We start from the raw sequence: 144179 nt of genomic DNA on the forward strand, positions 1-144179 counted from the left end.
TGGATAGGGCATCTTCTCAATTGCTTCAACTTTAGCTCTATCAACTTCAATACCTCTCTCAGAAATTTTATGTCCCAATACAATTCCTTCATTAACCATAAAGTGGCATTTCTCCCTGTCGTCGTGGTGAACGAGCAGATGCCATAGGATGGCTTAGATTGGGGCCGAATGGACGCAAGAGGATTCGGGGGAGGGTTTGCGATCAGGTGGGAAGAGATTCCGGATGGTTTCCTCAAGAACTTGGCCAAGGCCAGAGGTTGAAGAAGAAAGACACAAGGAAGAACTCCCTCTAGATCACCATTTTCATTGATTCACAAGTTACAGGCTCTGCCTTCCTACACACGCGCGTACATACTTGCCCGTGAAGATGGGCTGCCCCCTCTCCTTATATAGGGGAGAGGGTGGCTTACACTGCAAGAAACCCTAAAGGCATCTTTGACTGGACAAACTACTTTACAGTTCTTTGTACAAAGCTACTTTAATCATGAGTGACGCCGGAGTCCTCTTTAATCAGGGCTGCTGATGTCCTCCGGCTTCTTTGGACGTCACCTCTCTCTTTGGCGCCAGGGCTCTGAATAAAGTTACTTTGCTTAGCTCATCCTTGTCTTCTTGCTCTGAAGAGAATCTTTGACCAGTCCTGCCGACAGGCTCTCCTTTCCGGTATCTTCTATACCGGGTTCCGGCATACCCCTTTGGGGATACCGGCTTAGCCTTGCTCTCCCGGATTCCTACTAGGCTTCCGGTAAGAACATTAAACCGGTATCTTGATGGCTTAAACCATCCGGTTTGGCATGCCTTTGGCATACCGGGGGTTATCCCCCCGACATTAGTCCCCGAAGCTGGTATAGTCTGGAGGATTCTATCCTACAGACCATGCCAGGTTTTCATCTTTTTTAAGATACCGGTTTAATTACTCATCTCTTGAGTTTAGTTCCGGCACCTTTACCCTTGTTCCTTTTCTTCTCTTTGCAAGGCTTGTTCCGGCACCTCTTTCTTCCGGCACCATGTGTCTTTACTCCTTCCTCGGCGAAGTCGAGAATATATCGGGCCCCGCGCCTGTCAGTGACATGCGCACTGTAACTGACGCGCCAGTGTCCGCTGTCACATCGTTTCGACTCCCGCGCACGCATTTAATGCACTGCAGCGGATCCCACTACCTCTTCGGGATCCCGCGTGCGCCTCCGTGTGGCCTCCGTTTTCGCGCGTGTATCCCTCCGCCACGTGGTGGCCCAAGGCGCGAACCGTCGCGGGCCGTGAGGCGAACCGCCGCGGCCCAGCGGTTCCACACCCACTTTCTCTCTCTTATATAAACGCAACTGCCCGTTCCTCTTCATCTTCTTCGCATTCTCCTCCTTCACGCACAGAGCTTCACGCCTTTGCGCCTCCGCCGCTCTCCGTCCGCCGTCGCCCGTTCAAGCTCCGGCGCCCGGCGAACTCACGCCGTGCCGCCGCCGGACTTCGCCGTGCGGAGACCTTCGGCAGCAACTTCTTCGCGTCCGCCGCATTTGTGCTTCTTCGCGAGCTTCTCCGCCTCGCCGTCGACGGTGCTCGCAGGTGGCTGCAGACCCACTTCACCGCCAGCAAACTCCTTCCCCAGCGACCGCGCCGCTCAAGGTTGGTACTAATTTCACTTTACTCGCCGTTCGCTTGCCTTCCAGATCTTGAGCCTTTGGTGTTCTTATTTGCTCCTTTTTCTTTGGTTTTCCTCTTACTCGTAGATCTTCACGCGGGGTTCGAGTCTGGGATTTCTGTTTCTCCACCTACCCTCGCGATGTCCGACGAGGAATCCTCCTCCGCATCCTCTTCTTCCCTTTCTCTTAAGCGCCGTAGACCTTCTCCCGGTGAATCTACGGCCTCAGATCCAATGGAAACCGATTCCGGCAACCAGCAGGAATCCGGTAACCCCCAAGAGTCCGGCGGCAACCTAGAATCCGGTAGCTTTAGCCAAGCTTCCGGTAGCCAAGAGGCCAGCAGCTCTGGCCAAGCCTCTAGCAGCTCCAGCCAATCTTCCGGCGAGGAGCCTTCCCCACCCACTCGCGGAGCCTGGATGGGCTCCAACGTTACTGAGTTCGAGATTGATTGGCTGTACCGGTCTCGAAGGATTCCGGAAGGAGTTTCCTGTCGGATTCCGGATGACGAGATCGAACCGGATCCGGAAGACGACGAGTTTGTTGTTTTTCTTGCTCACTTTGAGCGTGGCTTCGGCCTTCCTGCCTCTACTTTTTTCCGGGAGTTCCTAGATTTTTACGAACTCCAACCTCACCACCTTCCTGGCAACGCCATTTTCTATCTTTCTTGCTATGCCACCTTCATGGAGGCTTACATCGGCATTCGTCCCACTCGTGAGACGTTTGCCCGCTTCTTCAACTTGCGGATCAACTCCGTCCAGGGCAAGGAAATTCCTAAGCCCAAGCCGCCCGTGCAGTGCGGCTCCTGCATCGTCGGCTCCCGCCAAGGGAGCACTTTTCTTAAGTTTACCGGCCTCGAGTCTTGCCGCACCTGGCAAGGAACTTTCTTCTACGTGAAGAACACCGGCCGCGCCGATCGCATCAATCTTCCTCCATACCAAGAGGGGCCCCCCAGCAGAGCCAACTGGAGCTACAACCCGAAGACAGAACATGCCGAAACCAATCGGGTAGTGCGCTTCTTGGCCTCTTTGAAGAAGGAGACCAACATCTGTCCCGACGATGTCATCCGGACTTTCATATCGCGCCGGGTGCTTCCTCTTAAGCGCCGCGCACATAGAATGAGCGAGATGTATGGCCCAGGCGATCCTACCAAGATCACAGGCCGTGCTCTCAGCAAGAAAGATGTTGTTCTCAAGGCTAAGCAGATTTGTCAAACTGCTATGCCTTTTACTTGGGAATGGGGCCTCCTTCCCCTCAGTTCCTCTAACCGTCCGACCCAAGAAGTAAGAGATTGCGCAACTTGGGGTTGTCTTTGCCGGTAAGTTTCTGCTTTTGCTAACCTTCTTTTTTACCTTGTTTCAGGCCAGGGACCGCTTCCCCTCTATCCAGGCAGAGCCGCGAGGACCTCTCCGGAAGCGTGCCTTTGACTCCTTCGACCCGGATCCCTACATCTTTTGGAAGGATCTGAAGATGGGGAAGACCCCGGCTGCGCGCCTTGGCCGGGACCCGCCGGAGCCCACCGGAGACCCCGAGGAGCTGGTTGTGCTCGAGGTATTTTCTTTTCCGGCTTCTTATACTTTGCCATTATCGCTTTCTTGCGAATTGCTTCTTAGCCATATCCAACTCACAGATCCACGAGCGCGTGCCGCCCCTGCGCGCCGAGGCCGGCACTGAGTTTGTGGACAAACTCATGGCCCAGGGCCAGAAGAACAAGCAGCCGGCATCTACTGCCGGCTCCAGCCATGCTCCTCCCTCCAAGCGCTTCCGGACGGAGCCCGTGGGGGAGAAAGAAGTGGGCGTGCGCCGCTACGGGCGCAAAGCGATGCCAACCGCTTCCGGGTAATTTCATTTTCCGGCTTGCCTCCTTTTTTGCTAAGTTCCTTTTCCGGTTGCTTTTTCTCAACCACTTGTCTTTTCTCTTTTTCTCAGCCCCGCTCTCAAGCTTGGCCCAAGGCCATCGGGCTCTGAGGGATCCGCAAGGACCTCAACCCCTCCTCCTCGTTCAAGCCCGGCACCATCTGGTGCCGGCAACACCTCTGCCTCCCTTTCGGGGGGCACAACAAATTCGGGGCGTGCGGCCCCTTCACTGTCAGATCACCGCACGGAGGAGGATCTTTCCTTCCTCCCGGAACACCAAGACACTGGCGCCAGCAACACCGGCGCCGGAGAAGAAGAAGCTGCCGGGCGGGCGGAGCCTTTTGCTCCTCCCGTCCTCGAAAAAACAACTTCCGCGCCGGAATCTTCCGCGCCGGAAGGCTCCAAGACGGGTGACGCTCCTAGCGCTCCCCCTTCTCCACGCACCATCCTCATGCCTCCGCCTGAGGCTCCTCGCGCCCAGCCCTCCAAGGCCGCTCCTGGCGCGCCGCCGGCCAAGACTTCCGGGGCCTCTTCTACCGCGCCGCCGCCCAAGCCCTCCAAGCTCATCAAGGGGAAGGCGACGGCCTCCAGCGCCCCTTCGGGCGGCCAGCAGCCCTTGGTGCTGCACGTCTCCAAGGCTGCCAAAAGCGCCAGCATGAAGGCCACCGGCCTCCTCGGCCGCATTACGGAGTTCCAGCGCCAAGGCCGGGACCTGGGGCACCTCCTGCCTTATGCTCAAAAATGGAATGCCGCGGACATCACTCCGGCGACCCGCGGAATGGGCAAGGACCGGCTGCCTGCACCTGATCCTGTCGGGGATCGGTGTTCTGAGGAGCACTTCATGCGGCTCCGGGCTGCCGTAAAAGAGCTTGACAGCGCGTGGTACGATTCCACGAACAATCTGACGGTATGTTCTACTAACTTTCAACCTTTGCCGGTTTCTTCGTTTCCGGCTCTGTTTTTTCTTTTCCTTAGTTTCATGCCGGTTTCTCTCTTGTCTATCTTCCCAGTCCCCGAGTTTTGTGGTGAGAGCGCAGCTCTTAGCGCAAAACTTAACTTAAGATTTTAGCGTGAAACCGGCACTGCCGATCCCGAGTTTCGGGTTAAACCTCTTCTTCTTAACACATAAGTTACCTTAGAAACGCGCAAAGCGCACTGCCCGGTCCCGAGTTTCGGGTTAAGAACTTTGTTCTTAGCGCAAAACTTATCTTAAAACCGCGCAAAACCGGCACTGCCAGTCCCCGAGTTTCGGGTTAAGTACTTTGTTCTTAGCGCAAAACTTAACTCATTTCTTCTTTTTCTTGAACAGGTCACCGCTGACACTCGGAAGGCCCTTTTCGAGGAGCTTTTGTGGGAGCACCGGGAGCTCGCTGAGGCACATGACAAGTGCCAAGGTAAGTTTTTGTTCCACCGGCATCTTTGCTACCGGAAACCTTTTTTCCTTGTGATATTTACAATTTCTGTTCAACAGTGATCCCGGAAGCTTCCATCGATGCTCTGAAAGAGCAGCTCGCCGAGGCCCAACGTACTATTTTTCCTTTCTCCTTTGAACTTGGTTTCTTTTCATTTTTATTAGTGCAACCTTGTTAACACTCTTTTTTCCGGTTACAGGGGAGAAGGACCAGCTCAACCGGCAGCACCAGGAGGAGCTGAACGCCCTCAAGACCAGCTACCAGGAGCTCAAGTCTCAGCTGATTCAGCTGGGGCTTGACCACGCCAAGGCCCTCAAAGCCGCTGAAGTGACCGCAGCGGCCAAGTTGGACGAGGCTCTGGAGGATGCCTGCAATGCCACTGTGGTGTTGCGGGCAGAGCTGGAGGAGATGGCCAAGGCCCGGAAGGGTGCCGAGGAGAAGGCCGCGCGGCTGGAGGAGGAGCATAAGGAGTGCGATCAGCTGATCCTGCAGACCGACACGCTCGCCCTCCGTAAGTTCTTTTCTTTTACACTTTGATTACTGCACACAAGCCTTTCTTCCTTCGATCCCATTTTCTTTCCGCTATCTTTCCGTCCGGTCTCTCTTCTTCCGGATTCTTTTCTCTCCGGTCTCTTTTTCTTCCGGACTCTTTTCCTTAAACTTTTCTTTCTTTGCATAGGCCTCTTTCCGGACTCGCAGAGGTACGCCGTCAAGAAGGTCGACGCGCAACGCAAGGACAAAGGCCAAGCGGATCTTACCGTGCCATGGACGCCCAAGGACCATCTGGTCGCGCTTAACGCGCGGGTGTCCCATATGCGCTGCATAGACCGCAATCTTTCGGACATCCCTGATGTAGCTACCCAGCTATACAGGACTTTATGGCCTGGCGAGGTGGTGCCGGACACCTTCTCCCTCATCAGCGATCGCCTCAAGGGTGCCGGCAAGAGGATCCGCGAGTGGCAGTGCTCTGCTGCCCGCGCTGGAGCGGACTCCGCCCTCCGCGTCGCCTGCTCCTGGTACCCGGAGCTCAACCTGGATGCGCTTACCGGCGTGCGCGAAGGCGCAGAAACGGATCTGGACCCGATCCTTACCGCTAAGCGGCAGGATCGCGCGTACCGGATCGCGGAGTATGCCGACATGCGCACCTTCATCCCTCCCCCTCCTGGCGTCACGGACTATCTCGACGAGGAGGAGGATGAAGCCGAAGAAGAGCTTCTGGACGACGCTGATGCCGGTGCTGCTCCTCCGGAAGCCCCTGCTGCGTGATTACTCTCTTTGAAATGTTTGCCTGCTATCTGTTCGTTGGTCCTGCTTATCTTTGAAACAATGTTCGTTAAATTCTGCCCCGGAATGCCGGGGTCTATGATGTAAGACTTTAAGTTTGCCTGTGGTTGTGCTACAACATTTCCTGCCGGTAAGTTATACCGCTAGCTAAGTATTTCTAAGTTTGCTTTAGCACATTTGCTTTTGGTTTAACTTTATCCTGCACTGCAAAGATTCCTCAATTGTTTCCGCATCCAATTTGATGCATACTTGGTTCTTTTGCCTTGGCTCTGCCTGCCTTCTCTGGGCGTTCTTTGGCGTATGAGCACAAGGTTCTTTCACCAAACAAGCATCTTCTTGAACTTAGAAATAACTTTGAAATTTTGCAAAAAACCGGTTTAACCGGGGTTAGTTAAACTTTCCGGATTGTTCTTTCCTGCTCTCCCTTCTCGCAGTTCATGTGCTTATCCCCTACCGGTTTATCTTGCTTGCCATGAAGCCGATTTGCGGACAGCAGCAGAGTCGAAGACTCCGGTAGGATTTAGCACACTACTAAACCGGAAAGAAAAAACATTCAATAAGCAACCGGTAAACTGAAAAAATAGACAAGTTACATGCAACTTAAGTTGGGGTAGTCCCCGAGATTCACTCGAGGTTCCGGCATCTTTTATTCATAGCATATAAGGTACAAAAAGGAACTTCTTACACCACCACTTCAAGAGTAGAAAGGGCGCAACAGAGCTACGTTCCATGGACGCTTGCTCTCCTCTCCGGACCTGTCCGCCTTTCCTTTCTTCCACTCCTGTGCATCGATCAAGTAGTATGCATCATTGTGAAGCACCTTGCTTACAATGAAGGGACCTTCCCATGGTGGCAAGAGCTTATGCCGGCCTTCAGTGCGCTGCACCAGGCGAAGTACAAGATCTCCTTCCCGGAAAACTCTTGGGTTAACCTTCCGGTTATGATAGCGTCTTAGGTTTTGCTGGTAAATGGCTGTTCTTGCCAAAGCCAGCTCTCTTGCTTCTTCCAGCAAGTCGACATCATTTTCTCTGGCCTCCTTGACCTCTTGTTCAGTATAGAGCTGTACCCTTGGTGAATCATGAATGATATCGGTTGGTATCACCGCTTCTGCTCCATAAACCATGAAGAAAGGAGTGTATCCGGTAGACCGGTTTGGGGTTGTTCTTATACTCCACAGTACTGATGGTAGCTCGTCGAGCCAACATCCCGGTGACTTTTCCACCGCATCAATGAGTCTGGGTTTGATACCGGAAAGCACCAAAGCATTCATTCTTTCCACTTGGCCATTGCCTTGTGGGTGTGCCACTGAGCACAAATCCAGCCTGATGTTGTTGTCTTCACAGAACCTTTTGAACTCACCTTGAGCAAAGTTGGTTCCATTATCAGTGATGATGCTGTGCGGGTATCCATACCTCAAAATGACATCTTTTAGGAATTTCACCGCTGTATGCCCATCACACTTTGCGATAGGTTTTACTTCTAGCCATTTGGTGAACTTATCCACCATGACCAAGATGTGAGTCATGCTGCTTCTTGCAGTTTTGAATGGGCCAACCATGTCCAGGCACCAAACAGCAAATGGCCATGTTAGCGGTATTGTTTTTAAACCGGATGCTGGGGTATGGTTTTGCTTGGCGTACCTCTGGCAGCCGTTGCATTTTCTTACCAAATCCTCAGCGTTCTCCAAAGCAGTGGGCCAATAGAACCCATGCCGGAAAACTTTTGCTACCAGCGCCCTTGATGAAGCGTGATGCCCACATTCTCCTTGGTGAATTTCCTCAAGCATTTCTTTTCCTTCCTCCGGTTCCACACATCTTTGAAGGACACCGGTAACGCTTCTCTTGTACACCTCACCATTGATGAACGTGTAAGCTTTGGACCTTCTTTGTATCCTCCTTGATTCATTTTCGTCAGCCGGCAAGGTGCCGTTGATCAGGAATTCCTTAATAGGTTTGACCCATGACGGTATCTCTGGAACCAGAAACACCGGTGCATCTATTTCCATGCTATCCACCAGCATCATTTCTTCCGGTATGGGTACAGCAGTCCCCGAGCTTACCGGAGCAGTCCCCGAGCTTGCCGGAGCAGTCCCCGGGTTCCCTTCATCGATATCCATGGGTACTACGTGTGACTCTGGTACAAAAATTGATTACGACTCCGGGCTCGGTTTGATCGATGGCACTCTTAGGTGAGCCAAAGCTATTCCGGGAGGAATTTCGTGCCTAGTTGAGCCCAGCTTGGACAAAGGATCCGCGGACTCATTTTCTGCTCGCGGCACATGGTGAAACTCACACCCTTCGAAGAATCCGGCAATCTTTTGCACGTGAAACCGGTACGAGGCCATGTTGGCATCTTTTGCATCCCAATCTCCGGAACACTGCTGTACCACAAGGTCTGAATCTCCATAGCAAATGATCCGGTGTGCACCGATTTCTTTTGCGACCTTAAGCCCATGGATCAAAGCTTCATATTCAGCGACATTGTTTGATGCCCTGAAATGCACTTGCAAAACATACCGGAGGTGATCTCCTTTTGGGGAAGTAAGCACCACACCGGCACCTAGACCTTCCTTGAGCTTGGATCCATCAAAGTGCATCTTCCAGTATTCTATCCTCTGATCTGGCGGTTTGTACTGCATCTCCGCCCAATCAACAAGGAAATCAGCCAAAGCCTGTGATTTTATGGCATCTCTTCTTTCATACACCGGCACGTATGGTGATATCTGGATTGCCCATTTCGCAATCCGGCCGCTGGCGTCTTTGTTGCACATGATGTCGGAAATTGGTGCTTCACTTACCACCTTCATGGGGTGCTCCTCAAAGTAATGCTTGAGTTTTGTGGCGGCCATGTACACGCCATAAGTCATTTTTTGGAAGTGAGGGTAGTTTTGTTTTGATAGGGAGAGCACCTCGCTCAAGTAGTATACCGGCCTCTGGACGGTTTTTTCTTCCTCTTCTCTTTCAACCACAACCACTACACTCACAACCCGGTTTGTTGCTGCTATGTATAACAGCATAGGCTCTCTTTCTAGAGGTGAAGCCAGTATAGGTGCTGTGGCTAGCATTGTTTTTAGCTCTTTAAACGCTGCGTCTGCCTGAGGGGTCCAGACGAACGTGTCGGATTTTTTCATGAGAGCATAGAGTGGCAGAGCTTTTTCTCCCAATCTGCTTACAAACCGGCTCAGCGATGCCAAGCTTCCGGTAAACTTCTGCACATCTTTTAACTCTCGAGGGATAGCCATTCTTTCTATTGCTCGGATCTTTACCGGATTAACCTCTATGCCCCGGCTTGATACCAGGAAACCGAGCAGCTTGCCGGCAGGGACACCAAAGGTGCATTTTGCCGGATTGAGTTTCATCCGGAACCGTCTTAGGTTATCGAACGTTTGCCGGATGTCATCGATTAAGGTGTTCTTTACCTTAGTTTTTATCACGATGTCATCCACATAGACTTGTACGTTTTTCCCAATTTGATCAAACAAGCATTTTTGCATACAGCGCTGGTACGTTGCACCAGCGTTGCGCAAACCAAAAGGCATAGTGACGTAGCAATAAGCCCCGTGCGGGGTAATGAACGCAGTTTTTATTTGATCTTCCTTTTTCAAGGGAATCTGGTGGAAACCGGAATAGGCATCCAGGAAGGACAACAACTCACACCCAGCAGTTGAATCAATCACTTGATCGATTCGTGGCAAAGGAAATGGATCTCTTGGGCAAGCCTTGTTCAGGTTGGTGTAGTCGATGCACATGCGCCACACCTTCGGAGCTTTTGCCTCCAGGTTCTCATCTTTCTTCTTTTCAACCATTACCGGATTGGCCAGCCACTCTGTGTGCGTGACCTCCACAATGAATCCGGCAACAAGCAGCTTGGTTACCTCTTCTCCTATGATCTTTCTTCTGTCTTCAGCGAACCGACGCAGTGGTTGCCGCACCGGCTTGGCATCTTTCCGGACGTTTAGAGAGTGCTCAGCCAGCTCCCTCGGAACACCTACCAAATCATCAGTTGACCAGGCAAAGATATTCCGATTCTCACGGAGGAAGCTGACGAGCGCGCTTTCCTATGCTTGATCAAGGCTGGCACCGATACGAACGGTGCGCTCTGGGTAAGCCGGATCCAGCACAATGTTCTTTGTTTCATTGGTTGGCTTGAATGCCGGTGTGCCCATGTTTTCACTCATTGCCGCTAAGCTCATTTGCGAGGATTGAGCCAGCGCAACAGCTGTCTGCATTCTTTTCTTTTCCTCCGCGATCACCAGCGATTCTGCTAGGTTTGATCCGGCAGATGCAGTTTCCAGTGAGATCTTATAGTTTCCCACCACAGTCAATGGCCCACGAGGTGCCGGCATCTTCATCTTGAGGTAAGCCGTATGAGTGGTGGCCATGAAAGCAGCCAACGCCGGTCTCCCCAGCAATGCATGGTAGGGACTGTCTAGATCCACCACCTCAAACTCCAGATTTTCCACCCGGCAATTGTCACGTCCTCCAAATGCCACGTCCACCCGAACTTTTCCTATCGGGGCACAGGACAAGCCAGGAACGATCCCATGGAACGTTGTGCGCGTTGGCTGAAGCATGTTTTCTGTTATGCCCAGCGTTTGCATGGTGTGCTTGTACATGATGTTGATGCTACTGCCATTGTCTATCAGCACCTTGCTGAACTTCACTCGAGTTTGCGGCCCTTTCATGATCGGGTCCACAACAAGAGCATATCCACCCGGATTCGGCATGATCTTTGGGTGATCCTTGGATGACCAGGTAATTTCCTGATTGGACCACATCATGTACTTGGGAACTGCCGGCATCACAGCATTGACCTCCATGGAGCGCCGGTGTACACTTTGCCGGTCTGTTGGCTCAGTGACAAAGACAACACAGCACAGATGCGGATCTTCGTAAACATTCCGGCCTAAAGGTGCCGGTGGAGGTGGCTGGTTATCATTTTGCTCCACCCGGTTAACTTGCTGGTACTGCTGCCGGTTTGGCTGCACCGGTAAGGCGTTTGCCCCGGTAAGTGGTGGTGGTGGCGGTAGCTGTTGTTGCTGCTGCGGCATGTCTTGCGGTGGCCGCGCATCTTTCACTGTTCCTTTTTGCATCAAGTACTTGGTCCAGGTACAATCCTTCGTCAGATGGTTTGACGGATGTGCCGGATTCGGCGTGTGCCACCGGCAAGGTTGATCCATGGCAGCTTCCATGGTGTATTTTGCGGGTTCTTGCCAATTCTTCTTCTGGACCCAAGGTTTCTTTTCCACCCATTGTTTCTTAGGACCCGCCCATGGCTGCGATCCGGTTTTTTGCCTCTGGCTGTCGCTGGCCTCAAAGTTTTCCTGCACAGCAGCAACTTGCTGCGGACCGTACCTTCGATCCGGAAAATCTTCTCTTCTTTTGTTATTCCGGTTGTCCCGGTGCTGTTCGTGGCGCAGCTGTTCCGGCTCCGGTTGCACTGCCGGCTGCGTTGGGTCTCCCAACGCATAGCTATCCGCCACACGTATCATCTCTGCCAACGTTGTCGGCATGTTGCGCTGCAACTTTTGCCACAACGGTGAACCTCTTCTGCATCCACTGCTAAACCAAGCAATGGCTTGTGCCTCGATTACCCCTTCACAGGAGTTCCTTGTGGTGTTCCACCGGGCCAGATAATCCCGGTCTGTTTCATTCGGACGTTGCACACACAGAGCAAGTTGCTGCGGCCTGTTTGGCCTCTGATAGGTGCTGCTGAAATTGCTCACAAAGGCCTCCTCAAAATCCAGCCAGCCATTTATGCTTCCTGCCGGCAAGTTGTTTAGCCAGATTCTTGCCGGTCCAACCAAAAACGATGGTATGATCCTCACGGCCCAACGCCGGTTTCCTCCTCCTGCTACGGTTCCTCCACCGCCTGCAACGTATACCGCGGTCACGTAATCCGCGAGCCAATCTTCCGGCTTTGTGGTGCCATCATACGTCTTTGTGTCACGGGGCAACATAAAGTTGCGAACTGGTGGTTTTTCTTTCATGATCCTTGGGCCAAAACACTTTGGACCTGGAGGACCTTCCTCCTCGATCATTTCTGACAAGTATACTCTATCCAGACGGTGCCTCGCATCCCGTTCCGGTAAGTATCTCTCTCCCAGGCGTTCTCCCAATGGGTTCCGGTACGCTGCCGGTCTTGTGGAATCGGCTTCATCGTAACATTCCGGTACCGCGGCCCTTGCCTGCCGGTACCTTGGGGGATCTATTTCCTCCTCCTCGTACGCTGCCCTTGCAGCTCGATAGTTTTGCCCGGTCTCATATCTACCGGCATGATTGTTTCCGGCATAGCCTCTGGCGTAGCCTCGCTCTGCCCCTTGGCTTTTTCTTCCGGCATCATGTTGCCCGGCTTGTTGCTTTCCGGCAAGAACCGGATCGTACACAGTCATCTGCTGCGCATTCACTTCTTTCTCTCTCCTTCTATCCGGATGGGGGGACGAAGCCTGCCCATGGGACTTGCTACCGGCATTCTTTGTCGAACGCGCGGATTTTGAGGCCGCTGCCTTGTTCAGCTTAGCCAGCTGCTCAGCATTTTGCTGCTCTATGGTTTCCAGCAGCTCTCTAACACGCTCTTGTTGCTTTATCAGAGCCTCTCCGGAAAGCGACTCGCACAGCTCTACTGCAGCCTTAGCAGCTTTTATAGTTTTATCCGGGCTGCTATACTTAGGCTTTTCCACGATGCTAACAGATGCAGAGGCGCTCTTGCCGGTAAGAATCTCTTTGCGCAAATCTTGATCTAGGTTGCGAGCTTTTAGCCGGTTTTCCGGCATCCTAGCAGCATGCGCGCTAACAGAAGCAAAGCCATGGGCAGCGTTATACTCACGCACGGTTAGGTTCAGCTCGCGCTGCGCCCTGACGATATCCTTGCCGCTCTCCAGCATCTTCTGGCGCTGCGCCTCTAGCTCCGCCTGAGCCGCTGCCGGATCGATGTTCTGCGCGATGGGGGTGGCGAGGACGTTCATCGCTGCCTGGAGCGGTGTCTCCGGTGGCGCGGATGATGCTCCCGCTGCGCCTGCGCCGCGCTCCAGCGGTGGCTTAGCCGCACGGGTCGAAACCGCGCGACCGGCACCTTCAGCCGCAACCTCCTTTCCTGCACCAGCCACACCGGTCATCATTACCTCGACGCTGCCGGCGGCGCGGCCAGCACAGAGCCATCTTGGCGGGTCCGGTGCCATCAGCACCGGCGAGAGGCGCTGGCGCACGGGGACGGTGCCAAAGTAGACGCGGTGGCTGCCGAACTCGATGATGCGGCCGTTCTTGGGGAAGACGCCGCCGTTGGCGAAGCAGCCCGCGTTGTCGTTGATGAAGTCCATGGCGTAGATGCTCTGCACCAACGCGGACACCGTACGCTCGCCGGAGACCTCGAGGACGCCCGCCCGAATGTGAACTCCATCAAGCGCCACTTCATGCCCCACGGTGGGCGCCAACTGTCGTCGTGGTGAACGAGCAGATGCCATAGGATGGCTTAGATTGGGGCCGAATGGACGCAAGAGGATTCGGGGGAGGGTTTGCGATCAGGTGGGAAGAGATTCCGGATGGTTTCCTCAAGAACTTGGCCAAGGCCAGAGGTTGAAGAAGAAAGACACAAGGAAGAACTCCCTCTAGATCACCATTTTCATTGATTCACAAGTTACAGGCTCTGCCTTCCTACACACGCGCGTACATACTTGCCCGTGAAGATGGGCTGCCCCCTCTCCTTATATAGGGGAGAGGGTGGCTTACACTGCAAGAAACCCTAAAGGCATCTTTGACTGGACAAACTACTTTACAGAGTTACTGTACAAAGCTACTTTAATCATGAGTGACGCCGGAGTCCTCTTTAATCAGGGCTGCTGATGTCCTCTGGCTTCTTTGGACGTCACCTCTCTCTTTGGCGCCAGGGCTCTGAATAAAGTTACTTTGCTTAGCTCATCCTTGTCTTCTTGCTCTGAAGAGAATCTTTGACCAGTCCTGCCGACAGGCTCTCCTTTCCGGTATCTTCTATACCGGGTTCCGGCATACCCCTTTGGGGATACCGGCTTAGCCTTGCTCTCCCGGATTCCTACTAGGCTTCCGGTAAGAACATTAAACCGGTATCTTGATGGCTTAAACCATCCGGTTTGGCATGCCTTTGGCATACCGGGGGTTATCCCCCCGACACTCCCAATTAAGAACAAGGTTAGTTTCTTCACATATCTGCAAAACTTTATCAAGGTTTCGCAAGCAACTATCAAAAGAATTCCCATAGACGGAAAAATCATCCATGAATACCTCTACAATACTTTCACAAAAACCATGAAAAATAGCAGACATGCATCTTTGAAAAGTAGCAGGAGCATTACATAAACCAAAAGGCATACGCCTATAAGCATAAGTTCCATAGGGACAAGTGAAAGTGGTTTTCTCTTGATCTTTAGCTTTAACAGCAATTTGTGAAAACCCAGAATAACCATCAAGAAAGCAAAAATGAGTATTTTTAGACAATCTTTCTAACATTTGATCAATAAATGGTAAAGGGTAATGATCTTTTTTAGTAACTTTATTAACTTTTCGAAAATCAATGCACATTCTATACCCTACAACTACTCTTTGAGGGATGAGCTCATCATTATCATTAGGCACAACAGTCATTCCTCCTTTCTTGGGAACGCAATGCACAGGACTAACCCATCTACTATCAGCAATAGGATATATAATACCAGCTTCAAGAAGTCTTAATACCTCATTCCTTACCACTTCCTTCATCTTCGGAACTAGACGACGCTGAGGTTCAACAACAGGCTTTGCATCATCTTCCATATTAATAGCATGTTGGCAAATAGACGGAGAAATCCCCTTCAAATCATCAAGAGTGTAGCCAATAGCGCCTCGGTGCTTCTTCAATATTTCCAATAACCTTTCTTCCTCAATCTCTGAAAGCTTAGAACTAATAATAACAGGATATATTTTCTTATCATCAATATGAGCATATTTAAGATTATCAGGTAAAGGCTTTAAATCAAAAACAGGATCTTCCTTTGGTGGCGGTGTTGTACCCAAATCTTCCACCGGTAAATCATGCTTGAGAATAGGTTGGCGAAGAAAAATTTCCTCAAGCTCATCTCTTTCTCTCCTAAAAACTTCACTCTCGCTATCCGCCAAATGTTGCTGCAAGGGATTATTAGGAACAAGAACAATAGATGCACACTGTTCCATTTTAAAATCATTACTAGGCAAATCAGCTTTATAAGGAGTTTTGGTAAATTTAGAGAAGTTAAACTCATAAGATTCACCAGCAAATTTAGTCAAAATTTTCTCTTTCTTGCAATCTATAATAGCTCCACAAGTATTTAGAAAAGGTCTACCAAAAATAATAGGACAATAATCACTAGCAGCAGAACCAAGTACCAAAAAGTCAGCAGGATATTTAATCTTACCGCATAGAACTTCCACATCTCGAACAATACCAATTGGAGAAATAGTTTCTCTATTAGCCAGCTGAATAACCACATCAATATCTTTAAGTTCACAAGAATCAATTTCGTGCATAATCTCCGTGTAAAGCTCATAAGGAATAGCACTAACACTTGCACCAATATCACATAATCCATAATAGCAATGATCACCAATTCTAACAGATAGCATAGGAACACTAACTTGTTTGGGTTTATTAGGATGTGAAACAATATTAGAAGCATCTTCACAGAAAATAATATGACCATCCTCCACATTTTCAGTCACTAGATCTTTAACTATTGCAACAGCAGGTTCAACTTTTATTTGTTCTTCAGGTTCTACATGTTTCTTTTCACTTTTATGAACCGCACTATTTATAACAGAGTACTCCTTCATTTTAGCAGGGAAAGGAGTTTTTTCAATATAAGTTTCAGGAATAACATGATCAGCAGTTTCAACTACAACGCATTTATTAATAGATGAATCAATTTTATCTTTATACGGTTCATGATACTTATCAAAATTCTTCTTTGGCAATTCATAATGAGAGGCAAAAGCTTTATAAAGGTTTGCAGCAACTTGAGAATCAAGACCATATGTAGCACTCATATTACGAAATTTATCAGTATCCATAAAAGCTTCAATGCATTTATAATCATAAATTATACCTGATTCTCTATCCTTGTCGTTCTCCCAACCTTCAGTATTTTCTTGGATCCAATCAATAAGGTCCCTTTTAAACTCTTCTTTGTTGCGTGTAAATGATCCAGAACAAGAAGTATCCAGCAAGGTCTTGTCTTGAAAAGAAAGTCTTGCATAGAAGTTATCAATAATAACATTACCAGGAAGCTCATGAATGGGGCATTTGAGCATTAAAGACTTCAATCTCCCCCAAGCTTGGGCAATACTCTCTCCATCATGAGGCCAAAAAATTATATATGCGATTCCGATCCTTGTGAATTTCACTTGGAGGATAGAACTTAGAATAAAACCGGGGCACAATATCATTCCATTCAAGAGAATCCCCATTATCCAGTAATTTATACCAATGCGCCGCCTTACCAGACAACGATAAAGAGAATAATTTCTTCCTCACTTCATCCATAGCAATACCTGCACACTTGAATAAACCGCATAATTCATGTAAGAACAATAAATGATCTCCAGGGTGGACAGTTCCATCCCCTTCATAGCGGTTATCCATAACACGTTCAATAATTTTCGTAGGTATTTTATATGGTATCACTTCCTCACCTGGCGCCTCATCCACTATCGTTGCAGTAGTAGTAGATTTTCCAAATAAAAATTGAAGAGAAGATCTCTCCATAATGACTTATAGCAGCAGGCAGAAATAAAATCAGCACAACAGTAAAGGTTTTCCTTACCAATTCCACTTACCAATAGCGCTTCACTCCCCGGCAACGGCGCCAGAAAATAGTCTTGATGACCCACAAGTATAGGGGGTGTATCGTAGTATCTTTGATAATTAAGAATGTCGATCCCAACGAGGAGCAGAAGGTGTTGACAAGCAGTTTCGATGAAGGATTCACTGTAAATGCTCACAGACAAGTATTCAGGGGGTTTTGATGTAACAGTTGAATAAAGTACGAGTAAGTAAAGTGCGAGAGTAACAATTGCAGCGAGTGGCCCAATCCTTTTTAGCACAAAGGACAAGCCGGTTTGTTTACTTATAATGACCAAACGTTCTCGAGGACACACGGGATTTTAGTCTAGTGCTTTCGCTACATATGGCTAAATAATCTTCATTGTTATGATAAGTGTTGTGTGGGTGAACCTATGCTAATGTACCACCCTTCCTAGGACTAATACATACTTGTGATTATACCCCTTGCAAGCATCCGCAACTACAAGAAAGTAATTAAGAATAAATCTAACCACAGCCTTAAACTCTGAGATCCTACGATCCCTCCTGCATCGATATACCAACGGGGGTTTAGGTTTCTGTCACTCCGGCAACCCCGCAATTGGCAAACGAATACAAGATGCATTCCCCTAGGCCCATAAATGGTGAAGTGTCATGTAGTCGACGTTCACATGACACCACTAGAAGAATAACACCACAACTTAAATATCATACCATTGAATATTACTCATCCATAGTTCACTACTAACATTTAGACTTCACCCATGTCCTCAAGAACTAAACGAACTACTCACAAGACATCATATGGAACATGATCAGAGGTGATATAATGATGAATAACAATCTGAACATAAACTTGGTTCAATGGTTTCACTCAATAGCATCAACAACAAGTAGGAGTAGATACCGGGAGAGTTTCCCCTATCAAACAATCAAGATCAAACCCAAATTGCTACGGCGGTGACGAGGTGCTGCGGAGGAGACGGCGGTGATGATGGTGGAGATGATGATGATGGTGATGGAGATGATGTCCAGCTCGATGACGGTGACGATGGCGTCGATTTCCCCCTCCCGGAGGGAATTTCCCCGGCGGATTCCTGCCCGCCGGAGAGCTCTTTTCTCCCTGGTGTTCTCCGCCCCGCAGAGGCGGCTGTAACTCTTCATGAGGAACCCTCTGTGGCTTAGGTCTTCGGGATGAAGGGTTTCGCGAAGAAAAGGAGGCGAAAGGGGCTGTGGGCCCCCCACACCACATGGCGGCGCGGCCAGGCCATGGGCCGCGCCGCCCTAGGGTGTGGGCCCACCCTGGGTCCTCCTGGCTCCTCCTTCTGGCTTCCTTCATCATCTTGAAAAATAGGATTTTTGGTATAATTTCCTTCCACAGTTGATCTTCCGAAATATTGCGTTCTGACGGTGCTTTTTCCAGCAGAATCCTGGCTCCGGTGCTTGATCCTCCAATGATGATGAAACATGCAAAATAGATGAAATAACATAAGTATTGTGTCCCAATATGAAATATATCAATGAATAATAGCAAATTATGATATAAAATAGTGATGCAAATTGGCCGTATCAAGCACATAGGATGTGACCGAATAAAAATATAGTTTCACTAGAGGTGACCTAATAAGTTGTTGATGAAGAAGGGGATGCCTTGGGCATCCCCAAGCTTAGATGCTTGAGTCTTCTTGAAATATGGTTGGGTGACCCACGGGGGCATCCCCAAGCTTAGGCTCTTCACTCTTCTTGATCATATTATATCATCCTCCTCTCTTGATCCTTGAAAACTTCCTTCACACCAAACTCAAAACAATCTCATTAGAGGGTTAGTGCATAATCAAAAATTCACATATTCAGAGGTGACATCATCATTCTTAACACTTCTGGACATTGCACAAAGCTACTGAAAGTTAATGGAACAAAGAAATCCATCCAACATAGCAAAGGAGGCAATGTGAAATAAAAGGCAGAATCTGTCAAAACAGAACAGTCCGTAAAGACGAATTTTTTCGAGGCACTTAACTTGCTCAGATGAAGAAGCTCAAATTGAATGAAAGTTGCGTACATATCTGAGGATTACTCATGAATTTTTACAGAATTTTTAGATTCTCCTACAGAGAGAACAGCTCAAATTCGTGACAGCTAAAAATCTGTTTCTGCGCAGAAATCCAAATCTAGTATCAACTCTCTATCAAAGACTTTACTTGGCACAACAATGCAATAAAATAAAGATAAGGAGAGGTTGCTTCAGTAGTAACAACTTCCAAGACACAACAACACAGTAGCAAAATAAAAACATGGGTTATCTCCCAAGAAGTGCTTTCTTTATAGCCATTAAGATGGGCTCAGTAATTTTAATGATGCTCTCGCAAGAAATAAGAGTTGAAGCAAAAAGAGAGCATCAAAAGCAAATAAGAAACACTTTTAAGTCTAACCCACTTCCTATGAAAAGGAATCTTGTACACAAATAAATTCATGAATAACAAAGTGACAGGCATAGGAAGATAAAACACGAGTAACTTCAAAAATTTCAGCATGTAGAGAGGTGTTTTAGTACCATGAAAATTTCTACAACCATATTTTCCTCTCTCATAATAATTTCCAATAGCATCATGAACAAACTCAACAATATAACTATCACATAAAGCATTCTTATTCACATGCATAAAAGTATCATTACTCTCCACATAAGCATAATCAATTTTATTAGTAATAGTGGGAGTAAAACTATCACAACCATCATTGTAATCATCATAAATTGCAGGCATGGTATAATCATAATAAACTTTATCCTCCATAGTAGGTGGCACCAAAATAACACTATCATTATAATCATCATAAATGGGAGGCAAAGTATCATCAAAGAAAATTTTCTCCTCAAAACTTGGGGGACTAAAAATATCACAACCAGCTTCCTCAAGCTTAAATTCTTCCATATCATTAGCAATAATAGTGTTCAAAGAGTTCATGCTAATAACATTGCTACAACTATTTTGCAAACAAAGTTCCATGGGTTTTTTAATTCTCTCTTCAAACACATCATGTCCTAATTCAATATAAAGTTCATAAAGATCTCTAATTTTATTGTTGTTTTCCATTAAGCCTAACTAGTGAAAAATAAAAACAAGAAACAAAAAGATATAATTGCAGGATCTAAAGGAAATAGCTTCGAGCACTCACACACCGGCAACAGTGCTAGGAAATAGCTTAGTAGTCGGAGGATGTGAATACCTTTTACCTTACCTCCCCGGCAACGGCGCCAGAAAATAGCTTGATGTCTACGCACGCTTCTATTCCTATAGACAGTGTTGGGCCTCCAAGAGCAGAGGTTTGTAGAACAGCAGCAAGTTTCCCTTAAGTGAATCACCCAAGGTTTATCGAACTCAGGGGGGTAGAGGTCAAAGATATCCCTCTCAAGCAACCCTGCAATTAAGATACAAGAAGTCTCTTGTGTCCCCAACACACCTAATACACTTGTCAGATGTATAGGTGCACTAGTTCGGCGAAGAGATAGTGAAATACAAGTAATATGGATGATTGTAAGTAGTAATTGCAATCTGAAATAAAAATGGCAGCAAGCAATCATGTAGCAGAACTTGTTGGAAACGGTGTTTCAATGCTTAGAAATAAGGCCTAGGGATCATACTTTCACTAGTGGACACTCTCAACAATGATCACATAACTGAATAAATAAATGCTACTCTTAAACACTCTCTTGTTGGATAACAAACACCATTCATTGTGTAGGGCTACAAAGCACACCTCAAGCCGGAGTAAACAAGCTCCACAACTTCATAAAGGAATCACACACGATGCGCACACTGTCACCATCACACCGTGGAGAGTGAATCCGGAGTTCATATTAAAGTAACCTCTAGAGTGCATAATAGACCGTTGCAATTTAGACCGAGTACTAACATAGCATACACACTGTCAACAATAGCTATGAAAGGGGGAATAGATCACATCAATACTATCATAGTAATAGTTAACTTCATAATCTACAAGAGATTACAATCATAACCTACGCCAAGTACTACATGATGCACACACTGTCAACTTTGCATCATGGAGGAGGAATAGACTACTTTAATAACATCACTAGAGTAGCACATAGATTAATAGTGATACAAAGCTCATGATCACATAAAGATCACACCATGGGAGAGAGATATGAACCACATAGCTACCGGTAGAGCCCTCAGCCTCGGGGGAGAACTACTCCCTCCTCATCATGGGAGACAGCAACGGCGATGAAGATGGCGATGGAGTCGATGGAGATGGATTCCGGGGGCACTTCCCCGTCCCGGCGGCGTGCCGGAACAGAGACTTCTGTCCCCCGAACTTGGCTTCGCGATGGCGGCGGCTACGTAACTTTTCATGGCGGAAGACCGATCGTCCTAGGGTTTTCAGAGACAAAGGAATATATAGGCGAAGAGGCAGCGTCGGGGGAGCCAGGGGGTGGGCTCCCCACCTGGCGGCGCGGCAGAGGGGTGGGCCACGCCCCCCTATGGTGGGGCCAGCTCGTGAACCCCTTCGTCTCTCCCTCGGACTCCGTGAAGCTTCTAGAAAAATAGGGACGTGGCCTTTTGTTTCGCGCAATTCCGAGAATATTTCCTGTGTAGAATTTCTGAAACCAAAAACAGCAGAAAACAGGAACTGGCACTTCGGTATCTTGTTAATAGGTTAGTCCCGGAAAATGCATAAAAATGATATAAAGTGTATATAAAACATGTGAGTATTGTCATAAAACTAGCATGGAACATAAGAAATTATAGATACGTTTGAGACGTATCATTCCTCCGCTGCTGTGGCGTGAGCTCGAAGTAGTAGTGGTTCGTGATGGCCATCTCGCGCACCACACCTAGAGGGATAGGAGGGACCGGTACGCCTCCGACGCTCAGCAACCAGCCGGTCGGGACGCGGTAGCCCGGCGGGCAGCGGTAGTTCGAGGCGCAAAGCGCCTCCGCCTCCCAGGGTGTTAGAGATACGATGGAAGCCATGCGAGAGAGTGATGAGGTTTGCAGATATGAGTCTAGATGTGATGTGTAAATGGAGGCCAAGCCTACATATATATAGTGAAAAAATGGCGGGAAGATGAAAACGCAGTGGCGCAGGAAACATTCATCCCGGGTGGGGGCTCAAACTGGGACAAAAGATAGGGGGCCTTATCTGTGGGAGGCTTATCTAGGAGGGCCTTATCTGGGGGAGGCTTATCTAGGAGGGCCTTTATCTGGGGGGTGTCGGTAACCTTTAGTCCCGGTTGGTGGGTGCAACCGGGACTAAAGCTGTCGGCAGGATAAGGACGCGTGGGTAGACGCACTGCTCGATGAGATAAAGCATGTAGCACACGATGCCCTACGACATCTTCGGAAGTTGCGCCTCGAAAAAATTTCCCTGCAAGCCCGTGAAAGAATCCATCTCCTCTAACAGTGTTGGGGAAAGGGTTCTCATTATTACATAAATGTAGAGATTGTCTTGGGAACTACATATGAAGAATACATTATTACATTACAGGTTTAAATATCGCCAACATCGCCATCTAGTGCTGTGATTTTCTTCTACGCCGTAGCCATGGAGAATCTTCATCATTTAGCAAGATGCTTGGGTCAATTTTCACTATGAAGGGCGGAATTTCTATAAACTTATTATAATCTTCTGACATGTCTGTCTTGTCATCCACTCCCACGATGTTTCTTTTCCCCGAAAGAACTATGTGGCGCTTTGGCTCCTCGGTTGATGTATTCTTTTGTTGATTTCTTTTTCTCGATTTGCTAGACATGTTCTTCACGTAGAAAACTTGAGCCACCTCGTTGGCTAGGACGAATGGATCATCTATGTACCCAAGATTGTTGAGATCCACTGTTGTCATACCATACTTATCGTCTACCTGTACACCGCTGAGCTTCACCCATTTGCACCGAAACAAAGGGACTTTAAAAGTGGGTCCATAGTCAAGTTCCCATATCTCCTCTATGTACCCATAATATGTGGTGGTCTGCCCATTCTCGTCTTTTGCATAGAAGCGGACACCACTGTTTTGGTTGGTGCTCTTTTTATCTTGGTCGATCGTGTAAAATGTATTCCCATTTATCTCGTACCCTTGGAATGTACATATGTTTGAAGATGGTAACCTGGCCAACAAGTACAGCTGCTCTCCAACAGTGGTGTCACTCATGAGATGTCTTTGCAACCAACTGCCGAAGGTATTTATGTGTTGACGTGTAATCAAGGACTCGGGCTGGCCCGGGTTTATTTCTCGTAAAACATTCTTGTGTTTCTCGATGTACGGAGCCACCAAGCTGGAATTGTATAGAACTGTGTAGTGTGCTTGATTGAAAGAAATATTGTCCCTGCACACCGTTGCTTTCCTTCCTAGTGTGCCTTTTCCGGTCAGCCTCCCCTCATACCGAGATTCAGGAACACCAATCGGCTTAAGGTCAGGAAGAAAGTCAACACAAAACTCAATGACCTCCTCAGTTCCGTAGCCCTTTGAGATACTTCCTTCCGGCCTAGCGTGGTTATGAACATATTTCTTTAAGAGTCCCATGAACCTCTCGAAGGGGAACATATTGTGTAGAAATACAGGACCGAGAATTCTAATCTCTTCAACTAGGTGAACGAGGAGGTGCGTCATAATATTGAAGAAGGATGGTGGGAACAACAACTCGAAGCTAACAAGATATTCGACCACATCAACCTGTAACCCTGACCGCTCCAAAGGGTTTCGGGGCGACGTGGCCAGGCCATTTGTCGCGGGTCCAGACGGGCCCGCGACAAAAGACTTCCACGAAAGCCCTGTTTTCTACTAGTGATATTTCGATTCGGATCCTCAGTCGAATTTCTTCTTCTCCTTGCCAAGTGTTGGGGAGAAGCCATCATCTTCCTACGTCACCAGGATGATGTACGCTTGGTTGATGTTAGCGAGGTGGGCGCGCTCATCGTGGAAATCATTGAGGAAGGACAAGACATGACATTGATGCTACTCATGGTGTGCTTTATTGAACCACAAACATGTCTGACAACCGTACCCTAACTAATGAATGAATACATAAACTTGTACCATTCAAGGTCAGCGAGATCCAAGCAATTAACAGATGAAAGAAAGCGCGAACGTAATCACATCACAGTTGTTTGTAAGAAATTTGATTGTGCAGGGAAGATTTGTTGTCCAAGAAGTCATATGTATTCACACCCAAAGAACGCAATCAGGCAAACCAATTTAGTTGGTGATCTGAGTAATGCGCGTAACAGAAATTGTCTTCTGAGAGCTACACCTAAATTTTCAATTATTGATTTTTTCTTGTCTAGGTAGCCTCGACATGCCAACTAGCACCTGACTAGTTAATGAATACATAAACTTGCACTTTTCAACGTCATCGTCTAAGCAATTAACATATGAAAGCAAGCGTGGATGTACTCACATCAAAGTTGTTGTAAGAAATTCGATTGTGCAGGGAAGATTTGTTGGCCAAGAACTCATATGTATTCTGACCGAAACAAGGCAAGCAAACAAACCAATTTATTTGGTGATCAGAGTAATGCGCCTGACAGAAATTGCCTTCTGAGAGCTAGACCTAAATTTTCAATTATTGATTTTTGCTTGTCCAGGTAGCCTCGACATGAAGTGTTATTTTATGCCCGAGAAAATGTAAAGTAAGATTAAATTTGTTAATTGCTTCCAAAAATAATTAATATTTGGAATTTTTCCGACCCAGCTAGTTTGCCTGGGCAATTTGCCGTAGAGTGTGTCCAGCCTGGCTACCTATATCTCCATATAGGGAGCCACTCTAAAATAGCCTCTCCCTATTTCTTGACAAGCTACAACCCACTCCCTATATTCTACTCACCTATATTTTATTCATATTTTGTAACTAACAAAATATTTCTAACGGCTATATTTTCAATTGCTATATTTCTAACAGATATTGATGCATATTCCCAGTTTTTTTAGCATGGCAATAAAATATGGCTATGTAATTTGTTAATATGCCTGGATTTCTTAATGATAATGAATTTGTTAATATGTTTCCTATGTTGAGCTTCGCAATAATCTCAAAATTTTATATGTAAAAATATGCATGCACACATATTAAATATTCAATATGGTGGAGACCTGATTTTCTGGAGGACTCTTGTTAGTCAATATAAAGAAAAATATCCCCATTAGGCCAACAATATGTTTATGTATGCTCCATCAAAAATGCTTTTTTTCCGTGTGTGCGCGACATCAGATAGATAAATCAAAACAGTAAGTTATAGTTAGAGAAACATGATGCCGGATTCACACACGGAAAAAAAGCATTTTTGATGGAGCATACATAAACATATTGTTGGCCTAATGGGGATATTTTTCTTTATATTGACTAACAAGAGTCTCTCCGAATAATCAGGTCTCTACTATATTGAATACTCCCTCCATTTCTAGATATAGGGTGTATAGTTTTTGGCACAGAAATTAAGAAACGCATATTGAGGGCAAGTTACACGAGTTTTGGGCAAGATTATCCCTGAATTATTGCTTTGAGAAAATAGAGGAGTTTGCATGAGCTAAGAAAATGCAATCAAATCCGTAAAAAAATAGCGGGTAAGCAGCCGCCGCCCCCCAGTCCGCCTCCGGCGGGTACGCCGCCCCCCAATAATCCACCTCCGGCGAAGAAGCAGAAGCAGTCCTGGACTATTAACCCGGACCCTTATGTACCTAAGAGCACAAAGGTACCGGAGCCATCACAGAAGCCTCTCCTCCCAAGGCCTTGGGAACGTAGTGTCGAGGAAAGTGACGCGGTCGCGGCTGCTCACCATGAGAAATGGAAGGTGGAAATGAAGGCGAAAAGAGAGCTTGAGCCCAAGCCAGTATTTTCTGAGAAGGAAAAAAAGTGGGCTAAGTCATTTTTTAGCACACCGTCCCAAGCCGAGAAGAATATGCCTGACGACTATGGACGTGAACTTCGTAGGCAAGCACTCATATTGAAGAAGAAGAAGAAAGACTTGGCGGAGAAGGAGAAGAAAGCCTTGGAGGAGGAGAAAGAAGAAAGTAAAAAAAGCAGGAAACAAGTTGCCCAGCTCGGGGAACAAAATAAACAATCGATCCCCCCGCTCATAGTGAAAGCCGCCGGTCCGGATGCTGAACTAATGGACCCCGCTATCATAGAAGCTGCGGCAGCACAAGGAATGACTGTAACGGGTGCCAGAGAAAAAGCGACCGAGATCGGTATGACTCTTCGTGCAGTGTTAGGCCTTGAGGAGGCGCCAATGAGTGAGTTAGCAATTACATATGTGCCGAATGGGCCTCTCGTCGAGCCTGCGTAGGAAGAGGATCTACCAGCACAAATGCAAAATCTGCTACGTTGGTACAAGGGTTACATAAAAAATAACACCAGCAAAGAATATATTTATGCGGAAGTTAGACATGAGCATCACTTCAAACATTACTATGTAACAGTTCATATGAGTGAATTGTTCCAGCTGTTCAATCTGCGCGAGCTCGACAAATCTATCATCAGTTGCTACGTTCTGTAAGTGATTTATTTCTACCTCATCTTGTTCATTGCCTGCACTATATATATTGTTCTAACTATATTGTTGTGTACGCTATTATGCAGAATGAAGATTGGGGAATGCCAAAAAAGGAACATCCATGATGTTGGGTTGATTGACCCACATATCGTTAATGGATATGTGTTAGAAAGACACCCCCGCGACGTGGAGCAAAACCTGTGGGATTTTCTTATAAAGCAGCAACTCAAAAATCAAATTCTATTCCCTTACCATTTTGGGTGAGTGTTTCTGTCTTGAGCACATTCTCTTTTATTTACTCCATGCATGGTATGTCTAATCGATGAGTTATGCATGACTGTGCATGTATTGTGTCCGCAGGTTCCACTGGATTCTGCTCATAATTGAATTTCACACCTCCAGAGTTCTCATCATGGACTCTCTGAATATGGATCCAAAGCTTTGGGTCGACATGAGAAATATGCTGCAAAAGTAATTATTTTCAATCATTTACGCTCTATATCGATCGGCCTCGTTCGTTCATTTCCTAATATGAAGTAATTAATTACTCCCTTGTTCATTTAATTTTCTTTGCCCTGTAGGGTTTGGAGACGGTTCTCAGATCAAACGGTCGGTGAATTCAAAAAAGAGCTAGAATTTAGAAGGTTACTGTCTGGGGATATTCAGCCACCGGGGACCAATCTATGTGGATACTATGTTTGTGAGTTCATCCGGAGATACACCTCTGAGCGGAAGCCGTCGGATAACAACGTCAAGAGGAATAACTTACGGAAGACGCTTAGTCCAGAAGCTCGCTTCCGACCAATTCAAGAGGAACTAGCAGGATTTTTGATGAGGGAAGTCCTCCATCCTAAAGGAGAACACTATTACGAGGCCGTAGAACTTCTGATGCCGTAAATTGTGTATGGAAACTTGTTCGAAATTGTATATGGTCATCCGAGATTGAATATATATTGTATATTCCTCTTGAATTCTTCTTGGTTCTAATTTCAAACTTGTTTGAAATTGTACATTCATATGCATGTATATAGTAGCGTAGAATATGTGTACAGAAACTTCTTCAAAATTAAAATAAAACACAAAATAAAATATAAAAGAAATAAAACAATACAAATTAAAAAGAGACCAGATTTAGGGGGGGGGGGGGCTAAAACCCTAAACCTGCGGAGGCCTTTAGTCGCGGTTGGTCAACCGCGACTAAAGGTCCTCCGCCCCGACGCACGCCTGCCGCCCACGTGGATGGGCCTTTAGTCGCGGTAAACAACCGCGACTAAAGGGGGGGCCTTTAGTCGCGCATATTTAATCCCGGGATTAATTGCCCTTTTTCTACCAGTGTATGCATACCTGAACTACACGTATTTATCTATTTGTCTGTTCACTTTTCGTTTGATGAACGTATCAATACGTTGATGTATATTTACTTATTGTTTGTTGAGCGGCAAATGGTACTATGAGTCCGAACTTCTCTTAGTGTTGCTCGATCGATCGAGACGAATGGATGGCAGGTACGCGCGCACAGCAGACTCCCTGTAAATAGGTGGCCTTCCATCGTCATTTGGTCATCGCAACTAGCAAACACACGCACACACTCTTCAGACTCAGTTTTTTTGTCGTAGTAGCTCGAGAATATGGCGGTAAGGCTATGTATATACACAGAAATGCATACATGCATGTTGAAGTAGAGCCATAATATGGCGGTAATTAACTGACTTGTTTATTTTGTGATGCATGCATGCATGGATGTTGTATGCAGATCGCGGTGAGTGTTGTTCCATGGGGTGCACTGGGGGGGAGAGCCTCGCGACATCCCCATCGGCAGCGTGCCCCAGTCCCTGGTGTACGTCGACCAGAACGGGGGGCCCATCCACGTCGGCCCCTGGGGCAATGCCGACCCGAAACACACCATCACGAACATACAGATGGGTCCCGGCGAGTACCTTTACGAGCTGAGCGGCACCGCCGATGACTCCGCCCTATTTTCGCTCAAACTGGTCACCAACCAGCACACGTACGAGGTCGGCGCTCCGTTGGAGCACACGACCTTCAGCATGCCGCTCAGGAATGGCAAGGTGGTCGGCTTCTTCGGCCGCTCCGGGAAGAGCCACGTTGACCTCGGCGTCTACATCGGCCTCGCGCCCAACGAGCCATGAATCAATCACTTGTAAACGTATATATCGAGCTAGCAGCTAGTTACGTACTCTACCCATCCAGAATGCAGACCTCTACTCGATCTGGATGCTACGTTAAACGCCAGCGAGCTAGCTAGCTGGCTACACATATGTGTCATATGTGTGTAATGTAAGTGTGTAATATTATTAATATAAATAATGCTGTAATTCTCATGGTTTGCAATAAAAATACCACCCGTTTGGCTAAACACGTACGTGCTGATCCCCATAAAATACATCCTCTTTTTACATTTTTTTAAATTCAACTTATCAAAATCATCCTGCGAGGGAATTCCTGAAATTAGCACATTTTATTAGCATAACATTTAATTTATTTACTTTCAGTTGTAACATATCAAACTATTGTAGCACAATGGAATTTTATTAGCATACTGTTTCTCTACCTCCTTTTTTCTTCTTCTTTGCCGAGTGAAATCTCCCGTGCTTTGAACGGAAAGAAAACAGTTTGCTTTCATGATAGACACATGCACCTTGTAAAATAAATTACATTTATTTAGAGTGGAAAAGTAGAAAAAATACTGTAGGTTAAGCAACAGTGATGGGTAGCTAAAGGGATGTGGCAATAGGAAATTATATATCATCATTTTTTTTTTGATTTTGATAAAGTGTAATATATTAATATAATGACGATACCGAGTACACCAGGTCTCTGCAAAAAAATGACATATCCCTCTCTGCAAAAAATAACATATCATCATAGAAGTTTCAAGCAGATTCGGAGAGGTCGGGGGCGGGTTGGCAGCCAGACGCGGGCGAGCCGGAGAGAGGTCGACGGCGTCACGGCATTGGCGTGGCCATGGTGAGGTATGGCAGCGTTGGGAGCCGGAAGAGGTGCGGGCGCGAGAGGGAGAGGAAAGTCGGGGACGAGAGACAGAGGCGGGGAGCGGCTGCTATTGGGCTTGGCCTAGGTCGGGGAAGCAAGGAGGAGAGCCGGCAGGGGCTGGGGCTCGAAGCTGAGGCGGGGTGCGGCATCGGCGGGGGCTAGGGTTGGCTGGAACGGTGGGGAGTTGGGCCCGGGGTGGCTTGGGCTGGATCGGGCTGCAAGGTGGGCTAGGTAAGGCTGCCTCTTTTTTTCTTGTTCTTTTCCTTTTTCCCAAAATAATTTAAGAAAGGGAGTAGAAAATAGAAAGAGAGGGGTTTGGGATTTAAAGAAAGTTTAGACATTTTTTAAATTTTGGAAAACCTTTATGCGGGATTTGAAATTTTCTTTGCGAAATATATCCAAAATATTATAAGTTTGGTATTTTTCCTCACAAATTGTATGTAACATCCCACGAGTAATCCCTTTGTCCTTTTCTTGTTTGTTTTGCATAATGAAATCATCATAGCATCATCATCATCATCAACATAATCTCATGTCACCTTTTATTTACTTTCAAAACTTGCATACAAAGTTAACACATGTGACATAAGTCAGACCCTAAATCTTCCCTCTCTCTCTCTCTCTCTCTCACTCACTCCTTCAAACATATTTTTGTTTTGGGTCCTGAGGTCTCGAAAACCCTAAACCTAAAAACAATATTTTTGGATTTATGAAAATTCCTTAAAGGTTCAAAACAAAAATTCAAAGATAAGTTTGAATTTAAACTTTGGAATCAATGTTTGAAAAACTTGCAGGGATCACAAAACTCATTTATGGACTTTTCAAAAATTTCCAAAAATATTTTTTCTTCTCTCCAAAATTCAAAACTAGTTTGAAAAAGAAAACAGAAGTACCAAAATAGAAAAAAAGAAAAAGAAAGATAAAAATAAAAATGAAAAAGGCTGGCACCACTCTTTTGGCCTAGGCCAGCTTTGGGCTCAAACCAAACCCGAAGCCCATCTTACCTCTTCTCGAGAGAAGCTCATGTTCGTCGACTTCCTCTGGCCGACATCACTGCATACGGCGCGATGCCACCAAGGCCATGTCGCCCTTCTCCTCGATCATTCACCCACCCTCGCCTCCTTTCCCCTCCTTATAAGCTCGCCAGGAGCCCTTGGGCGAACCCTAGCTCCTCTCCACCTCGCGCTGTCCTCTCTCGTGCTCTCCCATCTCTTCTCCACCTCACCCGAGAGAGCCACCACCATCGTCGTCGACTGAGCCACCGCCATTGGAGCCGAAGCTGCCCAGGACGTCGCCAAGCTCTTCTTACACTCCATCGGTTGTCCTCAGCTACTTCCCCACCGTCGTCTCTGTCTTTCTCTGGCCAGGCCAACAACGCCAACAACCCCGCTTTGGTCTTCGTCGTCGGCTCCGACAGCCGTAGCGGCCATTGGCCCAGCTCATCGCCTGGCCTACCTCAAAGGCCGGGCGCCTCCTTTTGTTCAACAGCCAAACCGTAGCCTAGTGGCTATGGTACATCTCCTCCCCCGCATAGATGAGGGTTTGAACCCCAGCCCCGCGGGGTTAAATAACCAACCTCTTTTGCCGCCACCGATAGGCGGCCCCCACCGCTCAGTGACCGTGGTGGCCAGCATAGCAGCGTGCTGCCACGTTGGCAGCCACATGTTACCATCCCCACCAGTCATCCTCTCTGGCTAGATCCACCCGCGTTGCAAACCTATTTTGGACCATTTTGAAATTTCAGAAATTGCAGATTAGTTCCTGCAATTCAAACCTCCATATCTTTTGCAATTTAAACTCAAATTTGACAAATAATATATCTAAATTGATCAAAAAAATCTGAGGAATACAAATATGTCATCTGTTTTTCTTTTTGAACAACCTAAGTTTTTTCCAATAAATTAAATGCTTTTCTTTGATAATAAAACTTGCAAAATTCTTATCTTGGGTTCTACAACTCCAAATAATGCAAATAATATGTCTAAAATTATCAGGATAATGCAAGGAATCCAAATATCTCATTTTCATGCATATTTAAACAATTTTGACCACATTCTAAATAGGATCACCAATTTAAACCTTCTTTAACATGGGGTTTTGCATCCTTTCTATTACTAATGCAAGTGACCACATTTAATTTGATCTCCCATGCATTAGTGTTAACTTGGATAACTTAACTTGCCATGCCATCATCAATTGTTTGCATTGCACTATGCCATGTATTGACTGTCTCTCCTCACCCATGTGTGCTTGGTTTTTCTCGATAGACACCGGTTCCAAGGAGGTCGCCGACATCTATGACTACCCTACCTCTGAGGAGTAGGCCTCGTACCAGACTACAGACTTGCCAGGCAAGCACTCCCCCTTGCTCATGCTCATACAACCTATGCCTCTCTCATTTTCATGCTCTAGGTTACCGATGCTTTAGAGAGTCCGCGAATCCTATGTGATGCATGGCCTACTTTTGTCACCATTCTATTGCCTTATCCTCCAGATCCTAGCAAACCCTTTGTGCTTGTTTTTTTGCTACCTTGCTCATCGTAGTAAGCATGCTTAGGGTTTTTGAGTCAAGTCATGTTGTTATACTTCCTTATGCTTAGATATTTTTCCACTTGATTTATTTTAATAACTTAACATGATAAGTTGTGTTTCTTGGGATAATAATAATAATGAAACAGAAAAGGTGGGAGGCCATGCAAAAGCATTGGCCATTTGTTCCACTTGGGCTGCCTTAGGACATGAGTTCTTGTTATCTGATCTAAGAATGAGCGCACTAACCACACGTGGGGGGTTTTATGGGGGCCCCTCGGCTTACTACCTGATCCGTGAGATTGTCCAAGGGCCTTAGTTCAGGATTTCCATTCGACATACGCATATGCATGTTACTTTCATGTTTTTATCTATATCTGTTACCTGTATACTTTAACGTTGCTTGCACTCATATAGATGCGGGTCGTTTTGCGAAGATGGTCATCCCGTTGGGCTCAGAACTTTCCTAGCCAATCGTGCAACGGTTGAGTCCGTGTCTGAGCCTCGGCTGGACTTATGATACAGGTAACTCAGTTGGATGGCTCCTGGGACTTTCTTTAAGAGATGGAAACAGTCGTGTTGTGACATCCTGCCTGTGTGTCTTTCAGAAGTACGCTTATCGTAGGCAACAACGGTTGATCGATCATGTATGGGAATATTGGCGCACCACTGCAGGGTTAAATCTTTTTGAAAAGCATTGTCCATCATTATGGACGACTTGAAGATGTTTAACTCGATCATAGACAACTTACACATAATTAATAATAACTTGACTAGTAAGTTAGTACTACTTCAAAAATAACCTATAAAATTGCCAACCGTGTGAGTGTCTTTGGGATTGCTTGCTCATGGGTCAATCGAGGGGGTGATGAAAGGTTGTGTTATAATTGGTTGTTACCTTTAGTATTTAGTTAGTTTGATACGCTCTACCTTCTTCTGTTAGACGGAAGTTGTAGCGTGTCTCTATAGGTCGTTTAGTGCTTGCTCACTACCGCTTAACCATAGCTAGCCCTTCTGTTAGGACAAAAAGTTTACGCCTTGATGCTAGACCGCAATATTTCTGGCTTGCGCCGAGAAGCTACTGCCTTGATGCAAGACCTTGCAAATTCCGCATTACATTGGCACGTCCTGGTGCACCCTCGACGCCGAGGGTGATACGCCGCAACTCATGTCGAAGGAGGCTGGCCGGAAGCGCGATACGCAAGACAATCCACCTAGTTCTTTTTGAGACCCGAAGCCCCAGTTCCTCGGGAGGGACCCCGTCGGAGGTTCTGACAACTATGGGCTGAACTTGGCCAGGTTAGACCGCACCAAGCTCGGTTTTCGATCTCTGGCAAAATCTACGTGAAGTCGCACCAAGGTCTACCCTTTAGCACCGGTTCATGGCACGAACCGGTGTAAAAGGCTTTTTAGGTTTTTTTGCTCTCCTCCAAATCCACCCCCCCCCCCCACCTAGTGGATCGCCTTTTTTAGCTTTGTAAAATATAAAAGAAAATAATAGAAAATTCAAAAAATAAAATCTTTTGAGATTCCTGTATGTTACGCAACCAACTATTAGGGGAAATTAACAAATTTGAATTTCGACTGTTTTTGCAAAAAAAGTTTAGAAAAAGGTAAAATGGCATTAACTTTTGCATACGACGTCGCAAAAAATGTATAATATATCAAAATGATCGTGGGAGAATGTTACATCCAAATTCACCAGGGCTTACCCAATTGGCATTTTTTTAGATTCTCAAAATTCCAAATGGAAATATGAATAAATGAAGATTTTAGTTTTTGCCAGAAATTAAGGATTTTTTAATTTTTATTTTTTTAAAAAAATTAAATTAATAATTGCTTCCTGCATAAAGATTACTATTACTTAACCATAAAGGTTAGCCACTTTTTAGATTTTCAAATTTTCAGGTTTTAGGTTTTGCAAAAAAATGAAAAAAATAAATAAAAATTAAAAATTTATTGTTTATTTATTTATTCACGATTATTATTACATCATTACTTTTGTTTATGAAAAGAATTATTTGGAATTCAAACAATAAAGAAGTGTGATATCGTGACCAACATGTTAATAGGATTGATATGATACTAGTATCAATAACATGCGCGCGAATCACTTGGAAGCGGGACGGGAAGGAACTCGGAAGTTAAGCGTGCTAGTGCTGGAGTAGTGGGAGGATGGGTGACCGAGCGGGAAGTTTGACCACGAGTAAGTAATTTGACTAGAAATAATTGAAATACTAGAAATTCTGAAAAAAATAGAAAAAGAGGGAGTGGAAAATAATTAGGAAAAAAATTGGATAAAAAAAATAGAAAAAGAGGGTTCTGCCGCGGCAGCGTTTTGGGGCATTTTCCTGCCACGGCAGACCCTTTAGCACCGGTTCATGTTACGAACATGGGCTAAAGGTCCTCCCGCTCGAGCCCTCAGCTGCCACCACGTGGTACACCAACCGGTGCTAAAGGGGGAGCCTTTAGTGCCGATTGTGTTGCACCGGTTGGGCAACCGGTGCTAAAGGCTTGTTTTCCACTAGTGGCATGAGTTACGTAGATTTTGGTCTTCGGGCGTCCGCCGGCTTCCGTCTAGGCCAAGGCAACCAAAATTTTGCCTTGGGCCTAAGGTGGTCCAGAATCTGCCTTGGACCTAAGGTGGTCCAGAATCCGCCTTGGACCCAAGGTGGTCTAGGATCCTCCTTGGACCTTAGGTGGTCCAGAATCCTCCTTGGACCCAAGGTGGTCCAGAATCTGCCTTGGATCTAAAGTGGTCCAGAATCCGTCTTGGACTCAAAGTGGGCCAGAATCTGCCTTGGACCTAGGTGGTCCAAAATCTGCCTTGGACCTAAGGTGGCCTAGAATCTGTCTTGGACCTAAGGTGGCCAAATCCGCCTTGGACCTTAGGTGGGATGAATCCACCTTGGGACCTTAGGTGGTCATGAATCCGGCTTGGGCATAAGGTGACCTCATTTAGCCTTCCTTCTTGGCGTGACTCCTAGATTTCTTCAAGTTCATGCGCCTTCCTTCCTCGCCAAGCTGGCTTGGGCCTAAGGTGGCAAATCCACTTTGGGTCTATAGTGGCCAAATCCGCCTTGGGCTTAGATAGCCACAAATCTAGCCTAGACCTAAGGTGGCCATGATTCCGCCTTGGGACCAAGGTGGCCAACAATCCGGCTTGCTCCTAAATCTAGCTCAAAACCAGACACGTCCATCTAGCTTCTTAGTCGTCAGCAGGTCCGTCTTGCTTAGCCGACAGGCGACCCGAAATGGGTGCTAACATACGCCCCCTGTTTTCTGGCAGAGCTTGTGTGCCAGAAAATAATCCATGTAGAGCTTGTCTAAGGGCGATACTTAAGCTCATCGGCCATATTTCTACTGAGGATGATATGTGTATATCAGCTGTCTTGAGTGTTTAGCCGGATTGCCACACACATGGGTGAAATTTCTTCAGGTATTTTACATTGATAGCATGAGGAAGCATGCTTCCCTCCATAGATTCCACCAAATATGAGTTGCCAGGTACGATCCTTGCGATCCATACAGGCCCTTCCCAGTTAGGTGACCACTTGCTAAATTTCTGGCTTCTAGAACTGATCGGCACGATAGTTTTCCAGACCAGGTCGCCGATGGAATTCTTTAAGGCGGACCTTCTTGTTGTATGTCTTAGCCACCCGCAACTTTTCCTTCTCAATAGTTTGTAAGGCCACCAAGCGTTTATCGGCCACTTCGTCGATCTGTCCATCATGAGATCATGGTAGTCTTTAACCAATAAGTAGTTCTCATGAGCAAACCTTAAGGCGGCCAGATTTACCTCCACGGGTAAGACGGCCTCTTGTCCATAGATTAACTCAAAGGGAGTAACTCTGGTCGCTCCATCCCTTGAAATTCTATGTGCCCACAACGCTTCTGATAACACCTCATGCCATCGCCTTGGATGATCCTCAATTTTCTTCTTGATAGGCTTGATCAAAACATTGTTGGTAGACTCGGCTTGTCCATTGGCTTAAGCGTAGTAAGGAGATGAACTGAGCATCTTGATCCCATGTGATTCGGCAAACTTCTTGACCTCCGTCGCCATGAAGGATGTCCCTTGATCTGTAGTGAGAGTTTGGGTTATGCCGAACCAATGAGCAATGTGCTCGGATATAAATTAGATCACCTCCTTGTGAGTCACATTTCTGTGAGGTACTGCTTCAGACCACTTTTTAAAGTAATCAGTGGCCACCAACACAGACCGATGCCCGTTTGATGAAGCAAGGTAGATCATGCGATAAAATCGAGCGCCCAACCTCGGAAAGGCCATAGTTTTATGATAGGATTGAGCATAGAAGTCGGCGCCAGATGAATGTCTCCAAACTCTTGGCACACTTTGCACCCTCTGTAGTATCTCAAGCACTCATTGATCATAGTCAGCCAATAAAATCCGGCTCACCATAGCATCCATTTCATCTTGTGGGCCGACTGATGAGTACCATATAAGCCGTCATGTACCTCTCCCATGTCGACTCTAGCCTGATCTTCGTCTAAGAACTTCAAGAGCAAACCGACCAGTGCATATTTAATAGCCAGCCGCCGAACCACCTTATCTGTTTTCTACCTTGGATCCCGTAGATAGGTGATGATGGGCTTCCCCAGTCGGATATTTTTCTGCTCTCAGATCTCCTGCCATCATCCGACTCAGCACGTAAATCAGATTTATGAAGGTCTTTGGATATTTCATCACCAACAGACTCAGCAGGCAAGGCGGATTTTCAAAAAACTTCAGATATCCCATCGTCAATCGATTCAGCAGTCAAGGTGGAATTTTGAAAGTCTTCAGATATCCCGTCATCAGCCGATTCAATAGGCAAGGAAGATTTTTGGCAGGCTAGGGGTATCTTTCCACCAGCCGATTTAGCATGCAAATTGGCTATGCATACGTCGGTCTCCTTGAAGTTAGAAAAAGTAAGCATCAACTTTTCTGATATGAAGAAAATGCCACGACTAACGTGATAGTTGGATGCTTGTTGTGCCAACTCATTGGCAAGCCAATTGTCCTGTCTGGACACATGAGCTATGCTGAAGTAATCCAAGGCGGATATAATGTCCAGACACTTGTCGAGGTAAACATTGAGTGATCCATCTAGGCATTGTAATACCTTGGATACATGGTGTACGATCAGCAATGAATCACCGTATGCCTCAATATGAGTAACCCCTACAGAAACTAGAAACTCCAGCCCAAATAGCAGTGCTACATATTCGGTTAGATTGTTAGTGCAATTATATTCTAGTCAGAAAGAGGCCTCAAATATGATACCAGTTGGAGATATGTATACAACGTCGAGTCCTTGGCCGCTGCTACAAACTGATCCGTCAGTATAACCTCCATGGTACCAAGGAAACAAGGTTCAAGGCGGAAATAACTTGGTCTTGCTCCTCACTAACACGATGTTGCACGATGAAGTAGGCTTAAATTTGGCCTTTCATAGATTTGGTAGATTCATAAGCCAAATCATACTCGACCAACGCGTATGCCCATTTTCCGATCCATCCACTGAGAATCGGCTTAATATGTATTTGATAACATCGGTCTGGCACGGAACTACGCGGTCACTGGACATCAGGTAATGTCTCAGCTTTGTACAGGCTTAGTACAAACACAGGCACAACCTTTTGATGAAGCTGTACTTAGACTCGGCATCCAGCAAATGCTGAATTAAGTATGTGATGGCACACTCCTTGCCTTCGGCTTCCTGGGTTAAGACGGCGCCAATGACTTTCTCCTTGGTGGCAATATAAAGGCGGAACGGCTTCCTATGAGACTGCGCTCTCAGAACCGGAGGATATGATAAACATGTCTTGATCTTTTCGAATGCCTCTTGTTGTCTTACCCCCCAAGTGAATTCATCGTCGTTCTTCAGCCCAAGGATCGGGGTGATGGCATCAATTTTTCTGGCTAGGTTGACTATAAATCTTCTGAAATAATTTACCTTGCCGAGAAACTTCTGCATATCCTTTTTGCAAGTCCGAGCTTGAACTTTCTGGATAGCCTTTATTTTGTATGGGTCAATCTCTATGCCATGCTGATGTACGATGAAGCCCAAGAATTTTTCGGCTGACAAACCAAAGGCACATTTCTACGGATTCATCTTCAGTCCATACTGTCTCATCCTTTCGAACGCTAGACGTAAGTTGGCCAGGTGATGTAACTCAGCGTCTGACTTAACAACAACGTTGTCTATGTAAACTTCCAGTATGACTCCAAGGAGGTCGTGGAATATCTGGTTCATTGCTCTATGGTAGGTGGCGCCAGCATTCTTTAGTCCGGAAGTCCTGACTATCCACTCAAACAAACCAACAAAACCAGGGCAATGAAACGCTATCTTAGCCGAATCTTCTTTGGCCATAAAAATTTGGTTGTACCCCGCGTTGCTGTCTAAGAAACTGATGACTTTGTGCCCTGATGCATGGTTGATAAGCATGTCAGCGATGGGCATAGAATATTCATCCTTGGGCGTGGCTTTGTTGAGATCTCTGAAGTCTATGCATGCCCTAATCTTGTTGGATCCCTTCTTTTCTACTGGCATGATACTGGAGATTCACTCAGCATATTTGCAAGGCCGGATAAAATCCGCCTTCGAAAGTCATTCAATTTCCGCCTTGATCCGGTCAAGATCTTTGGATTGAACTTCCTAGCCGGCTGCCTATGAGGCTTGAAGCCGGCTTTGATGGGCAACCGATGTTTGACCAACTCTCGGCTTAACCCGGGCATCACATGATACTTCCACGCGAAGCAGTCTACATATTCCCTAATTAGCCAGATTATTTCCGCCTTATAATCAGCTTCCAGGTTTTTGTTAACATACGTCGGCCTTAGAACTGTGCCATCTCCAATATCTACCGCTTCCAGAGGATCGGCCGACGTAACGCCCTGACCCAACTTGTCTATGCCATCTGGCTCTTCAATTGATTCGTACATATAGTTCCTGTTGGCCCAATATTTTTCATCGTTGGGATTCATCTGACTAATATAGGCGGAGACGATTACCCTCAACCGGCTTTAGAGAAACTGGCACGAATCCGTCCCTGGTTGCACTTAGGAAATCAAACTCGGACAGGTCACGTCCTGATAGACACGTAGCATTGGGATGCTGCCAGTCGATCGGCGCTTCGGCTAAGGCAATAAAAGCCGAATCATCAGTGCAGACAATCTCCACTTCATCGTCCACCTATTGGATGAGTTGCTGGTGCATTGTAGAAGGCACACATTGGTTGGCATGAATCTAATCACGGCCCAACAGTACATTGTATTTCCCTTGCACATCAGCAACGAAGAAGGTTGTGGCCAAAGTCTTGCTGCCTCCGTTAAGTTCTAGGCTAATCATGCCTTTGGCTTCTACTCCTTCCATTCATTCGAATCCGTTTAGTACCATAATGGTCTTCATTAAGTCGGCATCTTCCAGCTACAGTTTCTTGAAGACCGAATATGGCAAGAGATTTACTACATTACCACCATCAACCATCATCCTAGAAACCGGCTTCCCGTTGACGTGTCCCCTGATGTACAGAGGTTTCAGATGTTTAGCCGGTTCCATTGGCTTCTAAAAAATGGCATCTCTAGGTCCGAAGTCAATTTGAGCTACCTCTCCATCTTCGTCAACAGCACGGAATTCAGCTGGTAGATAATAAACCAGGTTGATATCCATGCGAGCTGGCGATGCAGCGTAATACACCATCTCTTCTTCATCCGGCTCATGCGCCTTAGCTGCTGATTCCACCTTAGGTGTTGATTCCACCTTAAATGATGATTCCGCCTTAGGTGTTGATTCCGCTTGAGATGTTGTCTCTGCCAACTCATTTAGAGCCTGCAAATCTGCTTCCTCCACTTCATCAGCCCATGAGGAATAGGTAACTTGAGTGATTGGCATGGGGATGATCAAGTCTTCTTCGGTCTCCATCAGGGACTGACTAATCGCTCCAGCCAAAGCCGAAACCAAATCCGAGTTGACCACAGATTGGACTGAAGCCGGATCAACCTCCATAGTTGTGGTAACAGCTGAGTTTCCTTCAGCCAGAGCTGGAGCTGGGTTAGCTGCAACTAAGTCAGTTGGCTTAGACACCCAAACTTGAGAAGGCATTCTGGGATGAATAATTTCGAATTGTTCGTCTCTAAGACGCTCAGCTTCCTTCTCCGCCTTGTCTTGATTGCTCAGCCATTGCAGCTTCCTCTTCTGTGTCTTCGTTAAGCCGGGAGGACACCATACAGGTTGAGTATATTTTGGATCAATTGGCTTCTTCTCCTTGGGAGGAGCAGGTCCTTTGTTTCTACTGGCTTCATGATCATTAGCCACGGGTTTTGGCGCGATTGTAAGAATTGGCCCTTTGCTAGCCAGATTGTTGATCACAATCGGCTGTACAACACTCATCACCTGCGTGCCTATGGTCACTGAGGCGGTACTTTATCTCAATATTAGGTTATGAAACCTATACATAATAGATCGGTATTTATCTTCTTCCCTAGTCATAGTGATATTTATCCTTTTTTCTCGAGGTAGAAGTTACACAATCACTAATTACTCTGAAAAATAAGCTATTGATCAACAATGACCACAACCGAGGGTATTTTACTGACGGGCAAACCCTCTGGTCATCGCGGAAGTCTCACGGGCCAAAGCTAGACGTTGGAGTGGCCAGTCTTACTAGTAACGACCAAAAATTTCCGTAGTTTCCAGTAGTGTCAAGGTAAAAGTTGAGGTTGTTAGATTGGATGAATTCTTGACTAACATGCAAGGGGAAACCAAGAGGCATGTGGAGTCTCTCATGAACCAACTAGGTGAAGCACAAGATCTTCCTGAGGAGAAGGAAGGGCATGAACGAGACGCCGCCGATGAGATAGCTTCTCTATCTCAAGCTCTTGAAGAAGGGCAAAACTTGAGGATCACTCTTGAAGAGAGTGTGGCAAATCTGGAAGTGTCACACAACTTGAACATTTCAAAACTCAATAAAGAATGTGACCATGCCCTTTCTATGGTTAAAGTGCTTAAAAAGGAGAAGGTTGAATTTGATGTTGGTCATGCTCGGCTACTTGTGGACTTCGATCACACTAGTGGAAAACGGGGCATTAGCACCGGTTCGTAAGGGCCTTTTTTACCGGTTGCCCAACCGGTGCAACGCATCCGGTGCTAAAGCCCCCCCCCCCCCCCCTTTAGCACCGGTTCAGTTACAAACCGGTGCTGAAGGACACGAACCGGTGCTATAGGTTTCTACCGCGGTAGCGTTTTGGGGCGCTTCCCTGCCGCTGCAGACTCTGTTGTGGCAGGGAAGTTCACCAAAACGCTGCCACGGCAGGGAAGTTCACCAGAACGCTGCCGCGGCAGATTCTGTGGTCACGCCCCATTTGAAACACGTTAATTCACACATATAGGAAACCATTATATTACACAAAAACAACGTTATGAATATATGGATCGAAGTGACCTCTTTCATCGTGCTTGGCTGAACATATTACATAATGGTACGGTACACACGTTCATGCATATTTGTGTACAATAGAATTTCTATGGATCATCGGTTTCCAAAATCGATTGGGCGCTGATGGTATTCTCTGTTTGGATCTATGACTTGCTGAAGTAAGAATCCCGCCAATTCTTCTTGAATTGCTCGTACACGCTCGGTTGCTAGAAGACCGTCCCGCAACCGTTCGATCTAATAATTTAAAGAAGGTGGTCAATATATATATATATATATATGAATGAAGCACAACACAATTGATCGATGGTGATAAAATAAAATTATGAATGTTGTTTACGTACTTCAAGTTGTTATAAAATTCTCCCCGTCTGGTGGGTCGTCTGGCGGATGAACTCGCAAACGTAGAATCCACATAAATTATTCCCGTCTTGTTGCCTCAAGCACTTTACGAGAACAGAGTTCAATCAAAATAATAATCAATGATGGTAATGGTATTGAAACTAGAATCAAAGAGATGCACGGGCCTAGCTAGTAGTACTTACCGGTATATGTTTAATTTCAGGCTTGGTTTTCCACACACCCGGAGCCTTCTTGGTGAACCGTTTCCAAGCCCTTCCCGGCAAAGAAAATGAATAAAAGAGTTATGAATTACTTGATATCGGGAAAAAAAATTGATGATATACAGTCCTAATGATTGAAATTACCTCTGGAGGATCTCAGCCATGTCTCCCCACGCCGCAAGGGGTTTACTTTTCGAGTCCATGACTTCTACTATTCCAGCATCAGGTTCAATGATTAGCAGGATAAAGTGAAACCTGCGCACATGCATAACTCATCAATTACACTTAACATTGAGTAAGAGAAATAGATTTAATGTGTCCAAGATGGTAACACTCACTGAAAGTTGTAAGGAAATAGTATTTCCCTTCTGTGTGTGTGTTGCCTTAACGCCGATATCAAGTTATCCTCTGTGTCCTTGGTAAAGCGTTGGACACTATGCTCATTCACGGTATATGGGTCAATGAACCCAATGTCATAGATTTGTCCTAAATGGCATTCTCGGATCTTCATTCTGCATAATATAGTGAGTATAATTATGCATGCAATGGACGAGCCGCGGTAGAGACTTAATTACATAAATAATACTTACAGATAGTAGGCACTGATCAAAGATTTGTCGAGGGTGTCTTGATTGAATAACTAAAATAATTCAAAAAATTCAATGTTTATCACATCATTTCCACGCCCGTAGTGCTCATCTTTGATAGCTAGCATGATCCAGTTCTGACTTTCCTTACAGGCAGCCAAGTACCACTTATGCAGTTTTCGCATTTGTGTTGGTAGATGCTGCACCTCCTCAGATCTGACGAGAGCTTCCCCGTACCGGTATTTGTATGCTGATTGGACATCACCCGTGGGGAATTCGAGCTGGCTTAAGTACTGAGGAATACTCATACCGCAAGCATCTGCCTCATCTTTGTATAGTGCTACCATCTCCGGATCAAGGCACTCCAGGACATCGGGATACACTTCGAGCGGGGGGGGGGGGGGGGGGCAAGAGTTTTTCTGGTCTCCGAGCTGGGGAACTGATTTCCCTTTTGCCTTACTACTTTTCGACCGCGACTTTGCTGCCTCATTTGACTTGCGAAGAGAGCGGTCATAGTCTGATGAAAGCTTTGGCTCAGGTTGATAAAGGTTCTTTATTGTCTTCATCAGTTTTTCCTTAGGTATAGGCGGCTGGGGCTCGGGCTTTTTCTTGCCAAAATTCCTTTCCATGTATTGTGCCTTTGCGATCTTCGCATTTTCCTCTTCTGTATAGTCGTAAGGTCTCTTGGGAGGAACCTTAGGTACTCTTGGGAGGGGATCCTATCGACGTTTGGGTGATCGGTTACGACTCATTGCCGGAGCGGTGATGGTATGCTTCCGCTTTTGGCTCTGAGACTGTGTGGGCTGCGGCGGTGGAGAAGGCTGGCGCGCTGGAGACGGGAGAGGCGACGGAGACGGCTGACACACTGGAGACGGCTGGAGCGGTGGAGAAGGCTGGCGCGGTGCAGAGTATGGGATAGGCGACGGAGACCTTGTTGGCGCCGTCCAGTTTGGAATCACAATGAATTCCTTTCGCCATGGAACAGTAGTGTTCTTGGCTTCTCCCAGCTCTAGCAAATCCCCGCCACCGGCAGGGTAGTCAAGCTTCAGCGGCGCATATCCATCCATAACTTGATCCACCCCGGCAACAGCATAGCCATGTGCAACTGGTCCGCAATGGTATCTTTGATCAGGTACAATGGGTAAGGCATAGCCGACCGCCGCCTTGAGCGTTATGTTCATCACTTTGACATGTAGCTCACAAGGTGTCGACTCCGTGATATGATCCACAGGGTATCGAGGAGCCATCGTCGGATCCTGATCCGCATCATCGACCGGCAGCTCCGTGGAAGCCACGCTGCTTTTCCGCTGAGATTCCTGGCCGGTAGCATCGAATGCAGCTTCTATCTGCGGATTACCTTGAGGTGGGCTGGTCAAGTGATGGCTATACTGGGAGAATAATTCCCGATGCTCCCTTATTTCCTCTTCTAACTTAGAAATGCATTCTTGAACCACTTCCTTTTTCCTCTGACGGCTTCTATCGGGATATTTCTTCGTTTCTGCAGGAAACCCAATATACCACGGTTTGGAGCCTGGTGTGGTTCGTGTTCGTCCTGGGTGTTCAGGATTCCCAATGGCGCGTGTGAGCTTGTCCTTCTCTCTGTCGGGATGGAACCTCCCCTCTTCATCTTCCTTTTCTACACTTCTAAAGGCTTCGATGGGAAGTGGGTTTTCCTTATGTCTTACTGTATATATACATTTCCCTTGTGAGTCCAACGTGCCCCCATGCGCGTAAAACCAATCCCTTGCCCACTGGCTCCATTTCAGTACCTCTGGAGTGATCCCTTTAAGAATTAGGTCGTCCTCCATTTTCTTCCACTTAGGCCTGCCAACCTTGTAGCCTCCTTGCCCCAAATTATGGAAGTATTTCTTACTAGAAGCATTTTTTTTATTGGTTGCTGACCACAAATTCGTACGCCACAAATTCGTCCCACTGGTCTTTTATCTTCTCATAGGGTCCGGTGAAATGCGGAGTCTTTTATTTCTGGGCAAAGTCCTTGTCCAATTTTTTCTTGTAGCTGTTGAACTGTGTTGCCATCTTCGACAGAGCCCACTTCTTGACTCTTCGATGTACGTTATTCAGCTCGGGATCCTCAGGGTCTGGCCTGTCATTCCTACGCTCTTCCTCATTTGGCTCCGGCAGGGTGAAATTTACCAGGAGCTTCCTAAACAACTCCTTTTCGGATCTCGTGTCGACATAACTAACTCCTTCCGTCTTTGTTTTCTTCCATTCTTGAATGGTGATCGGGATGATGTCCCTCAAATGAACTCCGCATTAACTTACAAACTTTCTTGCGTGAACCGCGGGAGCAATCGGTTCGCCATCTCTAGCGATTTCCGTGATGGTCAACCTTTCATGTTCTTCCAACCTTTTGGCTGCGCCTCGTTTACTTGCAGTAGATTTGCTCGATCGGGGGTTCTAAAAGAAGAAACAACGTTAATATATGTATACGCACAAATCGGGAGGCTTAGTTAATTCATATATATACACCTCACCGTCAACTTCTCCCTCATCGGAGTCCTCGCCTTCTCCCTCACCGAAGCCATCTCTTTGGTCTTGCTCATCTCCCCCACCAGAGCCATCTCCACGGTTTTGCTCGTCTCCCTCACCGGATTGGTTCAGATAAAGCGAGGTGACATCTTCATCATCACGGATATGTCCTCGGCGATGTATTCCTTTTCTAGGTCTCATTCCATAGTTTCTGCAAATACTTACAAGTTATTGTAATGCTATAAACACAATGAAGCAGTAATTAAGGATAATGCTCAAAACATGATCAAGATTGGAGTTACACATATATATAGCTATTAATTAAGGATAATGCTCAAAACATGATCAAAGATTGGAGTTACACATATAGCTCGGGTCCATTTTTTATTGAACCCTAATACACCGCTACAAGAGTACTCCTCTCAACGTCGACCGGGTGCTGAGCCGCGGGGTGCTGAGCCGCGGGCAGTGGTCACCCAAAGATACGGAACAGTAACCGGAACATAGCTGACATGAGATCCCTGCATAACCGCCCATCCGCCCCTATACATGGTGTTTAACACATGCATGTAACGGTGGACATGCTCGTCCTCCTCTCTGATACGCTGCTGTATCACCTCCTCGGGTGCCGGCTCCCTCCGCACCAATCGTGGCCCACGCGACCGCCACCAAAGAAGATCCGGGTCGACGACGGGGCCCGGATTCCTCACCAAGCTGTGCACCCCGGAAGGTAACACCTCTCAGTGCCAGCCCGGCGGAGCCCAGTCCCGGACATCGCCGGTCATCTGCTCCAGAACGGTGCCACCGCCCAGTCCAACTCGACGCGGGTGTGGTATCGGCATCACAACTATACTAATAAAATTATAAATATAACTGTAACAACTAAATAAAAACTATACATAATAAACTAATAAACTAATAAAATTACACTAACTAAAACTACTAAAAAATAAACTAACTAATATACTAACAAATAAACTAACAAATAAACTAACTAATTGTACAAATAAACTAACTAAAATAATAAACTAACAAATAAACTATAACTAAAATAAACTAAATAAAAACTATACAAACAAACTAACAACTAATTAAACTAACTAAAATAAACTAACTAATAATATAAACCTAACAAATAAATTAAACCTAAGAAAAAAAATTATCTCACATTCAACATATATTATTCATTCAAACATATATTCAAAATATATATGCATTATATTCAACATATATTCAACTAACAAATTAATAAACTAACAAACTAATAAAACTAATCAATATATATATACATTCAACTAATAAATATATATATACATATATTCAACTAACAAACTAATAAACTAATAAAAACTAATTAAACTAATAAAAATAAACTAACAAATTAATAAAAATAATGAAAAAAGGTGGAGAGCTCACCTTGCCGGCGGCCGGGCCGGAGAAGGAGGCGTCGACGCGGAGGCGGACGGGGCCGGAGGAGAGAGGCGGCGGCGGCAGAGGAGAAGGAGGCGGCGGCATGCGGGCCGGGCCGGCGCGCGGAGAAGAAGCGGCGCGCGCGGATCGATGGAGCGGAATGGGCGGCGGCGCGGACGGGCAGCGCGGACGGCTGCGGCACGGAAATCCGGCAGCCTGACGGCGCCGTTCGAGCTCCTCGCGCTGGTCCTTAGACGTTTTCTCGATCGTGCGAATGGGGGAGGAAGGAGGAGGAGGCGCGGTTATAAAGGGAGACCCTTTAGCACCGGTTCATGGCTGGAACCGGTGCTAAAGACCTTTTAGCAACGGTTCCAGCCACCAACCGGTGCTAAAGGTCTTACCTTTAGCACCGGTTCCCCTTTAGCACCGCTTCCAGCCACGAACCGGTGCTAAAGGGTGTTTTTGGCTGCCACAATTAACCTTTAGCACCCTTACGAACCGGTGCTAAAGGTTAATTTTTCAAAAAAAAATGAAACTTTCAATGTTTCCCGCCTTTTTAAACTTTCAATGTTTCCCTATTTGTAACTACTAAATAACACAACACAACTAATAAAATTATAACTATACATTATAAGTAATAATAAAATACTATAAATTATAAATATATCTAATAAATAATTATAAATTCTAAAGTATAACTAATAAAATACTATAAATTATAACTATAACAAATAATAAAAACTATACCTAAAAACCAATAAAATTATAACTATGACTAAAAAATAACTAATAAATTATAATTAATAAAGTACTATAAATTATAACTATAACTAGAACAACTAATAAATTTATAATTAATCTAAAACTATTTTATGGTTTGTAAAATAACTATTCTAACTATTCCAAAGTATTAACCATTTTGCCATTAGTCCCGGCTAGTGGGTGCAACCGGTACTAAACGTGGGCAACCAAGTCCCGGTTGCACCCACCAACCGGGACTAAAGTTGTCGGTAGGATAAGGACGCGTGGGTGGACGCACTGCTCGGCGAGTTTCTCGAAGAAGAGGAAGCCAGAGCTGCCATCTAACCTTTAGTCCCGACTGGTGGGTGCAACCAGGACTAAAGGTGGTTTTTTGTGTCATCTAACAAAACTGTCAGTGGGATAAGGACGTGTGGGTAACCTTTAGTCCCGGTTGGTGGGTGCAACCGGGACTAAAGCTGTCGGCATGATAAGGAGGCATGGGTGGATGCACTGCTCGATGAGATAAGGCTCGACGCCCTGTCGGAGGAATAAGACGAAGGAGAAGCGGCGCCCTGCCTATAAAAGGAGCTGAGCGTCGATAATCACCATGGCAAGCAACTCAACAAGCCAACCTAGAAGGTAGGGAGCTTCATCCCCATGGCCAGAGGAAAGGGTTGGGAAATCTCCCATGGTGGAGTTTCTCGAAGATGTCGTTGGTGCACACGCCCTAGAACATCTTCGGAAACTCCGCCTTGGAAAAATTTCCCCGCAAGCCCGTTAAAGCCTCCATCTCCCGTAACATTGTTGGGGAAAGGGTTGGGAAATCTACCGTGGCGGAGTTTCTCGAAGATGTCGTTGGTGCACATGCCCTAGGATATCTTCGGAAACTCCGCCTCGGAAAAATTTCCCCGCAAGCCCATTAAAGCCACCATCTCCTGTAACATTGATGGGGAAAGGGTTGGGAAATCTCCCGTGGCGGAGCTTCTCGAAGATGTCGTTGGTGCACACGCCCTAGGACATCTTCAGCAGTTCTGCCTCGGAAAAAAATTGTGCACACATGTGCATCTTGGGATGTCTTACGATGTTGCAGGAGGAAGTTTTCCTTTTCGTCGCACGAAAAAGCCATCTTCCATTTTTGAGGTGCCGAAAAGTGGGTGTTTTGTGAAGCAACCACCAAATTTAAGTTTCACATTGGTACCAACATATTTTAAAAAAATACTAGACCACCTAAGATGGATAATTTCCCAACCAGTGAATCTGGAACTTTTCGTCCACTCCTCATGAAAAAGACAAATTCCTGCCAAATCGGTAGGAGGCCGACCAGATTTGAACTACATGTACATGACATAATGCTCAAGATTTTTTGTAAAAATCTTTTTTGGGTTCACAACATGCTATTTCATCAGAGATCCAGTGCAAGTTTAGCGAGGCTCAGCCCCGGGCAAAGGATCTTCATGCCCGCCGTTTTGAATATAGTTTGAAATGAGCATAACGAATTCAAAAATGATCCAAACAATGAGAAACCTTTGCATGGTGTCATATTATGTGTCATAGTTGCAAGGAAAAATATTAAACTTTGAGAATTGCAGACATCACAAAAAACCCTTCACAAAATGAGCTATCGCGTTCGAGGTTTCATGGCATTTAGGTCAAACGACCAATGTTATTGATAGAATCACGGCATAGTTTGTGACAATGTGCCCATATTGTGCACACGTGTGCATCTTGGGATGTCTTATGATGTTGCAGGAGGAAGTTTTCCTTTTCGTCGCACGAAAAATCCATTTTCCATTTTTGAGGTGCCGAAAAGCGGGAGTTTTGTGAAGCAACCACCAAATTCAAGTTTCACATTGGTACCAACATATTTTTCAAAAATACAAGACAACTTAAGACGGATAATTTCCCAACCGGTGTATCTGGAACCTTTTCGTCCACCCCTCATGAAAAAAAGAAATTCCTGCCAAATCGGTAGGAGGCCGGCCAGATTTGAACCACAGGTACATGATATAAAGCTCAAGATTTTTTGTCAAAATCTTTTTTGGGTTCACAACATGCTATTTCATCAGAGATCCAGTGCAAGTTTAGCGAGGCTCAGCCCCGGGCAAAGGATCTTCATGCCCGCCATTTTGAATATAGTTTGAAACGAGCATAACAAATTCAAAAATGATCCAAACAATGAGAAACCTTCGCGTGGTGTCATATTATGTGTCGTAGTTGCAAGGAAAAATATTAAACTTGGAGAATTGCAGACATCACAAAAAATCCTTCACAAAATGAGCTATCGTGTTCGAGGTTTCATGGCATTTAGGTCAAACGACCAATGTTATTGATAGAATCGCGGCATAGTTTGTGATAATGTTCCCATATTGTGCACACATGTGCATCTTGGGATGTCTTACGATGTTGCAGCAGGAAGTTTTCCTTTTTGTCGCACGAAAAAGCCATTTTCCATTTTTGAGGTGCCGAAAAGCGGGTGTTTTGTGAAGCAACCACCAAATTCTAGTTTCACATTGGTACCAACATATTTTAAAAAAATACAAGACCACCTAAGATGGATAATTCCCAACCGGTGTATCTGGAACCTTTCCGTCCACCCCTCATGAAAAAGACAAATTCCTGCCGAATCGGTAGGAGGCCGGCCAGATTTGAACTACAGGTACATGATATAATGCTCAAGATTTTTTGTAAAAATCTTTTTTGTGTTCACAACATGCTATTTCATTAGAGATCCAGTGCAAGGTTAGCGAGGCTCAGCCCCGGGCAAAGATTTAATACATTAATAACACATACTTGACATATTTTCTAAAATGACTTGGAGGCCATGAACCTTTCTTCGCGTATGTCCCTTGCTTATGATTGCTTCGACCGTAACCATGGAGCATCTTCAGCATTTAACGCGATGGTTGGGTCAACGTTCACTGTGAAGGGCGGAATTTCACCAAACTTATTATAATCTTCTGACATGTCTGTCTTGTCCTCGACTCCCATGATGTTTCTTTTCCCTGTAAGAACTATGTGACGCTTTGGCTCATCGTATGATGAGCTCGTTTGCTTATGTTTTCTTTTCTTCGGTTTGGAGGACATGTCTTTCACATAGAAAACCTAAGCCACATCATTGGCTAGGACGAATGGTTCGTCTCTGTAACCAAGATTGTTGAGATCCACTGTTGTCATTCCGTACAGCTGGTCTATCTTTACCCCTACTCCATCCAACTTGACCCATTTGCACCAAAACAAAGGGATCTTAAAAGAAGGTCCATAGTCAAGTTCCCATATCTCCTCTATATAACCATAATATGTGTCCTTTTCCCCATTGTTGTTTGTTGCATCAATGCGGACACCACTGTTTTGGTTGGTGCTCTTTTTATCTTGGACGATCGTGTAGAAGGTATTTCCATTTATCTCGTACCCTTGGAAAGTCAATACAGTCGAAGATGGTGACCCGGCCAACAAGTACAGCTGATCTCCAACATCGTTGTTATTCATGAGATGTGTTCGCAGCCAACCGCCGAATGTCTGCATATGTTTATGTGTAGTAGGAAACTAGCTATAGGTGGGATGCTATTCTGTGGCGCACCAGTTTTGCGTGCACCATAGAAAATATTTCTGTGGCGCACCAGACAAGGTGCGCCACTGAAATAGCGTTGTTTTGTGGCGCACCGGCCTCGCATGCGCCACAGAAATAAGGTGGGCCCCACACCCAGACAACCCCAATCATTGGTTTCACTATTTCTGTGGCGCACCCAGTCTGGTGCGCCACAGAATTCCAGGGTGCGCCACAGTAATAAGACATTCTGTGGCACGCCAGAACGAGTGCGCCACAGAAATAAGACATTCTGTGGCGCACTGGTTCTGGTGCGCCACAGAACTAGCGAACCAGATCTAGAAAAGTTCCACCCCCACCTACCACACTACCCAAGTCATTCTTCTTCCCTCCTCCATCTAGCTCATCTCCCCCTTCTCTCCCATCCTATTTTGGCCATACTTTTCACTTGTTTTGGTACTTATTGCACTTAGTTTGATTGATACATACTTATTGGTGAGGAGAAGGCTCTCCATACTCTCTCCTCCTCTCCAACACAACACTCTCATCGATCGCGGTCTCGTCTCGGTATCGAATCTACTACGTGAGTAGTTGGAGGGAACATGCATATGCATGTCGATCTTGTGTGGCCGTCGGTGTGTATGGATGCTTGTTGCAGGTGAAGCACTTGTGTGTGCCGGTGTGGTGCATGGATGTTTACCGAAACGTTGATTCATTTCCGTTTCGGCAAATTTTTGCATTACCCATATGTCCTACCTTTAGGAGAGGTCATGCCAAATTTTTCCGCTCTATGTATTCCTTTAGGAGAGATCCATGCATGTGTGTGCATGTGTTGCGGTTCTAATTTTCTGCTCTATGTATACCATTGGCAGGCAACCATGGTCCTCTCGATGAGTTCCGCTCGAATCACTGGATACAAGAAAGACGCGAAGGCGGACAAGATTCGGAACAATAGGCGCCAGATAAGATGTCCGTGTCAATCATGCAAACTCGTGCGCTGGATCAACCCTGATTCCGGACAATTGGAGGAGCACCTGCTCCGGCGCGGTTTCATGCGCGACAACCAGGCGCAGTCGGCCCCAACAAATGGTGCGCATGAAGACTAGGGCGAGTGAGATGATGAAGGACCACATGTCGGTGGAGAAGATCATCATGAAGAAGAAGTCGGTGGAGAAGATCATCATGAACAGGAAGATGCCGGTGGAGAAGATCAGCATGAAGAAGGATATGCCGGCGGAGAAGATCATCATGATGAAGGCGTGACCCTGCTAATTTCGGCCTTGCGGGACTCTCATGTTCAGGATCTGCTCCTCCAGGAGACGAGCAACGACAGAGCTATGGCCAGAGAGAGAGCCAAGCTGGCGCAAATGGAGAAAGACGGGATGACTCCAATCTTTCCTGGGTGCCGTCCGCAGGATACGCGCTTGCATGTAACACTTGATTATCTGCAGATGAAGACGCAGAACAAATGGACCGACTCCAGCTTCAGCAAGAACTTGAAATTCTGGCACGATCGTCTTCCAGAGGGGAACACATTGCCAAGTAGTATCGAGGAGGCCAAGAAAGTCATGTGCCCTCTTGACCTACCGCACGAAAAATACCACGCCTGCATCAATGATTGCGTAATTTATCGGGGCGAGTACAAGGACAGAACCACATGTCCGGTGTGCGGCCACGGACGGTACAAGGGTGGGAACAAGAAGGTACCTCAAAAAGTGGTATGATACTTTCCTATCACTCCCCGTCTGCAGCGTTATTTCGTGGACCCTAAGGAAGCAAAGCTCATGCAATGGCACGCGGAAAGGGAGAAGCCCGAAGAAGATCCAAAGATGGGCTATATCCTGATACACCCTTCAGACGCTGGCCAGTGGGAAGCATTGGACATCGCCTTCCCTAGGTTCGGGGGCGACGTAAGGAACGTCAAGCTGGGTATGAGCACCGATGGACTCAATCCATTCGACAACCAGAGTAGCACACATAGCACCTGGCCTGTGTTTGTATGGCCTTACAACCTACCCCCGTGGCTGTGCACCAAGCAAAGGTACATACACCTGAGTATTCTCATTCAGGGGCCAAAACAACCAGGTGTCGACATGCATTTGTATCTTGGGCTGCTGAAAGAGGAGTTAGACACGTTGTGGAAGACGCAACCCCGTACGTGGGACGCCTACACTAGAGATTATTTCGATATGAGAGCTGTGTTGCTCACGACGGTCACGGACTATCCTGGTTACGCATATGTATCTGCCCAGGTCGGCCACGGATTCTGCGGCTGTGTGAAGTGCATGGACGAGACCCCACATCTCCAGCTACCAAGGGATCCCGGGTCTTCGAAAACCGTGTACCCAGGTGCTCGAAGGTGGCTTCGCTTGGATCACCCGTGGAGAAAACGTGGTGATCTGTTCGATGGTAAAGATGAGCCAGATGGAGCCCCGCGCCCGAGGAGCGGCGCAGAAATCGACTATCTTCTGAAAAATTGGAAGGAGTGCCCAGTGTCGGGAAAGAAGCGACCGAAGCCAGAGCCGCTGCTCGGTGTATGGAAAGCGAGGTCTGTTTTCCATGACTTGGAGTACTGGAAGGTCCTCCACACGCCCCACAGCCTCGACGTCATGCACATTACGAAGAACGTTACCAAGAGTCTGCTTGGCATTCTTTGCAACTCGGAAAAGTCCAAGGATGGGACGAAAGCAAGATACGATCTGAAACATCTTGGCATCAGCAAAGATCTTCAAGCCCCCGATACTGATGACGACGATGATGATGATGATGATGATCAGACGGAAGGGACTCAACGTCTCCGCAAAAGGGCTAAGAAGAACGCGGTGGTGCTTCCCACTGCCTGCTTCACAACGAGTCCGGAGGAGCTTGATCAGTTTTTCAGGTGGCTCCTAGGAGTGAAAGTTCCTCACGGTTACTCGGGGAATATAAGCAGATATCTGGACGTAGCGAAGAAGAGGTTCACCGGGATGAAGTCTCACGATTGTCACATGCTCATGACGCAGATACTTCCCATTGCGATCCGAGGGATAATGGACGAGCACATCCGTGATACGCTGTTTGGCCTTTGCAACTTTTTCGACGTTATCACCAGGAAGTCGATCGGCGTGAGGCAGCTCAAGATGCTACAGGATGAGATCGTGGTGATACTATGCGAGCTCGAGATTTACTTCCCGCACGCATTCTGTGATATATGCGTCCATCTCCTTCTCCATGTCGTTGATGACATCAGGCAGCTCGGCCCGACGTTCCTCCACAACATGATGCCGTTCGAAAGGTAGAATGGTGTCATGAAAGGATACGTTCGCAACAGGGCCCGTCCAGACGCAAACATGGCCAAGGGGTTTCTAACCTATGAGTGCATCTCCTTCTGCCAGAATTACCTAAGCACCGAGGACAACCAGGATGTTGGTCTGCCCACCAGGACGGACCTCGGTAGGCTCGCTGGAATCGGTCACCGCGAGGGCTACCGCTTAGTCCATGTCGGCATTAATAATTGATGCGACGACTTTGAAAGGGCTTACCGGGTCGTGCTCCAACACATAAAATTGATCGAACCTTTGGTGGAAGAGCACAACTCGAGCTTCATGCGTTGGTTCAAGCAAAGTCAACTGCTTCAAGCACAGAGCAAAAGGCCTTCTACGGAAGATGAAAAACTCATATACACAATATCACAGGGCCCCGGGCAAAACGTGAGGACCTATCAGGGGTACGACATCAACGGTAATAGATTCTACACCGAGGAAAAGGACATGAATAGCGAAAATCAAAACTCAGGAGTAACTATGCTATCATACGCCGATGACGAGACTAATGTCAAGGAAAGATTTTTAGGAAGGATCGAGGAGATATGGGAGCTCAATTACTGTGGAGAGACGGTGCCAATGTTCTATGTGAGATGGGCCAAGAAGGTCGGAAAAGAAGGCCGGTATTTCACCACCATGGTTATACCCGATGCCAAATCGAAGAACGCATCCGCGAAAAATGAGCCATGGGTACTCGGTAGCCAAGTTGACCAATGCTTCTTCATCACCGACCCATCGAGGCCTAGCCGTGTTGTCGTGAGGAGGGGCAAGAGGAGCATCATAGGAATGCAAGGAGACGCCAACGAGGAAGAGTTGGACAAGAACGGTGATCCGAAGATCGAGGAGGAATTCGACAAGCACTTCGACATGGCTACTACTAGTAAAGTAAGAAGGAAGACCTCCCTACCCTCTAAAGGTTGTCCGTTCACGTGAAGAAATCTCAAGGTGGCTGGCATAAAGTATCACAACAAGGGCAAGAAGATTGTGAAGAGACGCTAGAGCTCGGAGCCGGGATGAAGAAGATCTTTTTTTGGTGTATCACATGTGTGTGTGTGTGAGACAAGTACATGTGTGTGTGTGAGAGACAAACACATGTTGTGAGACAAGTAATTTGTAATTGATAATCTTTATTAAGTCCCCAAATTCTGTGGCGCACCAGATAGTAGGTGCGCCACATAATTAAGGAATTCTGTGGCGCATGGCTGAGCTGATGCGCCACAGAATTCCTTAATTCTGTGGCGCACCTACTATCTGGTGCGCCACAAAATTTGGGGACTTGGTGAAAAACTCGAGCCCCTTTCTTCCCCGCGCCAGTCTTCCCAGTTTCTTCCCCCAACCCTAGCTAACTGCCACCGTCACCACCGCCTAGCGCCGCCGCCGCCAAGGAGGAGGAGGACGCCTGAGCCGCCGCCGCCGAGGAGGAGGAGGACGCCCGAGCCTAGTGGTTGCGCCCGAGCCCGAGCCGCCGCCACCGAGGAGGAGGAGGAGGAGGACAGCGCTGCCACCACCGCTCGAGCCCCGCCACCGCCACCGTTCGGTGAGAGCCCCTCTCCACCTCCCCACTCCCCTGCCCTCCCCACTCCCCTGTCCTCCCCACTCTCCTGTCATTGCTTCTGGATTATGCTTCTGCAACCGTGATCCTGCAATTACAATTGGATAATGTTAATTATGCTTCTGGATTATTCTTCTAGAACCATCTAAACTTGTTTAGTTAGATATATTATTTATATTCACCATATCTGTGCATTTTGTGAAAAAGTTGATTGTTTTCTGTTGCTTTAAAGTGGTAATGAACCATATGTGCATCATCTGAATGGATATTTTACTTGCATATTCAGTTTGAACTTGTGAGCTACACTGATTCTTTAGACTAGGGTCAAACAATTATGAAATAACTTGACAGGTTTGGTTGAGAACTAAAGCAATTTGAGTTACTGAAAATCCTAGTATTTTAACAACTTGATTAGCACTTTACACAAGCTATTTTAGTTTAATGGACCACTCATATGAAACATTTGGTACTGCAATCAATCATGATAAAAAAGCTAAGTGATATAAGAACAGGGACTGCAAGTTGTTGCTATGTATATGTTCCAAGATTAAAAAAAAGTCAGTTGCTAGTTGTTGCTAGTTGGTACTACTAGTTGTACTGCTAGTGGTTGCTAGCTAGTTGTATTGCCTTGTTATTTTTTAATACAAAACAGAGATAAATTTGCCTTGTTATTTTCTGGAGATTATTGCCTAGGTACAAGCATATGATTCCTTGTTATTTATCTCTGTTGGAGAATGGTGATGAACGTATGGTGCTGGTACAAGCATATGATTTCCTTGTTATTTAATACATAAGTCATTAGCTACTGCCTTTTTAAATTGAAGTCATTAGCCACTACATTTTTTAAATGAAGCCATTAGATACTGCCTTTTTAAAATGAAGTAATTAGCTACTGCCTTTTTAAAAATTGAAGTCATTGGCTACAGCCTTTTTAAATTGAACAAGCAACTGCATTTTAAAATGAACAAATGATCTCTGAAATCTATATAATGTTCTCTGAAAATGATCTCTGAATTTATATAATTCTCTTTGAATTTATAAAAAATTAAAGTCATTAGCTACTGCCTTTTCTAATGTATATTTACCAAGTAATAGCATTTTCATTTGAAGTCACTAGCATTTCCATATGATGCTCAAGCTTCTGCTATATGATGCTCTCTGAAATTTATATGTTGATGTTCTTATTGCTATGCTGCTGCCATGCATGTGGTTGTTGCTGTTGCTATGTTGTTTGTTGATGCTGCTGCCATGTGGTTGGTGATGCTGCTATGTTGTTTGTGGTTAACTGTATGTATGGCAAGAATATTTTCTGGAGAATAATATGGATGGATATGGATATGGTGAACATTTTTTGGAGAATATATGGTGCTGGATATGTTTCTGGATGGATATTTTTGCAGGGATTTCATTGAGTTGCCCATTTCTCCCGAAGTGTTGATTCACTTCCGTTTCGGTTGAGAAATGGGCACTCCTATGTAGAAAAATAAGCAAAGGTCATGCCAAAATTTTGAATTTTTTGGTTGACTTTTGTACTAACTTTTTGCCTTTTTTTAATGAAGTGCAAATAAACATGTCAGGCACTTCTAAGCCCGTGAGCATCGAGGAAGATGCCAGAGAGGCCAACAAGGAGTTCTGGCATGAGCCCGGCGATGAGGAAGAGGGCCTGGAGGCCGCCGCCGAGACCGGCGATGAGGGAGAGGGCCGGGGGGCCGCCGCCAAGACCGGCGATGAGGGAGAGGGCCGGGGGGCCGCTGCCGAGACCGGTGATGAGGAAGAGGCCTGGGACGATGCCGCCGAGGCCGGTGATGAGACCACCGAAGGTCACACTGGTGATAGCGGCGCCAAACCTGAGGAGGCTAAGAAGAAGAGGAAGGCGAGATGGCCAAGGAGGGATCGGAAGCCGCAAGTGCTCGCCAACGTCACCGATGCTTTCACGAGTGTCTCCGAAAGTGGCCTACCATTGGAGCCTTCAGAGGTTGCCAAAGGGTACAGCATGCAACTAGGGTGCATCCTCCGTGAAACCGTGTTGATCAACACGAAGGACATCAGAAGCGAGGTCAACGCGGCTTTGGCCGAAAACCTCATCCAGAAGCTTCACCAACGATACACGTTCCCGGAGCCGTTCAATAAAAAGGTGGACTCTTTAGCTCTCACAAAGATGAGCACCGCCTTGAGCAGCTGGAGAACCCGGGTGAAGGGAAAAATCGAGGCTGGTGAAAGCTGGGAGAAGATAAGTAGCAAAGAGCTATCGCTCCCGAAAGAAGACTTTGATGCATTCAAGTCGTCCTTAGAAACTGATAATGTTAAAAAATGGACAAACTGGGGGAGGCAGATGCAGGAGTTGAACATAGGGGTCCACCATTGCGGAAGCGGCGGTTACCGAGGAAAACAGCCCATTTGGGACAAGGAGGACCGCGAGATTGCACGTCTGGGGAAAGAAAACCCCTGGCACAAAATCACGGATATACAGATTAGGAACTTTGTCCGGTCCCGCTACAAGTTAGATTGGAAGACGGGGGAATTTGTTACGGATGATCCGGACGTGAAGGAGTTCGAGAAATACCTGGTATGGATAGTCTATATTATTGCGTTGATCTTATTAGGTAATGAAGCCAAATTGCTAACCTTAAGTTCCTTTGTCTGAAGGAGGCGGAGTTGAATGCTAGTGCTATGGCTGGCCCGTCGTCCTAGGGATCGACGGAACCGTGGGACACGCCTTTCAACAGGGCGACGAACAAATACAAGAATAGGGACGTGGACAAGCCACCGACGTCAGCTGGCCGTGTGTCCGGCTTTGGTACAAGTATGAAGGTATCCGAGTACTACGGATAGGATGCCAAGATGAGAAAGGAGAGGAGGACGTCGGCTAAGGATAAAGCCGAGGTTCAGGAGCTGAAGAAGAAGGTGGAGTCACTAGAGAAGATGGTGGCCGAAAGGCCAGCGGACAGCACCGAGCTGATGAGTAAGTTAGTGGACGAGAGGCTCCGGCAGATCATCCCCCTTGGGTTGATGGAGGGGTTAGCTGCTTGGAATGCGGCAGGTCAAAAGGGCCGATACATGTGCCCAGTGTCAGCGGCAGCAACTCAAACTTCCACGTGACGCCAGAACTGGTGACCCCGCCGCCGCCGCTCCAGCTGGTAGCATCGACGCCCCCAACCGCGGAAGCTGATAGGGTGGCGGTGCTTGATAATGCACCCGAGAAAGAGCGGCCCGGCGCCAGCACCAGCGCCCTTGTATCGACATTAGCCGAGATCGACGCCATCAAGAAGGTAACTCATTAGTTAGTCATCCTCGTCATCTTTAACTATATATGCCTTTCGTGGAGGCCGGCGGCGAGTTGATGGAAGTTGCTAGCAGCACTGTCATGGTCAGCCGCGATATGCACCACGCTACCTTGGCCGAAGATGTGATGAAAGACAGGTTGGCTATGATAGTGCCGGAGTACCGCGACATTACCCCCCTGTCAACCTCCGGGCGCAGACGAGGACCGGCGCCACCTCCCCTATCATCCGGCCCAAGATCGTCTGGCCCCGCGCCACCGCCACCCTGAAGGAAACGGCGGTCGCCGCCACCACCCGGAAGGAACCAGCGGTCGCTGCCGCCACCCGGAAGGAACCATAGGTCGCCACCGCCACCCGGAAGGAACTGGCGGTCGACGCCACCACCACACGCCACCAACAGCTGTTGGGAAAGCTACCGCAACGACCGTCCAAAGGCAAGGCAGTTGTACGCCAAGCGCCGGCATCGCAACCGCCACCACCTAAGGACGTGGACATGGCACCACTTGATGGCAACGATGGAGATGATGATGACAACATCGATGCCTACATCAACACTGGCGCCTGCAGCTAAGATATGTACATGCCTCCTATGGATGAAGAAGTCTTCCGCACTCACTGCTATCAACTTGGTCGTCCCAGTACAGTCATGCAGCGCCTGACCTTCCAGGGTTTTTCTCTTCAAGACACTCCTCCAGAGGCTGGCAATCCAGCTCAAGTCAAACCGGATACCATTTTCAGCCCTAACATGCTGCATAAGACGATCGTCGGGGAGCCACCCAAATCAACCCCAGCACCCCAAGCAACACCAGCACCACCAGCACCCCAAGGAACCCCAGCACCCGAAGCACCACCAGCACCACCAACACCCCCAGCAGATCAGGTGAAGAAGCCAAGGAAGAGAACTAATAAAAAGGGCGCATCTGCGAGCCAGCCTCTTCCTAAGAGGAGCCGGGCCGACGATGTTGTACCACCGACACCGGATGGCTTGACCCGCTGTCATGATGCTGGTAAACCGATACTGCCTGAGAACCTGGAATACCTCGCAAGTGGACCAATGCTCCCTTTGCAGTCAAGTATTCAATATCTAGAGAGCCTACTTCTTAAAGACAAGGATCCAAATTACCCGGTGTTCACGGTCAAGGTGCCAGAGGACCCGAACTTCGTCCTTGAAGACCCCGCGGATATCTTCTTCATAGCGTTCGAGGACGTCTTCAATCTATTTCACTGGAGACAGCTCGACTATAACTTGGTCCGCCTATACGCGCTCAATCTTCAGATGAAGATCAACAGAGAGAGACCCCCCAACGTCGCAGTAGCGAATCCCTACTACATGCGCGATAGCTAGCTGGAGCAAGGCTCAAGGACACGGACCAAGGCGGTGCAGTACCTCCAGAGCTTCATGCTCAGGAACAAAGAGAAGAACACCCTTCTTCTGCCTGTCTTTCCTGAGTAAGTACACATCCGCTCGCGGCCATCGTAACTTATGCTTTCTTATAGATTTCTTCCATTGCCGATCCTTTCCAACATTCCATTTCAATTGCATGTGTTGAGCAGGGACAAATACTTCACACTCACCGCCCTTTTCCCAAAGTGGTCACTAGCTAGTATTTCGACTCGTCGAATACGACGATGAGGAAAGACTACACCAGAATTAGGGGTGTTCTCGATGAGGCTATCCTTGGCTACTCCAAAAATGGTGGCACCTTCGACAATAAGGGGGAATTTATGAGGCCGGACACTGGCAAGCTCGGGTTCAAGCACGTGACTGACTTCCCTTGCATCAAGCAGCCAGCTCACAGCATGAAGGAGGCCTTCTATGCCCTCCATCACCTTAAAAGGTTTGTCGCGGATGCAGAGATGATGAATCGGCCACCTAGTATCCGATCCTGGTCCAATAAAATGGCGGGGGATATCGACGATGCTGATCTTAGAGAAGACTTCCATCGCATCCAAGTAAAGCTATCGGAAATTATCAAAGAAGATGTAATCAACACAGGGGGCCTCTTACACCAACTCAGAGGGTTATGTAAGAGGGATATCGAAGAACACCTACATAGGCAGGGTGATCGAAGGACGTGGACGCCGAAGCAAATGTATAAACCGTTCCCGGCGCCGCTGAAGAAGTTGTCTCATTGATTCACTTACGTGTGCCTACCATTACTTTCAATCGATGAACAGTGTGTCGTGTGTTGTAAACTAAACTTGCTTAATTACCTCGAAACGGTCGGTCATTGTTGGACTTTAATTACTATTGTAGTCGTTGTCGTTGAACTTAATTATTTATGTGATACCGATGCTATATATGTTTTTGGTTTATTGTTATTTCCTTGCTTTAATTTTTGTGAATATGTATGCATGTGTGAACCCTCTAATTCTTTTCATTGCATTATATACTAATATTCCTTGTGTCCATAGAGATGACGTACTACGTCGTGTTCGAGGGGCGGGTTCCAGGAGTCTAGGAGGAGTGGGAGGACTGTAAGAAATAGGTGCACAAGTTCAGCGGTAACTGCTACAAAGGATACGCGACTAGACAGGAGGCGGTTGCCAAGTGGAGGAAGAACCAGTCGAACAAGAGCAAGATGAAGACCTTCGTTGTGCTCTCGCTCTTGCTCACCATCGTCGCGGCGTTACTCTATTCCATCCTAGTGTAGGCGGTGGCCGGTGTCACTTCATTTGTATCTCGAGATGATGAACTTTGTATGGATTATGAGTTGTATGTACAAATTTGGCACTTGGAACTATATGTGTATCTCGATCGGGCTCTAAGTAATGTGATGATGATGTATAATGTTGTTATATTCTGTCTAATTTACATGAAGTTTATATTATATCTGTATATACCTGTATAAAGCCTGTATAAAACATGTATGTGTACAGCAGGCAGTACAAAATCGTGTATACGTGTAACTCATTCTGTGGCGCACCTACAACTGATTCAGTGGCGCACCTGTTTTTGTGGCGCAGCTGGGACACATGCGCCACAGAATGTCTTATTTCTGTGGCGCACCAGCCACGGTGCGCCACAGAATGTCTTAATTCTGTGGCGCATGGGCTGGTGCGCCACATAATTCTTATTTTTATGACGTGGATTCTATGGTGCACTGCCCATGCGCCACAGAATGTGGTATTTGGTGCGCCACAGATGACCCTTTTCCTACTAGAGGTAATCCAGTCTTCTGACTGCCCCGGGTGTTGGGAGCGTACAATATTCTTGTGTTCAGTGATATACGGGGCCACCAAGGTGGAACTTTGTAGAACTGTGTAGTGTGCTTGAGTGAAAGAAACCCCGTCCTTACATATCATTGATTTCTTTCCTAGCATGCCTTTTCCACTTAGTCTCCCCTCATGCCGCGATTCAGGAACACCAATCGACTTAAGGTCAGGAATAAAGTCAACACAGAACTCAATGGCCTCCTCTGTTCCATAGCCCTTGGAGATGCTTCCTTCTGGCCTAGCACGGTTATGAACATATTTCTTTAAGACTCCCATGAACCTCTCGAAGGGGAACATATTGTGTAGAAATACAGGACCGAGGATGGCAATCTCTTCGACAAGGTGAACCAGGAGATGCGTCATAATATTAAAGAAAGATGGCGGGAACACCAACTCAAAACTAACAACACATTGCACCACATCCTTCTGTAACCTTGGCAGACTAGCTGGATTGATTACCTTCTGAGATATTGCATTGAGGAATGCACATAGCTTCACAATGGGTATTCGAACATTTTCCGGAAGAAGCCCCCTCAATGCAACCGAAAGCAACTACGTCATTATAATGTGGCAGTCATGCGACTTCAGGTTTTGGAATTTTTTCTCTGCCATATTTATAATCCCCTTTATATTTGATGAGAAGTCAGACGGAACCTTGATACTGTACAGGACTTCAAAAAAGATTTCCTTCTCTGCTTTGGTAAGAGCGTAGCTGGCAAGACTTAAATGACGCCCTTTATCCGTCTTGTTCTGTTGTTCCTTGTTTTCTGGGTCTTTCATATGTTGCTGGTCCTGCCGTACTTCTGGTGTATCTTTTGTCTTCCCATACACGCCCAGGAAGCCTAGCAGGTTTACGCAAAGATTCTTTGTCACATGCATCACGTCGATTGAAGAGCGGACCTCTAGGTCTTTCCAATAGGGTAGCTCCCAAAATATAGATTTCTTCTTCCACATGGGTGCGTGTCCGGTAGCGACGTCATTCGGAACAAATTGACCGCCAGGACCCTTTCCAAAGATTACTTTTATGTCTTTGACCATATCAAGTAAAGCATCACCAGTACGGTGGTCAGGCTTCTCCCGGTGATCTTCCTCACCTCCGAAATGCTTGCCTTTCTTTCTCACGACGTGCCTCTTTGGAAGAAATCGACGATGCCCCAGGTACACAACCTTCTTACATTTATCCAAATATGCACCTTCGGTCTCATCTAAACAGTGCGTGCATGCATTGTATCCCTTGTTTGTCTGTCCTGAAAGGTTACTAAGACCAGGCCAATCATTGATGGTCACGAAAAGCAACGCTCGTAGCTCAAATGGCTCCTGTTTCTGCTCATCCCATGCATGTACACCTGGTTTGGCCCACAACTGTAAGAGTTCTTCAAATAATGGCCTTAGGTACACATCAATGTCGTTGCCGGGTTGCTTTGGGCCTTGGATGAGCACTGGCATCATAATGAACTTCCGCTTCATGCACAACCAAGGAGGAAGGTTATAGATACATAGAGTTACAGGCCAGGTGCTATGACTGCAGCTCTGCTCCCGAAAAGGATTCATGCCATCTGTACTTAGACCAAACCTTAAGTTCCTCGCGTCAGCTGCAAAGTCCGGGAACTCTATCGATTTTTCTCCACTGCGACCCATCAGCGGGGTGTCTCAACATCTCGTCTTTCTTACGGTCTTCTTTGTGCCATCGCAACAACCTGGCATGCTCTTTGTTTCTGAACAGACGTTTCAACCATGGTATTATAGGAGCATACCACATAACCTTGGCAGGAACACTCTTCCTAGGGGGCTCGCCCTCAACATCACCAGGGTCATCTCGCCTGATCTTATACCGCAGTGCAGTGCATACCGGGCATTTTTCCAAATTTTCGTACTCCTCACCACGGTAGAGGATGCAGTCATTAATGCATGCATGTATCTTCTGCACCTCTAATCCTAGAGGGCAGAGAACCTTCTTTGCTTCGTACGTACTGTCAGGCAATTCGTTATCCTTTGGAAGCTTGTTCTTCATTATTTTTAGTAACTTCTCAAATACCTTGTCACATATAACAGCCTCTGCCTTCCATTGCAGCAACTCCAGTGTGGTACCAAGCTTTGTGTTGCCATCTTCGCAAGTTGGGTACAACTTTTTTTTGTGATCCTCTAACCTGCCCTTTAACTTTCGCTTCTCGTTTGCACTTTCTACTTCTCTATGTGCATCAGCGATGGCCCGACAAAGATCATCATCAGCGGGCTCATCTGATGCCTCTTCATCTTCAGCTTCCCCTGCCTCTTCATCTTCATCATGCCCCGTTGCAGTATCACCGTATTTAGGGTACATATCAGCATCCTCTTCTTCTTCTTCATTGTCTTCCATCATAACCCCTCTTTCTCCATGCTTGGTCCAACAATTATAGCTAGGCATGAAACCTTTCCAAAGCAGGTGGGAGTGAAGGACTTGCCATTTAGAGTATTGCTTTAAGTTCCAACAATCAACACATGGACAACACATAAAACCATCCGCCTGTGGGTTTTCCTCAGCCACACGGAGAAAATCTTTCAGGCCTGCAGTGAACTCGGGTAGGCGTCGGTCAACATACATCCATTGCCGCCGGTTCATCTACATCATATAATTATGTTTATCAAAAAACCATTACAAAATATCATAAATAAAACAACACAACTTGTGCACGGGAAAGGGTAAAGTTGCTTACCTTGATCGAGGAGGAAAGAAAGAGGAGAAAGCTTAAGTGTCGCTCCGGCACCTCATATCATTTTTGTTTTGTGTGAAATCAAGCGGCATCATTCTCTCAGGCATTTCATCGAGCACCTCTTATGCATAGGAAAGAAAAACAAACAAGAACACAACCCTCACACCTTCCACCAAGAAAAATGATATGAGGAGAGGGCTGGCTGGGGTGAGCTGAATATATAGGTTGGGTGGGCTTTAGCACCGGTTCGTGTCACGAACCGGTGCTAATGTTTATCTTTAGCACCGGTTTGTGACACGACCGGTGCTAAAGGTTTCGAGCCTGCCACATGCCTGGCGACAAACCTTTAGCACCGGTTCGTGACACGAACCGATGCTAAAGGTCCATTACAAACCGGTGATAAAGCTCTGCTGGTCCCCTGCGACGTCCTGGCCGCACGAACCGGTGCTAATGCACCCTTTAGTCTGGGTTCGTAGCGCAACCGGTACTAATGCTCTTTGGAGCTAAAAATATTAGCCCCGTTTACTACTAGTGAGAGAACCGCGACAAGGCTCACAAGGCATTGAAAGAGTGAATTCTCTAGTCTATCCAAGTCCCATGTGCAACCTCAAATTCAATCGACTAAAGAACCATCTAAGGAGGTTGAGGTTGAAGTTGAAGTTTCTATTTCCTCTAACCATTGATGTGAAGATGTTGAGGAAAATATTAGGTTGAAGGCTGAGTTGGAGAAGAGCCTTGCCAATGCAAATCAAAAATCAAATGCTGGCAAGGAAGGGCTTGGGTCTGTTGCCAAGCCCAAGAAGAACAACAACAAGAACAAAAGGAAGAAGAAGAAGAGTGCTGCTCATAACTGTGAGGCCAGAACTTTTGGCCAAGGAGGGGACGGAATTTCTGGCCAAGGTGGAATTTCCGGCCAAAGGAGGGGCGGAAATTCCGGCCCAACCTCATGCGGCTATGCTGGCGCTAATAACCCCTCTTATGTTCTTTTCCGTGACTACTATGGACAAGTTTGTGCTATATATGTTGGACCATATCATGGATATGTTGCATGGTCTATTTGGGTTCCTAAGACCCTTTTGACTAACAAACAAGGACCCATTGCAAAATGGGTACCTAAAAACAAGAATTGACTTCTTGTAGAACTATGCTTCCAGTGGATCTAAATGGGTGCTTGATTGTGGCGCCACCAATCATATGACCAGAAGCAAAAATATCGTTGTGGAGTTGAGGCCCAATCTTTCCAATACAACCATCTCCTACGGCTATAAAATGCGCTCAAATGTAATGGGTCTTGGCAAGGTGGTAGTCACACCGGACGTGTCCCTTGTGAATGTCACGCTTTTTGAGACCCTTTGTTATAATTTACTTTCCGTTTGTCAACTTACTTTTATGGGTCTTGCGACCTTCTTTGATGTTGACCTCGTGGTACTCTTGTGGAGCAAGACTCTAAAGTTGCTTTTGTTGGATATGTGGAAAATGGCTTGTATGTGGTGTATTTTTCGGGGAAAACCACTATGGCCGCGATTTGCCTATTCGCAAAAGCCGACGTGCGATGGCTTTGGCATCGCCGTTTTGTTGGAAATATGCCCTAGAGGCAATAATAATATAGTTATTATCATATTTCATTATTCATGATAAATGTTTATACCCCATGCTACAATTGTATTAAGCGGAAACATTAATACCTGTGTGGTTTGTAAACAACACCGCATCCCTAGTGAACCTCTAATAGACTAGTCTGTTGGTTAATGATGGTTGAGGTTTCCTAACCATAGACATGTGTTGTCAATTAACAACGGGGTCATGTCATTAGGAGAATGACATGATGGACAGGACCTAACTAAGCAAAGCAATAAGATCGTATCAAGGTTTGTATAACTGTAGTTTTCCAATGTCAAGTGTCCTAATCCTTAGACCATGAGATTCTGCGCTACTCCCTAGTGCTGGAAGAATACTTTGAGCGCATCAACTGTCACTTCCTAATCGGGTGATCATAAAGGTGTTCTTGGGTATCTCGGAAAGTACTTGTTGGGTAGTACGTATCAAGAGTGGGATTTGTCCATCCACGTAACGGAGAGTTATACTCAGGGCCCACTCGGTAACACACATTCTATATCGCTTGCAAGCACATGACTAACAAGTTAGTCAAAAGGGAATGTTGTATTACGGTACGAGTAAAGAGTACTTGCTAGGAACGAGATTGAACTAGGTATGGTGATACCGACGATCGAATCTCGGGCAAGTAAAATATCGCGAGACAAAGGGAATGGAATATGTGATTGTTTGAATCCTCGACATCATGGTTCAACCGATAAAGATCTTTGTTGATTATGTGGGAATCATTATGGACATCCAGGTCCTGCTATTGATTATTGATCGGAGAGGTGTCTCGATCATGTCCACAGATTCTCGAACCCGTAGGGTCACACACTTAACGCTCAACATCGCTAGGGTTGAAATGAGATATTCATGATAGTGATACCAAAGGTTTGTTCGGAGTCTCGGATGGGATCCAGAACATCACGAGAATCTTCGGAATGGTCTTGGCGATAAGATTCAAATATGGGAAAATCATTTTAGGGTTTCAAAAAAGTTCAGAATTTTTTAGGTATCGTATCGGGGAAGTTCTAGAATGTTCCAGAGGGGCCACCAGTGGGGCCCACACTTCCCGGAGGGACAACATGGACCAAAGGGGTGCGCCCAAGCCTACATGGACTAGGCGAACCAGCCGTCAATGCCCATGCGGCAAGCCCAAGGGAAACCCTAATGGGGGGACTACCGAAGGGGAAACTTAAGGGGTAAGTTTTCCCCCTAGGGGAGCCGCCGGCCCTAGGCTTGGAAAGGGGGCCAAGTTGGTCGACCCTTGGCCTATATAAAGAGGGGGAGGGGGCAGGGGTGTTGCACACCAAACCCTAGCCGTCGCTGTCCCTCTCCTCTCTCATCTCCTCCTCCGCAACAGCAGCTTGGCGAGGACCTGCCGAAGTTCTCCACCACAGCCACCACCACCGTCGTGCTGCTGGTTGTAGATCCCATCTACCTCTCCACCTATACTTGCTGGACCAAGAAGGAGGAGACGTTGTTGTGCTGCACGTGTGCATAACTCGGAGGCGATGCTCGTTGCGGCGTTGATCGGATTGGATCGCGCGGAGAACGACTACATCGACAGCATTATTTATCCTTCCGCTTAGCGATCTACAAGGGTATGTGGATCTGATCTTGCTTGTTGCTTGCATCTTCTTAGATTAGATCTTGGCTCTTCCTAGATTCGATCTTGGTTTCGTTCGCATCTCATAGGATTTTTTTTATTTTCTATGCTGCGAATCCCATCATGTTTAGCCCACGTCAACATGAGATCTTTGCAAAGTTTCCACTTGGGTGGCCACATCCTCAAACTAAAAGATGTTTTTTTTGCCAAAAATTGTATTTGTATGGCTTGTGTTGAAGGAAAGATGCATGAGACAACCCACAAGAGCAAGACCATCATTTCATCTCTAAGGTGCTTAGAGCTCCTTCACATGGACCTCTTTGCACTCCCTCTCACGATAGTCTTCGTGGGAAAAAGTATTATTTGGTTATTGTCGATGATTATTCAAGATACACTTGGGTTTATTTCTTCCAGCTCAACAGTGCGACTCAAAAGACCGTCATCGACTTTGCCAATGAAGTTCAATGTCAACACAACGCCAAGATCTTGACGATAAGAAGCGACAATGGCACCGAGTTTATTTCAGGTTTTCAAGGGGTCAACTTGCAAAACACATGAACATGATTCTTGGTGTCGTGCCGGCCATCCGATAATCGTTTGATGTCCACATTCATTAGGGAAATCCACACTCAGATGAACCATCATCGCGAGAAGATAAGATAAATACATCTCGAGCCGGACCGTCAAAGCAGGAATGGCTCAACAACTTGGCCACGGTGCCCATAGCTATCCATATCCAATGCAGCACTCGTCTATAGCAGCTTGAAAAAGGAGAAGACACACGGAAGAGACATGACGCAGCAGACGAGCAGGTAAATGGACGATGCATCGAGCAAGTAAATGGCGGCAGATACACGCAGCGGACGACGTGCCGGACACGTACACAGCAGAGTGCTGCAGTACATAGTGCCGTCTCCCATGACCACGCTAGCTTCACTGGTGCAATGCCATGCCTCTTCATTGTGGTCACCACCGAGACCTTCTTATGCATGTCAAAGGTTCCGTGTCGTCTTCCATCAACGCCGACGCCAAGGGCAGCGACATACCGAGCCCAGGAGCTAGGTGGATGTCATCGTCGTTACCATGCCCGTCACGAACCGACACCGACGCCAAGGGCGGCTGACAACAGTGCGCCTGTGTTCATCGCCGGCTCAGGTGGACATCCACACAAGCCAAGATGAAGACAAACCGGAGGAATACGGCTAAGCATCGCCGGGGCGACGAATGTACCACTCCTTTCACTTCACCATCAAATCACCATCATCTACACCAAGCGCATGGAGAAGAAGAGACTTGAAGACGATGACAATTGCGGCAGCTTAATCGGAGGTGGTTCGCGACCTTGGCTCGCGGAAGTAATTAAGCGGGAGCATTCTGAGGCCCCGTGAACGATAACACACAATCGCCCAAGTTATATCTGCGCTAATAGGCCATGGAGAGTATATATAAAAGGATCATGTACTTTTTGTTTCTCCACTGAGAGATTAATAAAATGCACATTTCCCCATATTTTAATTGTGTACTTAGGTACACTGGCACGCCCGCATAATTATTTTCCCTGGCGTGTAGAGAGATAATAATTGTTCATTTATATTATTTTTCGTGTCAAACACTTCTAACTTGTATCCACCACATAGTGTTGGAAACAACTTTGGCAAGTGGTTGCGTGGAGTAGATCACAAGTATATGATTCTAATTAGGTGGGATACAAGTTGCCGTATTATGGTCGTTCTGGCTATGTAGGAATGATATGGTTTTTAATGATTAGAATTCTTCGCGTTTGCAGGTCATTTATCGGTGTACCTAATTGCTCCGTTTGTGATCATCTCTACACCGGTTGGAGAACAGAGACCTGTTTACAGATGTCGCACGATTGGAAACGGTGGCGAGGGATATTTTTTCTCAATATGGGCGGCGGCTTAGTGTACGGATCGGTCCTCCACTGCCATCACCATAGGCATTCTACGAGGCTTCCATTTACAAGTATTATGGTAGTCTTTTTTTTTTTTTTTTTTTTGTTATACGGCTATATGCGTCCTAGCTATCTAGAGTCCGGGTGTGAACTCTTTTGGATTTGCCTTGATGCGAACTTTTAAATTTATTAAAGCGCTCTTTATAAAAAAAAAATACATGTACAATTCTCACGTTACAACGGTACAAAGAATGATAAAGTACACAACCGAATCCCACAAAGGCGCATGTTTACCAACAGACCACATGCATGCATGAGGTCAAATGAAACGACAGAGCTGGCGTTGATATCATCAATTTGAAAACAAATCTGAATGTCCCAGTCAGTTGTTTGCCAAGGACCAATAAATTAAACAAGGGAAAGCGACATGTTATAAGGATATAAATTAACCACGGTGTTAAGTTGGTACTCCTACGTATTAACTTTTAGTAAATTATTTCCATCACGAAAACACTTTTAATTAATTAATAAATTGCTTCCGATCTCCGTGCAGCCTCCGTATTTTCTAATTTGTTTCTTTTGGTTCGTATGATTGTTGAAACACATGAATATGACAGATAACCGGAAAACTATAGGAAATAATATCAAGGAGTTATTAGCCCATTAAAGAAGGAAAAGGACATCTTACAAAGAGGTGGGTGATTGGAATATTCTAGCAAATAAAATGCATGTGAATTATTAGAAAATATTTTTAAAAGTCTTGTGCTCTCTCTATTTTCCTATCGTGGTGAATTAATTAGGAGACATGTGAGTTCACCCAAAACGTCACTTACTCACAATTCCAAAACACAATTCAGACCCCACCATCTCAATAGAAGGCAACCCTTGTACGTTGATCGAAACTTCTTCCACTGCCAGAAGATACGTTGATGGTTATCCGGGAGAGAAGTTCAGGTCCTTCAACCGTTGCATCCTCTATTTCGAATTAATGAAAATGTATTTTTCGCCAAATCAAATCCAAAAAACCAACCAATGACGGGTGCTCTCTTGTCCGAATTCTCTATAGCCACTGGTATCACACCCGACCGTAATTCTCTACACTCAAACAATGGCGTCTTCAAGTTGGGTTTCAAGTGCTCATATCGTGGTTTTGGTGTCTGCTTCACTAACTCACCGTACCGTAATCCTGATTATATGCCTATTTGGCAACCTTATTTGGAATCGAATTTCGATTGTTATTCATCATCAATTTGCATATCAGAGTATGGCATGCTTGCCTCTCTCCTTTTTATCTTAGAGTACACGGTAACCACTTCTAACTCGGCCATTGCCGTGCTTCTTGATAATGGAAATCTTATATTAAGAGACCAAGTAACTATGTCTGGAGAGCTAGAAACCAAGTCTAGCGAGTGGCTCAGCGGACGGCAGCATTCATGCTGCATGCCATACAAGGACAAATAATTGGTGATCTCAATATGAGTCAGATGCGTTCCCATGGCCACCTATCAATCTACAGCTGGATTAATCGTGGTGCTTGTACAACTCCAATTAATTGGTGGTCACAAAATGAGTTGGATGCATTCCCGTGTCACCTATCAAGCTAGCTACTGCTGGATTGATCATGGTGCTTGTACTATTCCAATTAATTGGAGGTCTCAAAATGAATCAGATGCATTCCCATGGCCTTGTTCTTAGGTTTTACAAATTCTGTGGATATTTTGATTCGGATCCCCAGTGGAGTTTCTTCTTCTCCTTGCAAAGCGATAGGGCAGAAGCCATCATGTTCCTACGTCACCAGGATGATGTACGCTTGCTTGATGTTAGCGAGGTGGGCGCGCTCGTCGTAGAAATCATTGAGGAAGGACAAGAGATGACATTGATGCTACTCATGGTGTGCTTTATTGAACCACAAACATGTCTGCCAACCGTACCCTAACTAATGAATGAATACATAAACTTGTACCATTCAATGTCAGCGAGATCCAATCAATTAACAGATGAATGAAAGTGCGAACGTAATCGCATCACAGTTGTTTGTAAGAAATTCGATTGTGCATGGAAGATTTATTGTCCAAGAAGTCATATGTATTCACACCCAAAGAATGCAAACAGGCAAACCAATTTAGTTGGTGATCTGAGTAATGTGCCTAACAGAAATTGTCTTCTGAGAGCTACACCTAAATTTTCAATTATTGATTTTTTCTTGTCCAGGTAGCCTCGACATGCGAACTAGCACCTGACTAGTTAATGAATACATAAACTTGCACCTTTCAACGTCATCGTCAAAGCAATTAACATATGAAAGCAAGCGTGGATGTACTCACATCAAAGTTGTTTGTAAGAAATTCGATTGTGCAGGGAAGATTTGTTGGCCAAGAACTCATATGTATTCTCACCGAAACAAGGCAAACAAACAAACCAATTTATTTGGTGATCAGAGTAATGCGCCTGACAGAAATTGCCTTCTGAGAGCTAGACCTAAATTTTCAATTATTGATTTTTGCTTGTCCAGGTAGCCTCGACATGAAGTGTTATTTTATGCCCGAGAAAATGTAAAGTAAGATTAAAATTTGTTAATTGCTTCCAAAAATAATTAATATTTGGAATCGTTCCGACCTGGCTAGTTTGCCCGGGCAATTTGCCGTAGAGCGTGTCTAGCCTGGCTACCTATATCTCCATATAGGGAGCCACTCTGAAATAGCCTCTCCCTATTTCCCGACAAGCTCCAATCCACTCCCTATATTGTACTCACCTATATTTTATTAATATTTTGTAACTAACAAAATATTTCTAACGGCTATGTTTTCAATTGCTATATTTCTAACAAATATTGATGCATATTCCCATTTTTTTAGCATGGCAATAAAATATGGCTATGTAATTTGTTAATATGGCTGGATTTGTTAATGGTAATGAATTTGTTAATATGTTTCCTATGTTGAGCTTCGCAATAATCTCAAAATGTTATATGTAAAAATATGCATGCACACATATTATATACTCCCTCCGTTCCTTGATATAAGGTGTATAGTTTTTTCGAAAAAAGCTCCAAAATATAAGGTGTATTGCGTAGAACCACTCTTTTGGACATTTTTTTACGGATTTGATTGCATTTTCTTAGCTCATGCAAACTCCTCTATTTTCTCAGAGCAATAATTCAGGGATAATCTTGCCCAAAACTCGTGTAACTTGCCCTCAATATGCGTTTCTTAATTTCCGTGCCAAAAACTATACACCCAATATCTAGAAACGGAGGGAGTATTCAATATAGTAGAGACCTGATTATTCGGAGAGACTCTTGTTAGTCAATATAAAGAAAAATATCCCCATTAGGCCAACAATATGTTTATGTATGCTCCATCAAAATGCTTTTTTTCCGTGTGTGTGTGACATCAGATAGATAAATCAAAACAGTAAGTTATAGTTAGAGAAACATGATGCCGGATGATTTTTCAGGATTAATGCTGGTTTTTATAGTGTTATGAAAATCCCTAGAGTACTAATTCATGTTAGTACAGGATGAACCTCCAAATTGGGATGCGCATATAAAATGATACATATCGAATTTGTATATGTATACCTGATCTACATGTATTTATCTATTTGTCAGTTCACTTTTCGTTTGATGAATGTATCAATACGTCGATGTATATTTACTTATTGTTTGCTGAGCGGCAAATGGTACTATGAGTCCGAACTTCTCTTAGTGTTGCTCGATCGATCTAGATGATTGGATAGCAGGTACGCGCGCAAAGCAGACTCCCTATAAATAGGTGGCCTTCAATCGTCATTTGGTCATCGCAACTAGCACAGTAGTAGAAAACAAGGCTTTAGTCTCGGTTGCGCAACCGGGACTGCGCAATCGGGACTAACCCCCCCCCCCCCCCCCCCCCCCCCCGTGGTAATACAAACCGGGACTAAAAGGTCCTCCACGTGGGCTGCGGACGCGCACCGGGACGAGGGACCTTTAGTCCCGGTTTATAACACCAACCGGCACTAAAGGCTATTTCGTCAAAAAAAAAATTATCCAATTTTTTTTCTAATTATTTTTTACTCCCTCTTTTTTTCTATTTTTTTCAGAATTTCTAGTATTTCAGTTATTTGACAAGTTTAGTCTCTAACTACATTTAATCTCTAGTCAAATTACTTACTTGTGGTCAAACTTCCTGCTCGGTCACCCATCCTCCCACTACTCCAACACTAGTATTTCAGTTATTTGACAAGTGCTTCGCGCGCATGTTATTGATACTAGTATCATATCAATCCTATTAACATGTTGGTCACGATGTCACACTTCTTTATTATTTGAATTCCAAATAATTCTTTTAATAAACAAAAGTAATGATGTAATAATAATCTTGAATAATAATCTTCCTGCTTTCATATTTCCATTTGGAATTTTGAGAATCTAAAAAAATGCCAATCGAGTAATCCCGGGTGAATTCGGATGTAACTTTTTCCCACGATCATTTTGATATATTATACATTTTTTCCGGCATCGTATGCAACCAAAAAAGCTGTTTTACCGATACATGATGCAATTTTGTAAAAAAAGTCAACATTGAAATTTGTTAATTTTCCCTAATAGTAGGTTGCATAACATACAGGAATCTCAAAAGATTTTTTTTTTTGAATTTTCTATCATTTTCTTTTGTATTTTACAAAGCTAAAAAAGGCGATCCACGCTGGGGGTGGGATGTGTGGGGAGGAAAAAAAACCTAGAAAGCCTATTACCAACCGGGACTAAAGGTTCCAAACGAACCGGGACTAGAGGCTTGCCGTGGCCCGCGCCGTTCGAACCGGGACTAATGCGACCCATTAGTCCCTGTTCGTAATTCGACCAGGACTAAAGCTCCCAGGGGCTTCGGACGATAGCCCTGTTTTCTACTAGTGGCAAACACCCGCACACACTCTTGAGACTCAGTTTTTTGTCGTAGTAGCTCGAGAATTTGGCGGTAACGCTATGTATATACACAGAAATGCATACATGCATGTTGAAGTAGAGTCAGAATATGGTGGTAATTAACTGACTTGTTTATTTTGTGATGCATGCATGCATGGATGTTGTATGCAGGTCGCGGTGAGTGTTGGTCCATGGGGTGCACCGGGGGGAGAGCCTCGCGACATCCCCATCGGCAGCATGCCCCAGTCCCTGGTGAGCATCACCATCTGGAGCATCAAGGCCTTGGGGGGGGGGCATTTGTGGCTTCTCCTATGTGTACATCGACCAGAATGGGGGGCCCATCCACGTCGGCCCCTGGGGCAATGCCGACCCGGAACCCACCATCACGAACATACAGATGGGTCCCGGCGAGTACCTTTACGAGCTGAGCGGCACCGCCGATGACTCCGCCCTATTATCGCTCAAACTGGTCACCAACCAGCACACGTACGAGGTCGGCGCTCCGTTGGAGCACACGACCTTCAGCATGCCGCTCAGGAATGGCAAGGTGGTCGCCTTCTTTGGCCGCTCCGACAACGATCGCCTCACGACGCTCGGTATCTACGTGCCGGTGATGAAAGGCTCGCCGGTCAATGTCGGTCCGTGGGGCGACTCCGGTGGCGTACCCGTGGACATCACCACGCCGGTGCAGCTTAAGAGCGTCACCGTCTACATCACTGATTCCATCGATGGGCGCATCTATGGCTTCTACTTCACCTACGTCGACCTGACTGGCCAGTCCATCCATGTCGGCCCCTGGGGCACGATCAAGGGAGAGAAGCATACCGTACGTACCACCACTAGTGGAAAACAGGGCTTTCGTGCAAGCCTTTTGTCGCGGGCGCATCTGGAGCCACGACAAATGGCCTGGCCACGTCGCCCCGAAACATTTTGGAGCGCTCCGGGCCTTTTGTCGCGGCCTTTTGTCGCGGGCCGAACCACGACCCGCGACAAAAGAGGTGTGAGGCTGGCCGTGGCCTGCTGGCACCCCTTTTGTCACGGGTCCTGGTACGGCCCGCGACAAAATGTCCAGGCCTATATATACACACAGCCAGCCCCCCCCCCACCTCCCTACATTTTTTTCCTTGGTGGTGAAAGGTGGAGGTTTATGCTAGTTTCTTTTTCATGTGCACAAGAGGTGTTTGATGAAATGTTTGTGAGGATGCCACTTGATTTTATTTGATAAGATTTCTCCTCTTTTTTATCCTAAAAGGTTAGCAACTATTTTCTCGTATACATAGTCCGTACAATACTAATTTTAGCAAGGTGATTGCATCTGATACATAATTGTACTTATGATGCAGATGAGTCATCCATGGGTGCACGGTAACCGATGTGATCCCACTTTCAGAGAGGGCGTGAAATCTTTCCTGCTTGTGGCCGAGGCCAACAAGTCGAAGAAAGGTTTTATGTGCTGTCCATGTCTAAAATATAAGAATGAGAAGGATTACTCTTGCTCAAGAGACATTAAGAGCCACCTGCATCGGTTCGGATTCATGTCCAGCTATAATGTTTGGACCAAGCACGGAGAAGAAGGGGTTATGATGGAAGACGGTGATGAAGAAGAAGATAACGATGACCAGTACCGATCTATGTTCTCTGAATACGATGATACCGCAATGGAAGACAATGAAGAAGAAGGAGGTGAAGAACGGGCACCAGATGATCCTGTTGATGATGATCTTCGTCGGGCCATTTTTGATGCAAGGAGAGACTGTGGCACAGATAAGGAGAGGTTGCAGTTCGACAAGATGTTAGAGGACCACCACAAATTGTTGTACCCAGGTTGTGAAAATGGGCTGAGAAAGCTGGGTAGCGTATTGGAATTGCTGAAATGGAAAACAGAGGCCGGTGTGACTGACTCGGGATTTGAAAAATTGCTGATAATATTAAAGAAGCTGCTTCCAAGAAATAACGAATTGCCCGCCAGTACGTATGAAGCAAAGAAGTTTCTCTGCCCTCTAGGATTAGATGTGCAGAAGATACATGCATGCATTAATGACTGTATCCTCTACCGCGGTGAGAAGTACGAGAATTTGAATAAATGCCCGATATGCGGTGCATTGCGGTATAAGATCAGAAGAGATGACCCTGGTGATGTTGAGGGCGAGCCACCCAGGAAGAGGGTTCCTGCGAAGGTGATGGTATGCTCCCATAATACCACGGTTGAAACGTTTGTTCAGAAACAAAGAGCATGCCAAGTTGTTGCGATGGCACATGGAAGAACGTAAGAAAGACGTGATGTTGAGGCACCCCGCTGATGGTCGGCAGTGGAGAAACATCGGGAGAGAGTTCCCGGATTTTGCAGGTGAGGCAAGGAACTTATAGTTTGGTCTAAGTACAGATGGCATGAATCCTTTTTGGGAGCAGAGCTGTAGTCACAGCACCTGTCCTGTGACTCTATGTATCTACAACCTTCCTCCTTGGTTGTGCATGAAGCGGAAGTTCATTATGATGCCAGTGCTTATCCAAGAACCAAAGCAACCCGGCAACGACATTGATGTGTACCTAAGGCCATTAGTTGATGAACTTTTGGAGTTGTGGGCCGAACCAGGTGTACGTGTGTGCGATGAGCACACCGAGCAAGAATTTGACCTACGAGCGTTGCTATTCGTAACCATCAATGATTGGCCTGCTCTTAGTAACATTTCAGGATAGACGAACAAGGGATACAATGCATGCACACACTGTTTAGATGAGACTGAAAGTAAATATTTGGGAAAAAGTAGGAAAAATGTGTACCGGTACAATCGTCATTTTCTTCCGCGCAGGCATGCCTTAAGGAAAAAAGGCAAGCATTTCAATGGCGAGGCAGAACACCGTCTGAAGCCTGTCGCCCGTAGTGGTGCTGATGTATTTGACATGGTCAAGGATTTAAATGTTATCTTTGGAAAGGGTCCAGGCAGTCGACCTGTTCCGAAAGACGCTGACGGACACACGCCCATGTGGAAGAAGAAATCTATTTTTTGGGAGCTAGAATATTGGAAAGTCCTGGAAGTCCGCTCTCCAATCGACGTGATGCACCTGACCAAGAATCTTTGTGTGAATATTCTTGTTTTTCTGGGCGTGTATGGGAAGACAAAAGATACAACATAAGCACGGAAGGACCAGGAACGTCATAAAGGACGAGACGGCAATCATCCAGGGCAGTTTGAAGGGCCTGCCAGCTACGCTCTTACCAAACAAGAGAAGGAAATCTTTTTTGAAGCCCTATTCAGTATCAAGGTTCCGTCTGGTTTCTCGTCGAATATAAAGGGAATAGTAAATATGAAGGAGAAAAAATTCCAGAACCTAAAGTCCCATGACTGCCACGTGCTTATGACACAATTGCTTCCGGTTGCATTGAGGGGACTTCTACCAGAAAATGTTCGACTAGCCATTGTGAAGATATGTGCATTCCTCAACGTAATTTCTCACAAGGTCATGGATCCAGAAACTTTGTCAGGGTTACAGGTTGATGTGGTCGAATGTCTTGTCAGCTTTGAGTTGTTCTTCCCACCATCCTTCTTCAATATTATGACGCACCTCCTCGTTCACCTAGTTGAAGAGATTAGAATTCTCGGTCCTGTATTTCTACACAATATGTTCCCCTTCGAGAGGTTCATGGGAGTCTTAAAGAAATATGTTCATAACCGCGCTAGGCCAGAAGGAAGTATCTCAAAGGGCTACCGAACAGAGGAGGTAATTTAGTTTTGTGTTGACTTTCTTCCTGACCTTAAGCCGATTGGTGTTCTTGAATCTCGGTATGAGAGGAGGCTGACTGGAAAAGGCACACTAGGAAGGAAAGCAACGGTGTGCAGGGACAAGCTTTCTTTCAATCAAGCACACTACACAGTTTTATACAATTCTAGCTTGGTGGCTCCGTACATCGAGAAACACAAGAATGTTGTACGAGAAATAAACCTAGGCCAGCCCGAGTCCTTGATTACACATCAACACATGAATACCTTTGGCAGTTGGTTGCAAAGACATCTCATGAGTGACACCACTGTTGGAGAGCAGCTGTACTTGTTGGCCAGGTTACCATCTTCAAACATATGTACATTCCAAGGGTACGAGATAAATGGGAATACATTTTACATGATCGCCCAAGATAAAAAGAGCACCAACCAAAACAGTGGTGTCCGCTTTGATGCAAAAGACGAGAATGGGCAGACCACCACATATTATGGGTACATAGAGGAGATATGGGAACTTGACTATGGACCCACTTTTAAGGTCCCTTTGTTTCGGTGCAAATGGGTGAAGCTCAGCGGTGTATAGGTAGACGATAAGTACGGTATGACAACAGTGGATCTCAACAATCTTGCGTACATGGACGAGCCATTCGTCCTAGCCAACGAGGTGGCTCAAGTTTTCTACGTGAAGGACATGTCTAGCAAATCGAGAAAAAGAAATCAATAAAAGAATACATCAACCGAGGAGCCAAAGCGCCACATAGTTCTTTTGGGGAAAAGAAACATCGTGGGAGTGGATGACAAGACAGACATGTCAGAAGATTATAATAAGTTTAAAGAAATTCCGCCCTTCACGGTGAAAATTGACCCAAGCATCTTGCTAAATGATGAAGATTCTCCATGGCTACGGCGTAGAAGAAAACCACAGCACTAGATGGCGATGTTGGCGATATTTAAACCTGTAATGTAATAATGTATTCTTAATATATAGTTTCCAAGACTGTTGGAGGAGATGGAGTCTTTCAAGGGCTTGCAGGAAAAATTTCCGAGGCGGAACTTCCGAAGATGCCATAGGGCGTGTGCACCAAGGGCATCTTTGAGAAGTTCCGCCACGGGAGATTTCCCAACCCTTTCCTCCATCCATGGGGATGAAACTCTCCCTACCTATGTTGGCTTGTTGAGCTGCTTGCCATGGCGTATCGATGCTCCTTTTATAGGCACGGCGCCGCTTCTACTTTGTCTTGTTCCTCCGACAGGGCATCGTGCGCTACATGCTTTATCTCATCGAGCAGTGCGTCCACCCACGCGTCCTTATCCTGCCGTCATCTTTAGTCTCGGTTGCACCCACCAGCCGGTACTAATGGTTACCCACGCGTCCTTATCCCACCGGCAGTTTTGGTAGATGACACAAAAACCACCTTTAGTCCCGGTTGTACCCACTGGCCGGGACTAATGGTTGCCCGCACGTCAGCCACCCCCCAGATAAGGCCCTCCCAGATAAGCCTCCCCCAGATAAGGCCCCCCATCTTTTGTCCCGGTATGAGCCCCCACCCGGGATGAATGTTTCCCTCACCACTGCGTTCCCGCCTATTTTCTTCCTGCGCTTTCCTCCGCTTCCCGCCTCCGTCTTCCCGCCATTTTTTCACTATATATATGTAGGCTTGGCCTCCATTTACATATCACATCTAGACTCATATCTGCAAACCTCATCACTCTCTCCCATGGATTCCATCGTATCTCTAACCCCCCGGGAGGCGGTGGCGCTTTGCGCCTCGAACTACCCCTGCCCGCCGGGCTACCGCGTCCCGACCAGCTGGTTGCTGAGCGTCGGAGGCGTACCGGTCCCTCCTGTCCCTCTAGGTGTGGCGCGCGAGATGGCCATCATGAACCACTATTACTTCGAGCTCACGCCAGAGCAGCAGAGGAATCCCCAGTGGCATCCCGACTACAGCCCGACTTGGGACAGCTTCTTCATCAATCGGGATGAGAGTGCGCTTGCCAGGCACGAGGAGGACGGCCCGCCTCCTTCGAACTTCAACGAGGCTGGCCGTCGGCTGTGGTGGCGCGGCCGGACTCTCCAGAGCGTCATGGCCTTCCGTGGCCCCCGCCTGCGCTACCCTCAGTCCCAGCCCACGCGTGCTCACCCGCCGAGGTTCGACTACCGCGACCCCGATGCCAGCGACGACGACGTCGGCGACTACGATGACTACAGTGGTGACGTTTATAGGGCTAGGCACGAGTATGACTGAATGACTCCAACATTCGAATCTGGCCATGTATCTTAATTTTCAGTTGAGCTATGTACTTTAATTCCAGTTCAATCATAATAAAATTTTATTCCCGCCCTTTTCCTCCCGCGCGGTGTCATGGCGGGAAACTTTCTCATCATCAGGATGAAGCCACCGACAATGACTTTATTGAAAACAACCAACAACGACTTTATTGAACTAAAACAATCGACAACGACTTTATAAACTAAATTTAAACTAAAACAACCGACAACGACTTTATTGAAAATATAATTAAAATAGATAAACGACTAGTCTAGTCTCTACTCGTCGTCGGAGGTTGTCTCCGTCCAAATGTCGTCCCACCGAGGGTCGATTTCGGCCCAAGTTGTATTCGGGTTGTCGAGCTCGAACTCGGCGATGGCCTGACGGTGGCGCCTGTTGGACCTGCGCTCTGCCCTGAGGTCAGCGAAGAACGCGTCGGTGTTGTCGACGTCGTTGGGGAACTGCGCCCTCCACTGGTGCATCAACTCCTCGTCGTGCTCGGCGATGGCGATCCGTTGCTGCACCTGGCGGTGCCAGCGACGGTCCTCGTCATCGACGAGGCACGGCGCTGGCGCGAGGAACTCCGCCTCCTCTAGCGATTCGACATCCGGGAAGTTCATGTCGCGCCGTGGCCGCCGAAATCGCCACGCGGCCGCGTCGTAAGCGCGCGCCGCCAGCTCCGGCGTGTTGTACGTGCCGAGGGTGAGGCGGAAGCCACCGGCGCGTATCTCGGCATAGAACCTACCATTCGGACGCGCTCTGACGCCACGGAAACCGGACGACCCACGGAGGCGCGGCGGCATCCCGGAGACGAATGAGCGAAGCCGGCGGCGACGTGTGGTTGCACGCACACGCGGCACTTTATAGCGCACGCGGGGCATGGCACGTGTAAGCGGGGGCTACATGTCGCACGCCAGCGGCGGCGGGGCGAGGCACGTGGAAGCGGCGGCTACAGGTCGCACGCCGGCGGCGGCGGGGCGAGGCACGTGTAAGCGGCGGCGACACGTGGCCTTTTCATCCAACGGCTCCAGGCCGTTGGATTCAAACGGCCGGAGCCGTTGGATGCACAGGCCACGGATTAGAAAAGGGGGCTGATCCGTGGCCTTTTCATCCAACGGCTCCAGGCCGTTGGATTCAAACGGCCGGAGCCGTTGGATGCACAGGCCACGGATCAGCCCAACCCCTTTTGTCGCGGGTGGTGGCATGACCCGCGACAAAGGCCCCCCTTTTGTCGGGGTGGTGGCACGGCCCACGACAAAAGGGTACCTTTGTCGCGGGTCGTGCCACCCCCGCGACAAAAGGTGCTGCCCTATAAAAGCCGCCGGGGGTCGCGGGGCGAGCCACCACCCGGAGGCAAACCCTAGCAAAGCGCCGCCAGGCTGCCGGATTTCACCGCCGCCGCCGCTGCCAACTCCCTCAGCCACGCGCGCGCTCCTCCGCCTCGGGCCGTCGCCGCCGACTCCGTCTGCGTGCCTCAGGCCGCCGCTGCGCGCTCCTCTGCCTCGGGCTCCGCCACCACCGCCTCCTCTGCCTCGACTCCTCGCTGCTGCTGCCGCCAGCTGCCTCCTCGCTGCTGCTCGCGAGCTCGCACCGCCGCTCCTCGGGCTGCCGCCTCGGCCGCTGCAGAAGGTAGCGCGCGCGCCGGCACGGCTGCCTCCTCTGCCGCGCTGTGAGAGCTCGGTTTTTTTTTATTTTTTAGTTTTTTTTGTATAGTTAATTAGTATAGTTTAGTAGTTAGTATAGTTAGTATAGTTTAGTAATTAATTTTATCTTAGTTTAGAAAATAGTTTAAGTTTTAATTAGTTTAGTATATTTATTTTAGTAATTAGTTTAAGTTTTAGTTTAAGTTTTAGTAAATAGTTTTAGTAATTCGATTCCGATAAGATAGATACCCGATGCCGACACCGGCCCTCTCCCTCTCGCAAAACACCCATCGCCGATACCCTCTCCCTCTCGCAAATAACCGACGCCGATACCCTCTCCCTCTCGCAAACAACCGACGCCGACGCCCTCTCCCTCTCGCAAACACCTGACGCTGATGCCCTCTCCCTCTCGCAAACAACCGACGCCGACGCCCTCTCCCTCTCGCAAACAACTGATGTCGACGCCCTCTCCCTCTCGCAAACACCCGACGCCGACGCCCTCTCCCTCTCGCAAACACCCGACGCCGATGCCCTCTCCCTCTCGCGAACACCCGACGCCCTCTCCCTCTCGCGAACACCCTCTTCCTCACGTGAGCACGCATTGCTGAGATCATCTACCTCACGTGTTTGCTTAGGGTTAGGGTTTGGTTAGGGTTAGGGTTTGGTTAGTGTTTGGTTAGGGTTAGAACATGTACTTATCGATTTAATATTTTGCAGAAATAATGGATCCATTATTCCATCGAGACTTCGAACAGGAAGACATAGTCGAGGACATAATCCGCGAAGCCGATCTAGAAGGCGACCGAGAAGCCGACGGCTCCGGTGATGGACAAGATGAATTCTTCGTTGATGGAGAAGACCACGACTCCGGTGATGGAGATGACCACGGCTCCGGTGATGGAGAAGCCGACGGCTCCGGTGATGGCGAGGTATACGATCTCTAGATCTATTAATGGAATTCTATATGTACATGTATATAAATTAGTTAATTTTTATTCTCTTAGGCCTCCCAAAATAAGTTGGACAAACGAGGCCCGGCAAAGAAGTTTGGCAAAGATGACCACTGGACAATTACATGTATATCACCTAAAGGCCAACCGCTGGAACCCGCACAAGCCGCAATGACATTTAAAAATCAGTGCGGAGTTATGGTTAGGGATCGCATCCCGATCACTATTAGAGAATGGAACAAGAGCAAGAAGGTGCCCGAAAGTGAGGTTGCCGATAGGTACAAAGACAAGCTTTTTGACTACCTCATGGCACATTTCACCTTGCCAGAATTGGGATCGCAGACTGAGATGGACAAGCAGAGGCAGCTAGTGAAGAAGTGGGCACTTCAGAAGATGGGGAACTTTTCCGGGCGTGGAAGAACCGGTTATGGGCAAATTATAAGGAGGACAACAAGCCTCCAAAATTCGAAGGCTATCTATCGAAGTAGGAGCATAACTGGGATGCATTTGTGAAGTACAAGAGCTCAGAGGATGCTGTGGCATTGTCAAAGAAAAACAAGAAGAATGCAAGCGAAAAGACACATCACCATCATACGGGGCGAGGGGGCTACCAAGTAGCCATGCCTAAGTGGGACGCACAAGAGGCTGAGATGCAGCGGAATGGGATCATTCCAGAACCCATCCGAGAAAACTAGGACTTGAGGGCTCGAAATTGGTTCCTTGCGCATGGCTGTGAGTATGACATGCGGACAGGGGACCTTGTTCAAAGTGACAGCAAGGTTAAGATACCCAGGGAAAAATGGCTTGAAGTGACGGCAGATATTAAATCGGGAAAATTGAAGTTTGTTCCCGATAGAGAGAAAGACTTGCTGACGCTTGTCCTCGATAATCCTGAAAAGGGAGGACGAACAAGAGGCTTTGGCCCTATTTATCCGTGGTTGATTGGGTTTCCGGACAACGCGGAGACTTATAGAAGCCGAGCGAGAGCAAAACAACGCCAGCTGGAGGTGCAGAATGACCGGATGACCAAGTTCCAAAGCCGACTTGACCAGCAGCAGCGGGAGATTGACGAACTTAAAGGACGGCGCGAGCCAGATAATACCGCCGGCATATCTCAGTGGCGAAGCAGCAGCGTGGCTGACTCGGAGGCCCCGCCTGAATGTACACGGATGATAGATGGCGGTCATGGCTACCCCATGGATGGAATCAAGGAGCAAACACCTTGTGATCTCCATGAGGTGTTCAGGAATGTATCTCTTAAGGTGGCGGTCGGCTATGTTTTACCTGCATTAGGACCAGAAGGTGAGCCGGCACTATGGCGTGGCAATGAGATTCCAGCTGGCTATGCTCGTGTCGGGGTGGATTCAATTGTACCGTCGTGGGAGTCATTGCAGCTCGTAATCCCTGGAGGTGATGGTCGGGATACACTCGGAGACGTACTGGGTGAAATCATTCTTTGGGAAAAGAAAAACATCAAGCTTCCAGGCTGGGTACCCCTACTAGTCGTCCCAGGTCACCATCACCTCCTCCAAGTGATCGCATGCCACCATCACCTCCTTCGACTGGTCACATGTCGCCACCATCACCCCATGGGTACGACCACCACATCCCTAGTCCATCTCCATCTCCAGCGCCGCCGCCTGCGCCCACTAAGAATCGGCATGCACCCAAGCGAAGCGTTTCAAGAGTCCTGTCCGCAAGCTGTCGCCCCTCCCAAAAGTACCAAAGGTTCCTCCCCCCGTCCTTACGATCCTACTATCGAGGAAAATGAGGCCGTTGCAAAGAAGGAACTGTATGAACATTTTCATAAGGAAAAACCCCCAGCTCCAGCGCCATACACCGAGAAGCAAAAAGCATATGCTCTTGATTTTCTGAACACACCATCGCAATATGACTTACACGAGAAGAAGGATGACTATACACGCACACTTGCGAGGGTAATTGAGCAGAGCAAAGAGAAGGATAGTGCTAGCACGAGCAAATCATCAACTAGAAGTGTAGCCGGGAAGCAATCGAGTGCACCCCTCAAGGCCAAGCAAGCGACGACAACAAGCACGAAAAGAAAGAAAGTTCCCTAGCTCGGAGAACAGACCAAACAATCGATCCCACCCCTCAAAGTGTTAGATGTTCCCTTGGTGTACCAGGGACATGGTGGTATCGATATGGAAGAAACCCTGAAGCTAGCGGCTCAAATGGGCTGTACTGTGGAGCAATTGCTGGGTTCCCAAGATGGTGCACTACCCATTGCTGATATAGCCCCTAAATTTGTCTACGGGGCTGACTTGGTCAGCAGAGAGCGGCTGCGTCAACTGCCAACGCATATGCGGAATTTGCATCAGTGGTACCTTGATGTGTGCAAGGAGAACACGACATTCATCGTGGCGAATATCCTAGATGCATATTACTTCCGAAGGGAGGTTCTCCATATTGAGATTTTCGAACTCTGTCAGTTATTCAATTTAGACTCCCTCAACAAATCTCTCATGAGCTGCTATTGCTTGTAAGTTGTTAACTACATATAAGTTTCTGTTCATTCAGTTGTTCCTGTTCATTGCATATACTCACTATATCTTATGTACTCTCTTATGCAGACTGAAGATCGATGAATGCAGAATAAAGAATATAACCAATATTGGGTTTGTTGACCCAGATAAAGTACATCATGACACGGTAAGGGATAAAGACGAAGAAACGGGGGGAAACCTACTAAGGTTTATAACGGAGCAACATTTCTATGATTCAATACTGTTTCCTTACCACTACAGGTGAGAGTCTTACTGATCTGTTGTACACATTCAATTTTTCTTGCTCGATGTTAAGTGTAATTCATGACGTATATATATATAAACATGTGCAGTTTCCACTGGATTCTGCTAGACATTCAAGTTGATAAGGGAATAGTTGAAGTAAGGGACCCATTGAGTAGAGGCCTGGAAGGGTTCCTTGATGGGATTCGTAGCATAGAAAACAAAAAAATTTCCTACCGCAAGAACGAATAAGAAGCCAAGATCCAATCAAGAAGATGGTAGCAACGAGATGAAGATGAGACTAACCCTCGAAGATTTCCAAAGCCTACGAGATTAGATCTCGTTGTTGATATAGTCGATCACTTCCCGCTTTCAAAAGCGCGTAGAAGATCTTGATGGTGCCACAATCGGGCAGCACCTCCATACTCGATCACACGTTCGGTGTTGATGATGACGTCCTTCTCCCCGTTCCAGCGGGCAGCGGATGTAGTAGATCCTCCTCGGAATCCCGACAGCATGAGGGCTTCGCCGTAAGCGCTGCGGGAGAAGAAGGAGGAGGGAGAAGCTAGGGTTTGGGAGAGAGGGGGTGGCTAGGTGCGCCGGCCAGGGGGCCCCTTTGGTGGTGCGGCCAGGTGTTTTCAGCCCCCTCCCTCTCCCCTTCATTATATAGGTGGAATCCCTAGGGTTTGCCCAAAGATCTGAATAAGACCCCAATTCAAAAACTGCCATATGGACGAAACCTAGGGGGACAAGGACTGCTTCCTTTCCCCCGTTATGTGGCCGGCCAAGGAGGTGGAGTCCACCATGGACTCCACCTTCCCACTTGGTTGGCTGGTTAGGGTTGGTGGAGTCCTTCCGGGACTCCACCTTCCATGGTGATTTCTTCCGGAGGGTTCTAGAACATTCTAGCGCCTTCCATAAATGCACCGGATCATTTTCCAAACTTGGAAAGTGACTTCCTATATATGAATATTATTCTCCAGACCATTCCGGACCTCCTCGTGATGTCCTCGATCCCATCCGAGACTCCGAACAACATTCGAACTCCATTCCATATTCCATATCCACTTAAAACGACATCAAACCTTAAGTGTGTCACCCTACGGTTCGTGAACTATGCAGACATGGTCGAGACTCCTCTCCGACCAATAACCAATAGTGGGATCTGGAGATCCATAATGGCTCCCACACATTCAACGATAACTTAGTGATCGAATGAACCATTTACATACGATACCGATTCCCTTTGTCACGCGATATTTTACTTGTCCGAGGTTCGATCACCGGTATCTCCATACCTAGTTCAACCACGTTACCGACAAGTACTCTTTACTCGTACCGTGGTATGTCATCTCTTGTGATCTTAATCACGTGCTTGCAAGCTAATCAGACGACATTCCACCGAGAGGGCCCAGAGTATATCTATCCGTCATCGGGATGGACAAATCCCACTCTTGATCCATATGCCTCAACTCACACTTTCCGAATACTTAATCCCATCTTTATAACCACCCATTTACGCAGTGGCGTTTGATGTAATCAAAGCATCCTTCCGGTGTAAGTGATTTACATGATCTCATGGTCGAAGGACTTAGGTAACTATGTATCGAAAGCTTATAGCAAGTTGAACTTAATGACTTGATCTTATGCTATGCTTACTATGGGTGTGTCCATCACATCATTCACCTAATGATATGATCTTGTTATTAATAACATCCGATGTTCATGATCAGGAAACCATGATCATCTATTAATCAACAAGCTAGTTAAATGAGAGGCTTACTAGGGACTCTGGTTGTTTACACAACACACATGTATCAATGTTTCCGGTTAATACAATTATAGCATGGAGTGTAAACATTTATCATGAACACTAAGATATAACAATAACTATTTTATTATTGCCTCTCGGGCATATCTCCAACAGTCTCCCACTTGCACTAGAGTCAATAATCTAGTTTACATATGTAAAGATATAACACCTTGGCCTTCTGTTCAACCTTCGCCTTCCCCGCAGTAGCATCAGTGGCGGAGCTTGCGCGCTTGGTTTTCCCCATCACGGAAGGTGGAGGATCTTGCTTTGAGGATTGAAGCGGAAGAGAGGAACAAGCTCTTGGAGGCAATGGTAGCAGTGCGCGAGGAAGAAGAAGATGGCAATTGGCGGAAAGGGGAAAGTGACCACAGTAGAAATCTCAACCTACTTATAAACGATGAAGCGACGAAGCGGAGCCGCTCGATGCTGGCGGTGTTTTGAGCAAAGCACATCCGCGCGGCCACATGGAAGAGAGATAACAAAGTGCCAGGCCATTAACTCCACCACTGCGGGAATCGAGGAGATTAACCGCACGCCGCGCCACTGCGTGCCTCGATTTTCGCGCGGTCGTGCGGTCGAATCAACCGCTTGGGCACCATTCACGCGTCGGTCCGCATGCGTCATAGGCCCACGCGTGATGCGTCAAATCAGCATCTTTTCAGAAGGAGTCGAGCATGCCATCATCGTCATCACTGACATCATGAGCGGAAAGAAAAAAAACTTCGGCTTAATCAAGAAAGACATCAACATTTTTCAGAAGAGAAGCCCTGAGTCGAGTAAATCATCGGATATAAGAAGAAATTTGCGCCTATGATCGGTTGCAAGCACCCGACCATAGCCTCTGGGGCTACTCCCATCGGGAGCGCTGGCCGCGCACCCGATAAAAGGAAATCTTCATACAAAAAGGTAAGTTAATGATACCTGAGTTGAATAAAATACTCGGATGCATAAAGTCTTTGAGTCTATGCTCAGCTACAAGTACCCGAACATAGACTCGGGGGCTACTCCCATCGGGAGCGCTGGTCGCGCACCCGATGGAAAGAAAATTCTGAGAAGGAACTCGACAAAAGAGATACAGAAGAAATAACTTCGTGCCTATGATCGGTCGCATGCACCCGAACATAGGCTCATCAATTACTCCCATCGGGAGCGTGGATCGCGCACCGGACGAAAATGCCAACATCAGGCAAACAAGAACCCGACAACTTCAGCTATTGCATCAGCCAAACAAGGCAGTCGATATAAACTTCGAATTCTCAGACCGCGTCCACCGCGAGAACATGTCTGAATGATGTGTTTGTAAACATGAAGATAAGACCCCAGGATCTATCCTGTGAGGCCCGGCACTCGCACAAGCTGCGCTCTGCAGGGAAATTTCCATATCCATGATATGATGAAAAATCCCGACGGACGCGTTGGGTACCCGAAATACAAAACTGAAATTCAGAACTCGATAAGACCTCCGCGGCTGGAGCTGAATTACGCCAGCATATGCTAGATTCGAGTCCGGGAACTTGAGTTTGAGTAGGTTCACGATGTTTTTGCCCAAGATTAATTAACTGGCACTAGTAGAAAAAGTGGCTTCCGTCCACCCACATTAGTCCCCAAAATATAGGAACCGCGACTAAAGGGGTCTTTAGTCGCGGTTCGGGAGGCGAACCGCGACTAAAGACCTAGGCCCAGCGCGCTCGGTGGCCAGCTGGGAGCTTTAGTCGCGGTTGGCCAGGCCAACCGCGACTAAAGGTCCTCAGGCCTGGCCCGAAGGCCTTTAGTCGCGGTTGGCCAGGCCAACCGGGACTAAAGGCCCATCCCTATAAAAGGCAGCTCAGCTCACATCACTTAGCCATTTGGTGCCATTTCTCTTCACAATCTTCACAAGGGGTGGTGGGTTTGCTTTTGGTTCCTCTTATGCACACAATGTGTTCGATGAAATGCCCGAGAGCATGAAACAAATATGATATGAAGTGTCCGAGCCACACTTGAGCTTTCTCATTTATTTTTTCTCCTCGATCACGGTTAGCAACTTGAACCTTTCATGTGTCATTGATAAAATATGCATGTGTGTAGTTCATTGTTTAATTTCTATTATTTGTAGCTAGTTAGTTTAACAAATGCATGATGGTTAATTATATAATTTATATAATAATAATGCAGATGAATCGGCAATGGATGTACGGTAACCGACTCTCCGGCGAGTTCATTACGGGTTTGAAAGATTTCCTCGTAGTGGCTAATGCGAACAAGCAGGGGGGTTTTGTTATCTGTCCATGTGTTGGCTGTAAGAATCAGAAGAGTTACTCTTCCTCAAGAGACGTTCACCTGCACCTGCTTCGGCAGGGTTTCATGCCAAGCTATAATTGTTGGACCAACCATGGAGAAAGAGGGGTTATAATGGAAGAAGATGAAGAAGGGGATGATTTCATCGATGACAACTATCTTGATCATTTCGGTGATACTTTCATGGAGGATGCTGAAGGTGGGGAAGGTGAAGGGGAAGGTGAAGGGGAAGGTGAAGAAGAGGCACGTGACGAGCCCGCTGATGATCTTGGTCGGACCATTGCTGATGCACGGAGAGGCTGCGAAACTGAAAAGGAGAGGAAGAATTTGGATCGCATGTTAGAGGATCACAAAAAGTCGCTGTACCCCGGATGCGATAATGGTCTAAAAGCTAGGCTGCACACTGGATTTGCTGAAATGGAAGGCACAGGAAGGTCTATCTGACTCGGGATTTGAAAATTTGCTGAAAATGATGAAGAATATATTTCCAAAGAATAACGAGTTGCCCGCCAGTACGTACGAAGCAAAGAAGGTTGTCTGCCCTCTAGGTTTAGAGGTTCTGAAGATACATGCATGCATTAACGACTGCATCCTCTACCGCGGTGAATACGAGAATTTGAATGAATGCCCGGTATGCACTGCATTGCGTTATAAGATGAGAGGCGATGACCCTGGTGATGATGTTGAGGGCGAGAAACCCAGGAAGAGGGTTCCCGCCAAGGTGATGTGGTATGCTCCTATAATACCACGGTTGAAACGTCTGTTCAGGAACAAAGAGCATGCCAAGTTGTTGCGATGGCACAAAGAGGACCGTAAGTCGGACGGGGAGTTGAGACACCCCGTAGATGGAACGCAATGGAGAAAGATCGACAGAGAGTTCAAAGATTTTGCAGCTGACGCAAGGAACATAAGATTTGGTCTAAGTACAGATGGCATGAATCCTTTTGGCGAGCAGAGCTCCAGCCATAGCACCTGGCCCGTGACTCTATGCATCTACAACCTTCCTCCTTGGTTGTGCATGAAGCGGAAGTTCATTATGATGCCAGTGCTCATCCAAGGTCCGAAGCAACCCGGCAACGACATCGATGTGTACCTAAGGCCATTAGTTGATGAACTTTTACAGTTGTGGGGCTGACCTGGTGTACGTGTGTGGGATGAGCACAAAGAAGAGGAATTTGACCTACGAGCGTTGCTTTTTGTAACCATCAACGATTGGCCTGCTCTTAGTAACCTATCGGGATAGACAAATAAGGGATACAATGCATGCACGCACTGCTTACATGAGACTGAAAGTGTGTATTTGCCAAATTGTAAGAAGAACGTGTACCTGGGGCATCGTCGATTTCTTCACCGACATCATAACGTAAGAAAGAAAGGCAAGCATTTCAACGGCAAGGCAGATCACCGGCCGAAGCCTGCGGAACGTACTGGTGCGGAGGTATTTGATATGGTCAAGGATTTGAAAGTCATCTTTGGAAAGGGTCCTGGCGGACAATCAGTTCCGCAGGGAGCTGACGGGCACGCACCCATGTGGAAGAAGAAATCTATATTTTGGGAGCTAGAATATTGGAAAGTCCTAGATGTCCGCTCTGCAATCGACGTGATGCATGTTACGAAGAATATTTGCGTGAACCTGCTAAGCTTCTTGGGAGTGTATGGGAAGACAAATGATACAAAGGAAGCACGGCAGGACCAGCAACGTTTGAAAGACCCTGATGACCGGCATCCGGAATGGTTTCAAGGTCGTGCCAGCTACGCTCTGACCAAAGAAGAGAAGGTCATCTTTTTTGAATGCCTGAGCAGTATGAAGGTCCCGTCTGGATTCTCGTCGAATATAAAGGGAATAATAAAACGATCAGTATATCATGCGATGATCCAAAGCGCCACATTGTTCTTTCAGGGAAAAGAAACATCGTGGGAGTGGAGGACAAGACAGACATGTCAGAAGAATTGTAATATGTTTGGTGAAATTCCGCCCTTCAAAGTGAACACCGACCCAAGCATTAAGTTAAATGATGAGGATGCTCCATGGATACGGCACAATCGTAAGCAAGCAGGGACACAAGGGAAGAAATGATGTGTAATAATTTATTGTACCAAACTTTGTTGAATGGATCATGTGAATTATATTATCTGTGATGTGTTGGGTGTCCATTTTCGAATGATTCGATTGATTCGAGATACCACTGATGATACATGAAATTTGGAGTGACTTAGTCATACTCCTGCCTAGGCGTATAATATGCATACTCGTAGTCTTCATAGTCGCCGCCGTTGTACTGGTAGTCGTCGCCTTCTAAGTTGCCGCCGTCGTCGTCGCTGCCATCGTCGTCGCTGTCGTCGGGCGGCGCTCGTGGCTCGAACTGAGGGTAGCGCAGGCGGGGGATATCGCCGGCCGTGATGTAGTCCAGGATGCTCTGTAGAGTCCGGCCGTACCACCATAGCCGACGGCCGGCCTCGTGGAAGTTCCCAGGAGGCAGACCATCCTCCTCATACCTGGCGAGCGCCCTGTCACGCCGATTGATGAAGAAGGCGTCCCAAGTATGCTGGTTATCGGGATGCCAGCGGGGATTCATCCGCTGCTCCGGTGTGAGGTCGAGGTAGTAGTGGTTCGTGATGGCCGCCCGGCGCGCAGTACCCTGAGGGACGGGAGGGACCGGCACGCCTCCGGCGCTTAGGCTCCAGCCGGCGGGGACGCGGTAGCCCGGTGGGCAAGGGTAGTTCGAGGCGCAAAGCTCCTCCACCTACTGGTAGGTTAGAGTGGGTACGGTGGAAGCCATGAGAGAGTGATGAGAGATTGTAGAGATGTGATAATGCTGGCCAAGCCGGGCTACATATATGTAGTGAGAAATGGCGGGAAAAATGGGAGCGGGAAGACAGGAGGCGGGAAGAAAGAGGCGGGAAGAAAGAGGCGGGAAGAAAGAGGCGGGAAGAAATGGTGGGTGCAACCGGGACTAAAGGTGGTTTTGTATCATCTAATAAAATTGTCGGTGGGATAAGGATGTCTGGGTAAGCTTTAGTCCCGGTTGGTGGGTGCAACCGGGACTAAAGGTGGTTTTTGTGTCATCTAAGAAAACTGTCGGTGGGATAAGGACGCGTGGGTGGACGCACTGCTCGATGAGATAAAGCATGTAGCGCACGACACCCTGTCGGAGGAACAAGACAAAGGAGCATCGATACGCCTTGGCAAGCAGACCAACAAGCCAACCTATCAGGTAGGGAGAGTTTCATCCCCATGGATGGAGTTAAGGGTTGGAAAATCTCCCGTGGCGCAGCTTCTCGAAGATGTCGTTGGTTTACACGCCCTACGGCATCTTCGGAAGTTGCGCCTCGGAATTTTTTCCTGCAAGCCCATGAAAGACAGAGGCGGGAAGACAGAGGCTTGAAGAAATGGCGGGAAGACATAGGCGGGAAAGAACTGGCGGGAAGACGGGCCGGGAAGAACTTGTGGGAAGACAGAGGCGGCCGGGAAGAACTTGTGGGAAGCGGGGGGCGGGAAGACAGATGAGGGAAGAAATTGGATTTTTCTGATTTTTTTGATATATTATTTGTATTTTTTACATTTTGAAATGAATTAGTTGGATTTTTCTGATTTTTTTGATATATTATTTGTATTTTTAACATTTTGAATTGAATTAGTTTTATTTTTCTTAACTTTTTGATATATTATTTATATTTTTAAGATTTTGAAATGAATTAGTTTTAGTTTTCTAAATTTTTTGATATATTATTTGTATTTTTAAGATTTTGAAAAGAATTAGTTTTTTTTTGAATTTTTTGATATATTATTTGTATTTTTAAGATTTTGAAATGAATTAGTTTTATTTTTCTGAATTTTTGAAATATTATTTGTATTTTTAAGATTTTGAAATGAATTTGTTTTATTTTTTGTGAATTTTTTGATATATTATTTGTATTTTTAAGATTTTGAAATGAATTAGTTTTATTTTTCTGAAATTTTTGGATATATTATTTGTATTTTTAACATTTAGAAATGAATTAGTTTTATTTTTCTGAATTTTTGATATATAATTTGTATTTTTAAGATTTTGAAATGAATTAGTTTTATTTTTCTGAATTTTTTGATATATTATTTGTATTTTTAACATTTAGAAATGAATTAGTTTTATTTTTCTGAATTTTTTGATATATTATTTGTATTTTTAACATTTAGAAATGAATTAGTTTTATTTTTCTGAATTTTTTGATATATTATTTGTATTTTTAACATTTAGAAATGAATTTTTTTTTTGGAAAAAGATCTTTGGTCGCGGTTGGCCTGGCAAATCTCGACAAAAGGTTATTTCCGCGGGAACGGAATTCGGGCGAAAATACCTTTAGTCACGGTTGGTGTGGCGCCTCCCTATAAAAGCTCGCGGCGCGAACGGCCGCGCCAGTTCTTCTTCCTCCGCCGAAAACCGCTGTGTACTGAGACGCTGCCTCTCGACGCCTCCTCTCGACGCCTCCTCGACGCCGACGACCGCACCCACGCCGCCGCCCTCGCCCGCCGCCATCGACGCACGACGACCGCCGCCGCCGCCGCCGCGAAGACCGCTCCGCCGGGCCCCGTACGTCGTCTCTGAGCGCGGGTGCGCGGCAACGCCTCTCCGCGGCCGCCTCCCTGCGCCGCACACCACACTCCGCCGCACACCACGCGCGTGCCGCCACACACCTCCGCCGCCGCCGCACACCTCCGCCGCCGCCCACCCGCCACAGCACGGCGCCCCTGCCTCTCTCTTATTTTTTTTTAACTTAACAAAAAAAAATTAAAACTTGATAATTAAAGTGTAATTAAAGTGTAACAAAAAAACTTAGTTACAAACTCAAAAAACTAAAAAAAACGGAGTTACAAATTTAATTACACTTTTTTTTGTTTTTTTTTGTTCTTTTTAATTTTAACTTAACAATAATTTAGCTTAACTAAAATTAACTTAACAAAAAATTTAATTTAACAATAATTTAGCTTAACTAAAATTTTGACTTAAAAAATTAACTTAACTAAAATTTTGACTTAAAAAATTTTGACTTAACAAAATTTTGACTTAAAAAATTATCTTAACTAAAATTTGACTTAACTAAAATTTGACTTAAATTTTTTGACTTAATTAACAATAATTTAGAAAATCTCTATCTTTTTTTTAATTTAGAAGAAAAAATAAATAAAAAAAAGAACTATATTTCAACTATGAGAGTTAACTTAACTAACATTTGACTTAAAAATTTTGACTTAAAAAATTTGACTTAACTAAAATTTGACTTAACTAAAATTTGACTTAAATTTTTTGACTTAATTAACAATAATTTAGAAAATCTCTATCTTTTTTTTAATTTAGAAGAAAAAATAAATAAAAAAAATATATTTCAACTATGAGAGTTAACTTAACTAACATTTGACTTAAAAATTTTGACTTAAATTTTTTGACTTAATTAACCACCGCGCGTATATGGATGGGGCGGCGAGGGGGCGGCGCAGAACTTTGTGCGCCGCGCCCCCTCGTCGCCCCCTCCGTATACGCGCGGTGTTTTTTTTTTGGATCGAGAGGGGGCGGCGAGGGAGGCCCCTATGTGTGTTGTCCTCGGCACCGCCACCGCCCCCCTTTCGCCGCGGTTGGTGTCCCCAACCGTGACTAAAGCTCAATGCCTATAAAACTTCGCGCGCCCGCGCGGTTCACTTCATCTTCTTCCTCGAACACGCCGACCGCCCCCTTGTTTACTTAATTAATTAGTTTTTACTACATGTTTTCAGGACTGACATATGGCGGACGATAGAGCTGACCCGATTATGGACAACTATGATTCGGATGCTGAAGAACATATAATGGACATCATAAAGGGCGGTGTTCCTTATGTGCCGACCGAACAAGATGAAGAAGAGGATATTTCTTCTTATCTGAACCTTGACGGTGAAGATGAAGGTCGTCAGCGAGGTGATGACGAAGGAACGAACATTGTCGATGGAGGTCAACCGTCGATAAACGACGATCTTCAATTGCAAGTAGCAACCACCTCCGGCGAGGTATATATATACATTGAGCCTCTGGTGATACACACTTACTGATTTGAATAAATATGTGTACTAACGCGCGCGACTCTCTTTCTTATTTTAGCCCTCGGCCGGATCGTCGAAACAATCGAGTACGGCGTCAAAGCGTGGCGCAACCAAGATGATGAAACAAGGAGAAACATATACCATCGAGGTTGTCAGTGCAACCGGCAAGCCGCTGGAGCCCCAAAAGCACTCCACCAAGTTTATCAACCAATGCGGAGCCGTTGTTAGAGACAACGTCCCGATCACCGTCCAGGAATGGAATGAGCCAAAGAAGGCACGTCTTGGTTTCAGTTTTGTCGACAAGAGAACAAAAAAAGATTGCTGGAGAAAGCTTATGGAACATTTCGTTCTACCTCCGGAATACAACAAAGTCGATGAATTCGGTAACGAGATTCCGGATGGACGTGAGAGGAGGAGGCTAGTCAAACAGTTCGCTCATCATAAGATGGCCGACGCATTCCGGAAATTCAAGCACAATCTAGCCCGTGACTATGTCAACAAGAACAAGACTCCGGATTTCAAAGGACAATATGAGAAACAGAAAGATGATTGGCCAGAATTTGTGAGGCAAAAGAAATCGGAGCATTTCATTGAAACATCGGAAAAAAATAAGGAAAATGCGGCTAAGAAAGAGTACAATCATATTATGGGGCCAGGAGGGTATCGCCTTTCGGAGCCTAAGTGGGAGAAGATGGAGAACGACCTGAGGGCGCGAGGAATCCCTCTAGGTGCAGAGGGATGGGACCCAAGGGCCAAAAGCTGGTGGTACGGGCATGGGGGATCGCTAGACCCGGAGACAGGGGTGTGTGTTCACCGGAAGAAAGCGTTTAAACCCACCCAAGCCCTTATTGACGCAATGAGGGATGCTCAAGAGGGGAAGATCAAGTTCAATAGAGAGAATGACGCGCTGACAAAAGCCCTCGGGAATCCTGAACATGGTGGACGTGTACGAGGCAAAGGCTCCATTCCGTGGTCCGTCGGGTTTTCCCAGGACAATGACCCGTACGGTTACAGAAGCCGTAAGAGAAAGACGGATCGGGATGCAGATTTTATGGGAAAGTTGGCATCGGAAATCCATGACCTGAAGCGGATGGTGTATGATCTAGCAAAAGAAAGATCGGCTGCTGCAGGGCCGCATGAAGATCTCGGTAGCCAGCAGCGGAGAAGCAGTGTGGCTTCCATGGAAGCCCCGCCTGGTGCTAATGCACCCTTGCTGGCCCCGGCTGGTGCTACCTCGGCTGGTGCTAATGCACCGACGATCGAGATTCGTGCACCGGAGCCTCACTACCCCGTGGATGATGTAAAGGAGATGAAAGAATGTGATCTGCATTTTCCAATGGGGGGCATATGTTCCACGAAGGTAGCTAGCGGCAGTGCTTTACCCTGTACACCTGGAGCACTCCACCACAATAACCCCATTGAAGATGGCTATGCTCGTGTCACGGTGGATGAAATAGTCCAAGGGTTTGAGGAGCTGGAGATTGACATTGCTACACCCGAAGGGGAGAGAAGACTTGGAGATCTCAAGCGCCAGTTCATTCTATGGAAAAAGAAGTACATAGTGTTTCCAGGCGAGGCACCAAGGCTAACAAGTCCACCCCCCTCCGGTGGTGGTGGTGGTGGCGGTGGTGGTGGTGGTGGTTCACCTACACCTCCTTCACGTCAGCCGACGCCGCCCCCCAATCCACCTCCGGCGGGTAAGCAGACGCCGCCCCCCAGTCCGCCTCCGGCGTGTACGCCGCCCCCCAATCCACCTCCGGCGAAGAAGCAGAAGCAGTCCTGGACTATTAACCCGGACCCTTATGTACCTAAGACCACTAAGGTACCGGAGCCATCACTGAAGCCTCTCCTCCCAAGGCCTTGGGAACTTAGTGAAGATGAAAACAAATTGGCCGCGGCTACTCAGTATGAGAAATGGAAGGCGGATATGAAGGAGAAAAAAGAGCCTGAGCCCAAGCCAGTATTTACTGAGAAGGAAAAGAAGTGGGCTAAGTCATTTTTTAGCACACCGTCCCAAGCCGAGAAGAATATGCCTGACGACTATGGACGTGAACTTCGTAGGCAAGCACTCATATTGAAGAAGAAGAAAGACTTGGCGGAAAAGAGGAAGAAAGCCTTGGAGGAGGAGAAAGAAGAAAGTAAAAAAAGCGGGAAACAAGTTGCCCAACTCGGGGAACAAAATAAACAATCGATCCCCCCGCTCATAGTGAAAGCCGCTGGTCCGGATGCTGAACTAATGGACCCCGCTATCATAGAAGCTGCGGCAGCACAGGGAATGACTGTAACGGGTGCCAGAGAAAAAGCGGCCGAGATCGGTATGACTCTTCGTGCAGTGTTAGGCCTTGAGGAGGCGCCAATGAGTGAGTTAGCAATTACATATGTGCCGAATGGGCCTCTCGTCGAGCCTGCGCAGGAAGAGGATCTACCAGCACAAATGCAAAATCTGCTACGTTGGTACAAGGGTTACATAAAAAATAACGCCGGCAAAGAATATATTTATGCGGAAGTTAGACATGAGCATCACTTCAAACATTACTATGTAACAGTTCATATGAGTGAATTGTTCCAGCTGTTCAATCTGCGCGAGCTCGACAAATCTATCATCAGTTGCTACGTTCTGTAAGTGATTTATTTCTACCTCATCTTGTTCATTGCCTGCACTATATATATTGTCCTAACTATATTGTTGTGTACGCTATTATGCAGAATGAAGATTGGGGAATGCAGAAAAATGAACATCCATGATGTTGGGTTCATTGACCCACATATCGTTAATGGATATGTGTTAGAAAGACACCCCCGCGACGTGGAGCAAGACCTGTACGAGTTTCTTACAAAGCAGCAACTCAAAAATCAAATTCTATTTCCTTACCATTTTGGGTGAGTGTTTCTGTCTTGAGCACATTCTTTGCTGTTTACTCCATGCATGGTATGTCTAATCGATGAGTTATGCATGACTGTGCATGTATTGTGTCCGCAGGTTCCACTGGATTCTGCTCATAATTGAATTTCACACCTCCAGAGTTCTCATCATGGACTCTCTGAATATGGATCCAAAACTTTGGGTCGACATGAGAAATATGCTGCAAAGGTAATTATTTTCAATCATTTGCGCTCTATATCGATCAGCCTCTTTCGTTCATTTTCTAATATGAAGTAACTAATAACTCCCTGTTCATTTAATTTTCTTTGCCCTGTAGGGTTTGGAGACGGTTCTCAGATCAAATGGTCGGTGAATTCAAAAAAGAGCTAGAATTTAGAAGGTTACTTAATGTGGATATTCAGCCACCGGGGACCAATCTATGTGGATACTATGTTTGTGAGTTCATCCGGAGACACACCTCTGAGCGGAGGCCGTCGGATAACAACGTCAAGAGGAATAACTTCCGAAAGACGCTTAGTCCAGAAGCTCGCTTCCGACCAATTCAAGAGGAACTAGCAGGATTTTTGATGAGGGAAGTCCTCCATCCTAAAGGAGAACACTATGTAGAGGACGTAGAACTTCTGATGCAGTAAATTGTGTATGGAAACTTGTTCGAAATTGTATATGGTCATCCGAGATTGAATATATATTGTATATTCCTCTTGAATTCTTGTTGGTTCTAATTTCAAACTTGTTTGAAATTATATATTCATATGCATGTATATAGTAGCGTAGAATATATGTACTGAAACTTCTTCAAAATTAAAATAAAACACAAAATAAAATATAAAAGAAATAAAACACTAAAAAGAAACCAGATTTAGGGGGGGAGGGGGGCTAAAACCCTAAACCCGTGGAGGCCTTTAGTCGCGGTTGGCCAGGCGAACCGCGACTAAAGGTCCTCCGCCCCGACGGACGCCTGGTGGCCACGTGGACGGGCCTTTAGTCGCGGTTCGTAAGCAACCGCGACTAAAGGGGGGAGCCTTTAGTCGCGCTTATCTAGTCCCGGTTGCGCAACCGCGACTAATGGCAGTTGCGAACCGGGACTAAAGCCCCTTTTTCTACCAATGTGGTTCCAGATCCGTCCGATGCACCATACTCGTTATACCAATATCTGCATGGCAAAGATATCTATCAAGCTAATAAATTGTTTACTCGAACAAAACATCGGATTCGTCTTGTAGATGAATGAATCAAGGCTTGGAGACTCAACCTGAGTCTGCGGCTCGAGTAGCGTCTCGAGGGCTACTGACATGGGGATGACTTATCGGGTCCGCACGATTGGTGTCCCTGGTATAGATCCAGGAAGGAGCCCGTAAGGCCCATAATGAGGTAGAGGACTCGGAAGCACCCGGAGCCCAGAAACCAGACGTAAAGAGCAAGTTATGGCCCATCAAGTAGCCGACATTAGCATAGGCCCATCTTTGTATTTGTAACCGACCCGTATTGGACTCTGAGACCCGACCTCGCATATAAAGGCTGGGCGGAGCCAACGGGGAGAGAACTCAGATCAACTCATAGCATAATCGCTGTAACCCTAGATCGATTCAAGTAATCCAACGACTTTGTGTTCTTTCATCAACAACACCGGACCTTCTCGTTTGTCTGATAAGCCGACGAAATTACCAGCGCACCTCTTTCCCTGAAACCCGAGTCCATGAACCATGGACATTGCCGAGGTTACCTCTCGTCAAGAAGCCATATTGCTTTTATTATTATAGAAAAATTGCCCGTGCGTTGCAACGGGAGTTACAAAATAAAATTTTGGTCAAAAAATATCGACGAGAGGTAGAAGTTGTACACTGTTGGAAGGTGGCGGTGCATTGCGGAAGCTCAGGTAAGTGAAACCAAGGAGAAAGGATAATCATTTTTTTTCTTGCAATCGAGCAACATTCAGTAGGCTAAAGATTGGTCTACCGCTTTCTATCGGTTGAGGCCTGAGCCGAGTTAAGAACAATTATTATGTAAGACTTTCAAAAAACTGCTTGTTAAATGTCAAGTTTACAATTTTATTTTACAATTTGGATGTGAATCACCATAAATAAGCAGATTTGCACAATATATTCCAACCTCCATTTTCCATAAAAGTTCAAGGAACCTGATTCCACACGATGAATTGGATTTATTTATTTACTCCATATTCTTCGGTCTTGAACTCCTGACAAACTAAGATAAACAGAAAAAATATCAACATTAGAGGCCACCAAACCTTGAAAGCAGTCTTATTGCGCAGGTTATTGTTGGACTTAACATCACCATAGCAATCCTGGTCGTCAGAAAGAAACACGCATGAAAGAACCAAAGCTGAAAAGATAGATAACCAAATGTAATTGTACATATCACGCGACTGTAATCATCTTGATTTATTTAAATTCATGCAAAGGTATACACAGAGGGCAAACCAATTCAGCAGCAACTATATCACATTGCGTCAGCCTGAATCTCATGAAGCTCCTCTCTAATTTGTCGCACATAGAAGGACTTATGTCACTTGAACACCAAATTATTGCACCGGGGACTAAACAATCCATTGGCTTCAACCTATGTATCCTCCTTGCTCAAATTCTGAGCGGGAGGGAGAATAGCAGTATCTGCTCCAACCACGTTGCGTTCTGCGCCTCGGTGTCCTCCTTGTTTCCAGTACGTTGTGGTGAGGCCAAAGCTCGGTTCGGCCTCCAAAAGCAGACCCCCTCGTCGGTACAGTCGACAAGAAAATTCTTCAGCGGACGCCGAGTATCTGCAGATCCACCTTGCTTGCTTCCATCGGGGCAGCGGCTGCCTAGTCTGGCGCAGTCTTCGGGCTGCCTTCGTGACAGCCACACGAGGGCCGCTTCTTCAAGTCGGCGCCGGCCGTGGCCCAAGCTGGCACCAGCATGGGGCTGCTTTGGTGACGGCCGCCGAGGGTCGTTCTCCATTAGTCTCGACATCGGAGACAGGGGCAGCGGGTTCCTTGAGGATCAGTTGGACGCCATCTAAGCGAGACCGTACAGATCCATTATCGATAGATCGACACACGCCGATGCACACGTCGAGGCACGCCACCGCAACCCGCCATGAAGAAGTCGTCGGTTCCTGCCTAGCCGAAGCTGGACACCCACCTGACGAAACAATGACCTTCGAAAGCGGCACCACCGTCCAGCCAGTCAGACGTCCTGGTCGCCATGAGAACATGAACTCCATGCCGTCAGCCTGCTTGGCGCACGCCGCCGCTGCCTAGAATGAGAAGAACTCGTCGGCCGCCTGAGAAGAACTTGTCGGCCGCCTCCGACTACTACATCACGAGATAGTGAAATACTTCATTGATTTGATAGTTGCCGCACGATAGATCCTTGCATATTTATGCATGGACTCCGGAGTCCGGACCGGACACAGGGTGCTGCATGGCGTCGACTGCTAAGCGGCAGAGAGCTCGCAGGAGGAGTGCAAGCATAGCTACTTGTCGATGCAATCATTGTGGAACGCGTGCCAGCATCGCCGCAGCAAGGCGTGAAAAGTCCCCGACGTCGAACTCCGTAGTGCATATGACACAATCCGCCACGGGTCCTCTAGGGCGACATCCCTCTGCGGCGATGCTGTCTCATCTAGTCCGCTCCCGTCGCAGGGCGGAGGAAGTGGCTCGCGTGAGAGAGCTACACCAGGTTGTGTGGCGGTATGGCCTGTAAAGACAGCTACGCCGCGCAGATCGCGGCGCTGCTCCACAGGATTGTGCGATTATGCGGCAAGAGCCAAGCCGTGAAGAATTTGTAGTGTGGTTTTTGACTTCAACACAATTTAGATCTTGTATGTGCTCGTTGCTGGCATTGCTGCGCTCACCGCGGCCATTGACCTCGCCGCCGCTTCCCACGCAGCCAGCAGCCCTTGCCTCAAATCTCGGCGTCGCCAGCGGCGTCCGCCACCTATGCTTGCTGGACACTTGAGCCCGTCGACATCACCACCTGATTCTTGCTAACAGAAATCGATCATGGAAACCGAGATCTGCGGGACAACTCCCTCGTCGTACGTTGTCTACTTATACACAGATTTGCATTGACGTACCTATCCTGAACTCTAACCTTAGTTGAGTTGTACTCGGTTGCTAGCTAGCCACATAGACTGGATTGTGCCACGTTAGGAAAAAAAACGTGTATAGGAAGGAACGGGCGGGGACGGACGAACAAACCATAGATATCTTGGGACGGACGAACGGATCAAACCGCGGAAACACTTCGTACTTTATTATTAGGTATAGATTATATATATATACTAGGAAACTTGCCCGTGCGTTGCTACGGGGCAGGACCAAAATCAACTTTAGACGAAAAACGTCAACTCGCGACCCAAATTTTGCCCTAAAGTTGATCCGCCCACATAATCTACGGATTGGCCCGCCATCGCCTTAGGTGCTCTTACAGTGTCGATCATGATTAATTGTAGAGAGCCTCAGTTTTTCTTTTATGTAAAACGTGTCAGTGGATTGGAACGGCTGTGTGCATCTCAGCTATGCATAGGCCGGGTGTAATACTTAAACCTTATAAATAATAAAGCATCATTGGAAAAAATAATCCTAGCCTTAGTTAGCCTTTTCGTCTGAATCTTTATTTATTTATTTGATCCACCTCCACCGGCGCTACAACCGCCAAATCACCTCCACCTTTACCATAGACAGGAAAACCAACTATGTAGTGAAAACTGCACGTCAAACTTGTCAATTACTAAATGGCTAGATGCAAACCAAAATAATAGAAGTAGGATGCGAGCTATACCTGGAGTAGACGAACTGATTCTCCTATATGCCATCCTTGCTCACGCACGCTCAGTTTGCGTATGGTCGACGCCCCATGTACTTTCCGGCAAGGTGCACTTGCAAGATCTGGCTCGGCATGGAACGCTCGTGAACGGTTCGCAGCTAGCAGGTGCTTTTGACCCTATCAAACGTGAGCATAGCAGCAAAGCGTAAGCTAGCTGGCCTGATTGATCCATGGATTTATCTAGTGCTCCTGTACTAAGCTAGCTAGATGAGCTAATTAATTTGATGTGTAAGATTACCCAAATCAACATCGAACAGCTGAACCTGTTGGATTAAGCAAAAGGCGCACGTAGCAGCAAAGCATAAGCTGGCCTGGTTGATCCTCGATCGATCTGGTAGTCCTGTACGAAGCTACCAGATACGCTAATTAATCTGTGGTGCAAGCTTATCCATAGCAACCTCGATCAGCTGAACCTGTTTTCGGGCGTGGCCAGCCGGCCGGGAAACGCCGCGGCCGGCGGCAGCGCAGCGCGTGGCTGGGAGGCAGCCAGGCAAGCCACGCCCGTGCATCTATACATACACATATATACATACACTCATCTAAGGCTGGACGTACGGGCCGAGTTTTTGGCTCGGCCCGAGCTTTTCTCGGCTCGGCCCGAGTTGAGCTCGGCCCGCATAAGATGCAGCCCGAGCCGAGACTAATTTTCTGGACCGTAGCGGGCTAAAATCTCGCCCGGCTCGGCCCGAGCCAGCCCGTTAGCTCGTGATTTTTTTTCTTCGAATTAACAGGGGGACGTGATCTGGGCCTGGTTTGAGTGGTTTCTGGCCCAAAACGAAACGTGGATGGTTGAATGGATCGATCAGGTCATGCACGGACTTGGTAATCGGTCTGATTCGTGTCTGCCTCCTTACAGCACAGGCGCTGCGCCGCCCCCGCCCATGATATCGCCTCCGCCGGCCGCCTAGCCCTCCCCCTCGCGCCCCACCATCTTCTCCGTCCACACCAGCACCACCGCCCGACTCTGCTCCCTAGACCGTGGCTGCTGCAGAAAGGATCTGCTGGGTGGTAGCCATGAAGGAGCTCATCGCCGGTGTTTCTTCCGCGCCGTCGAACGCCCACGATGGGATCTCACCGGTGCCGGCGTCGTCCGGGCCTATAGGTCTCCTCCACTGCTACCCATAGTCCTCCACCGTGGGGCCCACATGGCAGTGACTATAGGTGCCCAGCTCGCGAGCCGAGCCCATTTTTCAAGCTCGTGGAACAAACGAGCTAGCCCGAGCCGAGCCCATTTGGAGCGAGCTAAAAGCAGGCTCGCACCGAGCCCAGCTCGAGCTGGCTCGTGTCCAGCCTTACACTCATCCCTATGAACATACGCACGCACACTTTACCTCTATAAGCATCTCGGAGTGACTGAGTTCTAGTTGTGGTTGCCTATATATATGGAACCAGGGGCCAGGGTGGGAGCGTCGTAATCGACCTGGAGTTGGAGTTGTATTCCTACCGTGGAAACAAACGAAGCAAACGATGTAGACAAAGCCACGCACGAAAGCGCATACATAGACTCCTACGGTGGTAGGACTTGAGGCCACGTACGAAGTGCTTCACAGGAACGTGGGGAGATGCGACGCGACAGACAAAGCACATTTAAGCGGTGGCATAGGAGGACGTAATTTCGATACAAATATATATAGGGGTAAATCTAAGTTGGATGAAAAAAAGGAAAGCCTTAGCTCATTTATTATTATTATATACTAGCACAAAAACCATGCGTTGCTACGGTGTCACGCAAAATAAAATAGACATCAATTATAATAAAAATATAACGACTATAACGGAATGTAAATCTCTCCTGCTCACTTGGAAAGGTAACGGCTCTAGAGAAGAGAAGAGATTCACTGCTACCACTAAGGTTGGCAGCATGGGCATGTTGTCTTCCTGGCTAATCTCTATGCATCTTTTAATTTCAACCATATGTTGTGATTCCATCTCAACAATCTAAACGTGGTGTCACAGATACTTGATCAATTTAAAATCACAAAGCAGCACACTGACAAATCAATCACCGCACCCGCACGTAATGACACTGCCACCACGAGCGCCTGCCCATGCTTCCCTTCCATCCGCCGCCCGTCGACGTCTTAGTGTCGCCTCTCGCGATGTCCTAGATCCTGCTCTGCCTCCGACCGACGCCACCAGTCTGCCGTCCGCCACCCGTGCACGTGCAAGTCCCACGACCCATTAAATAGTGGCTCTCCTTTTTTGTAGATGGGCGGTGGCCACCGAACCAATCAAACAGTTTTTTACTTGTGCCCTCTGTTTGATAGGTGCGCCGGCGACCATCAGCATCGTTCGGCATACATGCAGAGCCGTGGGCATCTTATTCCATCCGCTAGGGTGTGCAAACTTAACTTGACATTTCACTGAAACACCACATTAGATAGAAAATTTGCAGAAAATATAAAAATAAAAAGGACAATTAAAACACAATTGTGATCTACTGAGTATATACCTGATATCCTGAACGACTCTTTGCCTTTACATATTTAGATAGATTGCTTTTCACGTGACTGGCTTGCAGTCCTCCACCTCTACTCCAATAGTAGAAGCAAGAACTCCCACGGTGGCTCGCCAAATACACTATCTGTACATGCTGGATGTGGAGAAGAACTCGGATCTTTGATGAGCTCCCTTCTGCAAGCAGCAACACAAGTACTCCTAGCTGCATTTATCCAAAAACAACGGTTCTCGAGCCATGATGGTAACACAAACCTGGAGGTGTTCTTTGTGGTGATATCAAACTACTCCCAGATGTTGGAGTCGAGGTTGGGGCTTTGGGGACTGGTGACTGGGGATTGTTGGTCTGCTATCAACTTGGCTTGGCTATGCTCTGGCCAAACATGTCGCACCTCAATCTGACGCTCGCGGAGATCCAGGGCGTGATCCCGGCAGAGATCAGCGATGTCATAAACATTACCGTGAACATGTCGAGCAACCAGCTAAACAGGAGGGTCCCGGCGTCCATCTACCCACTGCTGAAGCGATAAGCTCTCCCTATCCAACGTCCTGACGGGCACGATCCCCAACATGCATAAGGTCCCAACACCTGCTTGTTTTCTATTCTAAGCCGCTGATAGAGATTGAATGGCAAAGGTGGATCAAGGCGTCAGCGGAACTGGGTAATGTCGATGTACGACGACGATCCAATGGTCTTTGGGACTCGGGGAAGGTGCGCTCGGGTGAGGAGTGCCACAGAGCGGTCGAAGGAATGCTTGTAAGGTCCTGGCGCGGCCCTAGAAGGCGGCGGCTCGATTTGTGGCGCAGAAGCTCCGGCCTAATCCAGGCGGTATTGCAGGCTTCGTTCCACCGATCATGGATGGGTAGAGAAGGACCTAGGAGCTCTGTTGACGATGAAATTCTCGATTTCAATATTCTGTGGCAAACAATCTCTGTTGATAGGAGTTGTTCTACGTTTTATCTGGTAATCGGGAGCAGAGGGGACAGGTTATGTATAAAGGAAATCGAGTAGGAACCGTCCCGGTTCGATTCGAGTTCTGGTGAAACTGAACAGTGGAACCCGGAGGAACGTATACATGATGAACTCTGTTTCTTGCGCTACAACAAAACTTACCATAGAAGTCTTCTTTGCGCGACGGACCAAAGAAAAGGAGCGGACGACGGAAATTACAACGGACCAAACCACAGAAACGCTTCTGCCTTTATTATTAGTACTAGGAAATATGCCCGTGCGTTGCACTGGGAGAGAAAAAATCCACAAAATCATAAACTGTTAAATCACTCCACGTAGCTCCTCTTTGTTTCGCCAATAGTCGCCTCCGTCTCGCGACGAGCGGATGTAACTGTTGCTACACTTGTGGTCGCACAATGTCTGCTTCGACCGTAAGACCTCGTCACATGGTCGTCGAACATGGCGTACTTTATAATCGTGTATAGGATCTTGAATTCTCGATCGAAACCCTAGTTGGGGCAATTTATGAGTATCGGTTGACAAGCGAGTGTTAATGAAGACGGCAACAAAGTATTACAAATTGAGATCAATTTAAATCTAAATAAACATATAAAATTATTAATCATGAGCAGCTAGCTTTGAGGAAAAAAGAAAGCAATTTTAGTAACACAAACAACGTCAGCTAGCTATCTTAATTTAGCCAGATAAATTTTGTCAAACAAATCTAGCAAAAAGTCTCACGCATTCCAGCAGCACCACGTTGGCCACATCCAAGGCCAGTAGCGTGCACGCGCTCCAGCCACGGCCAGCAGCCAATCGGCGACCCAGGAGAGCAGCGCGCATGGCCGAGGTGATGCACGACGCCCTGCCACCGAGGCACAACACCACGTTCCCATCGCCTGCGACACCGTTTTTGTGGAATCCCCGCCGGGAGCACCGCGAAGGCGCCCTGTTGAGCTCCGAGGTCAAGGCTCGTACGCGTAGCAGCAGCTTGCGCTGTTGCGTAGTTCCCTTAGGACGCTGATGCAACTAAGTCCGCGGAGGCCACAGTGGTCGCGGAGCTAACACATCCCTCTCCGGCCCACGCAAAGGAGCTCCATGCCAAGATCGAGCTTGACCATAGCGGCATGGCCGCGCCGGCGGGCCACTGGATCAGCACTGGCTCGCCCATGATCGCCAAGCAGTCTTCGCAACCCGGCGTAACCTGCAGCCTGTACATATGCATGTTAAACATGGTCGACATCATGAGTTCATCACCCACACCGCCGAGGCCGACTCTGAGCCTATGAGGCCACCGTCGATGATTGTCAGGCTGCGCCGCCGCTGCATATATGTCCACGATTACTCCCGATGGCTGCCTTCGCCGCAGAGAAACAATACGTACGTACTACCATGGCTGCCGCTGCTGCATCGCCGTGCTTACTGCCGATGGTTACCACCGGTGGAAGACCTCAAGACCGACCATACGTACACTCCCGATTGCACGTACCTACTCCCGATGGCCGCCGCAACACCATCGCTCTCCTTTCCCTGAGACTCGAGAGACGCAAAAAGCGATGGTAAGGCCCGGACTGATTAAACGATGCGACATCTTCCTTGGCTCATACATATATGAGCGTTTACAAAGGCGTATGTGAAATCTGGAATCTTTTTAGGAACGAGGCCGGAGACCAATCCTGAATACCTGATACGTGGGAGACCAATCCTGATCGGTTTCCTTCCGAGCACAAACAGATTTTTTGATGAACTCGTTTGGTACGACAGACGCTGCGTGCTAGCTTCGGATGGACACAGAAATTAGCGATCAAAGGAAACGTTTAGGATGACGAAACGTTTTCTTGATTGATTGATGATTGACTTACCGGTGGCAAGGGTATGTAATTTTAACGAAAATTAGGGGTAAAAATAGACGAACCAACAAGAAGCCTTATTTTCTTTATTATTAGGTATAGATATAGATAGATATATTATATATATATATTATTAGGTATAAACTGGTACACATGCCCGTGCGTTGCAATGGGAGAAAAAAACTACTACACAAAGACGCACAATAAAAGTTGTCGTTGATTTTATAATTCTATTCCAACTCACATCAAGAAAACAAGTTTTAACAATAATTTCGAGAAACCATTACCAATAACCGTTCTTGCCGACATGCTGAGCGACGACAGCTGGCTTCTTCCCCTCCAGTGTTGTCGTTGCTGCTGCTACATACATCCCCCCTAGGCCTCGACGACACCTTCTGACCTGTGGTAGCACTTTGGGCCTCGGCTCAGAGTCCGCCACAGGATGCTGGTGACAAAGTAACTTCTCGTTGGTTCTTCTATAATTCTATTCCATCTAATATGAAGAGACAACAAACATCAAGAAAATAACTCTCAACAGTAATATCAAGAAAGATTACCAATAGCAAAATTTATAAATTTGCTTTGTGCTCACCTTTGCAAGTACATCTCAAGCATATATACCAATTAAGATGATCTCGTGGTGATATCAAGCCTGAACCAGACATCCGTGCATTGCATGTTCCAGTATGTTCGTGTAATGGAACTATGAAAAAACTTGTATTCTCAGATCCAAACCCTCGCCACTCCTCTGTCTTGGTCTTTTTTTTGGAGCCACACCCCACCTTGGTGAACGCCTCGTTCTCTGAGAGCTGTACTGATCCTTTGAGTTGAGTTTCAGAATAAGCGACCAGAAATCAGATTGGCCATCGGGAGCGATGGAGGAACTTGGGCCAGCTTGTCGACGCGCCACCCACGTCTCCTCTGACCAGGGCATGCGCAGGTCCTCCTCGATCTGGTCTCATCAGCCGCACTGCTAATAATCCGACTCAACGACGACGGACAGAGGTGATGAAGTAGACTTAGTGCTTGGCCGAGGCTGCGCTAGATCAGCCGTTGAGCGGCGTGGCGGATGCAGCCATCAAGTTAATCCAAGCACCGATTATGTCGCCACCAACAGGGGAAAATTCCGATCCAGACATCATTATCATGGGGATGGCGGAACCACCGGGTCTGCCCTTACGACCGCGTCAATATCCATGGCCAGAACACCGGCGAGATCGCACCGAGGAACCTTGATCGGAGTAGAGTACCATACTCGGCTCGATAGGTCCCGGATTTCCTACGGGGCGGGCGCCATCAGGTCGCTCAACATCCCATGTCGGGGCCATGGAGTTAGGTAGGTATACGACCAGAAGACGCGGCGATCGGACCTGCTTTTTTAGAAGCGTCCCAAGCTCGAAGTGCACTCGCGGTGCTTCACCCACAGCTGTTCCGGCAGGATCGGACGCCACACCATCTTCCCTAAACACCGACCCAGGCCAGGGGCGAACGTCCGGGACGACGGTGTCGGGACCGCCCTCTTCTTCGTCCGTTCTCTCCACCTCGTCTCCATTGTCCTCGCTGCCATCCTGGTATGGAGCGGCTCCAGAGAAGTCGCCAACCCAGGGGCGGATATCCGGGACGACAAGACGATGGATGAGCCAGATGTGTCTACACGTCTCGCCGTCCTGCTCCTGGATGTCGGTTCTCGTGGACGTGATGGAGGATTAATAATGGGACTGTCTAATCATCATCTAGCTGAAAGCGACATGTTATAAGGATACAAATTAACAACAGTGTTAAGTTGGTACTCCTACATAGTAACTTTTAGTAAATTATTTCCATCGCAAAAACACTTTTAATTAATTAATTAATTGCTTCCTATCTCCCTGCAGCCTCCGTATTTTCTAATTTGTTTCTTTTGGTTTGTATGATTGCTGAAACACATGAATATGACACATAACCAGAAAAATATAGGAAATAATATCAAGGAGTTATTAGCCCATTAAAGAAGGAAAAGGAAATCTTACCAAGAGGTGGGTGATTGGAATATTCTTGCAAATAGAATGCATGTGAATTATTAGAAAAGATCCTTAAAAGTCTTGTGCTCTCTCTATTTTCCTATCGTGGTGAATTAATTAGGAGGCATGTGAGTCCACCCAAAATGTCACTTACTCACAATTCCAAAACACAAAGCAGACCCCACCATCTCAATAGAAGGCAAACCTTGTACGTTGATCGAAAGTTCTTCCACCTCCAGAAGAGAGGTTGATGATTATCCGGGAGAGCGGTTCAGGTCCTTCAACCATTGCATCCTCTGTTTCAAATTAATGAAAATGTATTTTTTCACCAAATCAAATCCAAAAAACCAACCAAAGACGGGTGCTCTCTTGTCCGACTTCTCTATAGCCACTGGTATCACACCCGACCGTAATTCTCTACACTCAAACAATGGCATCTTCAAGTTGGGTTTCAAGTGCTCATATCGTGGTTTTGGTGTCTGCTTCACTAACTCACCATACCGTAATCCTGATTATATGCCGATTTGGCAACCTTACTTGGAATCGAATTTCGATTGTTATTCATCATCAATTTGCGTATCAGACTATGCCATGCATACCTCTCTCCTTTTTATCTCAGAGTACACGGTAACACTTCTAACTCTACCATTGCCATGCTTCTTGATAATGGAAATCTTGTATTAAGAGACCAAGTAACTATGTCTGAAGAGCTAGAAACCAAGTCTAGCGAGTGGCTCAGCGGACGGCAGCATTCATGTTGCATGCCATACAAGGACAAATAATTGGTGATCTCGAAAAGAGTCAGATGCGTTCTCATGGCCACCTATCAAGCTACAGCTAGATTAATCGTGGTGCTTGTACAACTCCAATTAATTGGTCGTCGCAAAATGAGTCAGATGCGCTCCCGTGTCACATATCATGCTAGCTACTGCTGGATTGATCATGGTGCTTGTGCTATTACAATTAATTGGAGGTCTAAAAATGAGTCAGATGCATTCCCATGGCCTTGTTCTTAGGTTTTACAAATTCTGTGGATATTTTGATTCGGATCCTTAGTCGAGTTTCTTCTTATCCTTGCAAAGCGATAGGACAGAAGCCATCAGCTTCCTACGTCACCAGGATGATGTACGCTTGGTTGATGTTAGCGAGGTGGGCGCGCTCGTCGTGGAAATCATTGAGGAAGGACAAGAGATGACATTGATGCTACTCATGGTGTGCTTTATTGAACCACAAACATGTCTGCCGACTGTAGCTTAACTAATGAATGAATACATAAACTTGTACCATTCAATGTCAGCGAGATCCAAGCAATTAACAGATGAAAGAAAGCGCGAACGTAATAACATCACAGCTGTTTGTCAAAAATTTGATTGTGCAGGGAAGATTTGCTGTCCAAGAAGTCATATGTATTCACACCCAAAGAACGCAAACATGCAAACCAATTTATTTGGTGATCTGAGTAATGCGCCTAACAGAAATTGTCTTCTGAGAACTACACCTAAATTTTAAATTATTGATTTTTTCTTGTCTAGGTAGCCTCGACATGCCAACCAGCACCTGACTAGTTAAAAAATACATAAACTTGTACCTTTCAACGTCATCGTCCAAGAAATTAACGTATGAAAGCAAGTGCGGATGTACTGACATCAAAGTTGTTTGTAAGTAATTTGATTGTGCAGGGAAGATTTGTTGGCCAAGAACTCATATGTATTCTCACCCAAACAACGCAAACAAACAAACCAATTTAGTTGGTGATCCGTGTAATGCGCCTGACAGAAATTGCCTTCTAAGAGCTACAGCTAAATTTTCAATTATTGATTTTTTGCTTGTCCAGGTTCGGTCGACATGAAGTGTTATTTTGTGCCCGAGAAAATGTAAAGTAAGATTAAAATTTGGTAATTGCTTCCAAAAATGATTAATATTTGGAATCGTTCCGACCCGGCTAGTTTGCCCGGGCAATTTGCAGCAGAGTGTGTCCAGCCTGGCTACCTATTTCTCCATATAGGGAGCCACTCTAAAATAGCCTCTCCCTATTTCCCGACAAGCTCCAACCCACTACCTATATTCTATTCACCTATATTTTATTCATATTTTGTAACTAACAAAATATTTCTAACGGCTATATTTTCAATTGCTATATTTCTAACAGACATTGATGCATATTCCCAGTTTTTTTAGCATGGCAATAAAATATGGCTATGTAATTTGTTAATATGCCTGGATTTGTTAATGATAATGAATTTGTTAATATGTTTCCTATGTTGAGCTTCGCAATAATCTCAAAATTTTATATGTAAAAATATGCATGCACACATATTATATATTCAATATAGTAGAGACCTGATTTTCCGGAGAGACTCTTGTTAGTCAATATAAAGAAAAATATCCCCATTAGGCCAACAATATGTTTATGTATGCTCCATCAAAAATGCTTTTTTTCCGTGTGTGTGCGACATCAGATAGATAAATCAAAACCGTAGGTTATAGTTAGAGAAACATGATGCCGGATGATTTTTCATGATTAATGCTGGTTTTTATAGTGTTATGAAAATCCCTAGAGTACTAATTCATGTTAGTGCTGGATGAACCTCCAAATTGGGATGCACATATAAAATGATACATATCGAATTTGTATATGCATACCTGATCTACACGTATTTATCTATTTGTCTGTTCACTTTTCGTTTGATGAACGTATCAATACGTCGATGTATATTAACTTTTTGTTTGCTGCGCGGCAAATGGTACTATGAGTCTGAACTTCTCTTAGTCTTGCTCGATCGATCGTGACGAATGGATGGCAGGTACGCGCGCACAGCAGACTCCCTATAAATAGGTGGCCTTCCATCGGCATTTGGTCATCGCAACTAGCAAACACACGCACACACTCTTCAGACTCAGTTTTTTTGTCGTAGTAGCTCGAGAATATGGCGGTAAGGCTATGTATATACACAGAAATGCATACATGCATGTTGAAGTAGAGCCAGAATATGGCGGTAATTAACTGACTTGTTTATTTTGTGATGCATGCATGCATGAATGTTGTATGCAGGTCGTGGTGAGTGTTGGTCCATGGGGTGCACCGGGGGGAGAGCCTCGCGACATCCCCATCGGCAGCATGCCCCAGTCCCTGGTGAGCATCACCATCTGGAGCATCAAGGCCTTGGGGGGGGCCATCTGTGGCTTCTCCTATGTGTACGTCGACCAGAATGGGGGGCCCATCCACGTCGGCCCCTGGGGCAATGCCAAGCCGGAACACACCATCACGAACATACAGATGGGTCCCGGCGAGTACCTTTACGAGCTGAGCGGCACCGCCGATGACTCCGCCCTATTATCGCTCAAACTGGTCACCAACCAGCACACGTACGAGGTCGGCGCTCCATTGGAGCAGACGACCTTCAGCATGCCGCTCAAGAATGGCAAGGTGGTCGCCTTCTTTGGCCGCTCCGATAACGATCACCTCACGGCGCTCGGTATCTACGTGCCGGTGATGAAAGGCTCGCCGGTCAATGTCGGTCCGTGGGGCGACTCCGGTGGCATACCTGTGGACATCACCACGCCGGTGCAGCTTAAGAGCGTCACCGTCTACAGCACCGATTCCAGCGATGGGCGCATCTATGGCTTCTCCTTCACCTATGTCGACCTGACTGGCCAGTCCATCCATGTCGGCCCCTGGGGCACGATCAAGGGAGAGAAGCATACCGTACGTACCACGTTAATTCATTCTTAATTTCCTTTCTACCTATTGATTGCACGTGTCTAGCTACTTAGTTGTCTCACTTGTGACAACTTTAATTTGAGTACAAATCGTCATGCATGCATGTTGATGTGATGCAGTTTGACCTGAGCCTGCAAGGCGAGTATGTGAACAAGATCACTGGCACTACTGCCGGCGACAACCGCGTGAACTCGCTCAAGTTCACCACCAACCAGGAGCGTGACTACGGCCCGTTCGGGAGCGATAGGGGCAATGCCTTTAGCGTGCCGCTGCCAGACGGCGAGCACAACGGCGCCGTGGTCGGCTTCTTCGGCCGCTCCGGGAAGAGCCACGTTGACCTCGGCGTCTACGTCGGCCTCGCGCCCAACGAGCCATGAATCAATCACTTGTAAACGTATATATCGAGCTAGCAGCTAGTTACGTACTCTACCCATCCAGAATGCAGACCTCTACTCTGATCTGGATGCTACGTTAAACGCCAGCGAGCTAGCTAGCTGGCTATACATATGTGTCATATGTGTGTAATGAATAAGCACGATGGGATCAAATACTGTCAAGGGATTATATATATGCATGTAAGTGTGTAATATTATTAATATAAATAATGCTGTAATGCTCATGGTTTGCAATAAAAATACCACCCGTTTGGCTAAACATGTACGTGCTGATCCCCATAAAATACATCCTCTTTTTACATTTTTTAATTCAACTTATCAAAATCATCCTGCGAGGGAATTCCTGAAATTAGCACATTTTATTAGCATAACATTTAATATATTTACTTTCAGTTGTAACATATCAAACTATTGTAGCACAATGGAATTTTATTAGCATACTGTTTCTCTACCTCCTTTTTTTCTTTTTTGCCGAGTGAAATCTCCCTTGCTTTGAACGGCAAGAAAACAGTTTGCTTTCATGATAGACACATGTACCTTGTAAAATAAATTACATTTATTTAGAGAGGAAAAGTAGGAAAAATACTGTAGATTAAGCAACAGTGATGGGTAGCTAAAGGGATGTGGCAATTGGAAATAACATATCATCGTTTTTTTTATTTTGATAAACTGTAATATAGTAATATCATGATGATACCGAGTACACTAGGTCTCTGCAAAAAAATGACATATCCCTCTCTGCAAAAACTAACATATCATCATAGAAGTTTCAAACAGACCCCTCTCGGCATGTTTGTTTGGGCTTCTGTTTGTGCTTTTACATTGGGTCTAGACTCCATAATCACAAGCTCAGCAAAACAGCTACTTGCTTCAATCAAGAGGAGGTCGTCGTCTAGCATTTCGTGTGTTAATTAGCACGTGTATGGGGCCCCGGACTTAGTAGTCCAAAACTCCTGTTATGCATTTATATTCACAATCCCATGATCAGTGCATCGTGAACACATAACCATACTGATACCTGATTACAACATCCAATACAATACCGAATTTAAAGTCCTACAACAGTCTTACATAAAAGCCATGATGGCAAAGTTCAACTTCAAATAGCGGAAACAACTTGGCAAAAGCATCGCTGGGGCCCAAGTCACACCTTAACCCTACAGGCGACTGACTGGGAGAGTGTCCTAGTTCGCATCCTCGGCGTCATACTCCTCTTCATCATAGTACTCCTCTTCACAGTCTGACCAAGTAAATAGCCAGGACAACAATGCCAGTGAGTACGTTTGAATGTACTCGCAAACCACCTAAGAGAGAAGTAAAAGGGAAATGCAGTATGGATGTAGCAAGGAATAGGCTCTAATCTAGGTTTGACTTGATAGAGCAATAATTTCTCTTGTAGATATAGCATCTCTATATCTTTATTGAAAAACATTTTTGAAAACAAAATTCCTTTTGAAGATTAATAGGTAAGGATAATCCAACTTTCTTGCCCGGCCATCTCCGTATGACTAGATACTCTTTCAATCTTCAGCTGTACCTCTCAGGTGCCATCCGACCGGTCCCACCGGTATTCTTTCCCAAAACAGTTTTTATACTCTTTTATAAACCAAAACTCTTTAGAACTGTCAACACCCGGTTTTTTTAAGTCCAGATGCCTATTATGCCATACATCGCAATCCCAGGAATATTGTTTTTGCGAGACATAACAGTTGATATCACAGAACATCATTCATTACAAACCATAATTGTCTTACAACAAAGGATCACATGATCCAGTCTTACAACACAGTTGATCGAAAGATCAAATACAAAACACATAGCGGAAGAAGCGTAGTAGCGGTCCATCTGTTCCACAGGCAACGCTTGACGTCAGGAGTAGTCCTAGTTATCATAGACGTCCTGCTGTCCATCTTCATGGTACTGGTGCTCCTCTTCATAGTCTGGCCATTTGAATAGCCAGGGACACAGCCATGAGTACTTTAAAGTACTCGCGAACTAATACTAGGGTAAGCACTATCAACTATATCAATGGAGTTCTAAGCTCTAGGTTCATTTGCATAAAGCCAGTTTTATTTCATAAGCACTTAGTAGTAAAAGACTCTTTATTTGCCTAACAAACTCAAGTGGGAACATTAGTGTCATTCCCACAACTCTGTTGTGATTCAAGTCAAAGTCACAATTCAAGTTCGAGTCACAAGTCACCAGTCATATTTTGAAAAGTTCTGATGACGGAACAGTATGGCCTTTTCAACTGTCAATGACCGCGGACGCGGCTATTCGAATAGGTTTACACTCTGCAGAGGTTGTACACTTGTGCCACAACTTTTGATTACATCCGTCAGGGATAGCCCTGAATAATCATACTCAGTATGCGGATCATCAACCATAACCTTTCACTTACATACCCTAGTATAGGCACCTCCCCCATGAGCTTGGCCTCCCAGTGATGCTAATTTGCCATCCTGGAAACTGCACAGGGCTTGGGTAGGACAGTCACCTCATTTTCACGTCATTTCTTTGGTTGTGGAGGCAGCTTTCGGCATAACCCCTATGACGCTTGTTTAGAGGGAACCCATACTAAAGTACATAAACTTCCAGTTAAGCCCTACCCATAATCAGGTATTGTGGGGGTACTCAAAAATTGGAATGGTATCGCATCCGAACCCAATCATCAGTTTTTGTCAAAATCACCAAGTCATTCATGTCATATTCACCTTCAAAATCTTTCAATAGAATGACTCATCATTCCAAGGTTTTTCAAAGTCATTTGATTCACAAGTTCCCATCTAGGGTAATCAATTTTTGTTTTAGCACTAGCAACTAGTCATGAGGGGTGCTAGCTAACTTGTAGCCCTCTAGGCTAAATTTGATACTCTTGTAATACTCTATACTTAGACCAAAGTTAACTATAAAAGTAAGCTTTGATAATCAAAGGAAAAGCTTGTAAGGGTAAAAACTTGGGATTGGATCATTAAACATAAAGTAATAGTGCAATGGTGCCTTGCTCTAGTAGAGCTTTGCACTAGGGTAGCTTGCAAGAGTATAGCTTGCCTTGATTGGTACAGTGATCAAAGTTTTCTTCTTCTTCTTCGTAGAAGACCTCCTCCTCCTCGTAGCCTTCGGTACTAGCGTCTATAAACGGATACGAGGTAACAATCACCAAACAATACTTAAGTACTAGACTTAACACTCAAAGGGATCACACAAGCTAATCTAGCATCACACATTATTAACATGGTGGTTGGCTTTGGTTTCTTTTAGGAAAAATAATTTTCTCTCATTGAAATATTGTTAGGGTTTCTATTTATTTCCTTTGAGAAATAATTTCCTCTCATTGAATATTACTAAGGGTTAATATCCTCAAATAATAAGTATGAGATCATGTTGACCAAGGTCAACACTTCATATTTACTATTTGGGAAAAAATGATTTAAATGAGATTCATCATCTCATGCAATTTAACTACTACTTTAGGAACAATTTAATATCACTAAGTAATGCAATATGAGGTTCTATAACTAAGATCATTTCCTCTTATTGTATTACTTGGGACAAAGATTTAAATGAGAGAACAACTCTCATACTATTTCATTAATTAATTGGGATAATTTAAACGGACTAGAAATGGCCACATAGCCACTATTTTGCTCTAGCCCATGATCATGTAAACAACTATGCTATGTTTTTACATAAACAATTAGGGTATTTGAAATGTGAATTATGAGAGGTGGAATCAACTCAAAATGAATTATGGTTGATTTTATAAAAATGTTTGAATTTTGAAAAGGTACTGCATTGTTAATTTTCTTGCAAGTGTTCTGTAATGAATTTAGGGTTGAGACCAGTTGGGTTGGATAGATATTTTTATCTACTTTCACACAAATTTTGAATCACCCAATTTGGTTTAGCAGATATTTTTCTATTGACTTTTGAACAGGGCATCAGTATTTGAATTCAGCTAAAAGAAATAATTCATATTTGAATTGGTGGGCTTGCGCGGGAGAAGTTAACGGGCCAGAGACAGAGAGAGAAGCAGGTCGGCCCAGTTAGCGCGTCTCGAACGCACGGGCCGTGATACGTCTCCAACGTATCTATAATTTCTTATGTTCCATGCTAGTTTTATGACAATACTCACATGTTTTATATACACTTTATATTATTTTTATGTATTTTCCGGCACTAACCTATTAACAAGATGCCGAAGCGCCAGTTCCTGTTTTCTGCTATTTTTGGTTTCAGAGATCCTACACAGGAAATATTCTCGGAATTGGACGAAACAAAAGCCCACGGCCCTATTTTCCATGGAGTGTTCCAGAACCTCGAAGAAGAGTCGGAGACGGCCAGCAGGGGGGCCACCCCGGGGCGGCCAGGCCCCCTGGCGCGCCCAGGTGTGGGGAGCCCACCCCCTGGCTCCCCCGACGCTACCTCTTCGCCTATATATTCCTTCGTCTCCGAAAACCCTAGGACGAACGGTCTTCCGCCACGAAAAATTTACGTAGCCGCCGCCATCGCGAAGCCAAGTTCGGGGGACAGAAGTCTCTGTTCCGGCACGCCGCCGGGACGGGGAAGTGCCCCCGGAATCCATCTCCATCGACTCCATCGCCATCTTCATCGCCGTTGCTGTCTCCCATGATGAGGAGGGAGTAGTTCTCCCCCGAGGCTGAGGGCTCTACCGGTAGCTATGTGGTTCATCTCTCTCTCCCCTGGTGTGATCTTTATGTGATCATGAGCTTTGTAATCTAGTTGAATATGTAGATGTTACTCTTGTCTATTATGCACTCTAGAGGTTACTTTAATATGAACTCCGGATTCACTCTCCACGGTGTGATGGTGACAGTGTGCGCATCGTGTGTGATTCCTTTATGACGTTGTGGAGCTTGTTTACTCCGGCTTGAGGTGTGCTTTTGCAGCCCTACACAATGAATGGTGTTTGTTATCCAACAAGAGAGTGTTTGAGAGTAGCATTTATTTATTCAATTATGTGATCATTGTTGAGAATGTCCACTAGTGAAAGTATGATCCCTAGGCCTTGTTTCTTAGCATTGAAACACCGTTTCCAACAAGTTCTGCTACATGTTCGCTTGCTGCCATTTTTATTTCAGATTGCAATTACTACTTATAATCATCCATATTACTTGTATTTCACTATCTCTTCGCCGACCTAGTGCACCTATACATCTGACAAGTGTATTAGGTGTGTTGGGGACACAAGAGACTTCTTGTATCTTAATTGCAGGGTTGCTTGAGAGGGATATCTTTGACCTCTACCTCCCCGAGTTCGATAAACCTTGGGTGATTCACTTAAGGGAAACTTGCTGTTGTTCTACAAACCTCTGCTCTTGGAGGCCCAACACTGTCTACAGGAATAGAAGCGTGCGTAGACATCAAGCTATTTTCTGGCGCCGTTGCCGGGGAGGTAAGGTAAAAGGTATTCACATCCTCCGACTACTAAGCTATTTCCTAGCACTGTTGCCGGTGTGTGAGTGCTCGAAGTTATTTCCTTTAGATACTGCAATTGCATCTTTTTGTTTCTTGTTTTTATTTTTCACTAGTTAGGCATAATGGAAAACAACAAAAAATTTAGTGAGCTTTTTAATCTTTTTCCTGAGTTAAGACATAAATTGTTTGATGCGAAAATTAAAAAACCTATGGAACCTTATTTGCATGCTAGTAACAATGTTATTAGTATGAACGTAATTACTGCTAATGCTATGGAAAAGTCTAAGCTTGGGGAAGCTAGTTTTTATGATCTTTTTAGCTTCCCATCTTTAGGGGAGAAAATTTGCTCTGATAATAATTTATCTCCCATATGCGATAACTCTAATGATGATTGTGATATTTTAAATCCACCTACTGAAAGTATTCCTTTCAAGATACCTATGAAAATTGTTGAACTTGCTATGAACAATTGCTATTTTGGAGATGGGACTGTCCATCCTAGTGATCATTTACTCTTTATACATGAATTATGCGAGTTGTTCAAGAGTGCAGGTATTTCAAAGGACCAAGCTAAGAGGAAGCTATTCTCTATATCTCTGAAGGGAAGAGCTGCGGAATGGTATAAGATGCTGAAGAATGGTCGATCTATTGGTTGGGTGGAAATTGTACCTCTCTTTTATTCTAAATTTTATCCTCCTCATGAAGTGCATGTTGATAGGAATTACATTTATAACTTTTATGCTCGTGATGGAGAGAGTATTTCCCAAGCATGGGGGAGGTTGAAGTCACTAATGCTCAAATGTCCCATTCATGAGCTCCCCGGTAATGTTATTATTAATAATTTTTATGCAAGGCTTTCAGGACACCACAAGGACTATCTAGATGCCTGTTTGGAGGGATCTTTCACAAGCAAGGAGGTTGAAGCTAGATGGGATCTTCTTGAAAGAATTCAAATCAATACTGAAGATTCGGAGAATGACAAAGGTACAGAATCAGGTATAAACTATGAATATGAATGCATTAAGTCTTTCATTGAAACTGCTGGTTTTCAAAAGCTTAGTGATAATTATGGTCTTGACTCTCAAATTATTGTTGATTGTTGTAGAACCTTTGCTTCTCATATTAATGTTCCTAAAGAAAATTGGGGCGTGTATCATGAACCTTTCAAAGACACTTGCATGGAAAATGAAATTGTTGTTAATGATTGCAATAAACATGCCCAAACTTCTGAAAATACTATTTCTTATAAGAATGTTAATTTTTGTGGAATGCATAGATCTTGTGGAATTAATTAAATCGAAGATGAATATTGTATCCATCATAGGAATGAAAAAACTAGAATGTGGTACAAGGCTCTAGATGATCTTGGTGAAAAAGTTTGTGACCTCCATCCTTTTATTTGTGAACTTTGCTATGAAGTGGGTCATTTTAATTTTCAATGTTCTCGTCATGATGATAGTATTTCGAATTTAATGAGTACTTCAAGTCTATATTGTGATAACATGATCACTCCTAATCAGCATGATGAACTTACTTTATTTTTGGGGTGTGAAGAGCTATCAAGAAAAATTTCTTTGTTAGATATGAGTGATCTTGATATGAATAGTGTGTTGCATGGATGTTATCTCTATTGTGTTAATAATTGTCATGCCAACACCTACATACAAAGTGTTATAAAGGATGGGACTTTACCAAAATATGACAGGACTAATATGTGTTTTGTTCTTATTAATGAAAGAGAGGTATCCTCCCAAGTTTCTTCTATTGTTTCTAATAATAAACCAGGTTATGTGGAGAAGCTTCCTTTCAAGCATCTCCCTCCTAAAGAGGAAAAGAAGAAGAAGAAGGGAACGAAGAAGAAGAAGAAGAAGAGGAGTAAAAGGAGAGAGGAAACGCTATCTTCTCCCAAACTTGTTGCTCCTATTACAATTGATACTTATAATTCTGAATTCGATGATTCTGAACTTGATGATGAACCTATGCCTATTATTTATATTAGTGATCATGATTGGGAAAAGCACACTTCTTTTGATATTGAAGATCTCTGGGACACTAATTCTGAAAATGATGATGTTAATAATTGCCATAGTATTAGTACTATCCATGTTTCTTCCCATGATGATATAGAAAGCTCTAAGCTTGGGGATGAGGTGTTTGAAAATCCTTTTGCTACTGATGATTATATGTTTGATACATCTCCTTCTAGTAACAATGATGGTATGTTTACAAATGAACACACTTTGGAAGATAACTATTCTATTTCTTATGATGACACTATGCCTCCAATCTTTGACAATTATTATAAAGAATACTATGACATGGGTTATAATTACAGTTATCCTCATGAAACTTGTCATAGTTATGGAGGGATTACCCAAAACCATCTCTCTAATGTACAGCTTGTCTATCATATTCAAGTTCGTTATGGTGATTGTGATATTTTCAGTCCATCTACTATTGAGGATAAAATTCATTATGATTATTCTATGCCTCCAATTTATGATGATTATAATGATGGATGTGATAGTTTTACTCCCACTATTACTAATAAAATTGATTATGCTTGTGTGGAGGGTAATGATACTTTTATGCATGTGGATCATGATAAGAATGCTTTATGTGATAGCTATATTATTGAGTTTATTCATGATACCACTAAAAATAATTATGAGAGAGGAAAATATGGTTGTAGAAATTTTCATGGTACTAAAACACCTCTCTACATGCTGAAATTTTTGAAGTTACTCGTGTTTTATCTTCCTATGCTTATTGCATTATGCTTACATGACTTGTTTAATTACAAGATTCCTTTTCATAGGAAGTGGGTTAGACTTAAAAGTGTTTCTTATTTGCTTTTGATGCTCTCTTTTGCTTCAACTCTTATTTCTTGCGGGGGCATCATTAAAATTACTGAGCCCATCTTAATGGCTATAAAGAACGCACTTCTTGGAAGATAACCCATGTTTTTATTTTGCTACTATTTTGTTGTATCTTGGAAGTTGTTACTACTGTAGCAACCTCTCCTTATCATGTTTATTTCATTTTTGTGCCAAGTAAAGTCTTTGATAGAAAGTTGATACTAGATTTGGATTTCTGCGCAGGAACAGATTTTTAGCTGTCACGAATTTGAGTTGTTATCTCTGTAGCGAAATCTAAAAATCTTGAAAAAATTCGTGAGTAATCCTCAGATATGTACGCAACTTTTATTCAATTTGAGCTTTTTCATCTGAGCATGTTAAGTGCCTCGAAAAAATTCATCTTTACGGACTGTTCTGTTTTGACAGATTCTGCCTTTTATTTCGCATTGCCTCTTTTACTGTGTTTGAGTGGGTTTCTTTGCTCCATTAAATTTCAGTAACCTTGGGTAATGTCCAGAAGTGTTGGGAATGATTGTGTCCTTGCTGAACATGTGAATTTTTGATTATGCACTAACCCTCTAATGAGATTGCTTTGAGTTTGGTGTGAAGGAAGTTTTCAAGGATCAAGAGAGGAGGATGATATAATATGATCAAGAAGTGTGAAAAGTCTAAGCTTGGGGATACCCCCGCGGTTCATCCCTGCATATTTCAAGAAGACTCAAGCATCTAAGCTTGGGGATGCCGGGCATCCCCTTCTTCATCAATAACTTATCAGGTCACCTCTAGTGAAACTATATTTTAATTCCGTCACATCTTATGTGCTTTACTTGGAGCGTCTGTGTGCTTTTATTTTCGTTTTGTTATCTTAGTTCTCTGAATAAATTGGATCCTATCTATCTTGTTTGGGAGAGAGACATGCTCCGCTTTTTCATTTGAATACTCCTATTCTTCACTTATATTTGTTGAGTATTCAGTTTTCGCACTGTGTAGCTTCTAGCTCTTGGTTTTCATGTATCTCTTGTTCAGAGCTATTAGTTATTTTATAGAAAGTACTCTCTTACTGTACTTATATTTGTTTTGAGAGTTTCTTGCTATTTGGTTGGAAACATAAAATGCTTCATGTGGTAGTTGGTATATTGTCTTGAATAATTTGATACTTGGCAATTGTTTTGAGCTCTCAAGTAGATCATGTTTAAGCTCTTGCATCATGTAGTTTAAACCTATTAGTGGAGAACTACCGTAGAGCTTGTTGAAATTTGGTTTGCATGATTGGTCTCTCTAAGGTCTAGATATTTTCTGGTAAAAGTGTTTGAGCAACAAGGAAGACAGTGTAGAGTCTTATAATGCTTGCAATATGTTCTTATGTAAGTTTTGCTGTACCGGTTTATACTTGTGTTTGCTTCAAACAACCTTGCTAGCCAAAGCCTTGTACTGAGAGGGAATGCTTCTCGTGCATCCAAAACCTTGAGCCAAAACCTATGCCATTTGTGTCCACCATAACTACCTACTATGTGGTATTTTTCTGCCATTCCAAGTAAATACTTCATGTGCTACCTTTAAACAATTCAAAACTTTATTACTCCTTATTTGTGTCAATGTTTTATAGCTCATGAGGAAGTATGTGGTGTTTTATCTTTCAATCTTGTTGGGCAGACTTTCACCAATGGACTAGTGGCACATCCGCTTATCCAATAATTTTGCAAAAAGAGCTGGCAACGGGGTTCCCAGCCCCAATTAATTAACTTTCATTAATAATTCTCTTCACATGTTTTGCCCTGATTCATCAGTAAGCAACTTAATTTTGCAAATAGACACTCCTCCATGGTATGTGAAATGTTGGAAGGCACCCGAGGATTCGGTTAGCCATGGCTTGTGAAAGAAAAAGGTTGGGAGGAGTGTCATCCATAAATAAAACTAAAGTACATGTGTAAACAAAAGAGAAGAGGGATGATCTACCTTGCTGGTAGAGATAACGTCATTCATGGGAGCCGCTCTTTGAAAGTCTGTTTTACAAGGGGGTTAGAGTGCCCACTACCATTCGTTGACAACAACAAACACCTCTCAAAACTTTACTTTTATGCTCTCTATATGATTTCAAAACTTGAAAAGCTCTAGCACATGATTTAATCCCTGCTTCCCTCTGTGAAGGGCCTTTCTTTTACTTTATGTTGAGTCAGTTTACCTACTTCCTTGTATCTTAGAAGCAAACACTTGTGTCAAATGTGTGCATTGATTCTTACATGCTTGCTTATTGCACTCATCATATTACTTTGTGTTGACAATTATCCATGAGATATACATGTTGAAAGTTGAAAGCAATTGCTGAAACTTAAATCTTCCTTTGTGTTGCTTCAAAACCTTCTATTAAGAATCTATTGCTTTATGAGTTAACTCTTATGCAAGACTTTTTGATGCTTGTCTTGAAAGTACTATTCATGAAAAGTTTTTGCTATATGATTCAGTTGTTTAGTCATTATCTTTTTTGTTAGCAAACTATAGACCATTGCTTTGAGTCACTTCATTCATCTCATATGCTTTACAATAGTATTGATCAAGATCATGTTGGTAGCATGTCACTTCAGAAATTATTCTTTTTATCGTTTACCTACTCGAGGGCGAGTAGGAACTAAGCTTGGGGATGCTTGATACGTCTCCAACGTATCTATAATTTCTTATGTTCCATGCTAGTTTTATGACAATACTCACATGTTTTATATACACTTTATATCATTTTTATGTATTTTCCGGCACTAACCTATTAACAAGATGCTGAAGCGCCAGTTCCTGTTTTCTGCTATTTTTGGTTTCAGAAATCCTACACAGGAAATATTCTCGGAATTGGACAAAACAAAAGCCCACGGCCCTATTTTCCACTGAGTGTTCCAGAACATCGAAGAAGAGTCGGAGACGGCCAGCAGGGGGGCCACCCCATAGGGCGGCGCGGCCAGGCCCCCTGGCGCGCCCAGGTGTGGGGAGCCCACCCCCTGGCTCCCCCGACGCTACCTCTTCGCCTATATATTCCTTCGTCTCCGAAAACCCTAGGACGATCGGTCTTCCGCCACGAAAAGTTAAGTAGCCGCCGCCATCGCGAAGCCAAGTTAGGGGGACAGAAGTCTCTGTTCCGGCACGCCGCCGGGACGGGGAAGTGCCCCCGGAATCCATCTCCATCGACTCCATCGCCATCTTCATCGCCGTTGCTGTCTCCCATGATGAGGAGGGAGTAGTTCTCCCCCGAGGCTGAGGGCTCTACCGGTAGCTATGTGGTTCATCTCTCTCTCCCATGGTGTGATCTTTATGTGATCATGAGCTTTGTAATCTAGTTGAATATGTAGATGTTACTCTTGTCTATTATGCACTCTAGAGGTTACTTTAATATGAACTCCGGATTCACTCTCCACGGTGTGATGGTGACAGTGTGCGCATCGTGTGTGATTCCTTTATGACGTTGTGGAGCTTGTTTACTCCGGCTTGAGGTGTGCTTTTGCAGCCCTACACAATGAATGGTGTTTGTTATCCAACAAGAGAGTGTTTGAGAGTAGCATTTATTTATTCAATTATGTGATCATTGTTGAGAATGTCCACTAGTGAAAGTATGATCCCTAGGCCTTGTTTCTAAGCATTGAAACACCGTTTCCAACAAGTTCTGCTACATGTTCGCTTGCTGCCATTTTTATTTCAGATTGCAATTACTACTTATAATCATCCATATTACTTGTATTTCACTATCTCTTCGCCGAACTAGTGCACCTATACATCTGACAAGTGTATTAGGTGTGTTGGGGACACAAGAGACTTCTTGTATCTTAATTGCAGGGTTGCTTGAGAGGGATATCTTTGACCTCTACCTCCCTGAGTTCGATAAACCTTGGGTGATTCACTTAAGGGAAACTTGCTGCTGTTCTACAAACCTCTGCTCTTGGAGGCCCAACACTGTCTACAGGAATAGAAGCGTGCGTAGACATCAGGCCGCCCGACAGGTGGGCTCCACCCGTCAGCGTGTTATAACCAGCGAAACGGTACGCGTGAGGGGAGGCCGTAGGATTAGACGACGATCGAACGGCTCAGGTTCGTCGTCATCGACGACGAGCACACCCTCACCGCGGCGGCGCCGGGGGGTTGGAGGAGGGTCACCTGAGCTCTGGCGATGGTCGGCGACGAGGCAGGGTGATGTTGCGGACGATGAGGAAGCTAACGGTGGTCGTGGCGGCTCCGGGGGTGGACGGAATCGTCGTCGCCGTCTTGCTACTGCCGCGGCGGTCGCCGATAGAATTGGGGCTCCTCCGGCTAAATTGTGGAGGGGGAAGTGGTCGAGGAGGACTAGAGAGAAGAGGAGAGGCGAGTGGTGTGAGGATTGGAGGCTGGGACATCCTCCTTTTATAGCGGGCGAGGTGCTGCGGCACGGCATGGTTAGGTCGTCGTCGTCGATGAGGCTACAGGGACGAAGTGGGGTGGGCGCTGATGCGGAGGTGTTGGCGACGTCATGGCGGTCCTGGGGCGCGTCTTTGTGCAGCAGGGGATGGACGGAGTAGCTCGGGCGACGTCAGTCTCTGCCATGGGCCCGGCGGAGGTCGTCGACGGTGGCGTCAGCTACAGGGCGAGCGCGGTCCAATGGGGTTGTCTGGGAGCTTTCTGGTGCCTTGGTGATCATGGTCGGAGTCGATGGGGGCAGGTGGTGTTCTGGCGCGTCCAGAGCGTGTCCTGGCACGCTCTGGCGCGTCTGGGCGCGTCTGGGCACGTCATGTACCCGACGTTGTCGTGCTCTTTTGGTCCAGGGCTTGCGCCAGCAGGGTCAGGGGGTCAAGTCCAAGCTAGCTGACATGGTGAGAGAGAGAGGAGAGAAGAGGAGGCAGGTTTGGCATGTGGGTGCTATGACCACCACGGCATCACCATGCCATCATGGTGCAGTGAGGGAGAGAGGTGGCAGAGGGGGTGCACTGATGCCAAGGGGTGTGCTAGGGTTTCAGGGATGCAGAGATGGTCAAGGTTGGACTTGGTCCACCTTTAAAAATCCAGCATGGGCACTTATCTAGACCCTGCCTGCAAGGTGTTTGATGAAATGCCCGAAAGAAAAATATTTTTGAATTTTGCCAAATCCTTTTATGGGAGTGATTCAAATAATGTTTGGGATCTAATGGTGGTGTTGGTTTGCAAAGGAGAGTTGATTTGTGAAAATCCAAAAAGTGTATGATCTAGTTTCTGTTTCAAGGTTGCCACTTGGCATGCTTATATTAAGAATTTGAAAAGGATTTAGTCAAGGTGGTCAACACCAAAGTTGTTCACCTTGATGAGGTCTTGGATGAGGTGCAAAGAGTTGGGAGAGTTTGGTTTAGAAAACTCTTAATACAGGGGCTCAAAGTGGGTATGTTGTTATAAATGGCACAAATGGCCATTATCACATGTCACTTAGGTTTTTTTCATTTTCTTTTCTTTTGTTTTGATTTTATTTGACCCAAATGGTATTGTCTTGTGTTCAAAGGGTATAGGGTTGGGTTCAAACAATTCCAACCAAGTATGTGGGGCATTTGCTCACATTTGCAATTTGGCCATATACCCACATATGTCTCTCTTCCATTTGATTTTTAAAAAGGGCTAGGGTTTAGGGTTTAAAACATGTTCAACACTTCAAACAACAATCATGGCAAAGATCACCACATACATGCGCGAGTACTATGCACACCAAAGCAATTAAATTTAAGTTTTTGTTGGCTCCAAATTTTGGAAAAAGGGAAATTGATTTTCTTCTTTGTTTTGAAATTTTGGGGTGTTACAGGAACTAAGTAACATGCCTTCCCAACCATCCATGACTGTAGACACGGCTATTTGAATAGTTTACACTCTGCTGAGGTTGTACACTTTCCCCGGATCGTCATACGAAAGTATGCGAGGCTCAGATAATCGATCACAGTTTTTCGCCGGCTCGCCTTATCCTAATACATGCCTCCTAGAGTTGTTCCTCCCAACACCAGAGTTCGAGGGGCTATTTTTCCAGGAGTTGCAAAATCCCTAGCTCGAGCCACCGGAATGCCGCGACCAACTGCGTGACTCTATGTATCTACAACCTTTCTCCTTGGTTGTGCATGAAGCGGAAGTTCATTATGATGCCAGTGCTTATCCAAGGCCCAAAGCAACCCGGCAACGACATTGATGTGTACCTAAGGCCATTAGTTGAAGAACTTTTGGAGTTGTGGGCCGAACCAGGTGTACGTGTGTGGGATGAGCACAACGAGCAAGAATTTGACCTACGAGCTTTGCTATTCGTAACCATCAATGATTGGCCTGCTCTTAGTAACATTTCAGGACAGACGAACAAGGGATACAATGCATGCACACACTGTTTAGATGAGACTGAAAGTAAATATTTGGGAAAAAGTAGGAAAAATGTGTACCCGTACAATCCCCGTTTTCTTCCGCGCAAGCATGCCTTAAGGAAAAAAGGTAAGCATTTCAATGGCGAGGTAGAACACCGTCCGAAGCCTGTCCCCCGTAGTGGTGCTGATGTATTTGACATGGTCAAGGATTTAAATGTTATCTTTGGAAAGGGTCCAGGCAGTCGACCTGTTCCGAAAGACGCTGACGGACACGCGCCCATGTGGAAGAAGAAATCTATTTTTTGGGAGCTAGAATATTGGAAAGTCCTGGAAGTCCGCTCTGCAATCGACGTGATGCACCTGACCAAGAATCTTTGTGTGAATATTCTAGGTTTTATGGGCATGTATGGGAAGACAAAAGATACAACAGAAGCACGGGAGGACCAGGAACGTCATAAAGGACGAGACGGCAATCATCTAGGGCAGTTTGAAGGGCCTGCCAGCTACGCTCTTACCAAACAAGAGAAGGAGATCTTTTTTGAAGCACTATTCAGTATCAAGGTTCCGTCTGGTTTCTCGTCGAATATAAAGGGAATAGTAAATATGAAGGAGAAAAAATTCCAGAACCTAAAGTCCCATGACTGCCACGTGCTTATGACACAATTGCTTCCGGTTGCATTGAGGGGACTTCTACTAGAAAATGTTCGACTAGCCATTGTGAAGATATGTGCATTCCTGAACGCAATTTCTCAGAAGGTAATGGATCCAGAAACTTTGTCAGGGTTACAGGTTGATGTGGTCGAATGTCTTGTCAGCTTCGAGTTGTTGTTCCCACCATCCTTCTTCAATATTATGACGCATCTCCTCGTTCACCTAGTTGAAGAGATTAGAATTCTCGGTCCTGTATTTCTACACAATATATTCCCCTTCGAGAGGTTCATGGGAGTCTTAAAGAAATATGTTCATAACCGCGCTAGGCCAAAAGGAAGTATCTCAAAGGACTACGGAACATAGGAGGTCATTGAGTTTTGTGTTGACTTTCTTCCTGATCTTAAGCCGATTGGTGTTCCTGAATCCCGGTAAGGCTGACTGGAAAAGGCACACTAGGAAGGAAAGCAACGGTGTGCAGGGACAAGCTTTCTTTCAATCAAGCACACTACACAGTTCTATACAATTCCAGCTTGGTGGCTCCGTACATCGAGAAACACAAGAATGTTGTACGAGAAATAAACCCGGGACAGCCCGAGTCCTTGATTACACGTCAACACATGAATACCTTTGGCAGTTGGTTGCAAAGACATCTCATGAGTGACACCACTATTGGAGAGCAGTTGTACTTGTTGGCCAGGTTACCATCTTCAAACATATGTACATTCCAAGGGTACGAGATAAATGGGAATACATTTTACATGATCGCCCAAGATAAAAAGAGCACCAACCAAAACAGTGGTGTCCGCTTCGATGCAAAAGACGAGAATGGGCAGACCACCACATATTGTGGGTACATAGAGGAGATATGGGAACTTGACTATGGACCCACTTTTAAGGTCCCTTTGTTTCGGTGCAAATGGGTGAAGCTCAGCGGTGTACAGGTTGATGATAAGTACGGTATGACAACAGTGGATCTCAACAATCTTGCGTACATGGACGAGCCATTCGTCCTAGCCAACGAGGTGGCTCAAGTTTTCTACGTGAAGGACATGTCTAGCAAATCGAGAAAAAGAAATCAACAAAAGAATACATCAACCGAGGAGCCAAAACGCCACATAGTTCTTTCGGGGAAAAGAAACATCGTGGGAGTGGATGACAAGACAGACATGTCAGAAGATTATAATAAGTTTAAAGAAATTCTGCCCTTCACGGTGAAAATTGACCCAAGCATCTTGCTAAATGATGAAGATTCTCCATGGCTACGGCGTAGAAGAAAACCACAGCACTAGATGGCGATGTTGGTGATATTTAAACCTGTAATGTAATAATGTATTCTTAATATATAGTTTCCAAGACTGTTGGAGGAGATGGAGTCATTCACGGGCTTGCAGGAAAAATTTCCGAGGCGGAACTTCCGAAGATGCCATAGAGCGTGTGCACCAAGGGCATCTTCGAGAAGTTCCGCCACGGGAGATTTCCCAACCCTTTCCTCCATCCATGGGGATGAAACTCTCCCTACCTATGTTGGCTTGTTGAGCTGCTTGCCATGGCGTATCGATGCTCCTTTTATAGGCACGGCGCCGCTTCTACTTTGTCTTGTTCCTCCGATAGGGCGTCGTGCGCTACATGCTTTATCTCATCGAGCAGTGCGTCCACCCACGCGTCCTTATCCTGCCGTCATCTTTAGTCCCGTTTGTACCCACCAGCCGGGACTAAAGGTTACCCACGCATCCTTATCCCACCGACAGTTTTGTTAGATGACACAAAAACCACCTTTAGTCCCGGTTGTACCCACTAGCCGGGACTAATGGTTGCCCGCACGTCAGCCACCCCCCAGATAAGGCCCTCCCAGATAAGCCTCCCCCAGATAAGGCCCCCCATCTTTTGTCCCGGTATGAGCCCCAAGCCGGGATGAAAGTTTCCCGCGCCACTGCGTTCCCGCCTATTTTCTTCCAGCGCTTTCCACCACTTCCCACCTCCGTCTTCCCGCCATTTTTTCACTATATATATGTAGGCTTGGCCTCCATTTACATATCACATCTAGACTCATACCTGCAAACCTCATCACTCTCTCCCATGGCTTCCATCGTATCTCTAACCCCCCGGGAGGCGGAGGCGCTTTGCGCCTCGAACTACCCCTGCCCGCTGGGCTACCACGTCCCGACCAGCTGGTTGCTGAGCATCGGAGGCATACCGGTACCTCCTGTCCCTCTAGGTGTGGCGCGCGAGATGGCCATCACGAACCACTACTACTTCGAGCTCACGCCAGAGCAGCGGAGGAATCCCCAGTGGCATCCCGACTACAGCCCGACTTGGGACAGCTTCTTCATCAATTGGCGTGAGAGTGCGCTTGCCAGGCACGAGGAGGATGGCCCGCCTCCTTCGAACTTCAACGAGGCCGGCCGTCGGCTGTGGTGGCGCGGCCGGACTCTCCACAGCGTCATGGCCTACCGTGGCCTCCGCCTGCGCTACCCTCAGTCCCAGCCCCTTTTGTCGCGGGTGGTGGCACCACCCGCGACAAAAGGGGTGGACCTATATAATCCACCGCGAGTCGCGGGTGGAGACACAACCTGCGACGACTGGAGGCCAACCCTAGCAATAGCGCCGCTAGGCTGCCGCGAAATCCTCTGCGCCGCCGCCTCCTCTGCGCCGCCGCCTCGGACCGCCACGGACCACTGCCGCCTCGTGCCGCCGCACCTGCAGGTAGTCACCGGTGCCCTCTCTTTTCCCCTCCTCTCTCTGAGCGCGCGCAGCAAGCCCTATCGCGTTGGCCGCCGTTTTGCACCGCCATTGCCGTCCTCCCCAAGCCCAGACGACCACGCCAACGGCTCCGCCTCGACCCCTGCACCTTCCTCGCCGAAGGAATCGATGCGGGGAGCCGCCAATCGCCACCGCCATCTACTTCTTCCCCGCAGCCAGCGATGTGCAGCTCCGTCCGCCGCCATCGGACGTCGTCGTCCCCGTCGCTCCGGCGACCTCTGGGAAGCGGCACCACCACCAGGTGGTTGCCCTCGTCGGCGCGCATCCGACACGCTAGGCAGCACGTCCAGGCGAGGCCTAGAGCGGCTGCTCCGCTCTTCGCCGGCGCCAGGCCACCGGTGGTTGACCACGCGGTTGACCCCGGTGGGCCCCATGGCTGTCAGCCTTTTCTTTTCTTTCCTTTTATTTATGTATCTTCTGTAATTATTTGAACTAGGAAAATTTTAGTTAGGTTTTTAGTTTTAGTTTTAGTTATGATTTTAGTTTTAGTTTTAGTTAGTTTTTAATTAGTTAGTTTTTAGTTAGTTTTTAGTATGTAGTATTTAGTTAGTTTAGTTTAATTAGTATTTTAGTTTTAGTTTTAGTTAGTTAATTAGTTTTAATTAGTTATATTTTGAATTGTCGAATTTTTTTGACAAAAAGTGATAATTTTTTGTGGTCTATGTAAAAAAGAGAAAATTTATCTTGTAAAAAGCATTATAGAGGCACGACGCCACAACTCCCTCTCCCTCTCACGCAATCGCCCTCGTCCCGTGCTCCCTCTCCCTCTCGCGAACACCCAACGCCGCAACTCCCCTCTCTCTCCCTCTCCTCTACCTCTCGCGAACACCCGAGCCTCCTCTGCCGCAACTCCCCTCTTCTCTCCCTCTCGCGAACACCCGACACCGCAACTCCCCACTTCTCTCCCTCTCCCTCTCCCTTTCCTCTTTCATCGTTACTCACGTGAGCACGCGCGAACCTGGCGCCGCGCCCTCTTCTCCCTGCTCCACGCCGCCTTGGTTAGGGTTAGGGTTTGGTTAGGGTTTAGGGGGCCATGGGTTAGAGAACATGTACTTATTGATTTAATATTTTGCAGAAACAATGGATCCTCCATTCCATCGAGACTTCGAACAGGAAGACATAGTCGAGGACATAATCCGCGACGCCAATCTAGAAGACAACCGAGAAGACCACGGATTCAGTGATTGAGAAGACCATGGCTCCGGTGATGGAGAAGACCACGGCTCCGGTGATGGAGAAGCCGACGGCTCCGGTGATGGCGAGGTATACGATCACTAGAGGCATTAATGGAATTCTATATGTACATATGTATATAAATTAATTAATTTTTATTCTCTTAGGCCTCCCAAGATAAGTTGGAGAAGTGAGGCCCGGCAAAGAAGTTGGACAAAAATGACCACTGGACAATTACATCTATATCACCTAAAGGCCAACCGGTGACACCCGCAAGTGCCGCAACAAAATTTAAAAATCAGTGCGGAGTTCTGGTTAGGGATCGCATCCCGATCACTGTTAGAGAATGGAACAAGAGCAAGAAGGTGCCCGAAAGTGAGGTTGCCGATCGGTACAAACGCTCGCTTTTTGACGACCTCATGGCACATTTCACCTTGCTAGAATTGGGATCGCAGACTGAGATGGACAAGCAGAGGGAGCTAGTGAAGAAGTGGACTCTTAAGAAGATGGGGGAACTTTTCCGGGCATGGAAGAATCGGTTATGGGCAACTTATAAGGACGAGAAGAAGCCTCCAAAATTCGAAGGCTATCTATCGAAGCAGGAGCATAACTGGGAAGAATTTGTGAAGTACAAGAGCTCAGAGGATGCTGTGGCACTGTCAAAGAAAAACAAGAAGAATGCAAGCGAAAAGTTATATCACCATCATACGGGGCGAGGGGGCTACCAAGTATCCATGCCTAAGTGGGATGCACAAGAGGCTGAGATGCAGCGGAATGCGATCACTCCAGAACCCATCCGAGAAAACTGGGACACGAGGGCTCGAAATTGGTTCCTTGGGCATGGCTGTGAGTATGACATGAAGACAGGGAACCTTGTTAAAAGTGGCAGCAAGGTTAAGATACCCAGGGAAAAATGGCTTGAAGTGACGGCAGATATTAAATCGGGAAAATTGAAGTTTGCTCCCGATAGAGAGAAAGACTTGCTGACGCTTGTCCTCGGTACTCCTGAAAAGGGAGGACGAACAAGAGGCTTCGGCCCTAGTATTCCGTGGTCGCTTGGGTTTCCGGACGACGCGGAGACTTATAGAAACCGAGCGAGAGCAAAACAACGCCAGCTGAAGGTGCAGAATGACGGATGGCCGAGTTCCAACGCCAACTTGACCAGCAGCCGAGTTCCAATGCCAACTTGGGCTTCCAGGCTGGGTACCCCCTACTAGTCATCGCAGGTCACCATCACCTCCTCCAAATGATCGCAGGTCACCATCACCTCCTCCAAATGATCGCAGGTCACCATCACCCCATGAGTTTGACCACCACATCCCTAGTCCATCTCCATCTCCTGCGCCGCCGCCTGCGCCCACTAAGACTCGACATGCACCGAAGCGGAAGCGTTTCAAGAGTCCTGTCCGCAAAATGTCGCCCCTCCCAAGAGTACCAAAGGTTCCTCCCCCCCCCCCCGTCCTTACGATCTTACCGAAGAGGAAAATGAGGCCGTTGTAAAGAAACACAATTATGAACATTTTCATAAGGAGAAACCCATGTCCCCAGCAACATACACAGAGAAGCAAAAAGCATATGCTCTTGATTTTCTGAACACACCATCGCAATATGACTTACACGAGAAGAAGTACGACTATACACGCACACTTGCGAGGGTAATTGAGGACAAGGATAGTGCTAGGGTAATTGAGAAGAAGGATAGTGCTAGCACGAGCAAATCATCAACTAGAAGTGTAGCCGGGAAGAAATCAAGTTCAACAAGTGCACCCAAGGCCAAGCAAGCGATAGCAAGCAGAAAAAGAAAGGAAGTTCCGCAGCTCGGAGACCAGGCCAAACAATCAATCCCACCCCTCAAAGTGTTAGCTGTTCCCTCGGTGTACCAGGAACATGGTGATTTCGATATAGAAGCAGCTGCGGCACTAGCGGATCAAATTGGATGTACCGTGGAAGAATTGCTGAGTGCCCGTGATGCAGTACTACCCATTGCTGATATAGCTCCTAAATTTGTCTACGGGGCCGACTTGGTCAGCAAAGAGTGGCTTCATCAATTGCCAACGCATATGCGGAATTTGCATCAGTGGTACCTTGATGCGTGCAAGGACAACACAAGATACATCGTGGCGAATATCCTAGAAGAATATTACTTCCGAAAGGAGGAGATCCATATTGAGATTTCCGAACTCTGGCAGTTATTCAATTTAGACGCCCTCGACAAATCTCTCATGAGTTGCTATTGCTTGTAAGTTGTTAACTACATATAAGCTCCTGTTCATTCAGTTGTTCCTGTTCATTGCACATACTCATTGTATCTTATGTGCTCTCTTATGCAGACTGAAGATCAGTGAATGCAGAAGTAATAAGATGTTCAATATTGGGTTTGTTGACCCAGATAAAGTACATCATGACACGGTAAGGGATAAAGACGAAGAAACGGGGGGAAACCTACTAAGGTTTATAACGGAGCAACATTTCTGTGATTCAATACTGTTCCTTACAACTACAGGTGAGAGTCTTACTGATTTGTTGTACACATTCAATTTTTCTTGCTCAATGTTAAGTGTAATTCATGACGTATATATATAAACATGTGCAGTTTCCACTGGATTCTGCTGGACATTCATGTTGATAAGGGAATAGTTGAAGTAAGGGACCCATTGAGTAGAGGCCTGGAAGGGTTTCCTGAGTTGCAGAAGTTGCTCCAGAGGTAATTGCAATCATTAATTGCCGCGCTATATCTTTCGTGAGATATCAATTAATTATACACTCATTCAATCATTCTTTTGCCTGGCAGGGTTTGGAGAGTTTTCAAGAAGCGCAATAAGGGTAACTTCGCAGAGAAGCTAACATTTACTCATGTACCGTGCGCCCAGCAGCCACAGGGGACGAATCTATGTGGATACTACGTTTGCGAGTCCATTCGCATGTTAACCACTGAGAAACACAACGATAATAGATTCAACGTAAGCAATAACATTCACAACTTTAATTTATTATCGTCAATATTTCGTTATCAAGATTGATATAGTCATATTCATCTCATTTTCCTATATAGGTCGACTTCATGCGGGAGAAGCTCCAACCACACGAACACCTACAAGGAATTACGGAGGAAATGGCGGGACTTCTGATGAGAGAAGTAATAGACGATAACGGCTTGTTTAGTCCAAATAGACGCATCAAATGATCCCCATGTAATAGTTAGAATAGACGACGGGGTTTAGTCCCGGTAGTCGTGAGCTCCATGTATATGTAAGGGAATCTACGAATAGACTTTTGCTTCCAATATTTGTTTGCTCGATCTATATATAATGAATGAACGTGTACAACTTGTAGTAGCGTACAAATATATGCAATTTTTATTTAAAAATGAAAAAAATGTAATAGAAGGGGGGCGGTGGCGGGGGGGGGGGGGGGTGTGCTGCACCCCTCAAACCCTAAAGCAGCAGCGTTCTGCGCGCGCCACGTAGAGTGCCTTTTGTCGCGGGTTGTATTACCACCCGCGACAAAAGGAGGTGTCCCCTGCGCGCCCCGCGGCTGCCACGTGGTGGACCTTATGTCGCGGGTGGCAAGCGACCCGCGACAAAAGGTTGGGCCTTTTGTCGCGCCTCCGTTGTCGCGGCTGGCCGCCCGCGACAAAAGGGTCTTACGACCCGCGACATAAGGCCTGTTTTCCACTAGTGTAGTAATCCAACGACTTTGTGTTCTTTCATCAACAACACCGGACCTTCTCGTTTGTCTGATAAGCCGACGAAATTAACTGCGCACATCTTTCCCTGAAACCCAAGTCCATGAACCATGGACATTGCCGAGGTTACCCCTCATCAAGAAGCCATATTGCTTTTATTATTATTATATATATACTAGGAAACTTGCCCGTGCGTTGCTATGGGGCAGGACCAAAATCAACTTTAGACGAAAAACGTCAACTCGCGTCCCAAATTTTGCCCTAAAGTTGATCCGCCCACATAATCTACGGATTGGCCCGCCATCGCCTTAGGTGCTCTTACAGTGTCGATCATGATTAATTGTAGAGAGCCTCAGTTTTTCTTTTATGTAAAACGTGTCAGTGGATTGGAACGGCTGTGTGCATCTCAGCTATGCAGAGGCCGGGTGTAATACTTAAACCTTATAAATAATAAAGCATCATTGGAAAAAATAATCCTAGCCTTAGTTAGCGTTTTCGTCTGAATCTTTATTTATTTATTTGATCCACCTCCACCGGCGCTACAACCGCCAAATCACCTCCACCTTTACCATAGACAGGAAAACCAACTATGTAGTGAAAACTGCACGTCAAACTTGTCAATTACTAAATGGCTAGATGCAAACCAAAATAATAGAAGTAGGATGCGAGCTATACCTGGAGTAGACGAACTGATTCTCCTATATGCCATCCTTGCTCACGCACGCTCAGTTTGCGTATGATCGACGCCCCATGTACTTTCCGGCAAGGTGCACTTGCAAGATCTGGCTCGGCATGGAACGCTCGTGAACGGTTCGCAGCTAGCAGGTGCTTTTGACCCTATCAAACGTGAGCATAGCAGCAAAGCGTAAGCTAGCTGGCCTGATTGATCCATGGATTTATCTAGTGCTCCTGTACTAAGCTAGCTAGATGAGCTAATTAATTTGATGTGTAAGATTACCCAAATCAACATCGAACAGCTGAACCTGTTGGATTAAGCAAAAGGCGCACGTAGCAGCAAAGCATAAGCTGGCCTGGTTGATCCTCGATCGATCTGGTAGTCCTGTACGAAGCTACCAGATGCGCTAATTAATCTGTGGTGCAAGCTTATCCATAGCAACCTCGATCAGCTGAACCTGTTTTCGGGCGTGGCCAGCCGGCCGGGAAACGCCACGGCCGGCGGCAGCGCAGCGCGTGGCTGGGAGGCAGCCAGGCAAGCCACGCCCGTGCATCTATACATACACATATATACATACACTCATCCCTATGAACATACGCACGCACACTCTACCTCTATAAGCATCTCGGAGAGACTGAGTCCTAGTTGTGGTTGCCTATATATATGGAACCAGGGGCCAGGGTGGGAGCGTCGTGATCGACCTGGAGTTGGAGTTGTATTCCTACCGTGGAAACAAACGAAGCAAACGATGTAGACAAAGCCACGCACGAAAGCGCATACATAGACTCCTACGGTGGTAGGACTTGAGGCCACGTATGAAGTGCTTCACGGGAACGTGGGAAGCTACGACGCGACGGACAAAGCACATTTAAGCGGTGGCATAGGAGGACGTAATTTCGATACAAATATATATAGGGGTAAATCTAAGTTGGACGAAAAAAAGTAAAAGCCTTAGCTCATTTATTATTATTATATACTAGCACAAAAACCATGCGTTGCTACGGTGTCACGCAAAATAAAATAGACATCAATTGTAATAAAAATATAACGACTATAACGGAATGTAAATCTCTCCTGCTCACTTGGAAAGGTAACGGCTCTAGAGAAGAGAAGAGATTCACTGCTGCCACTAAGGATGGCAGCATGGGCATGTTGTCTTCCTGGTTAATCTCTATGCATCTTTTAATTTCAACCATATGTTGTGATTCCATCTCAACAATCTAAACGTGGTGTCACAGATACTTGATCAATTTAAAATTACAAAGCAGCACACTGAGAAATCAACCACCGCACGCGCACGCAATGACACTGCCACCACGAGCGCCTGCCCATGCTTCCCTTCCATCCGCCGCCCGTCGACGTCTTAGTGTCGCCTCTCGCGATGTGCTAGATCCCGCTCTGCCTCCGACCGACGCCACCAGTCTGCCGTCCGCCGCCCGTGCACGTGCAAGTCCCACGACCCATTAAATAGTGGCTCTCCTTTTTTGTAGATGGGCGGTGGCCACCGAACCAATCAAACAGTTTTTTACTTGTGCCCTCTGTTTGATAGGTGCGTCGGCGACCATCAGCGTCGTTCGGCATACATGCAGAGCCGTGGGCATCTTATTCCATCCGCTAGGGTGTGCAAACTTAACTTGACATTTCACTGAAACACCACATTAGATAGAAAATTTGCAGCAAATATAAAAATAAAAAGGACAATTAAAACACAATTGTGATCTACTGAGTATATACCTGATATCCTGAACGACTCTCTGCCTTTACATATTTAGATAGATTGCTTTTCACGTGACTGGCTTGCAGTCCGGCCTCCACCTCTACTCCAATAGTAGAAGCAAGAACTCCCACGGTGGCTCGCCAAATACACTATCTGTACATGCTGGATGTGGAGAAGAACTCGGATCTTTGATGAGCTCCCTTCTGCAAGTAGCAACTCAAGTACTCCTAGCTGCATTTATCCAAAAACAACGGTTCTCGAGCCATGATGGTAACACAAACCTGGAGGTGTTCTTTGTGGCGATATCAAACTAATCCCAAATGTTGGAGTCGAGGTTGGGGCTTTGGGGACTGGTGACTGGGGATTGTTGGTCTGCTATCAACTTGGCTTGGCTATGCTCTGGCCAAACATGTCGCACCACAATCTGACGCTCACGGAGATCCAGGGCGTGATCCCAGCAGAGATCAGCGATGTCATAAACATTACCGTGAACATGTCAAGCAACCAGCTAAACAGGAGGGTCCCGGCGTCCATCTATCCACTGCTGAAGCGATAAGCTCTCCCTATCCAACGTCCTGACGGGCACGATCCCCAACATGCATAAGGTCCCAACACCTGCTTGTTTTCTATTCTAAGCCGCTGATAGAGATTGAACGGCAAAGGTGGATCAAGGCGTCAGCGGAAGTGGGTAATGTCGACGTACGGCGACGATCCAATGGTTTTTGGGACTCGGGGAAGGTGCGCTCGGGTGAGGAGTGCCACAGAGCGGTCGAAGGAATGCTTGTAAGGTCTTGGCGCGGCCCTAGAAGGCGGCGGCTCGATTTGTGGCGCAGAAGCTCCGGCCTAATCCAGGCGGTATTGCAGGCTTCGTTCCACTGATCATGGATGGGTAGAGAAGGACCTAGGAGCTCTGTTGACGATGAAATTCTCGATTTCAATATTCTGTGGCAAACGATCTCTGTTGATAGTAGTTGTTCTACGTTTTATCTGGTAATCGGGAGCAGAGGGGACGGGTTATGTATAAAGGAAATCGAGTAGGAACCGTCCTGGTTCGATTCGAGTTCTGGCGAAACTGAACAGTGGAACCCGGAGGAACGTATACATGATGAACTCTGTTTCTTGCGCTACAACAAAACTTACCATGGAAGTCTTCTTTGCGCGACGGACCAAAGAAAAGGAGCGGACGACGGAAATTACAACGGACCAAACCACGGAAACGCTTCTCCCTTTATTATTAGGTACTAGGAAATATGCCCGTGCGTTGCACTGGGAGAGAAAAAATCCACAAAATCATAAACTGTTAAATCATTCCACGTAGCTGCTCTTTGTTTCGCCAATAGTCGCCTCCGTCTCGCGACGAGCGGATGTAACTGTTGCTACACTTGTGGTCGCACAATGTCTGCTTCGACCGTAAGACCTCGTCACATGGTCGTCAAACATGGCGTACTTTATAATCGTGTATAGGATCTTGAATTCTCGATCGAAACCCTAGTTGGGGCAATTTATGAGTATCGGTTGACAAGCGAGTGTTAATGAAGACGGCAACAAAGTATTACAAATTGAGATCAATTTAAATCTAAATAAACATATAAAATTATTAATCATGAGCAGCTAGCTTTGAGGAAAAAAGAAAGCAATTTTGGTAACACAAACAACGTCAGCTAGCTATCTTAATTTAGCCAGATAAATTTTGTCAAACAAATCTAGCAAAAAGTCTCACGCATTCCAGCAGCACCATGTTGGCCACATCCAAAGCCAGTAGCGTGCACGCGCTCCAGCCCCGGCCAGCAGCCCATCGGCGACCCAGGAGAGCAGCGCGCATGGCCGAGGTGATGCACGACGCCCTGCCACCGAGGCACAACACCACGTTCCCATCGCCTGCGACACCGTTTTTGTGGAATCCCCGCCGGGAGCACCGCGAAGGCGCCCTGTTGAGCTCCGAGGTCAAGGCTCGTACGCGTAGCAGCAGCTTGCGCTGTTGCGCAGTTCCCTTAGGACGCTGATGCAACTAAGTCCGCGGATGCCACAGTGGTCGCGGAGCTAACACATCCCTCTCCGGCCCACGCAAAGGAGCTCCATGCCAAGATCGAGCTTGACCATGGCGGCATGGCCGCGCCGGCGGGCCACTGGATCAGCACTGGCTCGCCCATGATCGCCAAGCAGTCTTCGCAACCCGGCGTAACCTGCAGCCTGTACATATGCATGTTAAACATGGTCGACATCATCAGTTCATCACCCACACCACCGAGGCCGACTATGAGCCTATGAGGCCACCGTCGACGATTGTTAGGCTGTGCCGCCGCTGCATATATGTCCACGATTACTCCCGATGGCCGCCTTCGCCGCAGAGAAACAATACGTACGTACTACCATGGCTGCCGCTGCTGCATCGCCGTGCTTACTCCCGATGGTTACCACCGGTGGAAGACCTCAAGACCGACCATACATACACTCCCGATTGCACGTACCTACTCCCGATGGCCGCCGCAACACCATCGCTCTCCTTTCCCTGAGACTCAAGAGACGCAAAAAGCGATGGTAAGGCCCGGACTGATTAAACGATGCGACATCTTCCTTGGCTCGTACATATATGAGCGTTTACAAAGCCGTATGTGAAATCTGGAATCTTTTTAGGAACGAGGCCGGAGACCAATCCTGAATACCTGATACGTGGGAGACCAATCCTGATCGGTTTCCTTCCAAGCACAAACAGATTTTGTGATGAACTCGTTTGGTACGACAGACACTGCGTGATAGCTTCGGATGGACACGGAAATTAGCGATCAAAGGAAACGTTTAGGATGACGAAACGTTTTCTTGATTGATTGATGATTGACTTACCGGTGGCAAGGGTATGTAATTTTAACGAAAATTAGGGGTAAAAATAGATGGACCAACAAGAAGCCTTATTTTCTTTATTATTAGGTATAGACTAGTACAAATACCCGTGCGTTGCAACGGGAGAAACGAAAAAATACAACAACACACCGTTAGAAAGAATATCCATCGCGATGGAACACGAGCAATCGGTAGCCTTGGAACTTCATTAAATGTGTCTAAACATCCTTGCCGATTGAACTTGGTACAATTTGTTCATTAATTTTTTTTACAAATACAACTAAATAATATGTACCCCTCCAATACATAATAAGTGTCGTTAAATTTAGTATCTCATGCAATTTAATATCTTACCTTTGGCCTGGCTAGCTATCAATTTACGCAAACAAGTTAGTAGTATCCTACATGCTCGTACAGTTTCAACAGTTTTGGCTCATACACCCTTGAATATCACTTTTAGAAGAGGTTTAAATAATAACAAATGGGTACAATGGTTGAATCTATGTCAACGGTTAATGGCAATCTCTTTAAATAATGAACAGGATGTGTTTTGTTGGAAACTCACTGATTCCGGTCTATTTTCTGTCAAGTCTATGTATCTAGATATGATGAATGGACATGCTATTTACCTTCGTAAATATTTGTGGAAAAT

At 46.2% G+C, this 144179-nt stretch overlaps 1 protein-coding gene and 2 long non-coding RNA genes across 4 annotated transcripts; 2 read left to right on the forward strand and 1 right to left on the reverse strand.

Moving 5' to 3' along the window:
• The first annotated feature begins 28340 nt into the window (after positions 1 to 28340).
• LOC139835918 (uncharacterized) lies at positions 28341 to 115681 on the forward strand. Its single transcript, XR_011751244.1, has 2 exons — positions 28341 to 28736; positions 115518 to 115681. It is a non-coding gene; the product is annotated as an uncharacterized lncRNA (long non-coding RNA).
• LOC127341188 (uncharacterized) lies at positions 101168 to 104527 on the reverse strand. 2 transcript variants are annotated; one of them, XR_007875324.2, is made up of 3 exons: positions 104286 to 104527; positions 104003 to 104164; positions 101168 to 101426 (listed from the first exon to the last, which is right to left on the reverse strand). It is a non-coding gene; the product is annotated as an uncharacterized lncRNA (long non-coding RNA). The 2 variants fall into 2 exon arrangements; XR_011754004.1 differs by lacking the exon at positions 101168 to 101426 and adding an exon at positions 101434 to 103928.
• On the forward strand, positions 114162 to 115681 carry LOC127341130 (mannose/glucose-specific lectin-like). The gene is made up of 3 exons (XM_051366924.1): positions 114162 to 114239; positions 114359 to 115012; positions 115147 to 115681. Exons 1-3 carry the CDS (start codon positions 114234 to 114236, stop codon positions 115402 to 115404), a joined length of 918 nt encoding a protein of 305 aa, XP_051222884.1. The 5' UTR covers positions 114162 to 114233; the 3' UTR covers positions 115405 to 115681.
• Positions 115682 to 144179: the final 28498 nt, after the last annotated feature.

Source organism: Lolium perenne, chromosome 1 (assembly GCF_019359855.2).
Source record: "Lolium perenne isolate Kyuss_39 chromosome 1, Kyuss_2.0, whole genome shotgun sequence".
Taxonomy (NCBI): domain Eukaryota; kingdom Viridiplantae; phylum Streptophyta; class Magnoliopsida; order Poales; family Poaceae; genus Lolium; species Lolium perenne.

Excerpts from the sequence above, each read along its gene's own strand:
- LOC127341130 (XM_051366924.1), top strand. Across the intron at positions 115,013-115,146 it reads TCAAGGGAGAGAAGCATACC|TTTGACCTGAGCCTGCAAGG; the intron begins GTACGTACCACG and ends GATGTGATGCAG.